The 142,619-nt window shown below is 43.1% G+C and overlaps 4 protein-coding genes across 10 annotated transcripts; 3 read left to right on the plus strand and 1 right to left on the minus strand.

Annotated features, from left to right (window-relative positions):
* The first annotated feature begins 13,795 nt into the window (after nt 1–13,795).
* Nucleotides 13,796–30,329, plus strand: PDCD4 (programmed cell death 4). 5 transcript variants are annotated; one of them, XM_080348315.1, is made up of 13 exons: nt 13,796–13,926; nt 15,180–15,329; nt 16,495–16,591; nt 19,908–20,204; nt 20,604–20,698; nt 22,929–23,042; nt 23,309–23,530; nt 23,802–23,899; nt 25,412–25,526; nt 26,132–26,239; nt 27,299–27,409; nt 28,031–28,170; nt 29,133–30,329. In XM_080348315.1, the coding sequence occupies exons 3-13, from the start codon at nt 16,552–16,554 to the stop codon at nt 29,191–29,193; spliced, it is 1,401 nt and encodes a 466-aa protein (XP_080204441.1). In that variant the 5' UTR covers nt 13,796–13,926; nt 15,180–15,329; nt 16,495–16,551; the 3' UTR covers nt 29,194–30,329. The 5 variants fall into 5 exon arrangements, with proteins under 5 accessions (XP_080204441.1, XP_080204444.1, XP_080204445.1 ...); XM_080348318.1 differs by having other exon boundaries at nt 13,805–15,329; nt 29,133–29,195; nt 29,563–30,329; XM_080348319.1 differs by having other exon boundaries at nt 13,805–15,329; nt 29,133–29,195; nt 29,568–30,329.
* A 213-nt stretch (nt 30,330–30,542) lies between these two features.
* BBIP1 (BBSome interacting protein 1) lies at nt 30,543–31,018 on the minus strand. The gene is made up of 2 exons (XM_080348320.1): nt 30,905–31,018; nt 30,543–30,825 (listed from the first exon to the last, which is right to left on the minus strand). The coding sequence occupies exons 1-2, from the start codon at nt 30,948–30,950 to the stop codon at nt 30,671–30,673; spliced, it is 201 nt and encodes a 66-aa protein (XP_080204446.1). The 5' UTR covers nt 30,951–31,018; the 3' UTR covers nt 30,543–30,670.
* A 13,564-nt stretch (nt 31,019–44,582) lies between these two features.
* Nucleotides 44,583–114,060, plus strand: SHOC2 (SHOC2 leucine rich repeat scaffold protein). Of its 3 annotated transcripts, none has more exons than XM_080347883.1 (9): nt 44,583–44,660; nt 72,227–73,164; nt 88,329–88,466; nt 101,230–101,360; nt 104,924–105,112; nt 106,344–106,466; nt 108,538–108,675; nt 109,145–109,262; nt 111,146–114,060. In XM_080347883.1, exons 2-9 carry the CDS (start codon nt 72,462–72,464, stop codon nt 111,352–111,354), a joined length of 1,749 nt encoding a protein of 582 aa, XP_080204009.1. In that variant the 5' UTR covers nt 44,583–44,660; nt 72,227–72,461; the 3' UTR covers nt 111,355–114,060. The 3 variants fall into 3 exon arrangements, with proteins under 3 accessions (XP_080204009.1, XP_080204008.1, XP_080204010.1); XM_080347882.1 differs by lacking the exon at nt 44,583–44,660 and adding an exon at nt 44,704–44,738; XM_080347884.1 differs by lacking the exon at nt 44,583–44,660 and adding an exon at nt 67,763–67,799.
* A 15,610-nt stretch (nt 114,061–129,670) lies between these two features.
* On the plus strand, nt 129,671–131,005 carry ADRA2A (adrenoceptor alpha 2A; the record flags this gene model as incomplete). The annotated part of the gene is made up of 1 exon (XM_080348056.1): nt 129,671–131,005. One exon carries the CDS (start codon nt 129,671–129,673, stop codon nt 131,003–131,005), a length of 1,335 nt encoding a protein of 444 aa, XP_080204182.1.
* Nucleotides 131,006–142,619: the final 11,614 nt, after the last annotated feature.

A 142,619-nucleotide genomic window follows, 5' to 3' on the forward strand; every position in this document is an offset into this window, starting at 1 on the left:
AATGTCAATTTGAAACTTACTTGCTTTAAAGTAAAAAACCAAAAAAATTAAACATTTGCCCCATAAGGTGAGACAAAGTTTCATATTGGCTTAAACACTAAATTAGTGTTAGGCTGGTTATATTCAGGGTTTTTCTATTCTCTAAGGATTAAGGCTGTGATTTGTTGAATTATACTTGAACTGGACCAGATGTACTATTTATTGAGCTTATATATTCTTGTTAATTTAAGTTTTGGCTTGTAAACAAATGGAATTTGTTAGTACTTGTTTAATTATGTAGGAACTGTCACCAATATTAACTGATCTGTGTAACTGATTGCAAAGTGTTTCAATTTGTGTTTCTTAAAAGGAAAGATTTTAATAAAGAGAATCATAAAGCATTGGTGGGCAGTTGTCCCAGCAACAACATCCTTCCAGCTTCCCAGGGGATCCACTAAAAACCAAAATTAATAAAAGATCGTTTGGGGGATAAGAAGGAAGCAGAAAGCCAAAATGTTTGCTTTTAAATATAATTCCCAGAAACTGTGATTCTTGCCAGGTAGCTCCTGCCATACAGATGGCAAGGGACTGCCGTCGTCTGGTGCTGAAGTTGAAGTGAACATATCTCAGCAGTTCACTCTGTAATTATTATTAATTCTTGTTACCCATTCTCATCCCTGTATATTTGTCCTCACTTCTTTCTTATTTTGGGCAAGCTGTCTGTTCCCCCTCACTTTTCCCTGTCTCCATCCAGGTTGTCTTATCCTTCTTCTGAAAGCACCATATAAAACCACTCCCAGCCAAGCACCTTCTCCAACTCACCTCAACCCCAGTCTCCCTGTTTGCCCATTTCCCTTGTTTCCCTTATGGTCTCCTTCTACCTTTGCTGGTTTTTCTTCTTCTTTTTGGCAAACTGCCCTCCCCAGTGCCCTCCCAGCTTCCCAGGGACCCTTCCCACTCCCTGGCCTTCTCCCTGGCTCACCTCCATCACCAGCAACCGGAGCTCCTGGGAGGAAATACCCAACCTCAGTCAGGGTGCTGTAAAGACATGCTTGTACTAAATATTTAAAGAATGCAATGAGGACAAAAGCCAAGGGGAAACTTCACCTTCAGCTTTGATTAATTCACTCAGTGGAAAACAGTAGGGGAAAGCTGAGGCAAGGCAATGTCCAGTCCATGTGCAGAGCACCACCAAAGCATGAGCTATGCTTCTCACGTCCCACTGAGGGAGGAAAATGGGTCCTTCTGCCCCACTGAAGGGCTGGGGAAATGGGTCATGGACAAAAAGACTGGCACTCAGGTTTTCTGACTCCCCAGTTCATTAAATCAGTGCTTTCGCATCTTTTAAGTAACTATTTTGCAGCTGAGGCACACGTGTAATGCATTTTAAGCACAAATGGTTTGGTTCCTCTGTCCTGGATGTACCGAAACCTTCATACATGTGATTTTGATACCAGCTCGTTGCAGGTGTGAATCCACCTTGCTCTAGAAATCGGGTAAATCAATTTTGTAAGTGTTAGCTTGGCATCATACAGTCCTAGCAAAAATAATCCAAACTGTGATGTTCAAAGCATAATGAGTTTCCTGTCCAGATTTTGTCACACTTAATTTCCTTGGTGAACTCAGGTGTGAAAGTCTTCACAAGTGAACACCAGCCCACACCCAAATATCAGCTTGGCCTTTTAACACAAGGCTGTGACCGAACTTGTGTGGACAGCCAGGCTGTAACTCCTCCATCCTGCCTGACCGGCAGAGTTGACCAGGTGAAGGCTACCTGAAAACAGGAGCCAACCCCGGGCAGCTGGCCAGGAGGGCAGGCAGGGGTGTGCAGGGGGCCAGGACGGTTCTGCTTGCTCTGCAGGGCTCAGCTGGTGGACAGGCAGCCCTGGAACAAGGCGGACTGGGCTGGTGGGCAGCTTTTCATCAGCTTTTCAGCGCTGATGCAGCCTGGGACCCTGCCGTGTTTGTGCAGGTGGCAGCCCAAGAGAACAGGTTTGCCTTTGCTTGCTTTTCTACATCCGACTCCGCCAATCTCTGCTTATCTGTGTCAATACGCTGAGCACTCCTCATGTGCTTGGCTTGCCTGATTCAATGTGCAATGTGAAGCCACGCGGTACATGTTCCTGGAGGAAAAGTTCCACCTGTTGTGAAGAGGGAAGCTGGACAAGAACTGGGGATTATCCCTACAATGTCTTAGTGGAGCTGGATAATGCACTGGTGAGACTAAAAAAATACCCTTTTCCCTTGCACAAAATAAATATCCATAAGGATCAGCCTTCACTGCAGAGCCCGAGCTGGCCTTACTGACCTGCTGATCTGGAATCCCTTCCACCTTCCCCAGTGTGTCACACCTGCCCTTTGCTTGCCTCCCGCAGAGCTACAGTGTGTCACAGCGCTGGCAGCCTGGCCCCAATCTTTATGAAACACACTGTCTCATACTAACCTAATATATTCACAGCACCATGGAAACACAACTCCCCAGATGTTGAAGTGAAAGCAGCCGATGTAGTTTCCACCTCTTCCTTCTTAGCTGTCCCCTTTTATAGCCAACATGAGGCTCAGAAGGGCTCTGCTGGGTGTCACTATGAGCTTGGGAGTGGTGGGGCCAGCAGGACTCATTGTACATATTGTGAAGATGGTTTTCTTGTGGCTCATCTGCACACAATTGCATCACCCTGCTGCAGGGTGAGGTTTCTAATCAGACACCCAAAGTGATTAAAGCCAGTGAGCTCTCTCCTTTCAGTTCACATCAGGTTTATACCAGTTAAACAGCCATCTGTTGGGAGCAGCGTTTAGCCACCTGAAGTAGCTTAATTTAAACCGAAGTAGGAGCATATGTCAATTTTTAATTAACTGGGTCAGATGTGAATGAGTGGGCATGTCCAGAATCTTTTTTGTGAGCTAGAAAGCTGTGTAGGGCAGGCTGAATCCAGCCTATTAAACGTTTAAATAGTTGCCAGGCAGAGAGTCTTGGCCCGTATTCCTCAAGGTAAGACGGTGAGTAGCAGCAGCACAGCCCTGGCTCAGGAGGCAGCATTTTCAGCCTGATTCCTGCCCGGTGCCTCAGAAATGAGGGTTCCTGTTTATAAGCTGTCCTCTCCTTGTTCCTGAGCCTTGTTTGAGGACATGCATATTAGTTCCACCTCCTTAAACACCATCTTGGTGTCTCTAGAGGACACAGGAAGCCTGTTTTGTTTGTGGGTTTCTTCTCCGGCTGGGCCGAGTTTGCATTGCAGCTAGTTTATCTTTGGCAGAGAGCAACGTGTTCTTGGCAGCAAACTTTCACCTTGAGCTCAGGGGTGTAGCCACACTGTGTTTTGCACACCTGTGGTGGGGAACCAGGAAAAATTTGCCTGCTTGTATCCCTGCTGAGATGTTAAAACCAGTTTCACTTAAGTGCTATTAGTGCTTCGCAGAGGTCCCAGCTCCCAAAATGTGGGCATGATGGAGGGCAGCAAGCGCGTGTGTGCACAAGCAAGACTTGTGCTGCCTCGCATGGACTTTAGCATTAAGCAGCTGGCAATCAGACCTACTTTGCCAACATTACAATCACAAGTAATACTGTTTTGGTGTGTTTCCTTATTTACCCTGTTTTATTATTACTTCTTATAATGCTCTATCTGTAGGTATGAACTACCATGACGAGCTTGCTGAGCCACTGGCTGCACTGAGACATACACGGGGACTGGTATCGCTGTTCCCTGAGGTGCCCTTGCCACAAAGTGCAGGGTCTCTGGAAACAAGGCAGCCCTTAAACAGGCCTGATCTTAGCAGATTTGGCTGAGTAAAAAAAAAAGTACACTGAGACCAACAAGAAGAGCTGCCCAGGTCTGTCCAGATTGCTAATGGAGATCAGCACTGCTCCAGCCGGGCTATTGCAGTGCCTATTTCCATGTGATTGTGATTGGGAAAGAAAGATAACTCAGGCAGGATATGCTACATCTTAGTGTGCCAACAAATCAGCAAGGCAGCCAGGATGCTGTAAATGATACCAGATGCCTTCTCTTTCCTTTTCTCTCATGAATTAGCCTGGCTGGGGGCCAGGGGGGCAGCAAGGGGTACTTCAGTGAGGCAGGGTAGGGATTTGGGGTTGGATGTTCCCCCCCGTGCCAGGCACAGAAGGAAGCTCGGCTGCCGCAGCAGCACACAGAGACCTGGCAGTGCCTTGTGTGACTGGTGCCAGGCTGCGTGTGAAATGGACCCAAGAGGTCTGAAATAAATCAGTAGGACTGTGTTCATGGGTATTTCCCACCAGCAAGCTGATGTTCCTGTGACCGCACATTCGTAGGCTGTGTGTTATCTGCTCTGCTGCTTCTCTCTTCCTGCAAAGGCAAATGCTGATTCATGAGCTGCTGCTGTTCAGCCATTGGCAATGTCTCTTCCCAAACCCCCTCCATGGGGTCTGATCCCAAAACCAGTGGCGAGGGTCTAGTTGAATCGAAGGCTACTTGAGCCTTAAGGTCAGTTGAGTACTTCTTTGAAACAGCTTCAAATGCAATCAGTGCCCGGCAGTGTTGAGAAAGCACTGGGCTCCACCAGCTCAGCCAAATGAGAGAAAGAAAAAGCCAAGTGAAAGAAATGTCAGAAATACAGTTTGGGTACGTTCCCCCTAGGAGCTGCTCCTTCTGTCTACACTCAGGGCACGTTCATACCATGGCAAGAAATGGCGTGAACTCACTTTCATGAATTACTTCTTGTCAGCCAAGCAAAGAGGGAAGTAAATTATGTTTGCTTAAACCACCATGCTGGTGGTTTGAGTGGCTGTTAGCTCGGAAGGAGCAGGGGAGGTATGTGCACCAGGTATTTTGGGTCAGCTGATACACGACAACCAGCACCACTGGTGTATTTTGGTTGCTTGTGATTGTGTGAACATGCCTGAAGATGCAGGCGATATAAAGCAGAGCGGTGCTTATGAGGTTTTTGAATCTCACAGCTCTTATTTGGTCCTGGAGGCTTTCAGCAAAGACCACCCCCTGAAATGAAGAAGAATCATCTTCCTGAAACGCAAGGGAGCAAGACATGTGTTCAACCTTGTTCAACACCTGTGATCTTGTGGAGCCTTTGAATTCCTCTTTACCTACAAGAGGTTTACTACAGTGCAAAATGAACTCCTGGAGCAAAGAAACACTCCTTTCTAAGGGAATATAGGTTGTTGAGGCTCCAGGTATTCTGTCTTTAAATATTAGTGCTTCAAGGTAAGTTGTCACAGGTTGCTAAAATAATCTTTTCCCACCACTTTCCTCATGTCAGCACTTCTACAGCTCCAGTGCGTTGTGGCTGCTGTTGTTATGTAAGGATTTATGAATGGCTGCAAAGTTCAAAGGCATATTGGCAACCCCAGTTCCCGAAAAGCCAGGAGTCAGCCCAGGCCCTGCCCCATTTCCCAAGAAGTTGTTTGCCAACTATTTATTTTCCCAACTTTTTTTTTTTTATTATTATTAGCCAGCAAACTTTAGGATCTCTTTATTCACCTCCCAGTTTTTTGAGCATTTAGGTTGCACAAGTTTCATGTTTTCAAATCTTTCATCCACATCCTTAAGGGCTAAGGACATACTTTGTTTATAAATGAAAGCTATAATTCCTTTGTTTCAAGGAGCTGGGATTTTAGGATAAATTCCCCAAAGCATAAAAGTTGTGATAAAATCACAGGAACTGCCAGCAGTGCACAAAGTCTCCTCTGTTTGGAAGAGGAGGCATTGGACTGCAGCGAGCTGCAGGCATCACTGGCTACTGTCGTGTTAGTGAGTCAAATTAAAATAACATTGTGGTTAAACATCAGCTCTTCAGGCCTAACTAAAGAAGAGAAACTCATCTCTTTCTAGCTTTGGCGCTTCACAAAAGCACTGCCTTTGAAATCCTCCGGATTAATGTTCCCACTCAAGCTCTCTGCCCCAGAAGCCGCTGCACCCCTGGCAGAGTGCATTTCAGAGTAAAAAGCCCTCCCTGGGATGCAGGGCAGGCTGGTGCCAGCCAGGCACCTCCTGGGACATGTGGCTGTGGCTGCTTCCAAACCAGGAGCATTTCAGCCCAAGTGATCTTCCTTTCTTCCGTCTCATTCCTCTTCACTGTTGCTTTAATTTCAGCTTCGTGCCGCCTTTCACGTAGCCCCTCTCAGCTTGAATCTGATCCCTATTGCCTGTGTTCTCAACACAGCTGTTTAAATCCCTTCCCCCAAATACCCCTGCTTTACAGAGAGCTCCTGCCCACAAAGGCCAGGCGCTTGTTCTGAGTTTGCAGCTTTTTGTCAGGTCCTGGGCTGAGCTCAAATTCCTATTTGGACCAGCATGAGGTCAAACTGGAGATGAATTCAGGAAAATCCTCCACTTCAGCAAAGCCTGATGCTCACTGGCTGCATGCTGGTGGCTGCTGCAGCACCCCAGCCCGAGCAATGCAGGGCGAAGCGAATGATTAGCATTATTTAAACGGCTTTGCAATTATACAGCACCTTTTCATCTAAAGATTTCAAAGTTTCATAGCACTCACACAAAGTTACTTATTATCCCTGGCGTTTAGCAGAGTCAGGAAATGAAGGCAGGCAGCTCAGTGACTCTTGCCTTAGGTGGTGCAGTGAGTCGGCATCAGAGGTGGGAACCCGGCCCCGAAGTGCTGACTCCACGGCTCATGCCCCAACGTGAGGGCACACCTCGCCTTCTCCTGTGCCAGGACAGTCCTTTGGGGGTGCAGGGATGGGGAAAACACTCGGCCCACCCAGAGGGTCAGGACAGCACGGGCAGTGCTCAGCTGGGAGCAGCACCTCCCGTTCCCAAGCCCTGCTCCTTCCCTGGGAGCCCTGGGCACAGTGTCAAGGGGCTGCCGTGGGCTCTGTTGTGCCCCAGGCTCCGGCCTCACTTGCCATGGCACAGTGTGGCTGAGTCCGCAGGAGCCAGTGACCTGGAAGGCAAGATGTGCTGTGGTGTGCCCCTGTGCTGTACCACCCCTGCAGCCCCTGTCTCCAGCATGCGGCTCCAGCCCGCTGGCTGCACGCACGTGGGAAGGCTACAAGGACCTCCCTTGACGGGGACACCTCTAGAGCCACTTCAGCCTTGATACCTGAGAACACGCTGTGCAGGATCTGATGAGGACCAGGGGTGGATTTGTTTATCTCAGCACTACACCAGTTGCTACTCTCCCACCAGCTGAGGCCTGGCTACAGTGGAGATGTGTCAGCACTGACTCCCTCCAGACCAGGTGGTCCAAGCCTGCCAAGGAGCCTCAATATACATGCAGACACCTGCCAGGAGATCAGAAATACATTTCTAAGATGTAACACTCTTCGGCTGGCTCAGCCGGCTGTGCTGTGGGATGCACTCGGTGCCAAACCTCTGTGCCTTGCAGCAAGAGAGCTGAAAACATCAAGCCCTTGCACACCATCGCTGCTCTGACTTCAGCCCAGTGCTGGGGCTTTGGGACAGTGTGTCAGCAGGGAGGGAAGGAGGACTGAAGAGGAAGAGTGAGAGGAGGCAGAGAAAAAAGCAGATGTGTTAACAGGGTGAGGAGATGCAGGCAAACTACTAGACCTCGCTGGCCAGGAGAAGGCCTTGGCTGAGGTAAAACACCTTTTTGGCATTTACTGCAAAAGGTGACTTGCAGTTATAAAGGAAAAAAATTCTAAAAAGAGCAACTAATCTACTTCTGCTCTTCCACTGTTGCTTATTTTTACCACAGAAATATCAGGAAAATCCACTTAAAGTTTTTTTCTGAGAAACTTGAGATGCTTCAGGTTTTCTAATGATAAACAGTACTCCATTTACACAATCATAACCCTGTGATCAAGGCAGGTGTGACTGATACACCTTCAGATGTCCAAGGGGTGAATTTAAATGAATAATAGAAACCAATCCATATACTCAGCTTTTCTTAGGAACTTAGGGATTTACACATCTAAACTTTACTGGGATGAGACTCCAGGACTGGGGATAAAACTCTAGTTAATTAAATATAATTTCAGTGGGGATAAAATCCAGGAAAGGAGAAAAACTTAAAGGCAGAGGCTGCAGCTGAATTGATTTCAACCTCAGAAATTACACTAAGCTGTCATTACATGGGATCATTTTAAAAAGCAGAATAACCAATTGGATATAAAAGCTATGTCTCAAAACTGAGTCTGAGTTTTGTCTTTTAAAGGATATTAATAAAAATGGATACATGTTTTTCCTGGTGACATACAGCTGAAGACAACAGGGAAGGAAAAAGAGAGATTACATGGGACAGGGTTTAATGTACAGCAGGTGTGTGCAAACCCCAAACTCATACTTTGCCTTAACTTTCACTGAAGATGGGGATGTTAATCATGTGGCTGTGGATGAGAAGGATAATGGGATGGGGGTACGGAAATGCTCACAGCCAGGATAGAAGCAAATCTCAGGGCTCCTTCCTGCGCTGGAGGCAGAGGAACGGGCTAATCTGCATGCCAGAGCTCTGGAAGAACTGGCCCGATGTCTTTAACAGGTCCCTCAGTCAGGGACAGGAGCACTGTGAGCCTGTATGGGAGAAGTGAACCGATCTGGACAAGAACAGGCATGAAGGTTTCAGCCTAATGGTGTATGGAAAACTTCAGAACAAACGGTGGAGGAAAGGCTAGCAAAAGAGAGAGGTAAATGGCATGAGATTAAATGGGTTTATCAAACCCATTTATCTTTCTTGGGTAAGGTAAGCTGCAAGCCATTTGCTTAGTGAAGAAAATGAGGTCAGTCTCACCTATCTGAACTTAAATTGCACATGTCATATGGTGTCATTTGGAAAGTTCTTAAGAAAAGGGAGAAGTGATTTAACACAAGGTATAAGCCTCATAAAGGCCTGTTGTGAGAGCAGCACGGCTGTCAGGCTGGAGGGCAGTTACCGGGGGAGTGTTAGACATCACTCCTGGAGATCTGGCAAAGTGCATTTGTAAATGAGCTTGGCACTAATGTTAGTGGAGAACTGGTGAAATTGCTGATGGCAGAAAATATGAAACAACCTCAAGACAAAGGAGGCTTGAGATATTACACAGAAAAAAAGGTGTCAGCAGCAGAAAGTGATGATCATGGGCACAAATGACCAAAATCTTTCCTACAAGCTAGCTGGCAGCTTGCACTTTGATCACCAATAGCTGACATGAAGTGAGAAATGCAGTTCTGGGGGCTGCAGGAAAGGTGCAGCCCAGGCTGCAGCAAGGGCTGGGGTGTGCTGGAAGAGAGTCTATATCTCACTTCATTTTCAAACGTGAATGCCAGGAGCAGGAGGGTTTCTCTGCTTAAATGCTCCCAGGAAGGTAGAAGGAAGAGCTGATGGTGCTAAGGGCCAGTGCTGGTACAGAATAAATGATCAGCAAGAGGTGTCAGACGTTTTGGATAGAAGATCATTACTAACCATTTGACAATGTGGTTCTGGAATAGCAGTTGTGCATGCAAAATACTAAACCACTTTGAGGACAGAACTCAAGACATTTATGAAAAGGATTGCATCAGGCGGTGCCTGTGATAGGAGACCTGGTAGCACAGAAGTTCCTGCCAGTCCTATGCACAGAGGTAAATATTCTGTAACCCTCTGTCAATACAAAGATGGAGCATGTGATTATACACACACAAAAGCAGGCACATGATTTGTTAATCACAGGACCTCGCTTGTTAAATAATAATTACAAGGCAATAACACACCTTGTTTTAATAAATGGCCCCATGAGATTTTCTCCCACAGTAAACCAGTAAAAAAGGACAATTATTCTGAGGTAAAGGCAGTATTTCATGTTTCTGATTGTTACCTTTTAAATGAACTCACTGTCTGGAACTCTTAAATCATGTACTCCCATTCTTCTACACATTTCACAAGTTCAGCCCTATCCAGTAAAGCATCTTTGCAAATGCATGATTACCTTTTGTTAAGGCAAGAACGAACAGGTGACAACTGCAGCACAGAGACATGCTCGGAACAGTTCGACAAAGCAAACCCAACTCTAACGCTTCTGCCAGGAGGGCATACTCAGAAATATGAAGAGGAAAGGCTTTTTGTGAGGGGCAAGTCCTGGAAAGCCACACTAGAGACAGGCAAGCTGTGGTTCAGGAAGGTGTTTATCCAAAGCCATCGCAGTGGGTGATACTTCTGTTTCCACGGGCAGAAGTGAGCCAATTCTCCCCCAGCTCCCAAGGGTGCCCAGGTCTGCAGCACAGCCCTGTTCCCAGGTCTGCAGCACAGCCCCATTCCCAGCTCACGGACAGACCTGCAGGAGGATGTTCAAAAGCAACTCTAATTACTGAGCATCAAAAAAAGAGAAGGCGTGTTTCAGTATCCTTTCAACCTAAAGCTGATGCTGCCGGATGAGGAAGGGGACTGCTGTGCTGGCAGTTCATTTTATGAAGGCACCTTTGCAGAAGACGCAAAAATAAAAGTAGGGTGAAGGAAAAAAAAGCAGAAGGCCAAGAGACAGGCAACTGAACAGAGCAGATTGATTTTGCAGATACACTTTTGCTGTCTGCATTATGTGTGGAAATTCATATTCCAAGCGCCACAGTAACAGACTCGATTGTAATCAAACAGAACTGCAGAGGTGTCAGGAGCACAGGTGCTGCCTCTCAAAAATATTTCAAGCAGAAAGCGAAACTTTGAAAAATTCGCAGTGCGGAGCGGAACAAAAATGTAGTATTTCTAACCCAAGACAACTCTCTGCTTTTCACAGCTCTCTCTGGTGCTGGAGGTCGGGCAACCTACGTGAGCCACCCCAGCTGCAGCTCACATAAACCCTGATGAAAAGCGAAGGCCGGCAGCAAGCCGGAGACACGCGGTGCCCATTGTGTTCCAGCCATGGGCCGGGGGAAGGGCTGTTCCACGCGTTTTGGGGAACCTCAGCCAATGGATCCCTCCCCTGGGTGTTACGGGAGGGCTTGGCCAGCGTGTGAGAAAGGGAGGGGAGAGTTTGAAAACAACCCAGCAGGCTGGAAGGGAAGGAAGACGGCTAGAAAGCGCCCTGCTCGCCTCCCTGCGAAGCCTTTTGCTCCAGGTGGTCGGTGGTGCCCGGGCTGGCAGCGCAGAGGGGCCGGGAGCTCCGGCGGGTCCCGCGGGGCGCGGGCGGGCGCAGGTACCGGGGGGCCGGGGGGCGGGCGCGGAGCCCGCACAGGTTGTGTGGGGCTGCGGAGGGGCCAGAAACGGTGCAAAGAAGGTCTTTTGTTTTGGTTTGTTTTCTATGGGAGGAGGAATTCTGCTCTTTTGATGTGGGTTTTGGTGGTATGTTTGCTATCAATGTGGCGGGGGGAGGGAGCAAGCGGGTCTCCGCAGCTCAGAGGTTCGCATGCGATCAGCTGTCTTGTAAATGCGACAGGCGTTTTTGAGGTTAGAAAGGCAAGAAGAGGCAGTATCTGTTAGCAGACCGCTTGATGCAATGGAAAAATACAAATAATCTTTCGTATGCGTTCAGCCCTTTTTTTCAGGTCACAGTGTTTAAAAAATCAGAGAGTCCAAGCAGTCAAATCTAGAGGAGATTTTCAGTGATTGATAAGCCAGCTGCTAATAGAGACATTCAGCAGAAGAGGGAAAAAACACACAATTTTCTTATCTGGAGGTGTGCTGGATGGCTTAGGGGTTTTCATCTTTTGATTACTGAGACAGCTTTTAGGCCTCTTGAAAGTGATCCAGTCCTAAATTTTACCACAAAATCCTCTAGCAATTTTCCACGGTGCTTTAAAATGTGTAACTGGCATGATGCACTGGTGTGGTATTTTGTGGCATCTTCTCTTGTGCAGGTTCTGGTTACTGTTTCAGTTTCTCTGCCTCCTTCCTCCTCCTTGCAAAATCTTTTTAAAGCCCATTTGCATGGGAACCTGCTCCATGATCTATATTATTAGCTAGGATTTATTTTCCAAATGTCACTGATGACACTGTAGTGGTTTGCTTGGTAGATGCTAGTCAGTGGGGGTGCAAAGCACAACCCAGAAAATAGTTTTTGATTGATGGGGAAACAACATCTTTTGAGGCTGCCTCCAGGTTGCATGTGAAAAAAGGGCTTGTGTGAGCATGTTGAACTGTCCTGACTTGAAAATGTCTGCAACTTAGTGTCTTCATGAACAAGAAAGATTTTCTTTCTGTCATTTGTCTGATGGGGAAAGTATTTATCATTAGAAATACAGCAATCATGTTGCACAGTCTTTTAAGAGATCACTGTTGTTTTAATTCTTGAACCCAGCGTTGATGATTCATGCAGAGCTTGGCCAGTAAATGAATTTAGAGGCTCTTACACCAGGAAAGTTTGGCTCTTATTGCAGTCAAAAGTACACTGATTTGGAGTAGAATGATACTGAAAATATATGTAAAACTGCTACAAAAGACAAGTCATAATCTGTTAACTGAGGATTCTTTTGCTGGCAGCTGAAAAATCCTGCGATGCAAATGTATTAAAGCAGAAGGGATCTGTATTTTCTTCTCTCATAGCACTGGGCTGCAATTGCCTGGGGTCTCCAGAGTCACAAATTACAGAGAGAAAACAAAGGGTTAGGTGACCGTTTAGGAGAAGACTGTGAATGGAGGTAAAATACATGACAGTGAAGGGAGACTACCATCTCTAATTAGGTGTCTGGCCTCAGGCAGCGCATGTAGAATAAACAGGGTAAATGTAAACTAAAAGAAGGTAGAAAGTTTGGAAGGTAGTGGATGGATAGGCATGGGTTAGCTGTCAACCCTAAAGGCGCAGCGTGTTAAGGGTTTGAGCAGTGGAGAAGGCAGCCGCAGCACCTTTATATCTGTTGGGTGCCCTGACCAGTCGGGATCCTGTCTGCCAGCTCCCGTCCTCCTGCCTCAACCCCTCTCCTCCAACACCCAACGCTGAAGAAGGTCCCAAGAGGCACCAAAAGGCTAAAACCCAAGTTAGCTGAGAGCAACACAAATACAGGATAATAAATTGTTTTTCTGATGGTTTTGCTTAAAAAAAACCAAAAGTTTCTAACAAAAGGAGGAGGACACAGCGTTGAAGAGGAGCCCAGCACAGCTGCCGCGGTTCCTGTGCTGCCGGGGGGCCGGGGCTCTCCTCTTCCCACTGCCGTTCGGTCACTGGACCCCCAAACGCCCTCCATCCCCTCACAGGGTCCCTGGCTGCAGCCGATTTTCCACATCCCGGGCTCTCACCTAAAACCTGCCCAAGGTGTTGCTGCTCGACACTAATGATGCCCCTTGATGTTAATGAGTCAGATGATGGCACCATGTGCTTTGGCAAGTAGGCTGGGTTATGTTAGATGGGGAAATGCGTGTTGTTGGCCTGGTGTGTGTGTGACAGCCCCCAGGGACACTTCTTCATGCACCTACACAGCAAAAAACAGCTTTATATTCACCACCAGCCCGGAGGGCCTGCAGGACCGGGCTTGAGCATGAGGGAGCCAAGCACGCAGCGCTACAGGGAGGAGTCTCTCTGCCTCCCTCACGCACCGAGGCATTTCCTCCACCTCCGCCCGGGAAGGCTGCGCTGGCCGCGGGTCACAGCCGGGCCGGGCCGGGCCGCGCCAGCAGCCGCCCAGCAACCGGGCACCGCCGAGCGCTGTGGGGCCCCTCTCCGCACGAATGGTTCCTTCCCACTCCTTTCCCCCCCCTCCTCCCCCCCGCCGACACCTTCGAGATGGTTTCACCCTCCCCCTCTCTCCTGTTTTTTTCTTGACGGCTGAACAACCCCACTGTCCCCACCCACCGGCATCCCCGCTCGCCGATTGGCTGCGACGGCGGGCGGGAGCCAGCCAATCCGCGGCGTCGCTGGCTGCCGTGTCGCTGGGGGGAAGAAAACAAAAACAAGCAGGCCGGGGCGCGCGCGGCCTAGGGGGCGGGGCCGAGCGGCGGGAGCGGCGGGGCCGCCGGTAACGGTCCCGCGGGCGGGGAGAGGGGACGGGCCCGGCCGGGGCGGCTCTGCTGGGCGTGTGGGGGCGGCCAGGCCGCGGGGCGAGCGCTGCGGGGCGCTTGGCGCCGTGAGGAGCTGCTCCCCCCGACTGACCCCCTGGCCAGGTAGCCCGCCCCGCTCTCGCAGCCCCGTCGCCTCCGGTTTCTCGCCGGTGGCAGGCGGGCTTGGCTGCCCAGCGAGCCCCGGTTCGGCGCCTTTGGCCGTGGCAGCGTTACTGAGGGCGCGTCCCGTGAGGCGCGGGTGCTCCTCGGCCGCAGCCGGGCTGGATCAACGGCTGCCGGGCCTGAGCCGTGCGGGCGTGTGGCGGCGGGGCCGAGGCAGCCGCTCCCGCCGGGCCTCAGCCCCGCTGCCGCCGTCCCTGAGGGCCGCCTGGCTCCGCCGATCGTCTCCTCCGCACCACGGGGTCGTAGGAGTAGCTGGGGCTTACCTGGCTGGTTTTGCATGTGGTTGCAGAATAGCGGGTGCATTTGCAGGTCCCGAAAACCTTAGTGGTGAGGAGTGTTGGCTTAGAGGGAGGACAAAAATCCTGTGAGCTGTGTGGAAGCTCTTCAGGGATGTTTTGTATAGGTGTAAGGTCTTGAGAAGTTTTGGAAGCTTTGTTGGGCAGCATGTGTTGTTCCTAAATGTTGGTGCGCTGGTATTCACCTCCTGGGGTAAAATTGCTTATTTAGCTGAAGTACCTGCAGTGGTGGTGGGTACAATGTCTGTATGTAGCTGAGTATATTTTGCTGGTGGTTTCCAGTGACTTAGAAAATACCCTTGTCTGCTGAACTACTTCAAAAGTACTGTTTGTATTGCTGAGTAATCTTAAAATCTCTTTGTGGTGTTCTTGTTCTGCAAGATACTTAAATTATCTCAATTTTGTTCCTGTATTATCTCTTCTAATATAACGATTTGGGGTTATTTATTCTGATGTTATTAAAGCAGGTTTTCAAATTGTGTTCTGTAGTTGATTTGTAGTACTGTGTGGTATAGCTCTGCAAAATATAAAATGATTTTTTTTATAACGGTGATAAATACCAGCAAACTGAAGTTCCAGCAGACCTGTTGGCTTGAGTTCACAAGAGGGTGCATTGCTAAATTGAGATTATGTCTTCTGATCAGTATGACAACATGAATTGTAAAGCTCAGTTATTCCCTCATCCTTGTTACAAACAAAACAGGATGCTGCATCTCAAAAAGACAGCACATGAACATTGCATTGTTATCTATTACATGCTATAGATGGAGAATCTCAAGTAGGGCCCTATATGGGAAAAATATATTTCTCCATTTGAATGTTAGGACTTGATTACACATTATGTAACACATTATTGTTATTTAATACAGGTTTTGTCCTTTGTCTTCTTTTTCAAAGAGGTGAACAACTGATGGAACATTACACTAGGAAGAATAAAACTGTTCTGACAAAGTAGTTTGCTCAGATTAGACTGAGATCTGTACCAAAAAATATCTGTCAACAAACAGTAGCTGGGAACACTTGAGAACTCCTGAATGATTGATTGAGGTAACTTAAAAAAAATGATGCGGGGCAGGGATGACTTCTTGTTACACAAAGCTGTTAACTGCTTGTGGTGACGTTAGGAAATGCAAGATCATGACAGCTTGATGGTGTGCCCTAAACCAGAGTTTCTTTATTGCCAGCGGTCTGTGATGAATCATTGGGAGTTAATATGTTTGTGGTAGGCAAGTGGGCTTAAGAAGGGAAAACAAGGAAGGAGAAAAAAAGGGGAAGGGAGTGCTGCTGTTTGGTGTCACAATCTTACCACTCAACGGTAAGCTGTTTTCGGGGCAGAGAAGGATGAGAAAGGGGTAAAAAGAGCCACTAGAGTCTTATGGGGCGGACACAAATACCAGTAATATTCACAGCGCTATAAAGTGATTTGTGACTATCTTGCAAATGAAAAAGTGTATGTGACATTCTGGAGCTGCTGATTTTTTTGTGTACATAAAGGAGAGGTGGATGATGCCATGGCTTTCACAGTGGCACGGGGTTGTTTTTATTATAGCAGCTGTCAGGAAGAGGGAGAAAGAGTAACAGAAAAAGAGAAGTGTTAGACTTTACTCCTTGCAGATTGAATGGTGGTTGTAAGGAGTGTTTGAAGGGTGCAGAAGCACAGATGTGAAAGCTTGACAGCTGTATGTACACACACAGTAAAACATAATGTTCTCAACAGAAGGAACAAAAACCAGCTTGTTTTCTAAGGGCTGGCCTGAACTCGATAAATTGGTACCATTTTATCAGTGTAGTTCACCTGAAGAATATTTCTCCTGTGGATGCAATTGTAACATTGATATTGTATGTTCAAATAGATAACCACTTTGCAGAATAGGATAGTCTAAGTTGATAGAGATGGCTTTTATCAACTATAAAAAGCTGCACACACAGGGCTTTTACCCTTAAAATAACGGCTTTTATCCTGATGTCTCCTTTATAAGCCACAGGACTGACGGCTGCTAAGACATTGAGGCTTAGATGTGTTTGAGGGTGGTGCTGTCTCACATTACACCATTTACCTTCCCAGGAACTTCTCGGTGGTTACTGATAGTTAATTACAACTTAAAAAAAAAAAAGGCATTGTATTTTGTGAGTGGAGCCTTTGCAGCTTTTTACCTCTTTTAAGATTTGGTCTAGTGCTTTTCTTCCCCTAACCTTCTCTGTTTCTCTTTAGGTCTTGGAGGGAAAACATTAAGACTCTACATTTCACGGTCAGTTCTGTTAAGCAACTATGGAAATAGAAAAGGAGAACATTTCTATTACCCCAACAGGTGAGTAATCAGTATTGTTTTACTTACAGTTGCTTAACTGACCTCAAGTGTTCTCTGTAGAAAAATTATGTTATCTGTTCATTTTTAACAGTACTGGTTAAAAAATAAAATCTTCATCAGAAATTTAAAGAATAGTTCTTTCAGTTATATATCATAGTACCCTGTTTGATTACATTTATTTCAAAATGTGTTAAAATCATGAAGTTAACATTTCTTTAACTTACTAAATAATACTGACTGTGGACTCAGCAACTGACTTCAGTAGGGCTGGTGCAAAGAAATGAATAAGCTCAAAAGTAAAACATAAAATGTACAAATTCTGTATATGTTTAGCTTAAAATTAGAGGAAAGAAATTATGAAAGGCTTGACTGCAAGTGAGCTGGCATGGGAAAAATTTACCAAATAAGTGTTAGAGACTGCCCTGAAATTGACTGTTTTGTCCATATCACAAGGTGTATTATGATGCTTAGTCAAGTTAACACAGTTTCAAGTTATTCTCTATATTCCAAAGGTTGTGATGATCTGCACTGACCTTTGTATACCAAAGAGTTTTTGTAGCTTTTAAATACTTTTCAGAAAAAATCTTATATGTGTTAAGGTAGCATGTAATGCAGTTGAAGTGGCAACATGCTCCATATGACCTCTTATTTTAAACCAGAATTAGTTTGGTGTAGAAGATACATTACTTCACAGCATTTTAGAATTATATTTGGATAGTAGGTGGGATACTGGTGGATATCTAAATTGACCTGGTTTGGTCAAATGAAATTTGTGTGTAGGTAAGTATTTGCTGAAGGCTTTGTTAATTAAGGTAGCACCATAAAAGCACAGATTTTAAGTGTACCTGCTGGGCTTAATAGCAGAATAGTAAGATAAATTTGGAGAACTTTTTAATATGTAATAAGCGTAGTCTTAAATTTTATGGAACCTTGTTATTGCTTATATATGTATATGTTACATCGTGTAAAATTGAGGAGCTGAAAGGAATATTTGTGTCATTTTATGTGTACTTTAAAAAAAAACTAATTTAGAAATTGTTGAAAACTAGTAAATCTGTTTAACCTGTTTTTTCAGCCTAACTGGGAAACTAGTAGTGTAAGGGCAGTTGGTTATAGCATTATGGAGAAAGAGGTTGATAGTGTCATATTAAAAAATAGTTTAATAATGCATAGAGAAATATTGTCTTATGGGTAGGATGTTTCCTGTGGAGGATTTCCTTTAGTCTGGAACCTGAGATCGGGCTTGTGTAAGGAGGTTGGACTGTAGCCTCCCTTTTTATCCTTAGTTGTCAGATTCTGGACTGACTTGTGTTAATTGTTGGCCATTTTCTTTGGAGATAGAGACAGAAGTAAATGGTCATTGAAGAGCATAGTTCTTGGACAGCCAGATTGCAGGTCTGAACTGGAGAAATTAATGGGAAGAGTTTAAATTCAGTTGTCTGAGATGTGCTTGTTGTGCCGATGTGGCCTCCCTGGGGAGTGAGAGGAAGGAAACCTGTTCTGTTTGGTTTTGCTTTTTTCCCCCTGCTGCTAGCTTTATGCAAATCTCTCATTGTTTTATTAAAATGTGAGACAAGCTGAGAAAGCTTGTTGTGGGGATTCTTTTCCTGGGCATGATGCATGCTTTTCTTTTTTCGCTTGCTAGAATCATAAAAGGAATGCTTTTGTGGGAGTAATGAGTGGAAAGATGAAGCTTAGACTGGAGTGGCTGCATTATTTTTCAGCTATAGCATTCACATCTGTGAACACTAGTGTCTGAATGTTGTTTCTTTGATCATGAGGGAAGCAGTTGCATCAAACTTTATTCGTTTTGTAGTGTGATATCTTCTTTGATATGGTTAAATACTTTGAGGCTGGAAATATTTTATTAGTGGACTTCACTTTTGAAACAACTTTTCATGAACCTGTTTTGAATACAGTTCTGAGAAGTATTGCCAAATGATGTTGCTAATTAGAGTGTATTGGAATGGTGAAGTAATACATTCAGCTAAGTTCAAATACAAATTTAAAATACTGGTCATATTCTGGGCTTATGGCAGTGAACTTTTATGTAAAGCAGGCTTGGCACAGCTGGAAAAGCAGCAGCTTCTGTGTGCCTCATCATTGTGCTTCTTAGGGTTGGGGCTGTAGGCTGGATCTTTAAGACTCTACTAAATCCTCAAGAAAAGAAGGACTATGGAAGAGACCCAAGGCTGTTACCTTTCCATGTGTGTTTTTCAGTTTGCGAGGGCTCTCATGGTATTAACTGGAATGTAAAGTTGTCCCCAGGTGCTTTTTTTAAATCTTGATGTTTAAGAAGGGAAAGAAGAACTTAAAACGGCTTCTGCCTATGATGCTCTCAGTAAGACATTCTGCTGAACCATACAGCTCAGATGGGAGACATCCTAACTTTGTGAAATAAAAGACTTTATATCCAGTTTTAAATGTCCATTAACTTCCCAGAAGAGTGAAAGTGTTGCACTTCTCAGTGCTCTGAGACACTTACAGATCCTTAAGTTGTGAGGGAGTTATTTGTTGAGTGTGAAACAAAGCTAGTTACCTATTGTATATGATTGTGCTGGGGAATAAACCATGGCCACTTTAGAAAGTCTTGACAGAAGCTACAGTGAGGGGCAATCCATAGGGGGAAAAAGAAAGATCACACTGTTTCAAAAGACTTCATTTATTCTATGAGCCTTTGTTACCGAACTCCCCAGGCTTTGTACTAAACAGCATTTTTTTCCCCATAACTTCAAGAACAAAAAATAAAAGTAGTGATGGTTTTGTGTTCTTGTGAGTCTAAATCATTGCTTTTCCAGCTGGCAAGCTGTGCTTGAAATTCCTTGCATGGAGGGGTATGTTGGTTGATGATTTAGGAAATTAATTTCACTTTGGTGTGACTAGTCTGTTAACATTAGTGAGTTCTTACGGAATTTACTGTGTTGGCAGTTTTGTTTGTTTCTAAATCATGAGATGAGTGGGTGGAGTGAGAACTAGGCACTTGGATCTTATGCACTGAGGAGTTCTGATAGTTTTTGTTTAACAAGGGTGGGGTCTTCTGTGGTTTACCTGTTTATAAATGGTTTATTCATTCACTTTCCAGCATTTGACATATGCTCTGTTTAAACTGTGGATAGTTTGTGCTGGGGAATAAGGAACTCCTTATTGCTGTAGCGTGTAGACATATTTTAAAAACACCACCATTGCTTTAGCACTTTTGGAAATAAGAGTTCTGTTTAATGTTGTAATCCTTTTAAAATGCAATATGTTTGGGTATTCTAACATAAAACCATTTAAAACTGTAACAGTTTTTTTTTTTCTCTGTCTCCTTTTTAAGAGCTTGAGAATCTAAGTGACGCTCCATTTTCCGGTGATGAAGAAAATGGTGGGTCTGAGGAACGAAAGACTGAAATCAATGGAAATTGGATTCCCGCAACTTCAATTACTGAAGCCAAAATAAATGCTAAAGCAAAGAGACGATTGAGGAAAAATTCTTCTAGAGATTCTGGGAGAGGAGACTCTGTTAGTGACAATGGAGAGACACTGAAGATTGGAGCTGTACCAACCAGCCCAAAGGGGAAACTCCTGGACAGGCGATCCCGGTCTGGAAAGGGAAGAGGTCTGCCAAAGAAAGGTTGGTGTAGCTTAGTGAAGAGAGTAGCGTATAAAGATTCTGCCCAAAACATTTATTTTTTTTTTTTTTCCACTGGGAATAATTATCATAAACTGCAATCTCTGAGGAGGCATTTGGTACTTTATGTTAGATAGTAAGTGGCATTCTTATCAGAAAATTTTATATATGTATTGCCAATTAACTTCTGTCTTTAAGTAGCTTTTCCTAGCAAATTTAATACACAAATTTGAACTGTTGGTGGTTTACAGGACTGTTATTAATGCAAACTTACAGCCTGGTTATATTTGAAAGTCTCGTGTTAGAGTCAGGAGTTGGGCACAGTGCTCCATCACTCTTAAGTGAGCGAATGTTGAGTTGAACTCAGAAGTATTCATTGTAAACTGTCCCATATTTTGCCAGGTGGAGCAGGTGGTAAAGGAGTTTGGGGAACACCAGGTCAAGTGTATGATGTGGAAGAAGTAGATGTTAAAGACCCTAATTATGATGATGACCAGGTAGGCAAATAATTTCTTTGCAGCATTGGCTTTGATTTCCTTTATTGATTTCTGTTGCTGTGATACTTATATTCATGGAAGTTTGACCTTGTGAATTATGTGAATGTCAGCCTGGCTGTACTAAATGTTCATTTTTATGTTGAAGAATGGTTTATTGGCTAGTTAAAAGATAACTGGTGTTAAAGTGTCACAGTCAAATACTCACAAATCTTACCACACAGGCCCTCTTTCTGTGCCTTTTCACAGGCACATTCTTCACTGCTGGTTGCCGTGGAGGTGAATGTTGCAGTGCTGCTCTGTATTGCAAACAGGCACCACGTTAAAAATGCAACACAGACTTTATCAAGTTGGGAGTTCAGTCTGTGACTTCATGGATTTTTCTCTTTCATGTGTTCCCAGCCCTCACAATGTCGTGTGACTACTTGGTATAAACACATAAAACTAGTGCGAAGTTCATAGCCTGGATATTTTGTCTACATTTAGAATATGTTGTGGAAGATTGCACCTTATTATGTATTATGTATTATCAGGGTGGGGGGATATAAATATCATTGCGCAAAGGGTGCTTTATAACATTAAATCACTGAGGAAAGGAAACACTGATTACAAATAAAAATTACTAAAGTCTCTGAAATCAATACAATTGTGAGACTGTAAGTAAATTCTGTATAACTTAAGCAGAGTGACGGCAGTGTCCTTTGAGCAGAGGCTGTTTGCTGTACCGATAGCTGCTGAGAGGATGGTATATGGGAATATTAAAACCTTCTTCCAGTATCATTTTTTTTCTTGCAATTCAGCACTTCACATGGGCAGAGATAGCTGTTAAAAAATAAAGCTCACGAGTGCATAAAAGACAATTTTAATGAAGAATGAATAATCTGTGGAACTTCTGTATGCTTAGCTTTTCCAAGGTTGTAAACTAATGTGGTGGAAGGATAGGCTTTTGGACTTCTGCTATACTTCTTTATAACGGAAAGCTTCTTTCCAGTAGCCATTAGCTGGAAAACTTATTTTTTCAGATTTCTGTGATATTTCTGTAATATTGCTTTGAATGTTACGTCTGTAGTCTGTGAGGAATAAATAGGGAACTGAATTACAGCGGTGAGATCTGGCCATGCTGGAACTCTGCAGGACCTGGTTATACAGGAGGCAGTTGCTCTGTGATTCTTTTTTCCCTTTATGGAATGTCTTTGCTCACAAATATTCTGAAAATGCCTTTTCTTTGATTTGTACATGCTATCACCTGCCTGGTCACGCAGTCGTTAAGGAAGAGGGAAAACAGGCAGGCTGGCTGTTGGGGACTGAAGTGCCACTTGCAGGGAAAGGTGCTGAAAACTAAATCTGGTGCTGTGGCACAACTGACTGCTGATCTGGGCCAGGGGTTTCTGTCACTCTGCCTTCAGTGCATAGGCAGTTGGGCTGGTTTTGTGTGGTGTCAGCAGAATCCTAGGAACAGTTCGGAGCGTTCACCATTGTTTAACAGTAAATTTAGCCTTTCAGTTGAATTCAGCTAACAGTAAATCCAAAATATAAGAAGCATGACATTTAGCCAGCTTGTCCACATTTCAACCGTAGAGACGATCTGATGTTTTCTGGCAGAACACTGACTACCAAGACTAAAGCATTAAGGATTTTGAAGATAGAATCATAGAATGGTTTGGGTTAGAAAGAACCTTAAAGGTCGTCTAGTTCCAACCCCACTGCCATGGGCAGGGACACCTTCCACTAGACCAGCTTGCTCAAAGCCCCATCCAGCCTGGCCTTGAACACTTTCAAGGATGGGGTATCTACAGCTTCTCTGGGCAGCCTGTTCGAGAGCCTCACCACGCTTGTGGTGAAGAATTTCTTCCTTATATCTAACCTAAATCTGCACAGTTTAAAGCCCTTACCCCTTGTACTATTGCTATGTGCCCTTGTATAAAGTCTCTCTCCAGCTTTCTTGTAGGGCCCCTTTAGGTACTGGGAGGCTCCTATAAGGTATCCCCAGAGCCTTCTCCATGCTGAACAACCCGAGCTCTCCCAGCCTGTCCTCACAGGAGGGGCGCTCCAGCCCTCTGATCATCCTCGTAGCCTCCTCTGGACTTGTTCCAACAGGTCCATGTCCCTCTTATGTTGGGGACCCCAGAGCTGAGTCCAGTATGTGTTTTGATGCTATTAGCCCTGCATGAGATGTGAGAAGGGGCAGGACTTTTGTAAAAAGGTTATATGCTTTTGTTGTCTTTTAAAACAGGAGAACTGTGTCTATGAAACAGTAGTTTTGCCTCTGGATGAAAGAGCATTTGAAAAAACTTTAACACCAATCATACAGGAGTATTTTGAACATGGAGATACTAACGAAGTTTCGGTATGTCATGTGTCTTTTTACTTTTTTACTGTAGGGGGTAAACCTGTAGCAAATGAAGGAATCCCAACCGCTAGCTATAAATGTGTGTATAGAGATGTTGGCAAGAAATGTGAAAGAAGGATACCTAAGTAGTTATAGTTATTACATGAGCAGAAGCATATATGTAAATATATAAAAATAAGCATATATATAAAAATATATTTGTAATATAATATATAACAAAATTATGAAATCTTAATCTGTTTTGTTTTCCAAATCTTATTTAGGAGATGCTGAAGGATTTAAACCTTGGCGAAATGAAATACAGTGTGCCAGTGTTGGCTGTTTCCTTGGCATTAGAGGGGAAGGCTAGTCACAGGGAAATGACATCGAAGCTTATCTCTGACCTTTGCGGGACGGTAGTAAGCAAAACTGATGTGGAAAAGTCCTTTGATAGACTGCTTAAAGAGCTACCTGAATTGGTGTTGGATTCTCCCAGGGCACCACAGGTATGTTTGTAAAGTTTTATGCTAGTAGTCAAAAGGTTTTCTTATAATTTGTGGCTAAAATTGATCAAGTAAGCTGAAACAGACTCTATATCTTGAAAAATATATATGAATTATCTTGCTGTCTGTAATCCCCTACCAATTTCCCAGGCTGTGTTTTTACTTTGAGATGCCTCATTTAAATAGAATCTGAAAACCAAGCACGTTACAGTAGTCTACTTAGAACTACTTTGAAATTCAACATTTAATTAAAAATTCTTTTGTTCTGTTTCAGTTGGTGGGCCAATTTATAGCTAGAGCTGTTGGAGATGGGATTTTAAGCAGTACCTACATAGATGGCTACAAAGGCACTGTGGATTGCATCCAAGCTCGGTAACTTTATTTTTTTCTCTGTATAGCTACAGTTTTCCAAATGCCAAAGGCAATAATGATCAGGAATTTATGATTTAAGAAAAAATCATATGGTTCTCTATAACTTCTTATTTTTTTAAATTTAATATGATAAAAAAGAAGGCTACGAAGTCTGCAACAACAACAACAACATCTAGAATTACTCCAGTCACAGGAGAAATATTGAAAGTGCCTGAAAATGTATAAATACATTTGAGTTCAGTTTGTCAGGTTTGTTGTCCAGCTTATGTTTGAGGGTAAGAAAAAAACGGGAGCTGAAATAGGAAGTGATTAGAGGAGGTTTTGTCTTTAGAAAAAGCTTTAAGGTGATTACTGGGTAAATATAGCATCAGGACAGCTGCTGTAAATATGTTGTGAAATACAGAAAGGATTAACTGTTTTGCCTTATAAAGGTTTGAAGCTCATGCAGTGCTTTCCCAGATTTTCTCTGTAATGCTTTATTCATCAAGAAGCAGAATTGTTTTCCATGTCAGGGTGAGAAGTTTGAAGCAGCAATCTCTGACAAAGAGGGACGTTTTAATAACTAGCTGTGTTTTATTACTTTCCCCTGCAAAAACATATGTTTCAGGCTTGATGTGGAGGTGCTGAAATCTTGCAGCTTCTAAAAGCTTCATTTGTAACATCATAGCTGGGCACTTTCAGAAGGAAGGGAAATGCTTAGCTGCCTGACTTGGGCGTTCAAATTGTGCAAATTATCTGTCAGTTCTAGAAATGTCCCCTGTGATTTGAAGGGTTGTAGCCTCCTTACTGCACATCTGGGATGCTTTGCTGCCTTTGCTATTTCTTGGCCAGTCTGTTCTGCTCCTTTAGTCTTGGTGAACAGAGTTATTGGTATTGGCTAGCCCCCAGTATGAGGGTTGGAAAAACTGTTCCTTCTTTAGCTGGATGGTGCTTAACTGGATCTGAGATTTTTTTTTTCACCTTATTTCCTTTTTCATTCTTTCCTCAATGAACTGACAAACTTCCCTAGTTCACACCATCTCTTTGCAGCTACATATTTGCCTTCTGAAGTGCTGTTTTGGCTTAAATTCTCCAGTTAGACCCAAACAGAAGAGAATATTTCAGTAGAAAAGCTGTTCTTCAGCGTGGAAACAACTCAGCCCTCTTTTGTTTAAGATACACATGCCAAGCTGCATTCTTGGAGGAGCCTGAATACAATGCATAAGAACATACTAAATTCTTTCTCGTGAGGATGTTTCAGATTCTGCACTGATGATTCAGATCTGCTGCCATCACAGGATTGTTAGCTGTCCTTAGCATGGTATAACCAGAAGTGTGAAGGTGGCAGAAAGAGATGTGGGGGGGTAGCTTACTGGCTTCTTGATACACATGTTCCCATGGAGTTGCTAACCTTGACCTCTTCCCGGGGACCTGGTCGCTTTGTCCAAAAAGGAATGGCAGTGGGGGAAGTCACAGATAATATTTTAATGAAGTTTTGTAACAACTTTTTGAAACACAAACTTTGCTTTCTAGAGCTGCACTGGACCGAGCTACTGTGTTGCTGAGCATGACAAAGGGTGGAAAGCGTATAGACAACGTGTGGGGGTCAGGAGGTGGCCAGCAGTCTGTGAAACACCTTGTCAAAGAGGTAGCTGACTTCTACGAAACTCTTCTCTCAAGAGTTTAGTTTGTCTAAGCTTATCTTGTTTGGCATGGTGCCGAGAGATACATATATCCTGTAGCGAAATGATGCCTTAAGTGTTTTGCCTTTTTTGTTTTTGTTTTTTCATTTATACAAAGTATTTTTTTAAGACAGTTGTACATCATGTAGAGGTGGTAGATGCCCCATCCCTGGAGACATTCAAGGCCAGGCTGGATGGCGCTCCAAGCAACTTGATCTGGTTGAAGATGTCCCTGCTTATTGCAGGGAGGTTGGACTAGGTTACCTTTGAAAGTCCCTTCCAACCCAAACTGTTCTATTAATCGTATTCATATTAACCTTTTATGGCGATAACACATCTAAAACTATGCTTTTGGTGCTTGTGTGTCTGTATTAACACTATGGATAGGCATTTGGCTGACACTGTTTCAGGTCACTGGTTACGTCTCAATTTAATTACATTGATCAAAACACTAGCAGTGAGTTTCAGGAACTAACTGCTGGGCTAATTGCAGATTATCAAAATAGTTGATAACTTTTAAATTTTATATCTAATTAGTGTTGGGCTTTTTGTTTGTTTTAAAATTCAATAGATCGATATGTTGCTGAAAGAGTATTTGCTTTCCGGAGATGTACTGGAAGCTGAACGCTGCCTTCAGGAACTGGAAGTACCCCATTTTCATCATGAACTTGTATATGAAGTAAGGAGAAATCAGAGTCCCTTTAATAATTGTCAGTAATACCAACAGGTTTGGTTTTGTTTTGATGTGGGCATGCAAATAATATAACTGGGATCTGACGCTCAGATTGCAAGTTCTGATGTTATTTGAATAACTAAATTGTTTCATGTAAAGTTAATGGTTTATGTGCTCATTTGTGTGCACATTGTGCAACAAGTAAGCTGCTGCTAACTCCACAAGATCCAGAATTAATTTTTGTTTATTGGGTAAACAGCTGAATTTGGATTGATTACTGAAAAAGAAGAGCTCCATTTGTTTTCTGCTGAGGAATATCAGCAAAAAGCCATGCTTTGTTTTGGTGTTTTATTGCCTTTTCATTTCAGATATCTGAGTATTCTAATGGGTGTTACCTATTTTTGTAAAGTTGCAGAGCTTCCTTTTCAGGGTCGAATTGTTCCATCTCTAGCATGTCTGTAAAAGCTCTGAGCTATTTCAGAACCAGACTACGTGAGAGAAGGATCATCACTGCTGGATCTGGGAAACTGTTCACTCATGTACTCTTTTGTCTGCCAAATTGGGAAATGTTTGTTCACCATAAAGCTGAGCACTCACAATCCACAAAATTTTCTTTTCAGTAAACTGACTCCTTTTAGAAAATCCCTTCACAATAGAAAACCAGAAGCCTTTTAGTTGATGGGGGTTGTGGAGATTTGTAGATTTTAAACTTCTAGGTGTTTCTAAAATCACAGATAAAAAAAATCATAGAAACAAAATTAATTTCACAAAATTAATGAACTGCCATCTGTACTGCAGCAACCATATGGATATAGTCACATAACTCTCAAACCAGAGCCAGAAAAGCAATGCTTTTCACTCTCTCTAGTCCTTTCTGGTTTGTTGTACCTTTTATCTTTATCCAAATAATTTTAATCAGTTTTTCTTTTCAAATAAGGTACTGAAATTGTGAGTGCCTGTAACAAATGGACTTGTCTTCTCCAGAAAATGCATAATCGTGGTCTCCTTTTGGCACCTTATGCTTATACAACATGTACTTGAACCACTTGTATGATTTCTTTTTAGGCTGTTGTGATGGTTTTGGAGTCAACTGGAGAAAAGACCTTTAAAATGATGCTGGATTTATTGAAATCTCTCTGGAGGTCTTCTGTCATTACTATGGACCAAATGAAAAGAGTAAGTGTGGCATTCGGTTAATTTCACATCAGGTCTTCCAAAATTTGTATAGTTTTTACCTTTAAGTATCATTTGTAGTCTGCTGCTGACTTTTTAAAATTCTCCATAGTCATTCTGTATTTCATACAAATAATCTGTCACTGAGGTAGGTACAATACTTCTCATGTACTGGAGGAAGTACAAATTCTGAGCAGAACTGTGGGGTACAGAATATTTCCGTCTTCAGTCAAAGATTTCCAACTGCTTTTATGCAACTAAATGGTTAATGATTGTAAATACTGCAATATAGCTTCATTTTTCTTAATTTTCCTTTTTATCCTATAGTTCTTAATAATTGAAGTACAATAAGAACTCACTTAATTACAAATGGCTTCTAAAGAAGTTAAAAGTTTAGCTGGTGTTTTATGTAGAAGTAGGTGTGTAATGCTATGGTATTGTCTGGTATTATACTGTGTTTTTCCACTGACTTGCAGCTGCTCTCCTTTAGGTTTGTTGAAACTGTCCATAGTATATGTGAAACTATCTTGAAAAGGAAATCCTGGAAATGCAAAAGGATATTTAAAAAAAATGTAATAAAAGCATAGAATAACCAGATATATTGGTAAAATTTTTACATTGCAGGGCTATGAACGAGTTTACTGTGAAATCCCAGATATTAACCTGGATGTGCCACACTCCTATTCCGTGCTTGAGCGGTTTGTAGAGGAATGCTTTCGAGCTGGAATAATCTCCAAACCACTCAGAGACCTGTGTCCCTCAAGGTACTTATTTTATTGTAGATAGGGTTTTTTTGTCTCCATTGTAGGTAACTGAAATCAGGATTTTATGACCAAAGTATTACAGACTGGAACTGTAAACTATGGAGGATGGAGAAATAGAGGGGTTGGACTGGTAATTTATGTCAAAAGGAGCAGGACACTTGTGTGGAATAAGCTCTACACACCTGATCCCTTTGTATCTGCCAGGTGGTTTGTATAGTACTTTTTGTTTTGTTATTGTTTACTTATTCACAGCATAAATGATGCTCTTTGAATTGTAGCTAATCTGTTCTCTCCTTATTGGTCACAATACGATTCGCAAGTTTCATTTCCTGTGGGGAATACATGTAAATTTTAAGATACTTTGGTGAAACTATTATTTGCTATTTTATACATTGGGAATGCTATTTGTTAGACAGATCTTTTCCAGTTTGGGTGCTTTGTTGGGCTTGTTAAACTTTCTTGACAGCTTGCGGTAAACTCAGATTTTGAAATGTTATCAAAACCAGCCTCTATTTGTGGACTTTGAAAGTGAGTTTGGGTGTATCTTGGTATATCAAGTATTTTACGGGTTTGGGATGTGAGAGGTTGAAAGTCACCACTGCAACAAAAGCTTGATTGCATTTCAGTTACCATTAATACACTGAAGAGACATTTTTGGCTTATGTACTTTAGTTTTGGGTAGAAAAACACCATTCCTAGGCTTTCAAACCTTTTGCAAATGTGAACATTAAAATGTGAGCAAAGTAGAAAGCACTTGACAATGCAAATTTTTAAAAGAAACCTAGATGTGAGATTTTAAGCCATTTATCAATGATCAAGAAATCAGCTAATTTTACTGAAGTTGCACACCTTAGATTTGGCTCTCAAGACCAAGAGAAGATTCTTCATTGTGACAGATAAGAAAAAAAACCAAGCAATGCTACTTTGAACTTACTGAAAATATACTTTCTGCTTTCTTACAGAGGCAGAAAGCGCTTTGTGAGTGAAGGAGATGGAGGTCGTCTTAAACTAGAAAGCTACTGAATGTGAGAACCAACTCCTGAAGCCTTAATGTTTAAAGGGAAAAATAGATCTCTACATATATACAAACACACATGTGTTTTTGGTGTGTGTATGTATATTTGTATACACATATATATACACCAAAATTTTAAGAGTTGCTTAGCACAGTTCATATTTTTTTAAAAGCACGTTTTGGGTACAAATCATTTTTTTAAAAATAGTTTTATAAATTTCAGGAAGAAAACTTATTTCTTTGGGCATATAGTAGAACAACTGGCCACTCTGCTGTGGTGGTGCCTTCAAATAAGCTACCTTTTTAAGTGCCATATGTTTATGACCTAATCATTCCATGTTTGCATTGATGTCTGACTGCTGCTTTTCTCTTTCAAGGACAGTGTTGTCATCATAAATCACTGGTTTATACTAAGCTTTATAGAAGGGTCAAGTTAAGCTGCTGTGATCCCATTTCTTTTGCTGCTGAAGAAATACTGTGCTTTGGGAAGAAAAACAGCTGTTTCTTTGTTTTAAAGAGCCCAAGAAAATGGGAGTTGGGTCATAAGAAATTCATCTGTTTCAGGGGTGAACACTGGTTGGTTTTAGCCCCCATGTACCAAACTTGTCTTTTTTTTTTTCTATGTAACTGGAAAAGTGCAAAGTTCTGGTAAAGCATATTAAAAATATTTTTTGTGAAGCTCTCCTGTCTGCCTTTTTTTTTTTTTTAATTTAAACAGATCGAATTTAACCACATTCAGATCTCTGAAGTGTGTGCAATTAAGCTTTACCTCTAACACTGCCCCTTTCTATTGTTCCAGAAAAGCACTGAGTAATTAAACTCACGGTAAGTATCTACCAAATGCTTTTGAAAACAAGCGACTTGCTGGGAGTGTCCAGGCTGGCAGGGAGCTGTTTTGGATGTGTCTATAGAGCGCAGCTTTGCCAAGAACAAGATGGATCTGGGGCACTGACAGCATCACCGTGCGGCCCGTTCTGCAGCTGGGTGTCAGGCTGCGGCTGCTGGGCAGCGCCGGGACCGGCCGGGAGCGCGCTGTGCCCGGGACGGCAGCGCACGGAGCGGGCGGGAGCGCGCTGTGCCCAGGACGGCAGCGCAGGGACCGGCCAGGAGCGCGCTGTGCCCGGGACGGCAGCGCACGGAGCGGGCGGGAGCGCGCTGTGCCCGGGACGGCAGCGGAGGGACCGGCCGGGAGCGCGCTGTGCCCGGGACGGCAGCGCTGCAGCTCTGGGGTCCCCCCGGGCGTTATTAGACTAGGGGGGGTGGAACTCGCCTCCTCCCGTTGTACCTGGAGCAGCGGCTACCGGGGGTTCGTTACCTGTCGGGCTAGACCAGCCTAAAGACATTTAGAAACGTCGCCTTGAAATCAGCAAGTGGAACTTTTACTGGAAAACGCCAGAAAAGGAGCCTCCCGCCGCCCCGCTCCCCGCCCCGCAGGATCCCCGGTTCTCGGTCGGTCTCCGTCACAAGGCCAGTCCCTGCCCGGGGCTAGGGCCGGGGCGGCGGTGTCCCCTCGGGCGGCCGCGCCGCCTCCAGCGCCGCCCGCTGCAGCTTCTCCAGCTTCTCCAGCGTCACCGACTTGAGCGGCAGCACCTTGGGCTTGCACAGCACCATGGAGGCCGTGTCCTCCACCGACAGCTGCCCTGCAAGGGGAGAGAAGCGCCTTGCGTGAGCGCCGGGGCCAGGCCGCACCGGCTGCCGGGGCGCGGCCGCCGCCGGTACCTTGTTTGGGCAGCACCTCCCGGAACGCGTCCTTCCTCTCCTGCATGGCGGCTCCCGCACGGCGGCACCGCGCCTGGCACCGCCCGCTCGGGCGTGCGCGCTGCTGCGGGAGTAGGCCGGCTCTCCGCTAAGAAAACTACAGTTCCCAGCGTGCCCTGCGCGCCACGGCGCGCACAGCCCGGCGCTCAGGCCGGCTCGTACCCCAGTGCATGCTGGGAATTGTAGTCCTTCGGGGGCGGAAGGGCGCTCGGCAGCCAGCTCTGTGGTGGGACTTGTAGTCCTTTGCGTGGCGCAGTGCACGCCGGGAACTGTAGTTGACGTGTTGGGGCCGCGCCCCGGGCGGGGCGGGAGCGGCTCTCCCGGGCCTGCCCGGTCCCTGCCCGCCCCGCAGGGCGGCGGGGGTTGCGGGCAGCAGGACATGCACCCAGGCTGGCCCGGGACCGGGGGCTCGGTGGAAGCGCGCAGACCCGAGCCCGGCCGGGCCCGCGCCCCCGCGGAGCTCCCGCTGCACCGGGGCTCTGCAGCGGGGCGGCGCCGTCCGACCTGCGCGGGCCCGCCCGCCCCGCGGCCCGTTCTGCTGCCCGCCCCCCGCCCCCGCCCCGCCGGGCCCCCGCTCCTCCTTGCCGCGAAACTCAGGATTTGGGGTTGCTTTTATTTAAATAAAACCCGCAACAGACCCCCTCCAACAGCCGGCTTGGCCGGGGCGGCGCGTTCTGATTTTCCTTTCGATGTGAATCGCGGTCCTGCTCAGCGTGTAAACAGCAGCAAAAGCCGGTGTCTCTCCCGACGCCCAGGGCTTAAGTGTCGCCAAACCTGATCAGCCGGTGCGCCCTCGGTCCCCTCCTTCCTCCCCGGCCGGCGTTTGGGAGGATCCTCCCCTCGCAGCAGCTTCCCCGGCAGAGCTCGCGGCGGCGGGGCAGGACCCGCCCGCGCGTTGCACCGCCCCGACCCCGGGATGGGCTGTAATTTTAGACGTCGCTAATGAGCTTGCCTGTGTGACCTGCACACGTTGTCTGTGTTGGCCTTTGCTTTGGGGATTGATGGTTAAAGCACCTAATCCTGCCCACCCAGCCTCTGCAGGTGGTGGTGATGCCTTTAATTGTTCTGAGATTTGAGAACTTGCTCCGTATCACCGCATGGGGACTGGCCGTGGATGAATGAAATTAATCACAAGTAGTGCTAAGAAACAGAAAATGAGGGAGAAAATTATTTCTGCTAATGATTCTTTTCCATTTTGTATTGACGTGGCCAGCTGCGTGCTTCCCTCTGCCAGCTCAGGCACCGTGCCGTGGACCTGTTGCTGTGGATTCAAGGTGTTCCTGGGTTTGCTGGGAGACCAGTGCGAAAAATTTAGATTCCAGTAAGCAACACCTCTCTGATAGTTATTTAAAGCTTCTGTCTGCATTGTTCCTGAACTATTTCCTTTTTCCTCTAAGGCAACCTAGAGAAGGAAACCAACAGTCCCTCAGGTAGCCTGCTCCCACCTCACTTGGAGTCTCGCCTGCTTATTGGGTTGGAGGCCAACAGAGAACCTGCAGAGGCTGAGTGTGGATCTCCCACCTCCTGTCTGTTGTGGAGTCGGCCTAAGATAACACTTCTGGTTTGGTCCAGGGCAGCACAGAAGTGGGCTGGTTTCTGGTGTGATTCACATATTCCACTTTCAGAGCAGAAAATGGACGTTGATGAGAGTATAAAATGGGCATGCTTGCTTGAGACATCCTTCCCTACCCTTTGAAGTGAACAGAAGTGTTCCCACTGATTTCAATGCGAAAAGCTGCCTCTTTGTCTGGTGTGCTAGTCCATATGGCAATTAGTATTTCATACTGATTGGAAGGGAAAAGGACCAGGGACTGATTAATGAAGACTTTGGATGCTTGAAGACCAGGGTATTTTAAACAGTACATGTAATTTGCAGATCAGTAATTTAGTAGTTTGTTTGGTTGTGTGTTTGTTTTAAAAAAAAACACACCCAAACTGATCCAGTTGGCATCTTATCTGTGGCTAAAATTGAGTGTAAAAGACAGCCAGTTACAACTGAAAACCTTGCACTGTGAGACCAACTGTTATTCCTGTGGTAACAAAAATAGCCTGCAGAACAACTGAAGATGAGCTGAAAGCAAGGCATTGAAATCAAATTGTAGGCTAGGTTATCTGACAGTGTCCTTCACAGTGCCAGTGACCACCTGGAGTCCAGCATTATGTGAGGACTGGCATGCATAGCCAGAGCCCATCTCAGTCATGTAGGGAATCACTTTCCAAATGGAGTTTTCCTGCCAACGGGGTTTGTTTGCTTGGTGATAAGAAACAATGGTCAACTCAGTTTGTTACTTGAGCATTTTAGTGACTGAGAAGGGGAATCTGGCATCGCGTGCTAAATCCATTTTCTTAGCTAATCAAATGCCAACTTGGCAGCCTCTCTAGAAAGCTGATAGCACTGGGACAGGCGTTATTGTGGGAATTGTTTTCAACAATCTCTAGTAAATCTGCTTTTAAGACACCTCTTTCCACTGGGAAGAAACACAGTTATCACCTTCAGGACTGGCAGAGAGAAGAAAAAGGCATGGGCATTGTCTGCAGCTTAATATTGTACTTGTTGAAGTACTGTAAAAACAGGAATGGGTCTAGCTTTGAGTAAGCTTAGTACATATTTACCGGAGTGGTGTTAGCCATAGCTGAGAGCAGGGAAAAGAATGGCACAGAGGACCTAATCCCCCTTGTTTTTTTGGAAGAGGGACAACAAGAGGAGACATGACTTTTCCAATTACAGATGAGGGATTCGATCTGTTCTTTTGCTAAAAAAAGTGTAGTTATACCTCATTTTTTGCATCTGGGGTCAACTTAAACTAGAACATAAACCCATTTCTCTCACAGGCCTTTCCAGTTGCCAGAAATAGTTAGAAAGCAGAAATACTTTGCCAAAACCCTTCGATCTGGGAAAAGCACCGTGCACTTGCCGTGTGACGGTGCCGAGTTGGTGCACTGTCTTGGTGCCACCCCGTGTGGCTGGAGAATCAGAGCAAGACTGAGCTGTCCTTGAGCACAGCACAATAACACTCAGGTCTCAAGTTGTGACCCTGTGGTATGCAGCTTCCTAAAGTCTTGACACTTGACCTTTGGATAAAACTCGATGTTACTTGACAAAGCTTGAGAGTGGTATCCAGGGAGAGGACAATGCGATCTAGGTTACATATCCTTACTTTACTGATGTCACAAACAAGCTGTTATTCTTGTAGACTGCAGAAAGCCTCACAACCACAAAACCAGCAATAATTTTATAAATGATAAGCTTGTTTTCCTCCTCCTCTTCCCAACATACTCCAAATGCAGCAGGCAGCAGAGATGCTGGAATCCAGAGAGTTTCGTAACATGGCAGCCGCTTGCTGAAAGCCCTGCAGATACAAAACAACACTTATTTTCAGTCTTGAGAAACATCTCCTACTAAGTAGAAGAAAAAAGCATTTAGGTGAAGCAATGTTGCCAGTCCCATTTGTTTGTGAGGCTTGTTTTCCATCTTTTCACATTTTAAATGCTTTTTATTTTCATTCTGCCTTTTGAGCCGTTCAAGTTCATGTTTTCCATTTTTTTCCGTATGACAAGAAAGTCTGGAATCAAGTCCTTACTTTAAAACCAAAAATCTGGTTGAGAGTCCCATATAATCATATAGCTCGAGACATAAGGTGTTTAAAAATAAAGCCACTTCCATGAGAATTACCCATCTTGAAGGTGATTTTTTTGTTCTCAGTTTAAGTAAACACTTTGTTGACAGTTTAAGAAGCTTTTAACAACACCTAATCTGTGTTTACTTTCCAGGCAGATCTCTCTCTCTCTTTTCTTCTTCTTCTCTTCTAAAGATCTAGAGCTTGTATTACCTCTATATGTGCTGACGAGGTCAGAAATGTAGTGTACGAGCATGACTGTGATGTGTGTTGAATAATGCATACCGATGCTTTTAAAAATAGACGTGCAGATTTCATGCAATTGTCCCCTTAGCTGCTGAGTGGTAGCATGGGATCCAGAGCCCATCTTCTTCAGAGAGAGGAGGAGGAAGGTGGCTTGGGTTTACTGGGGGTGGGTAAGGTGGGGAACAGAAAGTCTCGTGTGACTCCTCCAGGGAATCACAAATGCCTTCAGAGCCTGAAGCTTGGTAGCTTGATGCTTAACCCAGCCCTTGTTTTTGGGATTAGACAGATGAGTGATTTCTTTTAGTTGAGCTTTCTGAATATACTTATTTAAAATCTGTCATTGTTTGATGCAGTGGTATCCTCAACCTGTACACACAAGGCAAGAAGGAGATGTCCTTATTCGCTGTGAAGATTTGTCTTTCACTGCTACGTATGTGAAAGTGCCTGGAAATGTGTTATCCAAGGAACAGAGGAACAGCTGTTTGATGGGCTGCTCTTCCTGCTCCATCCCTAGAAGTAACGTCCAGTAAATGCAGAGACCTTCTTATCGCATTGCCCTGTCTAAGTCCCACTCTGGGCTCCCAAGCCAGATGCTCTAAAGTGGCATTTCTAGGACTTACTGCTCTACTTGTGTGGTTTGAATCGCTTAAGTCTTTGGCCTTGTGCCTTCAAGTGCCAGCAGAGACATGCTGTAATTGCCTGTAAATGCACCATCTGTCATATTATTGTTTAATTATTCCAGCTTCTCACCACCATGCGCTGCTCAGTGTCTCTCTTGCTATCTTTATTTAATTGAGTGGAAAAAAATCTGAGACTTGCGCTTCACTTAATGTCACTTTGTATTTACCCAGCATCACTGGTTCCTACTGTGGGAGTCCCAGCTTTTGTGTGCAGAAGTCAGTCCTCTATATAGAAAAAATAATGTCAATATGTAAAGCATATGTTAGAAAGAGAATCAATATTTTAACACACAGACCATAAATCTCTTAACACAATCAAACTATTGTATTATTATCCCTTGAAACACTGCTGTTCCCTGAGAAACAAGAGGAAAGAAAAACTCTTGAATAACCAAGTCCTTGTCCTCACAATGCAGGACTGTTCTTAGCCTGTCGCTCTGTCTGCATTACTTCTTTCTTTTCTGTCTACTAGCTTGCTTTTTCCTTGTGTGTCAAACACCTTCCTGTTCAAGATCCGTCTTTCCCTGGCCCATCCCTGTTGATCTGGTTCAGAGTACAACCGGGATGTCAGCTCTTTCCTGAGATCAGCTTGTGATTACGAGTTCCACTGCCACCTTGTTACCATTTCCAACATCTCTACACTTCCAGCTTTGCAACCCACTCCTCATTAATGTGTGTTGGAAAAATCATTTGTCGGAGCTCCCTCCAATGCTCTCCTTGTCTGTATGGCCTATAAAAAAACTTGGCAGCACACTGACTGCTTTTCGCTCCTCAAGCTCCCCATGTCTGTGACAAATGCGTGTCATTTTTCTGGTCTTACAGCTAGCTTCCAGTCTCTGAATCAGAACAATCTTTTTGTACAGCACCCCGCACACAGGAGCAAGACACACTACCTGCACACTACCACAATAAGAATAAATATTAGAGTTGCTTGCACTTACTCTGGGCACAAGGAGTTTCTTGATGTCCTTCTGGAAGGTCATTCTGCACCTGAATGATCTCGTTTTCAGGGTTTTTTTTCCAGAAATCCTCAAGTGAAATCTTTCTTTACAGGTGCACTCTTTGTATCACCTGGCTCCCTGACTGAGCTGGCATCATTGTTAGGGTTGTTCTTTTTGTTTCCCGTAACTGAACTGTAAGATTACTCATTTCATACTATTTTCTGATTTGTTTTATTGTTCATCCATCTCTTTCCTGCAGGAAAGAGCAATTTATGTAATGATTTCACTGTGGAATTGACTTCAGGCTTTACTGCTATTTGTCACCATTCAGGAAATCCATCCCTGGCTCCAGGAGAACACTCAGTCCCTCCTGATAGCCTGGAAGAGGGAAAGAAAATAGATACCAGAGCTGCAGCTATTAAGACCAACAGGCAAATATTTTATTCCAACTCAATTTTCTCTTCAGTAATTACTTCTAAAGAATTTTTTATCTTTGTGAGAATATGAATGAGGGCTTCTTTGTTTCTTTTCTTGAGGACTCTCCTGTTCTGTTGATCTTCACTTTTTCCCACATTTCAGACAGTGGAGCTTGCAGCAATGGCAAGATGTAATCCCGAGTAAAACTGCTTCTGCCCGTGCCCTTGGTTAACCTGCTGGCAGTGATACTTGCCTGGGCATGGGGCAGCTGGCTTTTTTACACAGCTCAGCATGGATGTGCTGCCACTCCCAGTCACATTTAGGACACAGTTGAATTGTTTACAGTAATCTTAAAAAAAACCCTCGTAATAAAATTGTTCTGCCTTCCTGGGGCCACCACTCCCAGAGACCTTTTCCTTTCCTTGGCGACTGCAGGAGCCTCTTTGCTTTGGCTTCACACCTTTAGCAGCTAAAACTGATAATGTACAGAACTTTGAGCTGTCTCTTTGAAGGACAGGCTACAGTGCTAGCCTGTTGTGGCTGGTGAGGACTGGAAGATCCGAGAGGACCATGGGGCAGTGGAAGCCTGTTCCCTGTTTTATGCAGAATGAGGGCAGGATATGCCCTTGTATGAAGTTCAGTAGAGAAAAACTTGGGCTACACTCGCAGTCCTTCATACCGTGCCACACCAGTCAGCCTGGTACTAATCTTCATGGACCTTTGGAGGCATGAAATGACACGCAGTGTAAATAAAATCTAAGCCACACCATACCAGCTTATCAATGCCAGCCAGTTCTAGAATGCTGACATGAGAGCCAAGTGAAACAGGTACAGCGGTAGGAGATGTCGTGTACCACCTGCAGGCACACAGAGCTACACCCCTCGCGCAGCACCGGAGTCCAACAGCAACGTGTGGCATCAGAAAAGCTGCTGAACCCACGGCCACTTAGGCTTGAATGCACTTTCCTGGGGAGGAAGTGGCTTTTCCCTTGGAAAGCCCAACTCCCCAGGGTCCACATGAGGTCAATGGAAAAAGTGATTTTTTCAGAATATGATTCAGAGTGCCTAAGCACAGGCTCATCTTATTGACTACAGAGAAGGCTTAACCTCTGTAGATTTAAACTAGCTTTTGTGAATACCCATCCCCTCTCTCCCCTTGGTTTTGGGAATCATGCTAGTCCTGAACATGGTTAGTCCTTGGTGGGCACGCTGCCTACTGAAATCCAGGTGCTGCAGAGCCAAGCTAAAAGATGCTTATCCACCACAGCACAGAATGTCCTGTTGGATCCTGCTTTGTCCTTTTGTGTTTGCCTGGGTTGTCAGAAGTGGATTTGCAAGTACCAGGGAACTCAAGAAAGGTTGTTTTCTTTAAGGATGGCATGACCAGAGTTGGAATAATCAGCATCTGTTTCAGTTTAACTGAGTTTTTCATTCCAGCCTTTCTCCCCTTTCAAAGTACAGACAACTGAAGCCTTTAATTTGCCCTTTCACTGTAAAGTAGGAATTTCTAACAGCTTATACTATCCTGCCTAGAATATCTACACTAGAAAATACAGTTTATTGTCTGTTGTGAATGAAGAAGCTTTTGCTTGTTTCTGTTGTTTGTAGTGTTGACTTTGAAAGATAAATTGTTTGAACTGGTTGACTCTCCGTTTGTATAACTGAAGATTAGCTTGCTTGATAGCCTGCTGGATTTGCAGTTTTCCCTTGCACTAAATAAACTGAAGAACTGCTGGCTCTGGGGCAGTTAGGACACAGCACATACTTGAAAAAGTTTGTATGCATACAAGTAAATACAAGAAAATAATGTGATGCATAGCATTTTGGATGTGCTGTTTCAGCATTGGTATGTCCTGTCTTTCCACCTGGAGGAGCTCCTGTAAGACCTAAGAAATCTGTTTAAAAAATTGCTAACAACTTGACAGATGTAGAGAGGTGGCTACTGAGTTGAAAGTTTACAACCCTAAATCACGCTGCTTGGTTTTGAGAACATAGGTACCTTAATCAAACTCTGTGCTTTTATCATATGCTTGCTTTGTAGAACCAAATGGAGGAAAAAGCAAAACTAATTTCTTGTCAGTCAAGTAAGCAGACCTGACTCTGAACACATAAAAGGAACAGACAGTAAAAATAGCAACATCTTACTGTACTGTAGTCCTCCAAAAGAGAACCACATTTTGAGGTTCCCCTTCTTTGTATCCTTCTTTTTATTGCAACAGCATCTCACACCAAGCAAAAGCTTTCACTCTGGTGGGGCAGTCTCTGTTTTCAATGTGATGGATTTGCCAGCTGCTCTGCTGCAGTATTGGCTTCTAGACATTGACAAGGGCTCTGAATGTCTATGTGAATCCTCCAGATACAGTTTTGGTGCTCAGCAACTTGTCTCTCCCCTTCAGCTCCTGAGTTATTCCAACTCTTCCAGCCTTCCCAGTTTTTGTATGCTCATAATAAAGGCAGTGGAGCCAAGGTGACTTTCAAGGGGAAGAGAGAAAAGCAATGATGAAGGCATACACTATTTTTGGGATTGGTGTGATGGTCACAAATTGAAATGGGCTTTCTTGTGCCATCAGCCTTCACAACATGCTCCCCCAGAACAACTAAACCCATTGCAACCCTTCACTAAGAGACTGAAGCCAAACCTCTGGCAAACCGATGATTCAAGAGAAGGGAAAGGAGTAGGACAGGGCAGCCTGGGTAGATTGAGATGTAGAGGAGAGGAAGAGAAAACCTAAGACTGGGAATCTGGAGGTTTAAGATGTGACAGAAGGAAACTGAGGTTCACAAAGAAAGTGGAACTGGGACTAGAGGAGTTTTATGCTGAGACTGGCTGGCAAGGAACTGGCAGCAGGAAAGGGACAGAATACACAGCAGAATTCAGCTTCTCAGTACAAGGAGATGAGAAGGAAGAGACAGGAAAGTCGGGAGATCGGCAGTGAGATGAAGAACCAGACGAGACTGAACTAGGACCTGGTGTGAGGAACCAAAGTTGGAGGCTCTGTTGGAGGATGAGAAAGGAGAGACAGCCTGGGGAAGGAACCGGTGATGGATGTCTGAAAGCGGAGGTCAGGCAGAGGGAAGGCAGTGCGGTATTGGGGAGAGCTGCGGGAGGCAGCCCCACGCAGAGCAGAGGGGCGCGAGGGTGGCGAGGGGCGCAAGGGGACATCCTGAATTCCAGAGCTGGAAGGGGCACAGAGCTTCCCTGGGGCTTGGCCTTCACCTTGGCTCAGCCAGCAAAGAATCTGCCTCTTGTGCTGTCTGCCCCAGCCTGCAGTACAGAAATGACCAGAATTGGGTGTCCTTGGACGAGGCGGCGGCAGCTGCCTGCCTGGGGGAGGAGAGCGGGTTTCTTGTAGTTAGATGACAAAAATTTTACAGTTGGGAGGAGGTAGTGAAAAGGCCACATGACCAAGAGATAAAGGGCCAATTCATTAGTCTGGCAGCCACTAAATTAAAAAAAGGCAAGTGGGGCTATTATGTCAGAGGTATCTGAATTCAGTCAGGGATGATTCTGATGTTGCTAGATTGATCTTGTGGTCAGCTTAAGCAAGCTTAACTAATTAATTGCTTTATTGTAGTTCCTTGTGTAAGAGCTATCTCCTAATAAATCACACTGCTTTGTAGAAACATGCTTGAAACAACTATGCAAATACTAAATAGCCTGAGGAATGGTCTTATGAATCCACTGAATAATCCAAATTCCAACAATCATCCCCCTGCGCTGCTGGTCCAGTTGGAGGATAACAATTTGCTGTTGCTATCGGTTTCTCTTTGAGCTGGAGAGGCAGAGGTCTGCGTTGGGCACACAAAGGTACCAGCACGGCTGATGACCCATAGAGGTGCTGCAATGCTGCGTGGTCCTGCACCGACAGTTGCCCTTCTCAGGAATGCAGGAAGTGCTACAGGTATTAAAGGAACGTTATGACAGTTGCAAAGCCAAGCATTTAGAAGTTGGGCAATGTCCAAATGAAATTGTCAGTGAAACCTTAATTCAGAACCTGTACTCATGTAGGTTATGAAATGCTCGTTAATTATATTTCCCTCCTGTTCATTTCAGTGTGGATGGCAGTAATTCATGATCCCCACACACTTCTATGGGTTTTCTGCAGCAAGAGAGTCTGAGGAACCTCTGACTTACTGTCTGTGGGTCTGTCTTAAGGAGAGGTACTCAGCTGCAATACCACAATGTTCAAAACACAGGCTTGTCAGCGTTGTCTCCTGATGCTGAGGCCCTTAACTAACACTTCTAAGAATTATGGCTCTCACACTCACCTTCTACACTGGGCCAGGTCTGTGTTGATGAAGATTTGGGGACAAACAGTGCTGATGGAGGCTGGGAGTAGTTTGGAGCTGAGCTCTCCAGCATCCAGTAGGAGGGTGCAAAATTAACTACTCTATTTGTGCAGATTAAAAACAAATCTTGCATGTATGAATTTTGCCTTTGCAAAAATGTCTGTTAGTACTGATTGTTGGCACAAGTATTACCGTGGTATTGGTCTAATATCATAAGACATATTTAAGGAATTGCAGCAGAAGGGTGGAGTTATCAGTGTAAATTTCTTCGCTGATTCCTTGTCTAGTGACAATTGTCCTGCTCTGCTTTATATTGGCTTTTCACAGTATCACAGTATCACAGTATGTTCTGGATTGGAAGGGACCTCAAAAGATCATCTAGTCCAATCCCCCTGCTGGAGCAGGAACGCCTAAGTGAGGTTGCACAGGAACATGTCCAGGTGGGTCTTGAATGTCTCCAGAGAAGGAGACTCCACAACCCGCCTGGGCAGCCTGTTCCAGTGCTCTGTCACCCTTACTGAGAAGAAGTTTTTTCTCAAATTTAAGTGGAACCTCTTGTGTTCCAGCTTGATCCCATTGCCCCTTGTCCTATCATTGTTTGCCAACGAGAAGAGCCTGGCTCCATCCTCATGGCACTCACCCTTTATATATTTATAAACATTAATAAGGTCACCCCTCAGTCTCCTCTTCTCCAAACTAAAGAGACCCAGCTCCCTCAGCCTTTCCTCATAAGGGAGGTGCTCCACTCCCTTAATCATCTTTGTTGCCCTACGCTGGACCCTCTCCAGCAGTTCCTTGTCCTTCTTGAACTGAGGGGCCCAGAACTGGACACAATATTCCAGATGGGGTCTCACCAGGGCAGAGTAGAGGGGAAGGAGGACCTCTCTTGATCTACTAACCACCCCCCTTCTAATACATCCCAGGATGCCATTGGCCTTCCTGGCCACAAGGGCACAGTGCTGGCTCATGGTCATCCTGTTGTCCACCAGGATCCCCAGGTCCCTTTCCCCTACACTGCTCTCTAATATGTAATTTCCCAACCGATACTGGAACCTGGGGTTGTTCCTGCCCAGATGCAGAACTCTACACTTTTCCTTGTTAAATTTCATTAGGTTATTCCCCGCCCAACTCTCCAGCCTGTCTAGGTCTCGCTGGATGGCAGCACAGCCTTCTGGCGTGTCAGCCACTCCTCCCAGCTTAGTGTCATCAGCAAACTTGCTGATAGTACACTCCATTCCCTCGTCTAAGTCGTTAATGAATATATTGAATAATACTGGTCCCAGTACTGACCCCTGAGGTACTCCACTAGATACTGGTCTCCAACTAGACTCCGCACCATTGACTACCACTCTCTGGCTTCTCTCCTTAAGCCAGTTTGTAACCCACCTCACTACTCTATTGTCTAGACCACACCTCTGCAACTTAGCAACTAGGATGCTGTGGGAGACTGTGTCAAAGGCTTTACTGAAGTCAAGGTAGACCACATCCACGGCTCTGCCATCATCCATCCACCTTGTAACATTCTCATAAAAGGCTATGAGGTTGGTCAAGCATGACTTACCCTTGGTAAAGCCATGCTGACTGCCCCTAATAACCTTCTTATCCTTGATATGCCTTGAGATAGCACCAAGGATAAGTTGTTCCATTACTTTCCCAGGGACAGAGGTGAGGCTGACCGGTCTATAGTTACCCAGGTCCTCCTTCTTGCCCTTTTTGAAGACTGGAGTGACATTTGCTTTCCTCCAATCCTCGGGCACCTCTCCCGTTTCCCAAGACTTGGCAAAGATGATGGAGAGCGGTCCAGCAATGACCTCAGCCAGCTCCCTCAGCACTCACGGATGCATCCCATCTGGACCCATGGATTTATGGATGTCCAGTCTATTTAATTGCTCCTTAACCCAGTCCTCATCAACTAAAGCAAGCTCCTCCATTGACCTGGCTTCATCTGGGGTCTCAGGGGTACAGGGCTCCCCAGGACAGCCTCTGGCAGAGTAGACAGAGACAAAGAAGGCATTCAGTAATTCTGCCTTCTCTGTATCTTCTGCCACCAGGGCACCCACCCCATTCCTCAGTGGGCCTACACTGCCTCTGGTATTAGTTTTATCCGCTATGTATTTGAAAAAGTTCTTTTTGCTGTCCTTGACCCCTCTCGCCAGCTGTAATTCTAAGGATTTTCAGTTTTATGTTTCATCATGAAAAGAGCAAACCAGTTTTTTCTGAGTATAAATAACATTTATAACATTTTTTTTAGATTTCTAATGATATTTTTGAAAGCAAAGCAAGTAGAAATAGAAGTAAGATTTCTAACAGAACTAGAGTACATGTAGCATGTATCTTTGTACATAGTTCCCTAATGCTAAAGACACAAAGAGCCTGAGAAAATTAAAGTACATAGTCAACAAAACATTCAGATCTGCCCTGTGCACGGTGAACTCACACTATGATCTTTAATATAGAATATATAGTTGTATATGTGTGTTCAAATAAGCTACACATGGAAAAATTCTTTCAGACTCCAGGTTTTTCAGGGCAAAGTATTTCCATGTCTTGCAGGGGACTGGTGCACTGAAGGTTTTATTGAGTAATAACAACAAACAAACATCCAATCATTGTAAGAAATATGGTCATTAGGAAAATTATACCTGGTTTCTGCCCTGTGACTCACTACGCCAAAAAGCCAATTCTGCTTTTAATGCTGCTCAGCATTTATCAGTAAAAAAGCGTATAACCACATTGAGCTGTCTGGTTTGCCAAAGAATCCCACAAAGGAAACTGGCAGAACCCAAATAATCAGATGTGAGTAGCCTTGTTTCAGTGAAACTAGCCCCGACGGCTGACAAAACTTGTGAACAACCGATGGAAACAGCACATCTGATATAGGAAACGGCTCCCAAATTCACCCATGGTTTTGACTGTGCTGGGGTGTCGGCTTTGTCTTTCAGGTACGGGTGACCCATGGCAGGAGCGGGGTGATGCACGTACAGCAGCGAGAAGCGACATTTCACATGAACTCGTTATATTAGAATTTCTGATCCCGCCTGTCCTGGGGGGCAAACTCTTCAGTTAAACAGCGGCCTGGGGGGAAAGCAGCTCCTGTTTGTAACACTGCAATGAGCTGCTGTCAGAAACAGCCTGCCCTCACTGAGGGAAAGCTGGACAAGTTTCTCCTCCGTGTCGCAGCGGTGACGTGACCGAAGGTTTCACCGGGACGCGCGGGGGCTCCGGTGTGAGGCAGCGCGGGCCTGGCTGCCCGGTGAGGTGCGCGGTGTCTCACGGGACCCCGAGATAAGCCGCAGGGACAGCGGGCGCCCTGTCCGAACGCGCCTCGCTGCCGCTCCCGCCCCGGGAGGCCGGTGCGGCCCGTCGGGCCGCCTCGCCGTCGCCAGGGGCAACCGGGCCACTTCCGCCCGCCGCCAAGATGTCGGCGGCGCCGTAACCTGGAAGCGGTCGGTGGCCCCGCGCCTCGGCGGCCCCGCCCCCGTGGTGCCGCGGGAGGTCTGTGGGCGGGGAGTCCCGTGACGGCTCGGTGCGCACAGACGGTGGCCGGCAGGGGCGGGCGGGGAGGGGGGGCGAGCGCGCCGCGGGAGGATGGCGGAGCCGCACGGTACGGGGCGGCCGGGCGGGGGACGCGGTGGGCCGGGGGGCGGCGGGGGCGGCGGGGCTGGGCTCGGGGGCGGCGGGGCGCGCTGAGGCGGCGGCTGACAGCGGGCGGGGTGGGCCTGGCGGCGGCCGGGGGCGGCGGCGGGAGGCCGCGGGCACAAAGGCGGGGAGGGCCCGGGTGGCAGGTACCCGGGCCGGGGGGCGCCCCGTGCCGCCCCAGCGGGGGCTCGGCGGCGGGGCAGCCCAGCCCAGCCCAGCCCAGCCCGGCCGGGCTCCGCGCACCGTCACCCGGCGAGTGTGTGTGTGTGTATGTGTGCCTGCCTGCCCCGGCGGCTGCAGCCCCGCCCGGCCGCCGCGGGGCCCGGGGCAGGTGGGGCGGGCCGGGCCGGGGCCGCCCGCTGCGTGCGGGGGGGCGAGGGTGGCCGATCGTCCCGCCGGGCTCGGCGGCCGGGGCTGCCCCGCTCCTCCGGGCTGCCGGGGATGGCATCGACCAGCCACCGCCACAACAACAACAAAAAAGAGAAAGAAAGGAGGAAGCTCCGCTTTACAGCCTCACCTCTTCTCCTCCCCTTCAGCCGCGGGTACCGAGAGCTGGGGAAGAGAAATTTAAGAGGCTTCGCGTGTGTGCGGTGGCTCTGACGCTCAGGGTAATGATTACCGGCGTCCAGGGTAATGATTACATCTGCCGCTGTGTGCCAGGGCTGTCCCCCACCCTCCCGTGCAGGCGTGAGGCTCCTTTCCTGTTTCACCCCATGGATTTGGTGTGGCAGCTCAGATGGAGCCGAGGAGGCAGAACCTCCTTTCCTAAGCCGTCACCTTCCTGCCTAGCCAGGTGATTTTCCCCGTATTTAAAACGGAGAGGCGTCCCAGAGAAAGTGGTGTGACAGCTTCCCGCCTCTATCTGTGGCTGCAGAAGGTGTTTTCACCAAGTTGTACGTATCTTTCTCTAGGAAAAGGTTAAAAAGCTGTAGTAACCTTAGCTGAGGTGAACGGCCCTGTTGACTAAAATTGCAACTGTGCATGAGCTGTACAGAAATTCAGCAGAACCGAAGTTTGGTGAAACTGTGTTGCTGTTTAACTTTAACGCCTTATTTACGAGCAGGTACGGAGATGGAAAAGAATGTCGCAATGTGTGAGAAAACAGTTACAAAGTACTGAAATAGCAATAGCAATTTTTAACTCAGGTATTTGAGGTGGGACTATGGAAGCATACGTTTTACTGAGTTCTGCACATGTGCAGACACTTTTGAGGCAAAATATTCATGACCAAGGAGTTGTAATTGTGTGTATTGTCATTGCTGCAGTGCTCAGTTGGGATTTTTTTGACTGTCAAAATAGAGATTAGGCTGGTTTTAGTAATTACCTCAGGGTCTTAATTTTCTACTGTTTCTTGTCTGCATGTTTGCCTTTCTACTTATTGTTTCTTCTTTTTGCCTTCTAAACTGTGTTTTTTATAATCACTAGTCATTATTGGATGCTTCTATTTATAAAGTCAAGGGCTTAAAGTAGGTGGTGGTCAAATTAAGTCACACTTATTTACAGCCATATTTCAGGCATATGTTGTGTGATGATCTTGATATAATCCTAGCCTGGTTTTGGGAAAGATTTACTGTATCCTATGAATTTGTTATTACACTGTTGTGCGTATATTTTAATTTTAGTAACACCCTTATCCTCTTAATTCCTGCTGAATTATTTAGCTTTGACTGTTTTGCTTTTCTGTGTAATTATTCTTTGCTGTGGATGAGTAAAATGAGAGATTATTTTAGTAATTTAAAGCTGGATTCCTTTTAATTTAGGCTAATGTTTGTCAGCCATAAGGTTGTCTGTATGTGTGGTAAGGCAAAACATGTACATCAGGCAAAATTAATTTTATGTATAATCTTGTAGTACAGAAAGATAATTCCAGACAAAGCTTTCCTTGTGTCCACAGCCTTCCTTTGAGGAATAATGAGGCATCCTCAAAGAGGATGCTGTCTTCTGCCACATTCCTTTATTCTACTCTTTTTAGAAATGTTAAACAATCCCCAACATTTTTTCTTAGGGGTGATGCTGAGGGTAGGATTGATAAACAGTGCTGATTGCGAATAGCTGCTGTTCCCAGTCTAGTTTTTCCTTCCCAGAGTGACATATCTGTAAGGCAGGAGGTGCTGGGAGGGGCGTTCCTTTGTTATGATGACACTTAAATCGCACTGACGGGTATATTCTCCTCCAGGAATTCTGTGTGATTGGAGGGATTCTTTCAGACGACGAATATTTTCTGCAGCTGTGTTCCTGCACTCTTAGCCTATGTACTGAAATTAGTTGCTCTGAAGATCGTTGTTCGTGTGCCTTTTAGGAAACCCTTGGATTGATTGTTACTTGGCTGTGGCTTTCTAGAAAAGAATGTTTCTGCTGAAGTGGCGTATGTGTGACAGTCCTGGCTGGTCACCGTGCGGGCTGGCTGCTGCCGACCTCTGTACAGCACCCACGAAAGAGGTGGATGTATGTGCTTGCATGTGTGCATGCTCCTCGGGCATGTTAATTGAATTAAGGCTGCTAAAGTATCTTCTGTTTGTTACAAATGAGAAGGATTCGCATTTTGTGATCCCTTCTTGTCAAGGCTGACGAAGCCCTGTGAATAACTGGGCTCTCTCTTGGGAAGGCTTAGCGTGATGATGAGGAAACAAAACCACGTTCAGAGGTCTCAGATGTTTCCGAAATACAATCGAGGAGAATTTGTCTGGGTGCTAAAAAGGAACAGTTTCTTTTCAGCAGCATCGTGTCTGAAGAAAGATGAAAACTTGCGTGTGTGGAGGGGGGACGGCAGCACTCGCCCCGTCCCCTCGCCCACCACAGCCATGGCCGGCTCACCCAGCGCCCACCTCACCCCGGCCCTCCTCCGCGAGGGATTTCGGGTGTCTCCTCGCCCTGTCGCTCAGCTTGGCTTTCGGCATTTCCCACCCAAAGGCTCCTTGCTTTTTATGTTTTTGTGTGTGGCAGCTTTGTGGATGCTCTTAATTGAAACGAGGCTTGCTTTCCTCTCCGTCATTGCAATACCTTGTGTTTATTTTTACTGCGTGCAACTGCATCTCAGGAGATATTTCTGTGTCTCTTTTTCTAGTGAGTTTATGTGTGTGTGTGTGTGAGAGAGAGGGGGCTGGGAGGACACAGCAGTGCAGATTAAACAGCCAGTTGTAACTAGATGGTAGAGAGAAGAACCCTTGTTTACATTAAAATTGTACGGGCTGATGTATCTGGTCTGTTTGATACAGTAGTCTTGCTATGTTACAAAATGTACTGGGATAAAATGTAACAGGTTGTATAATAAGCAGGTAATGTTTGCAGTATTAGCCATTGACCTTAATTTGCTTATTTTTGCTGCATTACTTGGGCTTGACTGTGTTGTGAAATGCACATAACGTACTATTAAGTCTGGGCATCCTCCAGCACCAAAATTGGTTCAATAAAGTCATTTTCAGTATAGCAAAACAGTGGTATCTGAGTAAAAAGGGAATTTTAATTACTAAGAATTTTTCTGTCATTAATCTCTAAGTAAGGGATATGTTTTGTACAGAAATTATGCAGTGTTTATAATTTCCTTTAAAAAAGTGATTTTATAGTGGGTAGTTAATTTTAGACTGTTTTAAAATCGTTGCAGTCTAAGAAGCACTTTATCTGTATTACTCTACAACAGAAATACGTATGAGAAGAGAGCCTCTGGTATGATTGTAGACACACTGATCAGCCTGAGAATATGTTAAGAGGCTGTGAATTGGTGTAGATAAATACTCGGAGGCATGGTCGAAGAACTTCTTAAAACAATCTGGCATGCCTGTACACTTGATTCTTTTAGCATTGTTTTACTCTTAAGGTGGACACATAAAAAAAATAGGAAAGGCTTGAACGTATGTGTTTGCTTCTCTACAAAAGTGTTGCACGTTCACTCTGAGGAATACAGACATTAGATCCTAATTTGCACGCCTGCCACCCTTTTTGTTACAAAAAGTACTGGAGAGTATTTTTTGGCACAGGAATCTGTATCTGATTCTTTTATTTATGATTTTTTAGCGTAGTTGAAAGTTTGCTGCTTGTCTGTCAGCAGTGTTGGAGTTTTGCAGCCCTGGGTACATGAGCTGTGCCCCAGCCCAGTTGTTAATCTTGAGAAACAGGCGACTGGTGCTCCCAGTAAATTGGTTGTAGCTTGCTATTACCCTTTCCATGCTAATCCTCTACAGGCTTCTGTGTCCTAAAGTGCATCATATTCTGCCTGTGAGGAAGATGTGTGGAGCGATCCAGCAGACACTATTTCCATGGAGCCCTGATGATCCCGTAGATATTGTATCCGGTTCAGTGGACCTGCCTACCCTGTGGTCAGCGGGGTTTTGTTACACATGCATCCTAATTGTTCTTTCTGTTGGCATTGTACACAGACTGAAGGGGCTGTGCACCAATGCAAATAGCCTTTCTAATACCTTACGCATTTGCATTATAATGGCTTCATAAATATTACAGCACATCTCAGTTCACTCTCTCACTGCTTTGGCTGCTGGGGTTTAAAATAGGTTCTTTCTGTAACACAGATCTTGTTTGGGTTGGTGTTGCTTTGGAGAGGGGTCCTGAAGTGTATCTGTGTTAAGAAGGGAGGCCTGTTTGTGATGAGGTGCAATTTTAACTCATCTGTGTTCTAGTCTCCCACTCCATTGAGCCCACAGGTTAGTACAGGTGCTTGGAGGAAAAAAAATTAAACCTTGGGTAGTTTTTCACCAACAATTTCTAAAATCACTATATTTGGGCTTGCAGAACATGTTTGTTTGAGACCTGGTTTTGCATTTATTTCCGGAAATCCTATAGGTGTCTGTGAGAATATTTTATGCATAAGGAATGCGAAATATTGTGCCACTAGTGTTTTAGTGCCAAATCGTTTGATGACTTGTGACTAACTTTACCAGAAGTACCCCGAATTTCCTTTGAAAGTGTTGATACAGTGATGTGACTGAAAGAAGACACTGTTTTTGGGAAGTGGTGGCAGATTGCCATCACCTATCTGTCAAAAGTTTGCTTTACAAAGTTCTTAAACAGAACAGGGATTAGTATCACTGCCTTGACTCTTAGTGATTTGTAGATGCATAGAGGCTTTTAAAAATCAGCATAGAATACCACCTTTTACAGGTTTGAATTCATTTCTAGTAGCTACAGCCTTGTTATTAATGTCGTGTGTCAAATTTTGTGAAGGATAATATATTAAACTATTCTTTATATTTTTGGCTGATCAGTTGTAATCCTAAGGTTTGCTCTGTCTTAGACAGTTTAGTTTGTGAAAACTGCAGCAAGAAATGTCTGTATAAATCCAAGTGTTCAGTTTTGGTTTAGACATCTGATGTCCCTCTTGCACATATTGAAGTGGTAGTAGTTCAGTTCAATGATATAATGAATGACTCTATTGGAACTAAAGTTAAGAAAACAGTTTTCTGAAGCAGTGGTAGTATTCTGAGAAACCATAAATGTACTTATAACTTCTATATGATGATTGATGATTCACTTAAATGTGAAGAATTCTGCTTAGTGTTGCAAACAACATAAATATCTACTGCATTACAGTAATAGGTATGTTTTTATATATTTATACAACTAAATATATATTTGATATATATATTTATGTAATATTTATATAGTATATATATATACACACATCCTGTCAAAAACCTGTGCATACTAGAAGTTCAGAGTAAGTATTTATAGCAATAGACATGGAAATACCAGGTTAAATAATGTTAAATGGAAGAATAAAAATAATCCTGAAGCCCTGACACCTGAGACCTTAAGCTGTAGTGTATTTATACTTTATATGTACTTGGATTTTAATTATCCATTAGGTATTACAAATAATCTTGGCTTAATACCCCAAAGAATATGGCAAAACCACTTTAGGATTTGCTGTTGTATTTAGATCTATGCTTTTGGTGTTTCCATCCTAATAGAAACTAGTTTTAAATCAGAAATCGAAGAGGTGATTCATGACAGTCTGAATGGTCTGAATGATCCATTGGTCTATCATGTTGTGTTGACTGGGAAGAAAAATAAACATATTAATTACTTTTACGAAGAAATACTTGACGGGCAACCAAAAAGACCAAGGCCTGATACTTATTTCTAGCCGAGGTACAACAAAGATCGTGGGGAGTCGGGCTTCTTGCTTTTCTTTTCTCCTCTGTGTCCCAGTCATCGAAATCCTGGCAATAGGGGCTTTTACTCTCTCTTCAGAATGAGGCAGGAGTGGTAACCTGTGTACTTGTAGTATGTGAACTGTCCAGTCTTCTGTATAATAAGATTTCACGCTGTTGTATTTTTTTGAGGCTGACAGTTAGGTTATAATCTGTTTGTAAATCACAGGATTGGTTGTGTTTATGTATAATTATCTTGGGAGGAAATGCTTATGTTGTGTCAAAATACTTAAAGCAAAAAAATACTCTTTTTTTTAAAAAAAACCTCTTTTAACTGTTACATAGATTCTTTATTTTTGAATGAGAGCAATTCAGCCTGTCACTGAAACTTAAAGCTTATATAGCACAGCAGTGAAGGTCCTAGTAAATTTGTACATAATTGGCTAAAGCCGCATATACTGTGCAGCCAGGTGCTGAGTAAAGTTCTTAGTGCTGTGCAAGGATTCAGGATCTTAGCTTCAGTCTTATTTTTCCATCATTTTATACCTAATCCAGCAAAATACTGGAGATGATTCCATCCTCATTAAGAAAAAAAAAATCCTATAATGCTTCCCCCCACCTCAACAAAAAACCCCAAATCAACCCTCAAGGCAAGGAAAAATACTTGTATAATTCTTATTCTCTTAATTTAACTGATTTTGGAAATTGTGCTGGTAGAGTTTTGTATTCTTTTCTATTCCCCTTCCACCTCCTCCTTGAGTCAGCTACTGCAGAAAAGCAGAACTGTGCGTTTCTTTTAATTCTAAGGGATAACCGCGCAGAGAAGAGTCTTCAGATTTCCGTGAATGCCAAGTCCTGTTTAGAAGCATTTAGTTACACCCCGTCACCGTGTGGAGCAGAGAGAAAATGACTTCACTTGCAAACTATATGGCTCCTGGAGGCATCAGGTGGCTTAATATGTAAACAAAAGTCCACAGCAGTCAGAAATAGATCTTTATAAAAAGAAATAGTGCAAAACAAAAGTGACCTCCTAAACAAGGAAGTGAAGGGCTACCAGAAAATCCATCTATATCGTCCTGAAAAATGCTGATTGTAGCAGAATATGAAGGACTTATCATGAAAACCCATTTTGCTGTTGCTTCTGACATGGCAGTTAGAGCACATGACTTTTTAAATTGTTTCTTGTAGATGAATTATTGTATAATCAAAGGGTTTAAAGCCAAGAAAAGTCCTATAAAATATGCATAATTTGAAGTGATTTGCACAATTTTCTCATTGAAGGGATGAATGAAATAAATGAAGCCTCAGTTCAAATATTCTTAACATACTAAATCTGTGACAATTACTTTTCTAACAGATTTTAAAATCTAATGGCTACTGTACGGTATTTGCAAAACCTAAAATATTTCTTATTAAAGAGAATTCTGTAATACTGGCATTTACATGAGTTATATTGAATTTAAGATTCTGGATTATTTCTTTTCGGGAAAAGGAAAATTTCTTAGTAAAGAACATGAATTAAGATCCTGGGAAGTTGTCTTTGTGCAGCCAGTTTTGTTCTGCCAAGTCCCTGTATCTCCTTTGAGCTGTTGGACAGTGTGCAGGTGACGGCAGATTTCAGGCTATCGTATTTGTTTTTCATGGTGGGCTACATATTTGCTTTTTGGAATATTCAAACAATTGTTTGGCAGCTTTCTTGATAGCATATTGTGTGTGGCAGGCCTAGTTAGGAAGGAAACAAAAGTTTAAACATTATAGCCATGAGTTTTAATTCACATAATAAATACAACACCCTGTTGTGTGTTTTTATTTTATTTTTTCCATGACCTCATCCATAAATTTATTTTCTCTGTTTTAGGTCATTGTTAGGCACGTTTTTACCGTGGTAATTTCTCTTCCCAATAAGAAATCTTCAGGGAAATGTCGGTTGTTATTCCTTGCATTTAAGCTGTATAGTCTTGTCTTTGCAATCCAGCTCTTTCGAGAAGCCCTAAATCATACCCGAGCAGACACCGAGGTTTCAGTTGCATGCTCTCACGGTAGTCTCATGTTCTCTTCTTCTTCTAAACTGAGATGCTGTTTATTGAACCAATTAGCTGTTGGGTGCAAGCCAGAACTTTCTCCTGAAATCAGAATTAATGAATAAACAAATGGCACTGGAAGGATTTCTGTTCTCAAGGGGTAGTGACAGCTAACGTGTGACAAGGATGTGGTTTGTGTCCTGCAGCCCCGGTGCCCGTGTGTGTCCGTCAGTGTGTACTCGGTCCTGTTGAAATCAGTGGGGTAAACTTGTGAGCATGGATCATGCGTTCCCATCGAGTATTTGGTGGTATGTCTGTCTTGGAATGTTTTTGAAGCCATTCCAGCTCTTCTGTAGCCAGCAGATGGGATGCATACGCCTTCATTAACAAGCAGTTAACTCCGCTGGTACGACTGAATTTTCATCACGCTCCGGTCTCTGACTTGGCTCTTTCTCCATTCCGTCTCCCACTGCTTGTTCTGCCCTCGCTAAGAAGAAATCGGCACCAGCATTACATGCTCCTGCCCTCCTGTGGTAATGAAAACCTAAATGTTTTTCTCAAAATCAGGTTGTGTAAAAATAGAAAGAGAGGAGAATAAATCATAGAATCATAGAAAGTCCTGATTTGGAAGGGACCCACAAGGATCATTGAGTCCAACTCCTGTCCCTGGATATGACAACCCCACAGTTCACACCATGTATCTGAGAGTGTTGTCCAGTCTCTTCTTGAACACTGTCAGGCTTGGGGCCGTGGCACGTCCGTGGGGAGCCTGTTCCAGTGCTCCAGCACCCTCTGGGTGAAGAACCTTTACCTAATGTCCAGCCTAAACTTCCCCTGGCACATCATCCTGCCATTCCCTTGTGTTCTGTCATTGGTCACTATAGAGAAGAGTTTGGTGCCTGTCCCTCCTCCTCCCCTTGTGAGGAAGCTGTAACCGTGATGAGGTCTTGCCTTAGTTTCCTCTTCTCCAGGCTGAGCAAACCAAGTGACTTTAGCTGCTCCTCATACGGCTTCCTCTCCAAACCCTTCACCAGCTTTGTAGCCCTAAGGAACTACTTTTCCCTCTTCTGGAGTAGCTGCTTGCATCTTTCAAGATGTATGTTTGCTTTTGGTGAAATGTTCTGCTTCAAAAGCCCTGAGAAAATCAAAGTAATTTCTAAACTTGATGTTATAGTATCAGAAAGACCTTGCAGCCTTTTATAGCTTTGAAGTAACCTTCTGACCTTTTGACATGAGGTGCACTATCTATCCCTTTTGCATCTGCTTGGAGAAACGAAGGCACAGGAATTGCAGGGAACATTTTTACCAGCAGCAATGGCAATGGGGTTGCTCTACCTTCCTTGCTGGGACAGGAGCATCTGGAACCCAGTTCCTACACATGCCGGGGGTCACCAAACCAGCTAGGTGACCTCCCATGGGTGAGGAGCGGAGGTGGATCCCAGCCCCAAACTCCTCACTCCTTCCAGGTGGAAGATGGAGCGAGGCAAATGGGTGCAAACCCGTTACTGCCGTGGAATTTTTGTCGGTAATGGAAGCCCCGCAGAGCAGCGTGTTAGATCTTGGAACCTGCGGTGTGAGAACAAGTAGTCATGTTGCCTGAAAGGATCCTGAAGTGGTTGTGGTCTGTATGTGACCTTTCATTTCTTTAGTGATCCTCTGTGTTACTAATACTAAAAGAAGGCGGCTTTCATCTTGGTTTCAAAGCTAATGGTATATATAAAGTATGGACATACAACTTCAGTCTCTTCAGGCAAATGTTTGTGTTATTCTCAACATGTAAAGTCTTGGAACAAGCAATCTGTGTTTGTAACAGCCTTCACTCTTATGACTTCTAGTGTCTACTGAAACTACTTAAACCTGCTTCATGTTAACAGGAACACTATTGCAGTTTGCACACCGTTGATTCTTTGGGCAGCTTGTTGACTGTCTTTCAAAAATATTTAAGGTAAACCGATCAGTTGTATACCACGGTAATCTAAAAATATGCTTTAGAGCTGCACCTCCTGATTTTTCCCCATCATTTTGTACTATTACAATGTCATTTTTGGACCTTCTTCATCTGTGAAGCCCCTTAATTAACAGTGAAAATACACCACACAGAGTTCCAACAAAAAAAAATTGCTCCAGAATAAGTTTCTGTAATCTTTGCTGTAATTTCTTACTTTGTGACAGAGAAAGCAAGTTAACACAAGGTAGAATGGTGAGGAGAGTGTGAAAGCTGCTCATTGCAACTGCTTGTCTTTGTTCCCTTATTTTGGGGTGACATGAGTTATACTGCCAAGGAACTGGTATGCTGGAGCGTTTGGCTATGGCGTTATTCTGTTGGTGAATCTGTCTAGAGACACAAGGTTTCCAAACAAAAGTAGACAGAGGGAGCATGGAAAGTTTGTATGTGAGTGCTGCTTTCAGAGTGCTGCTGATTGTTACCTGAAGCTTTTTTTGAATAGGAATCTAATAATGGTTTGAGCTGTTCTCTTGCACTTTTTCAGTGATAAAGCCGTGATGCGTTTGTCGTGTTTGGACATGATGAGCAGAGGATAAGGAGCTGCAGAAAGAGTTCTGCATGGGTTGTGTGTGGCCGTAAAAGCTCATGGACTGAATTTCAGGTTCTGTTTAAGCGCAGAGTGTAAAATGACTGTTCGGACCCTTGTCTCCCTATCAAGAGTTAAGTTTTCTTTCCTCTCTGAGCAACTTTCTCAAGTAGTGGAAGGTGAGATGAGCGGCAGCCTTGGATATCTGTTTTAATTATGATTTTTATATAAATTTAGTGGTTTATGTCTTTGTTTATGAACTAAATGAGAGACTAAGGAACTAGTTAATGAGTTTACATTTATGAGATTGTACTTTGATTGCTCTTCTATATGTACTGCAGGTGTGTGTATATATTCATCCAATACAAATGCTTACTGATTTTCAATTTTCAGATGAATAGAATTAATGCCAGAACTGTTACTTTTTCCCCAGTTTCTGACCACTTTTCAGGTGGCTGCTCTAATATGAGATTTACAATGACCAGTTATGAAGATGGGAATTCCAGAACCCCAACACTTAGGATTCCTTTGGATTCCAGTTTTCATTGCTGCTAAAACTCTTAATTACCAGCTAGCGAGCACTGTAATTTGTGTTATCAGTCAGATGAGGGGACTGGTTGCATGGTCCTTTTTCTTCATGCAATGTGACCATGGGCACTTGACATTGGAGCGTACTGCTTGGTTTTGATTATTACTAATATGCAGCTTTTATCACTGCCCAGTCTTTGCAGCCTCATGTAAATAAAGTATCCTGGCTTGAAAAGCAATGACAAAGTCAAATGAGTTTTTCTGATATGAAAACTTAAATACGTGATCACAGAGCAGACTAATTAGCCAGTGCAAGGAATTTGGTTCTTTTAAGTCAAGCTTTTTATTTGCCTGTAAGGTTTGCTTCTCAGTATATGTTCTGATATGCTGACACCATTGTAATTGTACCATTATAAGTGATCACTCGTGCAGTCTCTCTCTCTCTCTCTCTCTCTCTCCATATACACATCTATATATATATGTATATATGTGTATATATATATACACACATATATACATATATGTGTGTATATATACACATATATACATATATGTGTGTATATATACACATATATACACACATATATGTATATATGTGTGTATATATACGTATATATACACACATATATGTATATATGTGTATATATATGTATATATGTATATATACACATCTATATATATATACTCCATATATATACACATCTATATATATCTATATAAAGGGAAGATTACTTTGCACTGTGTGTGAAGTTTACCAAATTCACTTCTGGGTCACTTCCAGCTTTATTTTGGTACTTCTGGTAGCATGAAGTAGTACTTGAAGAAGTGATATGACTTTTATGCAAGTCTTTTGATATTTGAAACGCTATCTAGAGAGAATAAATAACAAATGGAGAGCTCCCGATGATAAAGTAGGTGAGGAAGAAATTTTAACTGGAACAGATGATTTTTTTCAGCTTAATTTAGATTTGCTGTTTTATCTCTCTTTTGAATTGTTATTTTAAATAAAAATAATACTTAAGGAGCATGCTTATTCTAGTAGTGTTGCTCTCTAGAAATATCTGGGTTTTTTTGTTGTTTTTTCTCCCCTGTGCTTAGGGAAATTATTTTCTTTGGGCTTGATGTATCCCTTAAGCTAAGCAGCAAACATTTGGTTTAGTGTTTGACAAACTGCTTAAAAGGAAAATCCAGGAGATTTGGGGTTGATATTGGGCTATGGCTGTAGCTTCTACTTCTTGTTGTAGTGTTTGTGTTAGTTCTCCTAAGGAGACATTTTAGGTGCCAGGTCTTAATAGTTAAATTTCAGTGAAAGTAGAGATTTTAACAGCTCAAAAAACACTTAACCAATCATGATTATATTTTCTTATAGTAGTCTCAAAGTTTAATGTTTTTCTTGAGATACCTGTGGTGAACAGCTGGTCATCCTACCATAGGATGACCAGCCTTTAGTGGAAAGCTTTAGGTGTCCTCTGGCTTCATTCTTTGAGTGTAAGGACATGTGCAGGTTTTTGAATCTTCTTGTAAAAGATAAAAGAAAAGCACTGTGTCACTTAGTTGAAATAGTAAACTTTTCCATTCTTCTTTTACTCTAGCACTACACTAAATTATTTTCTTGAAAAATAATCTAATTTCACTGCTGATTGAGTTGCTGGTTGTTGCATTTTTTTTGCTTGAGAGCTGTTCCCTAGTTCTGTGCCGGTGTTTGGGAACCGTTCACTGGTATATGAAAACATCCAAAAAATAGTGATCAAACAAAATTACTATTTGGAATTATTTCTGATCCCAGAGGGGAAACTCAAATAGGTGCAGCTTTTAGGGGTCTTCCTTTGCCCTGGGGATCTGTAGCAGTTCTAATTGTACAGTATACTGGTTTGTAGTTGAATTGAAATTGGTTGTTTGCTGATAGTTGATAACTGAATTCCGAATTCAGAGAAAGATCCAACTCTAATTAACCGATGCTTTTCTTTCTCATAGATGTGAGGTTTTCTTTTTTCTGATCTAATGTAGTGTGGAGAGTGCAACAGCCATTTCCTTCTTGCTTTTTCTGGTCTCTCCTGGACATTGAAGATACCGCATTTGTGGTGCCATGTGCAGCCATCCCAAGTCTGATTTATGGTCACATGAACTCTGTAAAACTTGTTCTTAAAACCCCAAGCCTTTTAAGCTTAGTTTTAAAACAACTGATAGTTTTCTGGTTTCATTTCTGCTGACGTTACTTTTATGGATATCTTGCATTTCTTTGTCTTGCTCACATTCATGTGGAAAAAGGTCATCTACTAAGTGGTGAGTGTTAGTCAGTTCTGTTGAATCCTAGAGATTTTTGTTTCTATTTAACTTTCAAGCTTTTGTATCTCTGTTAGCAGCTGCATGTATTGTAAATGCAGGCATGAAGATGCTGTTGGAGCAGGGAGGGCAGCGCAGGCTGGTAGCGATCCACAGCCCAGAATTCCCTTGCAGGGCAATGATTTGCTTCCTTTTTGTGAAGGAAGGGTGGAAAGGCTATTTGGGCAACAAATACTTCAAACACTGAACTTTTTCTTAGGTACCACTTTGGAGCCTCGTCCAGCTTGCTGGACATACTGGTATCATGGGCAAAGGATGGAGGGGAAAGTCAATTTTCAAGCAGATGCCGCAGAGTTATGGTCTGATTGTAAATATAAGAGAGGAAGTGGGCCCACAAAACATCCCTTGAAGATATCGCATTATTCTGGGGAGAGATGAAGAGCTCTTGAATTAAAAATGATAGTTTATTAATCAAAGCTCAAAGTGGGAAAGCAACAGTGCTGCATAAGATCAAGTGTGCCAAATGCAGCCTGCCGTAATGAGCCTGACTATGGCAGGGATCATCTGGCCTGGATTTAGTGGGAATGTTATTTGCTCTGTAAAATATGATAGAGCTTGGTTGTGAGAGAAGCGAGCAGTGAAATAGTATCATCTCCACAGATCTGACATGAGGAATTTAGGAGTTAGAGGACAGCACATGATGTGTCAAACAACAGAGGTTGTGATTAAAACCTCTTTATCTCAGTTGTGCTTCCAAAAATTTAGCCTTAGCAAGCACAAATAATTTTAAATTAGAATTTCCTTGTTTGCATCATGTCTGAATTTGATGCCCATAGGATGCTGTTTTAATATAAAGTGATTTTTATGCGTATCTTCATTTAAAAAAAAAAAACAACAAAAATGTCTGTTTATAGCATTGAATTATACTTCAATACTAAGCCAATACTGATAATTGTCAGACCAGTTACATTACTCACTGTCTGTAATAATTTCAGAAGCTTTTTGTTAGGTAGAAATTTGTGTGATACAGACAAGCGACATTCAGCTCTTCAGATTGCAGCTTCTTCTCCCCCTTCTGTTTGAAGAATTATTGTCAGAGAATGAAAAAAAGGGAGGAAGGAGGAACCGTGGGGGAGAGAAGCTGCGCCCATTTGCACCACCTTACATCCAAGAATCTCAGGAGTTGGAGACTGCTGGGGTGGGGAAAGTTTCATCAGACACACGCTAATCCTTCAACCCTGCATAGGAATAACAGACTTGATGTGATTTGTTTCTTGCCTTGCAGCCAAGGGAGGGATGGAGAAAGGCTTGGGGTGGCATAGAGGATGGAGAAAGGCCTGGGTGGTGTCGGCTGTGCCCTGTTGCAGGGGACAGAGTAATTGAGGTCCTGCTCCCCATGTGTTCTCTAGTTCTGTCATCCTGCCTGTCTGTCTTCTACTGCTCTTAGGTCATTATTCCTTTACATTGCCATACTTCTAGTTCCTTGCAGTCCATACCCAGTATTCTTGCTCTCTCTCCAGGTAGACGCTGTGGTTATTGTCTGTCTTCTACCTGTACCTGTGCTTGTGTTCCTTTCTGGTCATTTCTGTTTTCCTTGCAAGTGTCATTCTGTAGTTGTGTTGAGTGTTTTTTTTTTTCTTCCTTTCCCACTATTTTGGGAACAGTTGAGTAAAAAGGAATAAATATGTAGCAAGTATTTGTTAAAATTAGTTTATCAACTTCCTTGTTAAACTAATTTTTATTTATTTATCTATAGAGGCTCAGGTGCCTCTACAGCATTTCAATTTCTTTTTCCTTCTGTTCAGGAGCTCTTTTCTCACTTGCTCAGATTTTTTTCTTGCATCCCCACAGTGTTCATATATAAATATAGTACCTTGATTTTGAACATATTGTTCTGAAGCATATTGTCATACTAAAATTTGTTCAGTCCTTCTAGTCGGTTCATCACTGTATACCTTTTCTCAGCACTTTATGTGTATGTCCAATACTTTCTGGATTATACTTGTTTTTGAAAAGGGCTAATTCTCTTTTAATCTGGATTACTTCAACCTGTACTACTTGTGTGAATGTCACTTGGGTGGCTGAAATGCTCCTGTGTGCATGGCCGGGAACCTCCAGGCTGGGTGGCTTGTGAGGTGTGCGGTGCGGGGACGTGCTGCCGGGAGCTGAGCGGTGTCCTCACCTCTCTGTAAGTCAGAAAGGAGCTGACACAGGCAGTTTCCATGCAGTGAATCACCTGTTCTCAGCTTGCAGCGGCTCGTGCGATCCTCCAGTCTGTTCCTTTCATACGCGCAGATTTTGCAAGGTACGAGTATCTGGAGACCAGCAGGTCTGGTGAGGCACAGTGTTGTGCCTGAGCTAGTGTAGAGGTTGCGTTTTCTTAGTAATTTGTTTTATGATAACTTTTAAATGTTCACAAACGGATCAGATGATTCCTTGCTGAGTTACTTAATCATTTATAAATGACATCCATTTTTTGTCTAAAATGAAGGCAAATAAGATGCAAGAATGTCATTCGTTATAAATGGGCATGCAGTACATTTTTGTTTTAATTTTTATTTTGCTAGGATTGTGAGATGAGCTTTCATGTAGCTTTAAGCTACCTTTTTCGCATTTTTTGAGATTTCTTTTATCTTATTTCCTTTATTAGAAAGGGAGGAGGTAAAAGGCTTACTAATACATGATATTTGTACAGTGTTGTTTAATTCACTTTGTATGTCTGAATTTTTTTGATAACTTTTTTCAGATTAACATTGCTACTACTTTCTACTTTTACAATACACAAGCCTTTGAAGCATACTGAGGAGTGTATCATCCAGTTGGTTTTTGGCAAGCAGAAATCATGTTTTTCCACTATTTCTAGTAAAAATGCCATTGAAGACATTTTTTTTTTTCCAGTAGAACAAAAAAATAAAAGGATGCCTCATCTGAACAGATTTTGAAGAATCTGCTTGGAAAGGATCACAGTGTTTTCTTTTCTTTTTTTCTTTGAAGGAAAACATCTTGTTCCTGTGAAGATGCCCGATTTATCATGCATTTTGCAGAGTTGTTAGTATATGTGAAATAATCTTTTAATTGGTCTCCTAGTTATGAGCAGAATAGTATTCGGTACTGTTGGAAGTCTTTTGGATGTCAGGCTGGAGCTTACGATGTGTGGTTAAGGCTCCTCGACAGCAGGAATGAGCATGAGGAGTATTTGGCAGATCTGGACTTCAGGTGGCTCCTTCACAAGAAGGTGAACAGAACTTGTTTTCTCTTCTGTGTTTGTTTCAGTTTTACCTTCTATCCTGGGAAAGAAATCTCTGGGATCGTCACTTGCCTCTGTAGGAATGTGGATGAACTTGCAAGAAATTCAAATGTTGTCATCCTTTTTTTTTTTTTAAGGCTAATGCATTCAATGTTGATTGAGGAAAAGAAAACACGTACTGACTAAGTGCAAATTTGCAATATAAAGCAGTCAAAATTAGACAGGTGTGAATGAGATGGTTTCTGGTGGTTTAGATGACCATGCTTATCTGAATGTGTTGAATAAATATCCAATTACTACCTTCTCTCAGACCCTTCGTCCATGTAGCGTGTGGGAGCAGGAGTGGTGTTTGCTGACTGATTACTGTCTCAGTATTTTTAGATCTGTGATATTCTCTTATGTGGAGTTTCTTACCAGCTGCTTCCTGCCCACCACCCGTGCTCGCCAGCCCCGTTCTCGTCCCAGCTTCTGCCTGTTTCTCTGTTCCCTGTATTTCTCAGCTTCCTCGTGCTCTGGGCAGGAGCTTTTCTCTTCTGCCTGGCTGCTGTGACCCCACGGAAGGTGGGAGGACAGTGGAGGGTGTCTTGGCTAGATAGGAGAGGCCTCTTCAGCCCTTGCATGTTTGGCTTGTGCTGGGGGAACGCCTGATACCAGAAGAAGTCAGTGTGTAGGAGTCAAGGACGTGAAGCAGGCTCGGGGTTTATTACTCAGCTCTTTGTTGCCAGAGGAATTCCTCGGAGTTTTCTTATTAGAGGTTGCAAAGTGGCCAGGAGTGAATACGAGGTGAGATTCACTGTGGCACTAGACGTCTTCTTCATGGATTGCACGTCCCTAATCTAAAATAAAACCAGCATGGTTGTTGGGAAATCAGTGTTAAGATTTACCTCCAACATGAACAAAGCAGCATGCTTTACCAGGTCTCTGTCTTATAAATGGCTGAACCAAATAAATTATCTTACCTTTTTCCCTATTCTCATGTCCCCTCAAGGCCCCTTTCCCCAGCCGCAGGACACCCCAAGGCTTGGCAGGCAGCTGCTGGTGAACATCACCTTTGAGGAGCGAGGTCTCAAAAAATTCAACATGATTGAAGAAGCCATTGCCACAGAATATTGGCTGTATATAGCTGTATGAAGTGCTTCTTGAATCACCTGTACTACACACCTCTTGGCTTAAATAATATTTCATTGCTTTATGTCATTGCTCTTTGGGGGGAAAACAGTTGAAAGCTTTGAAAAAGGCTTGGGAGCAATTTTATTCTTCATCACCTTATCAGGGTTTATAATGAGCCTACATTTCTATAGTGCCTTTAATTTACAAGGTTCCCCAAGGTATTTCTAAGTTGCTTTGGCTTCTCCAGCTGTGGTTGAGCATCGTTCCAGGCAGTGATGCAGGACGGGTGTCTGGTGGAACGTGGGGGCTGTTTAACCACGTGCAGGTTAAGGATGGGGAGGGAATAATGCAAAATCCTGTTGAAACTGCAGGGAAAATCTAGGTAGGCAGAATGTATTTAACCTTAGAAATACGTATAGTGGCTCATAATGAGAATCTAGCTGGAGTGGACACACATTGTACAGGAAAAATGCCATTTCTTTTTGGCAGTTTGTAGTTCTTGCATCTAAATAAGAATACTCGGAAGGCAGAAGTTGCCCATTGCATCGTGTTAAGGTAAATGTTTGCTGGAAAAAAGCAATGAGAGTATTGTAACTTACATCCAGTTATCTAAAACATAGCTGTTTCTTCGTAATCTCATTCTATCTATATTCTAACTTGGCCTGAATCAGTTTTCTTTCATCAGGTAAAATGCATTTATCTGAAAGGGTCAGATTACAAAACCAATCAAAAAACCTCACTGGAAGGTTGGTTAAGCAGTAATGGGGAAAGAAGTGTAGATCTTTAATTCATTCTAAATTTGTTTTGGTTTCCTGTAATTTTTAAATATATAATGTAAACTTCTGGAAAAATATGCTATCCTAAAGAAAACAACCCAGGGTGATCATTGTGCAGATTTCAAATAAATTTTATTTTTATTTAATTTAGTTGTAATGAAGCAGAAATGTACACGTGAACTGGAGCAAATTTGATTCTGATTATGGTTGTTGTCTTTGTGAAGAATGTGTATCTGTTCAATGAGACACTTATTTTCTGAGAGCAGGTTAAATGCAAAATATGTTAATGACTTCTAAAAGTGCAGAGATTTATAATCAGAAACTTGTAAGTATGTATTTTTTTGGACTTTCCCAGATACATGTGTATCTTCCAAACTCATGTATGTTACTTGGAAAGTAGATATTAGTGCCTATGTCCTTTTCTGTACATTAGTTGTATTTCAACTAGGTGTTCAGTAAAACAAATATATCCAAGCTTTTCTCAGCTGAAGATCAAGAACTGCAAATAATCTTAGCTAAGAAAAAAAAAAATTGAACAGAGGCCAGATATTGTGCAGTGATGAGCTGCCATAGGTAGTTATTGTGGCTTTGTCTGCTAGAGCATAGAAGCTGAAGAACCATCTCTTTTTCATGTTCAGGATTGTGTTAAAAGCGTGTTTTATGCTGATTTTTCAGATTTTTTCCTAGCATAGTAACCCTCTGCAAAGGGATCTTGTGATTTAAACAGTCACTAATTATGGTCACAAAATTCAAGGGACTGAGAGTCATCCAGCACCGAACTTTGCAAAATGGTCATAAGTATTATATAAAAACATGCTGAAGACGACAAACTTACTGCGTGAAATTCAGAGACAAAGCAGCAAAGACAAGTGCTACAATAAACAATACTTTTCCTTTTTTACTAGTGAATTCTGTGTTGCTGGCAGATGCTAGAGTAGTATGCTACCCTAGATAGTAATAGAGCAATGTTTGATTTGGCTGAGATGGGATTTAGCATGTGGTTTGTCCCAGTTTCTGTGGGATCAATGTAACGTAAGTCGTTGATAATACAGATAATTAATAGAACATATTTTACTCTATTGTTGTCTCGTGTGTTTACTTTCTCTCCTGCCCATCATTCTTGTTTTGTCTCCTGTTTGTTTGGGTTTGTTTTGGGATGTTGTTTTTATTGCTCAGCGGAAGTGATGAATAAAAGAAAAATATTTGATGCTGGTTTCGAGTTTGCATCATCACCTTTGGTGGGACCAATGCCATTTGCAATCAAATCTGTAACAAAGCTGCGTGTGGTAGGCTGCTTCCTTTCTTTATAGGAACTGTTGAGAGGTCTGAATGATGGTGCCCGCTGCCAATAGCGAAGTTCTCTTTATAATGAAAATCAAGTTTTTGCTACAGCAAAGGAACGTGTTGGGTAGGTGGGGAGCACTTTCTTTTGTGGAAGGTTGTATGCCACTGTAGATGCAATTTTTATAGTCACAAAAATGAGAGACTGGTAGGTCCATTTAGAATAACCTGTTTGGAGGCATATCTAATTATCAGGACCTGGGCTAAGACCTGGAAATTTGTTTCATCTAGCAAGTTACAACTTTCAAATTCCACGTATACTGCAGGGTTACACAGCCCGCTGATACGAGTTACCATGGAAACAGAAACACGCGGCCCAAAAAGTACATGCTGAGGACCACACATGCAGAAAGTACCTTTTTACATATTAAAATAAGCTGCTGCATGGAGTTAGTAGAGTTCTTTGTACTTGCTCTTGGAGTCTATTTCTACAAAAACATGAAATGGTATTTTCTTGGCCAAAATCTAGGGATTTTTTTCTGTAGGGGAGAAAAAGAGAAAATGCTTCATAAAAATAATGTTGGAGCACGTAGAATGAATCACAGTATGTATATTCCTGTACTTGCTAGATGAGTTCAAAGGCAGGGCACAAAAGATTATTTCTGCCCCCTCGGAATTTAAGGCATAGGCGACTTTCTGTCTGCTAGCGTGGAGCCTTTTTGTCATGATAGATCTGGACTTTGGTACGTGACCTGGCGTTGAGTGTGATGAAGTACTCCCAGAGAGCAGCAAATCTGGTGACCAGTGAACACAAAGATGGATTTGAAAGCTTTGAAACAGGCAGTAATATCCGTGTGCTGTGGTTTTGCTGTGGACTCGCCATCCCTGGAGGTTTTTAAAGTGAGGTTGGACATGACACTTAGTGCCATGATCTAGTAAATGTACTAGAGTTGGACCAAGGGTTGGACTCGATGATCTCTGAGGTCTTTTCCAACCCAGTCGATTCTGTGATTCTGTGAAGGGCTTGGTTGTCTCAGAAGCCGGGATGGGATGTCCTGGGAGATACACCTGCTTCTGCAGGTACCAAGTGATCAACCTCCAAATGCCTCTTGAAACTGATTTGCTTATTTATAGTAACTTCACCTTTAATTGCACTTGGGTTTGCAAATAGGTGCTTACAGTTACAGAAGTGTCTGCAGGTCTATGAAACCACAAGTAAAGTGTAAGCAAGCCTTCCAAAACAGTCTAGTTGTCCTCTTGTTCTGATGTTTGTTCAGTCATTCCCTCTGGGTTTTGCTCGAATGCGAGATGGGGTTTTGCTCAGCTGTTCTGCAGCCGTGGAAGCAGCAAGCAGGCCGGGGACGGCCTTGGCTGGAGTCCCTTGGCAGATGAAGATATCCTGAAGGGCTTAGCAGGCTGTCAGGGTCCAGACCTCCTCGCTGACCCAGCTCCACGGCCTCGGGCTGTGCCTGCAGGGAGGCAGCAAGCTGCTCCCTCCGGGTGAGGGGGAATTAGGGCCGAAAGTGGGGTCACATCCAGATAGATCAAAATCAGACTAGATCCGTGGTCTGCAAGCTGCTGTCTGTTGGCTGTTCATGTACAGGATCTAGATGAATTTAATGGTCAGAGCCTTCAGTGCAACAGCCTCTCTGTTGAACAAACCAGCCATCGCAGCTGGCACTAAGGGCCATTAGAGCGTTACGCTGCTGCTGTCCACCGTCCTGCGCTCTGAAATAAAGGAGTTTTCTTTCCAAAAAAGAGTCTCTGGCTGGTGTATTGAGGGAGCAGTACTTTTGTCAAGTTATTAGGCAGCATTTTTGCTGTCTGGGGGTGCAACGGCTGGTTGTCCCTGCGCTGCCTCCGCACCTCTGAATGAGGTTTGTGTTTGGAGGAGCCGCGCGAGCCCTGCTGGCTGACTCAGCAGTTTGCTCCCAGCTGGGCTGTGGTGGCTGCAATGCACTGACGCAGATGAAAACTCTGTGGGTCAGATGTTTGAAGCTAGTAAATTGTAGGAGAGAATGTGCTTTGTTGGCAAGTGACTCGTTGGCTTAAACTATTTGGGTTTTGAAATGAAAGTGGTGACTGTCTTTTTTTGCATATGTGGTACTGAGAATGGAAAGTAGTTGTAGCCGCTTGGGCAAAACTTCCAGTTTAATCTGTTGCTTATTGATGTGTTCATGTTTGTGGTGTAGTGGAATATGAAGTGTTTTTGATATATGCCATGCTATTCTAAGTAAAAGCTAAATACTTCTAAGAAGGTAGACTTTTTGTTTGTTTGTTTGTTTGTTTGTAAACAGGTGTTGCTGCAATTGCTAGATAACATTTGAACTCTGCCTTGTTAAAAGCCACTTAGGTCTGACTAATCAGAATTTCCAAGATCAGAATTACGATCTCAAAGCATTTTTATTATGTAGTGGAATCATTGTCTACTTATTCCAGGGTGCCAAGTATGAGCGGATTCCTTATTTCTTTGACGTATTTAATATTTGGAATGATCCTCTTCTGTTACTTGGGTTGAAAAGCCTTAGGCATGCCGTGTGCCCTTTGGGTTAAGTTTAGTACAAACACAGAATAAAGGGAAAAATCATTCCTATTCCGTGGTAAAATTATGCATGTAGTAAAGAGCTTTCAATTTCAGGCTTATAGGTTTCCTGCTATGCTACAGGAGAAGTAAAATTCTGTTTTATTCGAGTGCGATATATTAGGCTTCAGTGAAAATGATGCCTTAGGTATCACATGCTCAGAATATTAGAAATGTTTATGACTTAAAGTGCCTGTTTTGTCTACCGAAAGACAAAGCAGAAACCTGTAAGTGTTCCAGTGGAGCCGTGAAGTTCTCATTTTGTAAGACAGCATGCCACGGTGATGTTCCTTTGGCGGAAAAGACTGCGGTTGGTTAGCCCCATCACTCCAGAGGGAAATGTTTCAGCAATGGGAGAATATTGTATTAACGATTTCTTCTTCAAACCATCTCTGTGAACGTACAGGACACTTTCATATACTCGCAAGTCACAAGACACATCACTCAGGCTGCTGAGGGACTGCTGAGAGTAACTCCTGCAGGGCTGGCCTCTTCTGGAGAGGGCCCACCGCCCCTGGCCAGGACAAGTGGGACTTGTGGTGACACCGTGGTGCTGTTGGTGAGGTGAGCTTGGGCCATTCCTGCCGGCACCCGGGCTTGTGTCACCGTGGCAGCCAGGGCTTGGTCACCTGGACTTTACTCGTCCCGGCTCCAGTGCAGCCCTGGTGCGGTCGCCTGGTGCGTCAGTTCGTTAGAGACCTGCATGCAGACTGCTTGCAAGTTTGTTCATGTAAAATCAAAATTCAAAGATGTAACTGGAGGAAAGTATTTACTAACCCGTGAAGTAATATTGGCAGTGGTTATTTTTTGGGGGGTGGAGGGAGTTAGCAAAATTGCTCAGCAGTAGTGGGTCGCAGACAGTTGAAAGTCTTTCACAGCCTTCTTTGACTGGTAGTTGGGTGAAATCCTTTATCTCAAGCATCATATTGTATTAGATAATGACCAGAAAACATCAGTATTTATATTACCAAACTGCAAGTGATTAGTATTATTCCTTGAATCACAGACGCGATTGTTACTACGTTACTATGTGTTTTTTATAAAGCATTTATTGCATAAATGGTATGGGTTGTATTGCTCAGAGTAACTGAAATCTCTTTCATTTACTTGTACATGTTAAAAAAACCCCAGTAAATTGTACTACGTCTGTGTTACTGTTTTTCGGGCAGCTAAGGAAGGCGATACTGTTTAAGTTGCTTGTGTTTCTGAAGTTTCCTCAGTTACACTTGACAGAAAAAAATAAATACATCTGGATTATCTTCACCAGACATCAGGAGAAGTGAATCAAAACTCTGATGCTGGTTATTTATAGCTATTTACAAATATTTTATTTTAAAATAATGTTCAGAACAATTAAGAATTTTTCTTAACTTCTCTAGAAGTTTGATTTTTCCTTCATATGCCACACCAAGCAAGAATTATTCATTTTCCAATTTCTCCAGCACATAATAGTTAAATGTTTTAATGTCAATTAATATTGACAGGAAGTCGGTTTGAACAGCATTGGAAAATGGAAGTAGTTGGCAGAACTCACTAATTTCACTGAATTTCCTTTTGCTAAAAATATCTCTAAAAGAATCTCTCCTTTTGAGATACAATGGGTGCTTGTTTGACTCTAGTTTAGAATTGATGATGACTCTTGTCCTTTACCCAAAAGGGCTTGAAAAATATGAATAACCTTTTGAAACATATTTAGCTTCCTCTGTAGTGTATGTAATTATGCTCATGTCTGCCAAAAGTTTACATACGTGCTTCACTTGATGTATGTGAATAACCTCATCAGCTTGAATGATCTGCGATAGAAATGAAAGTTCTGTAGAGATGTTTATGTGAAGCTGCAAATTTCATTTGTATATGTGTTGGTAGGATTAAGGAGTTCTGAGTGTAGTTGCCCTGTTAAATTTTGAGATGCAACTCTGTCATTAATGTAGGAAATGGTAATATTTTAGTCATGCTACCTGAAAACGTACAGCATATAGATGGAATACATGTAAATATAAATATTTATTTTCATTTATATACATGCAAATATGTTAAAAATAATTTTAGGTTGCAGTGGCAGTATTAAAAGTTACAAAATACTAGAAATAGGACGAGTTTCTTATAGTTACTTAGGTCCTGTGCTGATGCTGCGTTGTGATGCAAGAACGTCATATTGTACTTACAGGACAGCCTAGAACAGTTATTTCACAGGTTTGGCCAATTTGGGGAGTAAGTCAGTATTATTTAGCTAGGAAGACTTCTTGCTTGGACACCTTTTGCTTGTGGCACAAGTTGGTGATGTGTGGCAACAGAGGATTGTAGGAAGAGGAAGGGTTGTCTCATGAATTACGGTTCTGCCCTGCCTCTTGTACGTGCCACAACTTTTTCCTCCTGAAAAAAAAAGCGGGGGACAAAATGTTGCAGGGATGTCAAGTAATGGGAATCACCAGGACACAAACGTTGCCTTGTGCCAGAGGAGTTCACAGCTTCCCGCGGTAACGGGGTGGAACCCGGCTGGGTGGTGAGACCATCGGTGGTGGGGAGTCCCAGCCCTGCTGAGCTGCAGTGACTCTGGAGGGGTGAGGCTCTTCCAGCTGAGGTATTTTGTGTGTTGCCCCTGCATTGGCTTGTGTTGTGTTTCATCTGGAAAAGCTCTCATCGTAAGCTTTTTTTCTTCTAAGTGCCAGTTGGAGTCATTCTAGCTATTAGAGTGTTACTTCATTTGGAAAGAAAGAGGCTAAACCTTCTCAAACGACTTTAAACACATTTTGCAGTCTCAGGCAGTAATGAAAATCTTCAGTGTAGAGATAAAAATGACAAAGGTGCAGTACATTTCAATGTTAGCCTTTTGTCACTCGGAACAGGGAGTGTATTTGGAAGGCTGGCTGCTGGGTGAGCTTGGCTCCAGTTCCCAGGCGTTAGAAAACCACGGCTGCCCTTGGCTGCCTGCGAGTTGGCCGCGTCCTGGCATCTTCGGCTGTGAGGTGATGTTGGAGTCTCTGCTTATGACCCTTTGTATTGCTCTGAATTTTCTTTCTGTGCTTCAGATGATGTTTTTAATGACTATTAAATCTTTATCCTTTGGTATAGGCAAAAGATTTTCTTTTGTTACCAGAAAATGAAACATTAAACTGGCATATTGAAACAAGGAGCTTTGCCCTGCTTTTTTTTTTTTAGGTACAATTAAAGTAATTGCAAACCAAGACAGTGAAATGCATGTGGATTATTTGGAACATTTGCACTACTGAGCTGCTTTCAGCAGTTCTAATCTCCAGCCGTCTTTCCTTTCTGAGGCTCTTTGAAAACCTCGCTCAGCTGCAGCGCACATAAGAAATGGAACAAATCGCTTGGCGGGTCTGAAATTTGATTAAATTGAAAGCTCGTAAGAGCAGCAGCCCTTTGAGCATTTTGCACTTTAGGGGCTTGATGTGGTGCAGTAGCTGCTTGGCACTGCTACATAGCTGAGTTTTCTGTGTATTACCAGAATTTAGGAACTGTTACCTTTTGTATTGAAAACAAATTATCAGGCATTTTAGGCTCCCACCCTTGAGTCAGCTGCGTTTTTGTATTTGGAGTCATTACATTTCCTATTGCTGGAGTTTTACAAGCATGTAGATTATACAGTGCTGAGAACAAGTTTTAGAATACAATGTAGTGAGGTGGGTAATCTCGAGGAAAAGTCAGATTAGTGGATGGAGTAGATGGTGGAAATCTTTAGGATGCGATAAGAAACCAGCTTGTGCTTTCTCAGACAGAATTTCCAAGTTAAAATTAAAAATAGTTACTTGAGCTTTGCTAGAAGATGTTTGTATTTCTAATGCTTGCTATGCAAAGTATTATTTAAGTGATTTTGAGTTTTATGAATGTGTACAGAAGATAAAATGCCAGGACAGGGACACAGCTCCTGTGGCAGTTTTAAGGGTATTTTAACACAGCTCATGTGGCTGGGGAAACAAGGTACCCTTCCGAGATACAGACATTCTTCATCAGTGAACATGCATAGCAATGGAAAGTTGAATCTAGGCTAAAAGATGGGCTAACATGGGGACACAAAATTATTGTTGCCGTTGATTGAGCATTTATTTTCTTCCACATAGATATATTCAAAAACCTCTCCAGAGTATTCAGTCATGAAGTTCTTGGGCATGTCATATGTTTTGAATTAAACAGCTACTTTCTATGTTGCATGATGATTTTATAAAAATGTAAATGGGGCTCTGTAGGTTTCAGACATCTGTTCACTTATTAGGCTGCGTTATAGTCTTTGAGGGGGGGTAAAATTCAAGATACTGTTTAAAAAGATTATATATCCTACTCTCATGAGAAATTCCTTCCTAATGTTGCTTGTCTTGAAACAGAAGATATTATTTCTTCTGAGCTTTCAGTTGACTTTTTGATAGATTTATTTTTTAAATCCTTGTGTTTGTGTCTTCAAAGCACGTGAAGCTGGTGACAACGTTGTGCTCCACGTTAAAAGCAGAGACCTGCAGTTCAGAGCCGGTTGGAAGGGAGATGTTGAGGCAAAGCGTTCATGTTACAGTAGTGTTTTAGATTTCACTGTGGATTGAATTGAGGCTCTTTCGTGCTGAAAGAATAAGCCTGTACAGGTTTGTTGAAGAGGCAGGCACTTAAAATTATAGCAGATCTTTATTGACTGATTGGGTGTGGACAGGAGAGAGAATAATCATGTTGATGACCAGGGTGTTATGCCAAGAACTAGCTAAGATGCAAGATGGTGACTCAAATGTAGCACTGAAGGCAGTACTATGTTAATGAACTGTAATTATTCTCTTATCATCTGTACTAATTAGTATCAGTCTTCTAGCACAGTGGGTCTTCTGAGCAATATGTGTAGTATTTTTGTTTTAGCATGGGGTTTTTCATTGACATTTGAAGAGAAGGACAAATCATTAACTTAGTGAGCACAGGCTTGATGTAGATATATTCAAAATTTATCTGGAAGTTATATATTTACACTAACTTTGGCTTCTCTTCTCTCTCTGTTACAGAAATACTAATACAGAGCATTTGACCTTCTAATCTCTCCACCTGAATTTCCTGATACCTGGACTAGGAAAGAGTGCCTTCAGAACCAATATGTAGCAAATGGGTGTCACACCTCCAAAGCTCCTCCCTTAGTTCAACGCTTGCATGTTTTAAGGATCCTTGTCGCCTCAGCAGTGAATTGTTCTTGTGAACTTCAGAAACGGATTTCATGTGGTGCTTGCTAAACGTTGAGTCACCATGAGTACTAATCTAGGAAAAGAAAAGGACTGTAAAGAGAAGGATCCGAAAGTCCCGTCGTCAAAAGAAAGGGAGAAAGAGGCAAAAGCCTCTGGAGGATTTGGGAAAGAGAGCAAAGAAAAGGAGCCTAAGACCAAAGGGAAAGATGCCAAAGATGGAAAGAAGGACTCCAGTAGCACGCAGCCTGGGGTAGCTTTTTCAGTGGACAATACGATAAAAAGACCTAATCCAGCCACAGGTACCCGTAAAAAATCCAGCAATGCTGAAGTGATCAAAGAGCTAAATAAATGCCGGGAAGAGAATTCAATGCGCTTGGACTTGTCCAAGAGATCTATACACATGCTTCCATCAGCTATCAAAGAGCTAACGCAGTTAACAGAACTTTATTTATACAGTAACAAACTGCAGTCCCTACCGGCAGAGGTGGGTTGTCTTGTGAACCTGATGACACTGGCCCTGAGTGAAAACTCACTCACCAGTTTGCCTGACTCTCTTGATAACTTGAAGAAACTGCGCATGCTTGACCTGCGGCATAACAAACTTAGAGAAATCCCCTCGGTGGTGTATAGGCTAAGCTCTCTCGCCACTCTTTACCTACGCTTTAATCGTATAACTACTGTGGAAAAGGATATCAAAAACTTGTCAAAACTCACCATGCTTAGCATACGAGAGAACAAAATCAAGCAACTACCTGCTGAAATTGGTAAGCGATTACACTGATTGAAAGTTTCGTTCTGTGCTTACGTTAGTTTTGCAATTCAGTTAAGTATACGTAAACTGCCACTTCTCCAGGTGCCCTTTGTCATTTCAAACTTCAAAAAATTATGCTCTTGATCATACTGTTGCAATGCTAGCTTATGTTGAGAGCAATCAATACCTTGGATATATTTCTTTCAAAACAAAAGCTCCTTTTCTTCATCTGTCATCTTAAAATCAGATGTATCTTGTTTTCATCTTTGTCTTGTGCTTTCACATATTGTGTCTTCAGAGCCCAGATGGTTTTAAAAAAAAAAAAGATACAGGGGCATACTTCATTTTAAGATTTCTTTATAAATCATTTACGAACTGTTGCAAGTTATAAACACATTATGGGCATGTTACAGAGGGGTGTGACCGTGGTAATACAAGGTAGAATAGGCAGCTACATGCTATTACCATGAGCAAGCTGTTGGATGCCATAACAGTTAATAATGTAGGTTAATGATTTGTGAAAGCCTCTACCTTTTATAAGTCATGAATATATTAATACATGGGCTCTTAATATAAAGTGGCCAAATGTTGAATGCATGGTAGATGATTCTTAGGATTTTTTTAATGAATAATATTTGTTTTTCCGAACATTGTCACACACGTTTGAAAGACAGTGAAATAGTATGAAAGTGGCTTATTGATTTAAATAGTTTATTACAAAAGGTACGCTGGAATAGCCGTATATCAAGAATTCCCTAATTTGTTCCTGATAGGTTCTGATTCATGGAAAACATCTCTTTATCAGACTGTACATGACAAAATATTTGAACAATGTATGTGCCTCGTAAAAGGGAGATTCTATCATCAGTCATTTCTTTTTTCTATCTATGTTTGTTTAAACTGCAAGTATAGAATCATGGAATCATAGAATAGTTTGGGTTGGAAAGGACCTTCAAAGCTCATGTAGGCCAACCCCCCTGCAGTGAGCAGGGGCATCTTCAACCAGATCAGGTTGCTCAGAGCTGTGTCCGATACCTGTGCCAGAAATGGAACTTTAGGACAGAGGTACCTTCCAGGCCTCAGTTTTCAAGTACTTATATACAGTCATTTTGGAAAATGCTTTGAAGAGCTTCAAAACATTCAGCATGCAAAGTGCTACCACTATAACTACATCAGTTAGCCATACCACTTTCAGTGCTCATTTTAACAGATACAAGCAATATGAACTCCTTTGAACTCCTTTATACTACTATGAAGGCACTATAGAGTTCACTTTCATTTCTCAGAGCAAAGCACCGGTTTACTGGTCTAAACATTTGTATAACAGGTAGAGTTTAGTCCCTTTAGGGGGAGGGGGAACATAAAGTTCAAGCAGTTAAGAAACTGCTTCAACTTTCTTCAAGAGTGGACAAAAACTTGTAAAAGCCCTCATAACACTGTGAGCAGTAATTCCTGTGGCCTCTTTTTAAAAGCTGATGTGGGACTTTTCCCTGTTAGCCACACCAGTGCATGGATATGTTGAAGTGTTACTGAAGTTGGCCCCTGCGCTCACTCATTTTGCAAAGCTTGGGAAATGCTCGTTTGGAGCCCTAAATAGATCTGTTTCCAACTAGCAGTGTTTGCCTCTTTCTCCTGCACCTTGATATATGTAAGATATATAAGATAACATGCCCTTGATGGCAGGAGCTCCTGGGCACGTCTGAAGCTGCTGATCACATTGCCTGCGCTGCCTGGCACAGCTTCTGTATCTGATAACAGCAGCGAAGAGACATGGAGAGGCCGTCAGTTGTTGGTCTGAGTCTTGGGCTCCATGTAGCTGCAATCAGAATGGTTTCTACTAGAATCCACAGAAACACTTTCCTGCTAGGCAAAAATGAAATGGTTAATGTGGTATGTTTTCTGATCAACATGATTTTTGAGTTGGCACTGACATCTGAGCAATCGGGGGATTTCCCTGGGGAGAGCTAAGGAATTATAGTTTTGACCTATTTTGCCACTTCAGTTTTAAGTCCAACAGCTTCCTTGAATCTTGTCCTAATCAGAGGGTCATACTGGAAACCATGTGGCTGATGTTTGCAAAAAAACCCAAAAAACAAACCCAAACCGTACTGTGTATTTCTATATACAATGAAGAAATTGTGACCGATGTAACTGGTTGAACTGTGTTACACAATTGTCAGTACTTTACCTGGGTCTGTTTGTGTCTCAGTTATCGAATGTAATCTAGCAAAGAGTCAGCTGCTGAGCTTCAGCTGGGGATAATACTGCATACATTTAAATTAACACTAGTGTGTGAAGAAAAACTTTTGTGAGATGTTGCATTCCAGTGCTTGGTGTTGCCCCGCTAAACTTCTTGTAGGTGTGTTTGATACTGCAGACATTATTGTTGCTGCTGGAACCTCTTTGTTTCTTAACTATTTTGTTTGTTGAATTTTTATGGTTAAGTTTACATTAAAGTATATAATTTCTGTATGTTTGCTCACAATAGTCTTGAAAGAGATCATGTGTAACAGTTCTGTGGAGAAATTTGGTAGATATATGTATCATGAAGGAATATATGTAACTTGCTTCTTTCTTTTGTGTGTGCGTTGTTTGTTGTGTTGTTTTTTTGTCTTGATATGCATTTAGGCAGTGTTCCCGGTTCTTTATCAAACCCTAGCTTGACAACATTAACTACTTTATGTCTGTCTTTGTATCCAGCAGTTAGTTGTGCCTTTATTTGTACTGTGATGATGCCCGTGTTCCTTGTTGTGGGTCAGCACCTCATTTTGGAAGGCACTTTAGAAGCACAAATGCAAGAGGACTGTCACCTTTATGAAGAATTTTGAAGGGAAATCGCTATGTTCAACAGTGTCTCTTTTTATTTGAAGTAAATTTTCTCTGACTAGGTCCCTTGCAATTTAATCAGTTGAAAAATAAAATAATTAAAGGATTTCGAAGTGTAAGTAACACAAATAATTTTAACTGCCAACACATGCAGAACAGGCATTTGGAAACCTTTTTTTTTCTCAAATAGTAAAAACAGATGAGATAGTTTCACTTTTGTAGTTGTTTTGTACTGACTTTCATGTATCTTTGCTCTAGTACAAAGAGGAAATATTTGAGTTGGAAACACAGCTGAAAAATGAAACCGAGAATTTATTTCTTTTAGATGGAATTTCTCTGTTTCTTTAAACACTTGTTATTTCTCTACATTTTACATGTGCACTTGAAAAAAACCTTGCCTTTTAAGTCCAAATGAGTTTAATCCCTTGTATGTTTATAGTATGGTTGCTACATACTATATACAAGCAAGCACTGTTATATTATCAGCTTGTAAATAACACAGAAGTTTTTGTTGCTGCAAAGCGGGAAATAAAACGAGGCTATTGTTTTTTATAAAGCAATATCATGCGGAACACTTCAAATTATTTTTCTTAAAAATACCCCATTGTTGTAAGGCTTAAGGCTCATGTATCTCATGGCAAGCTAGTGTGCTTGTTCATATTTTTAAAAATTCAAAGCTTATGTAATCTGCTGAGCTCTCCAGCAAGGCAGAGTCTCGCAGCAGATAGCTGTGATGTGCTCGTGTTGCTAATCTGACACACAACTATGCGAAGAATCCTGGGTTTTCTTTACTTTGTCTTTTGGAGGTAGATCTGCTACAAAAGTTTGCCCTGGACAAACAAAACAAAACCAAAAACCCAACAAAAATAACCCCAAACCCCGAGAGTTCAGCTGGAAAGATGCGATGTTGCTACTGTTCCCTCAAAGAGCCAACGTTAAGTGTGATGGCATTAAAGTCTAACCTGGTGCTAGACACTTGTGTTCAGTGGCAGTGAAAGCCATCACAATATATCTGTTCTGTAAAAGGCTTTCCAACTGAAGGACCTTGCTGCTCTAAAAGAAAGGGTCACCTCATTTGTAAGCAATCATCCCATGTAATTTTCTAGGATTCTTTTGTCTCCAGCCTTAGAAAATGAAGTTTATTTTCCTTCTGCTCTTATGAAAAGAAATCGGAAGTAGGTCCTGGAGTCTAAAGTGCTCTGATATTTGAGACCTTTCTTCCAACACCCAATATATCTATGGCTGGTTGATTTTTGTGCTAGTGACGTTTCATTGATTGTAGACACAGCAGTTTGCCTCCGTTGCTTCCATTTGCTCTCCCATTGTATGTGCAGGCAGCAGTCAGGTCTTCTCCCGGGCATTACTCACACCACAGCTTTTAGTCCTGCATAAAATCTCCATTCCTTCTGTCACCCAGCTATCCTTTTTCTGTGTTGTCTTATGTTTTGAATGCTGAGTGTGCTTGGTTAGTTGGAATATGCCATTCCAGATGAGAGTCTCCCTCTCTGTGCTGGAGATAACTCTGTCCGTGCATCTGGATGCTGTTGCAGCTGTGTTAGACTGACCACACACACGCTCTTGTGACCACCCAGGACACATGCACTCTTTGCTGCCTCTGTCCTCCTTCTCTGCCAGAGGTCAACCCTGAGATCATAGTAGCAATGTGCTCTCTTTTTTTACACTACTAAATTTCATACAATTTCCATTATTTTTGTTTACCTATTTATTATTATTTTCATAAGAGTCTTTGAGAGAGAACCTCCATCCAAGCTGGTGTGTTATTTTCAGTCCTGTTACATCCATAGCAACTTGTAGTCAGTTCCTCGAGTATCTTGACATCTTCTACTAGTCACCTGAGTCTCCTAGTTATTTTCTGCACACTACATCACACATCTTTGTGAAGTCTAGGATCACTAGACTGAATAAAATAGATCTTCTATATCTTTGTACAAAACTGTTAACTCTTTATGCCAAACTGATTTGATATCTTACTGATATTTTTTCAAATAACTTTTTATTTGCCTCTCTTTTAATGACTTTTGTTAATGTTTCATGCAGATTCTGTTGGTCTGCGTTGTGTTTTGATGACTCTGAGGTCATCAGAGTCTCCCCTTGTTATTTCTCCTATCTTAAATTTTGAATTGATAGTTTCCAATCCTACGGTAGTGTTCCTTGTTTGATAGATAACATATAGAAACTATACTCCTGATAATGATTTCAAAATAAGTTTCTAGAAAAGCTTATGTAGGACATCTACTGCTTCCTGTGCAAGAGTACAGTAATAATACTTGTAAGAAAAAGATTTCTTTTAGGAAAGTCAGAAACTAACTCAAAAATGTTTCTTAAAAGCCTGAGTGAAGGTAGAACATTTAACAAAACACATGGTTGATCAAATTTAAGTGGCTCTGAAAACTTCTTTAAAACAACTGATCGGTTACGGTGTGTCTTGTCTTGAGGGAAACCTAGAAGTGGTGAACAGTTCTATTTGGGGCTTCAAACTGTCTTGAGTAGTTAAAAACCACGAACTTAAATGAGGTGAATACACTGGGGGAAAAGCTGCTTTGCATCTAAACCAAATATTTTAGTGAGAAAGACGAAGTGTTACTATCTATAGTTAGTAAACAGATGTGTGTGTTTCTGGTATGTCCTTTTGTTTTTCCCCAGAATGCAGTAGCTCTCGTTCCCTTGCATGCAGCTGCTTTGCTGTAGGTACGATGACGGCAACAAGTTTTCCTGTCTTTTCAATATTCAGAAGGCTTCTTAATTTTAAATAGTGTTTTACTCAACTGAACACAGTAAACCAAAAAATGGAGAAAATATTATCTGTGCTTTGGAAGAACATGGTATTTTAGTAACTTGGCAAATTCAGGCTCTAGTCATCTAGCAAGTCATAGAACAGTTTGGGTTGGAAGGGACCTTTAAAGCTCATCTACTCCAACCCCCTGCAATGAACAAGGGCATCTACAACTAGATCAGGTTGCTCAGAGCCCCACTGATCATTTATTGGTCTTCTCTTAACACTTTTCCAGCAACATATATATTGCTTCTATATTTTTAATGCAATTGAAATGATTTTGATAGGCAGTATAGTAAGCTGAGGTCTTGACAAACATTGTTGCATTTTCAAATATACCTAGACTTGTTTGAATAAGATCTAAAAATACTTAAGTCTATTTAACCTAAAACATATTCCAAGGTTTTTTTAATACCTTTTTTTTTCTCTCCTTATGTTTAGCTAAAAGCTCTGTTCACAAGTAGCTGAGTTATGGGGAGTTCTTGTGAAATGGCTGTGTTGATGCGTGGCAGCTTCAGGATGCTGAAAGGGGCAGTATCCGATCCCTTCCTCACAGCTTCCGAGCTGCTCTGTCCTTCTGCCTCCGCCTGAGCCCATCGATCTCTCTGAACTAACAGAGAGACGTTAATGGTTTTGCTGCTTTCGTTGTCTGTTGAAATCGGTGAAGTTTCAGATCAGAGTGGGGCTGGTGTGGGAGGCCATGGGCTGGTGATGAGGAGCACTGAGCCCTCACAGCAGCTCCATCGCTGGAGCTTCCTGGTGAAACCTCGCAGGTAGGATTGCTCATGTGATGTAGAAGCATGTGAAGTGCTCTCCAAGTGGTTTGAAGAAGGATGGGTTACTGTCTGCAGAAAGACATTGAAAATGCATCAGATTATATTTTCAGAATCTCTTTTTTTTTCTCCTTCCCCCCCTGCTTGTTGCACAAAACCATGTACAGCTTATTAGAGTCCTGGTAGCATCAGCTCAGCCCCACCTTCCTGAAGCATTTTTTTATTATGTTTTTTATGTATAGTTGTAAGAATTAACTGATGCAAGTTTCTTGATGGCACAGCTACCCTGTGTTGCTCTTTGTGAACCTTCAGTTTCTTATAAATTGCATCCTACCTAACAATGGTGATAAATTTTCTGAGTGCATCTTGCCCGTTATCCTGCTTCTGATAGTAGCCCTAAACAAATGTCTGCATAAAAACAGGGTAAGTATATGTATGAGGCTTAACCTGACTTCTTTCCCAGATCCAGCTATTTTTGTATCATGGATTTCCTGAGTCTGGTGCAGCTTGTCTCTACTAATTCTCAGTAGACTTATCTTCTAAGAGCTTGACCATTTTTTTCCTTTAAACTCCTATAAATGCTTTGCATCCTTAGCAAGGACCACAGGTTTGCTTTGAACATTGTTCTTGACAGATCAACTCCAGTTCTCACATACAGAGTTGGTCAGCAGTCATCCTTATCTCCGTGCCATTCACGATTCATATGTTGTCCCTCCAGATTTTGCTTCTGAATGCTAATGGATTGTATGAAGTCCATCACTTCATATGTGAAGCTAGATATGGGCCCCTGGTCCTCATATCTCTTTACATTTTATATGCCTAATTTTATCTGATGTTTTGTTGCCCAGGTATTTAATCTTGTGAAGTTTTTCTGCAGTATCTCACTCTGCCTTTGTCCTTACTGTCATAGATAATTTGGTATCAATTAGCAGACTTCTATTGCTGAGCCCTAAACTAAAAGGTCACTGTTACATGGATGTTGAACTATATATATATATACACACACACATATGTGTGTGTGTGTGTGTGTATATATATGTATACATACATATATATACACACACACACACATATCGAGTGCAAAAGCAGAACTTACCTGTTCACTTGGCTGTTGTGTATCTGGTGGCATCCATGCAATAAAACCTTAATGGAAAGGTTTCCACGTGGAAGATTTTCCGAAAAACAGTCTGCAGGGATAATTGTGGAAATGAGTTCGCAAGGTGGATTCCAGCTTCATCACCATATCTGGTAAATTGTCCATTCCACTGAGATCAAAAAGTCGAAGATTAGAATGGAAGAATGCAAATGCTTTGGTGAGTCAGACAGCACGAGAAGGATGAAAAGCAGAGGAACTGTCTTGGGATGAGGCCAAGCAAATGCTTCAGTTTGCAGGCTGTTACTTAAGCAAGCCGTTTGCATTTATTGTGTTGAGAGTTTTATTGTATTCCTGCATGGTGTGTTGAAGGGATCATTTTGTACGATCAGGCTGATAATATATTATTTGCAAAGACAAGCTTGCATCTTATACCAGTTTGGGATATTTTTTTATCTTCTTAGAACACACAGCTCAAATAGAAATAATATAGTCAACACAGTTGAAATTACATTTGCATAGTTTCTGCAAGTTTCTTAAGACTCCAAATATTGTGTTTTCTGTCTGTGAATGCAACTCTTATTCTAAGGAGAATCTGGTCAGGGCTGTTCTGCAAGGGAAATATTTTTAGATTGTAATTCAAGGAATCTGCCTACACCAGACTTGGAATGTCTCTGAGACTTTCTTCTGTTCTTCCCTTCCCCCGTCTACCCAATATTTAGATCATTTGTGGTTTCTTCACTACTTTGAAACTATTTTTTATAACACTTGCACCTGTTTGGTTTTCAGTAGCATAGACAGCCACCCAGATGTGTGCAGCTGCATTAGTTCATGTCTACTCACTCCATACTAAATATAGTGTCTCCTTATTAAATGACTTGTTAGTCGCAAAACTTTTCAGTGATGCTCTGAATTTAATTTCCCCCTTTTTTTTAGGAGACCCAACAATATAGGGAAATATTTCTTTACATTATTTGTATCTCAGAACACCTTCTTCCTTTTCAGCAATTTGAAGGAAACCAAGTTGTGTTTCTTGGCTTAGCTGGCATGTTGATTTCTGCAAACACAGTGGTTTGAGATTATTTTTGTATTTTAATGTGATAATATCATGAAGTGGTGAACAGAAGTGGAATGAATATAGGTGTTGATACAGAGCAAAATGACTGCTTATTTCATCCAGTTCTTGAGCTGCAGGAAGGGAGAAGAACTTGATTTTGGCCAGCTTCAGATTTGGTGTCAGGGTCCTGATTCCTGTGAAAACCCTTGTGGGGATGCAATCCCATCTTGTCAGCTTCCTTCTTGTGAAATTCCTTCTGATTACATTTTCTTCAGACAGGCTTTAAGATAATGATTAAGTAGTCCTGCCTTTTTGATCTACTTGCAGAGCTTATTGGGATGATGCCCCAAGTGTAATTCCAGTAAATACTGGCAGCTTACTAGAAGTCCTACTCTCTTTTTTTAAAAATATATCAATGGTGCAATTATTTTAACTGTTTTTATACTTTCCTAAGTGCTGAACAGAGGAAAATAATCTCTTCCCTCAGGCTGCCCTTGCTCACACAGCCCAGGACCTGGTTACCATTTATTATTTGTGAGTGAACACTCTTGTTCCACACTGAGAATAGACAGGAGCCAAGATGTGACCGAGGTTCAGCCTCAGCAGGACCCCCTGGTCCATCCCTGCCGAGTTGTGTCCTCACCGGCTGTCATGAGGCGCACCATCTGCTTCACAAGCTTATTCCGTTCTGGGTGCAAGACACTGCCTATTTCTTGGCTCTTCATGAGGTTCCTCTTGGTTTATTCTACTGCCCTTCTCAAATCCTGCCTTGAGCCCTTGCTGATACTGTTTCTTTTGCAACTTTCATGTGTTTGAAATGTTGTTTGAACATGTTTTAATTTTATTTATATTTGTTACTTTCACTTATAAACAATAAATAAAGACTGTTTTGCTGTTGTGTCTTGCTGACGCTTGTTTAAGACCAGGGTTTGACTCTTTCCAGTTGAGCTTAGCTTCTGTGTTTGAGAGGTTTGATAACTAGATCCTGTTTGTGCATTCTGCAAATACTAAACATTTTACTATGCTTATCACTTACCTATATAAATATTTTAACTTTGGTACATAAGTCACTTGTAACCATATTAAAATCACATGCTTTCTACTCGGTCATACTTCTATGTAAGTTATAGTTGTGCAGTAGTAATTCAAAATAGCTCTGACTGCTTAACTGTTCTTTTGGGCAACTGATAATGCACAGCAAAAAGATTCAGGTTGTCTGTTACAGTGATGTACTCAAATCTCATACAGAGGGAGAAGATTCTGAAACTGTAAAATTGTTGTGTTTTGGTTTGTTTTTCTAAAATCAAGACACTTATACTAAAGAATTTTATAGACAGAGTATTTTTTTTTCCAGCAGAGAACCTGGTAAGAGATTGATAACTACTGAAGTTATGGGAACGGTTTATAACTCTATAACTCGTCCCCACCATTGCTGATTTCAGATCATTATTCTTTACAAATGAGCTCACAACCAGTGTTCGGACACACCAGCCTCAAGTCCCACCAGTATTTGCATTCTTCTCTTCCTTGTCCTTTCCATGAGTCTTGATCCTCTTGCCGTGTCATCTGGCCTAGGATTTATCATGTTGTGAAGGATTTCGTAATTTTCAATCTGTTTAAGCATGGGCAGGGACGGAGTTAATCCAGTAGAAAACAGACTATATTTCAAATTGCGTTTTGCCATCCAGGAGTGTTGCCTAATGTGAGAATTAGTGGTAGCAGACACTGAAGCGTCTTTGCTATTGACCTAAACTCTTTCCATATACGACTGTTAATTTGTGTGCACTTTAATATATATATATTTTTTTTAATGAAGCCGTATTTTGTTTTTTAAGTGGCCAAGAAGAATTTTCGGAGTTACGTAAGTCAGGGCATGTAACTTGGGCCTCTTGCCATAACAGGCTTTCAAGGTTGGCCATGTGCTGAGACTATAATTCTGCCTCATTATGCAGAAAACATTAGTCATTTTGTAATGTTGTTTTTTTTCCAGCAGGTATATTTAGCTTTGTCATGCTATAACATTTAGTCTCTGTGCATATGAGAACAACAGTGAGGTGATTGCTCACCGCACCTTTTTAAGGATTGTTGAGAAGTATACTTAGCTGTATTTTTAACAGTGTTTTTAACTGGAACGTGGTTGGGAGTCTTCACAGACTATTTAGCTGAAAAATGCAAGTGAGTAGTCTGAAATTTTTATCTTGTAGGACCTTTTAAAATATACGTTTTTAAAAACTACATAATACGATGTAACTAACCATTTTGTGAAGGTTATTTATAGAGAAACCACTTTACGTATTTCATATGGGCATTACTTCTACTACAAAATATTTTATTGTCAAGCCAGCTAGTACACACAATTTCTATCTGCTTTCTTGGCAGACTTTGTGCAATATAGTATTTAAACATAAAAAGGGTGAAAAAAGAAAGAGTGGGAAGGCAAAACTCAACCCCAAACCCCAGCACCTTCCTACTTTATTTTCTAATTCTCCTGAGGATGCTTGTCCCTTCAATGCAGCTGCACGTAGTCCAAACTGAATCCTTTATTCATTACTGTGAGCTTAAGATTTGCCTATTTTGGACATTACTTGTGGTGAAAAGAGTTAGTTCATTTTACCTGTCACTTGTATTTCCCTCAAGCAGTGCTTGCCTCACTCCAGTGATTTCAGGTGTTTGAACAGTCCTCTGAAGTGATGCTGGAGTTGTCCGTGTAGTAAATGGGAATGGATTTTTCTTTAGTAAACTGCTTTCTGGGTAAGGCTGATTTTGAGCTGCAGCACATTTCTAGCTGGCATATTTCTGTTTAAATTAATTAAGATACAAATGTGTTTCAGCAACGTTTATATAGTACCCCAGAAAAGAGCAAATGTTGATTCTTTTAATATGAATAGGGTCATGAGCTCCACACTCCTTAGCTGTTTTTCTTTTAATACCTGAGCAAATCTTTAATTTAGGAAAACTTTATTTTTTATTTTTGAGATAAATTACCCTGGCCAAGAAAAAAAAGCCAGATTTCAGTTGTATCTTGGTGAAACTTATTTTCACTTTTGTTTTTGGAGAAGCATTTCCTTCAGTACAGTTGCCGCTGTTCAGACAATAAGAAGGACACTTTCCATCACTGAAACAAGCTGGCTTTACATCTGCTCCTAGGAACAGCATTGTGCAGATGGCCTCAAGTTTGGCCTCTTTGTTCTTGCAGATCATTATTTGTTGTATTGATTGTTTGTGCCATGTGTTCCTTTTTGAAATAGCTGCTGTTGTGCAGCGGTGCCATGCACAGTGTCTCCATTCAGGGGGTAAATCACAGCAGTCTGTCAGCTGGGGAAAGAGCTGCCCCTGTTCTGTAGCTACTGGCTTGGAGGCAGAGTGCCAGAGTGGTTCTGGTCTCATGTACTGGGATGTTTCAGCATGCTGTGTGTCCAGAGTGGTTCTGGTCTCATGTACTGGGATGTTTCAGCATGCTGTGTGTCCAGAGTGGTTCTAGTCTCATGTACTGGGAAGTTTTAGCATGTTCTTTGTGTCCAGAGTGGTTCTGGTCCCATGTACTGGGATGTTTCAGCATGCTCTCCATGTCCAGAGTGGTTCTGGTCTCGTGAACTGGGATGTTTCCGAAGTGTTGGTCACATTAACTGCAGTGTTGCTGGTGCTCAGACCTCCATGCTCACAGAACAGAGCCTCTCACCTGGGAGAACAGTGAGAGTTGGAAGGAGAAGACAGAACAAATGGTGCTGATTGGGCACAAGGTGTGACCAGCACTGGTTTGTGAAGGACTGGACCCTTTGATTTCCTTATCCCTCTGTTTTCCCACACTTGTTCCCAAACCACATTGATGCCTCCCTTTCCCCTTCGCTAAAGATCCCGTAGCAACTCTTGCCATCCCAGGTTGCTCTTCCTTGCACCCCACAGGAGGTGTTCAACCCCCACATGCAGGAACAGCCTGCAAGGTGCCCTGGGGAGCATTTCCATGTACTCACTGTGACGGGTCTCAACGCTGGCTATGGGGCTGATGGCACTCCTGGGACAGCCAGTGTTGAGTTCTCCCACCCACTCCCTGTGCCTTTGCATGTGGAGATGAACCTCCACCACATCACCTAAACATTTTTCACCTTGTTAAGCATATTGGATGTAAGAATTTTTTTCATACGTCATGGAGAATGACAGGAGAAATGTACCTTGAGTGCATTTTGTTGACTCACACACTGTGTTGTGTCTCAGCAATCCAAGTTAAGGTATTGGAAGAATTTTAATGTCAACAGCACTTCACCTCCTCTCTGCTTCTGCCCTTAGGGGAGAAAAATAACATTTTGGTAAGAAGCTGTCAAACCATAAGAATCACTATGTCCAAGAGCAAGATTCTTTACTAAGCAATGTGAACTAAAAGCTGAATATCATAATATCTATTGAAATTGCTTTCCTTAAGGCACTGTACTTCATGATAGGGCTTTAACTTGATTTCTGCTCTAAAGTCTAAAATTGTTGGGCAATCCTCAATCTATTTTAACGTTCAATTTTTTTATTAAATGTTTTTAAAAGAATGCCTGCATCTTTAATATAACAAAATTAAGTATGACTATCCAAATCAAACCAGTGTGAGCTTGCCCTTAATTGGCTAAATGAGCATGGGCATCTCTTTTCTCTTTTTCTCTCCCCAGAATTAGCTAGGGAGGTGTTTGTTTCAAACACGTAACTTGCCGTTGTCAAAGTTTTCAGCAGGTGCAAGATGAAGTGCAGCAAATGTTGCTGCAAAAACCCGAGTCTTTCTTCGACTTCAGCAGATGTAGAGTGGGAAGAGTCAAGTAAATGAGAAATCAGTGTGATGAAATGAAATTTATGCCACATTTCAAATTTGACATCATTGGTTTAGGTCTGAAGGGAAAACAAATCAAAACAGTAATCGTGGAGTGAAAACTACTGCCCCAAAGTGTGCGAAGGTTCTTGAGTTATCTTAGTAAAGATTTACGAGGTTCTTTTTGGTTGGTTTGTTTAAAGGGAGGGATTTTGAGTTTTTTCTCAAGCTTTTCTGCCTCCTGTTGCCTTCTATGCATTGCCCACTTGCTTCCACAAATAATAAAAAGACACTCCTGCTACAGAACATTAACTCTTGCTCAAATTTTTCTTAAATTTGCTTTCTTCTGCTTATTAATGGCATTGAAACCCATGGCTTGTGCAGTGCGGGATGCAGCAGGTTTGACTATTGACTCTGGCTGCCTGCAGTACACTTGGTCACTGACTTGTGAGAGGGGGCGCACAGAGGGATGGAGGAGCTGCTTAAGCACCACCTTTACATCTCCATCTGCCTGGTTTCTAGAAAAACATGGCAATTTCGGTTAATAAATCCAGGAAATTAGATCAGTTATATGTTAACAACCTAAGAAAAAATGGAATAATGAAGCTGTTGGGGTTGCCTTTTTTTGCTAGCCTTTCACAACTGTTTTGTGATATGTACTAAGTATTGTACATGACACCTGCAACTCAATGCAGTGTCTGAATTCATAAATATTTTATGATTTATTAAATCACCATTTGTGATTGCCTGCTGATCTAATGGGTAGATACTCCACATGCCAGAACTTGCCCAAGCCGGTCCTGCAGCCTGCGGGAAAATCCTTAAAGGATTATGTCAAAGATACAACACTGAAGCTTAAAAATAGATATTTGGTCCTCCAAAGGAATTTGCTGCTCTTCCAGCTTTGTTACTGAGCCATGCTCTTCTACACAAATACAGTGACCTCATCTTTACTGGATAGAGTTGAAGCTGTTCAAATAATTTGCATTAATTTCACCTTCATCAGATGCAAATATATGTGAGTGCTTATGCCCCTGTATTCATGCATGCACGCTTTTATTTTTTTAAACAAGCCCATCAAGCTGTTGCTCAGAATACAGTATGTTTACCATTTAAATACATGAAACTACTGTACATAGAGAGATGTGCCTAGCTGTACTTTTAAATTAGTGTGCAAATGTCAGGAATGAAGCAGTTCAACATAAAGTAGCTCTAAACTCTAAGCATATCCAATCTTTTTTAAGGCTTAACAGATAAGCCTTTTATTTAAAACTTATTTGCTGTAGCTTTGCTTGCATATATAAAATATAATAATCTGTGTGAATAGGTTTACAATTTACTTACCGTAAGTTGCCTTTTTTGCAATGACTAAAAACAACACTCTGGGTGAATTACCTGGATTGTCAGCCAAATCATTCTGATGCCTCTTAATTGTTGATTTTGTGCCTGAAAGTAGTTTGTGCTATAAAAGCAGATCTCAGTTTCTCAAAAGTGAATACAATCCACTCACTCTGTGATGTTTTAAACTTCTGGTCAGCCTGAAACAAGTGTGAGGTACAGGTTTGGTATCGTGTTTCACAGCTTGAACTGTCAGAAGCAAATAAAAGTTTCTTCAGAGAGTCTATAAAAGCTTTACCTGAGTTTTTAAAAATTGTTGATTGGGTTTTAGATTTGCCTGATGAAATTATGATCCTGTAATGCCTTATTTTATATGTATAAGCTTATGGTAGCACTAGCTTTTTCTCAGATTATCCAAAAATCTGTCTGATTCTGTTAATCTCGGTGTGGAAGTAATTGTCTAGAGCTGTACATGAAAGAACTTGATGTTTTGGTTTTCTTGTGTGCTTTTAGGTGAGTTGTGTAACCTCATAACGCTGGATGTAGCGCACAATCAGCTTGAACATCTTCCAGAAGAGATTGGAAGCTGCATGCAGATCACCAACCTTGACTTGCAGCACAATGAGCTCTTGGACCTGCCAGAAACCATAGGTACGTGAAGAGGCTGGAGAAGAGAGAATAAATCGCTTTTTCCAAATGTTCAGTAAGATGAACAAATTTAAGAATGAGGTTTCAGTTGGTGGCTGTAGAATGACTGGTGTTCAACTCAAGGCAGCTTCACACTTGAGATCAAACGCAAGGTGTGCGTGTTACCTTAAAGGCTGTTTAGAGCTTTCTGAATTACGTAATTAAATTTAGCTGTGCTGCAGTCTCTAATAATGAGACTTAAAAGGAAAAAAATTCATCACTTCTACCTCTGATTTCAGATTCTGTGCTTATGAGTAAATATCTGTAGTTTGTCCGTTCTGTGATGAAACTGAGCATAGAAATGAATAAAAGGCTAAAAGACTCATAGTTTTGATATGTCGTACTTTGGCAGAGAGCTTTAACTAACATCTTTGGCTAAAGAAAAATAGAACTAAAAAGGTAAATATTTTAAATTAATTGTATATATTTCATGCTCTTTGGTAGAGTGACTGAAAAAGTCACTGAAAAAGTGACTGAAAAAGACCACAAAGTTGTCATACACTAATGCAATAGAATACAGGGGGTTTGCAACTTAGATTGGGAGTAATAGACTGAAATAAACATTATCTTGGGCGATTTCAGGATCTCATATAGGATGAAACAACAAAATATGACTTTCCCTGTTTAATTAAATCAGTTTTAAAGAGATACGATGAAAGATGCATGCTGTGGTTTTTAAAAAGACAAAAAACAGAGGCCATCATGATTTTAAGCTCGTATTTGTCACAAGAATGTACTCCGAAGAATGAACATTATCACTTGGACAATATTTAATATGGAACATTTCATTAATGTTCTTTAATGCTAGGAAAACGAATGATCAGAAGAGTGAGGAACCTCTTAACACTCCAGCTTTTCTTCTAGCAATAGATTGTTGAGTGTGGGGTTACTGTGGCGTTTTGTTTAGAACGTTTGACTGGAACAGAGTTTACATTGATGAGGTATCCACTGGAGCTAAATTTCCTTCCTGGGCTGATGATATTTTTAAACTCTGGAGATCCCGCTCCATCTGGAATTTGCATCTAACTTATACAATTCATAAGCTCAGCCTTTATTTTTGTAGCTATTTTGTAAATCTTCTTGAAGGTTGTTTTACGTAAAACTTATATATAGTGTACATATCATATTTAAGAAGTGAATTCTCCAGATAAACTGTTAATTATGGGAAAAATTCTCTAAGCAAGTGTGAGATTTCAATTTTCAGGGCTTATAGACTACTATTGTTGATTCTTGTGCAGAACAGTAGCGTGATTTACTGTGTTGTTTAGCAACTGGCAGTTACAGAGCTTCTCAGAGGACCACAAAAATCACTTTTAATATGATGCAAGGTTGTGCTTACATGGAAAGGCCTTTGGGTAGGAGAGGCGCAAAGTTACTTAGGCAGTTAGGTCATATGTTATAGGAAATTGCTGACTAGGCAATCAGGATTGTTTGGACTCACCTATTTCTTCAGAAAGTTATTGTAAGGTTAGGTGGTTTGTATTGAGTCAGGCTCATATCTGGTTGGACGGGATTTCTGCCTGTTTTCTTTGTTTTGTTTTTCCATAGCACTGTCTTCATAGTTTTTTGAAGTTAGATATTTTTAAATGTATATAGCTGTCTCTTTATGTGCTTATCTGAACTGAATATCAATGCTATATAGCTCAAAAAACCCACCAAAGACATGAATAATGGTAAGAGACAGCAGTGTGCCGTCATGTCTTTAACCTTACACTGGTTCAGTTTTGCTCCGCTGGAAAATACCTGTTTTTATTGACGAATGTGTAGTAGCTGAGCATTCCTGTTTAGAGTAATATCTTAAAATCAGAAATTGCTCTTTGTGCCACATATAGTTCACAAACAGCCAGAGCTGAATACTTAAGGGAAAAAAAATTAAACTCCAGCTTAAATGATAATGATCAACCTACATTTATACATGTTACAGAAAAGGCAGCCGTAGCCGGTTCAGCAACGTTGGCTTTATTTCTTAGTCATCGCAGTTTTGATTCAACATTAAAGCAAGTTGTGGCTTGATTTTCAGATTGCAGCTTGCTTTGTGGTTAGGATTGTTCAGCGAGAGACTGTGAGTGCTGAGAAGAGCCCAGTGAGTACATGGTGCATAGCCCTGGCGAGCGCGCTGCCCGACGGCCCCTCCAGCCTCTCCATCCCATCCCTTGCTCCTCTCGCCGTCTCTTCCCCTACTCAGGGGTATCTACCCGGTGTTCAGCACAACTGACTTTTCTGCCAACATTTACATGCTGCCAGCTTTCAGTACACTTAATATGTAAGTGCTGTTAATTTTTCCCCAGTTCAGTCAAACTGGGGTGGAGTCTCAGACCAGAAACAAAAAAGACCAAGCACATTTACTCGTTATAGGTGTTTAATATGAGGCTTCTGTTATAGAACAGACTTTCCATTACTGACAGGTCTGTCCCCTCCTCTCTCACCGACACTGTTTTGATGGAGACCTGTTTGGTTTTGTTTTGGTTTGGTTTTTTTTCCTTGAAAGGGATGTTTTTGCCAAGCTGCTTTGAAAAACAAACAGCTCCCTTCCTTTTCTGTTGCTCCCTCCCTCAAAAAGGACCCCTTCCCTCCTCCCCTCACCCCACCAGAACTAAAAAACCCTGCAAAATGCTTCTTAAACTCTCTGCTGGATTATCCAACCAGGTTTTGGTTTTACCACAGAAAGATATCTGAATCTGCCAATTAAGAAAAGCTTGTTTTCTAACTGACAGCACTGCGTGAAATGTGCTGGAGCTGTGAGGAAGGGATGCTGGAGGGTGACATGCAGGGGAGCGGCAGGGAAGGGATTATGCACTGGCAATGATTACAGAGGTAGCAGAGCCAATATACCCACTCTGTAAAAATACAGAGTTCTTGTTTCAGCTAACGCTTTATAAGCACACTGTTGTGCAGTAACAAATGTCAATTTTAGATATTATTTGTCAGGAAGTGACCTAATGTCTTGCTTTATAGATATTGGCTTAATACATTCATATCTGTATTTCTGTTGATTCAAAATTGTAAAGTACTTTGTATATGAGATCACTTCCTGTAAGAAAAATGAGCTTTGTGGAACAGCTTAACACATTCCAAGAGTCTCAAGTCTAGAATCAAAATCAGAGTGGGATCTTAGCTGTTTAGTGTTTTAATTGCAGTTTTTTTCCCCACCCCCATTTTTTGGGGGAGGGTGAGGGAATTACGATCTATTTCTATTTACACAATATTTTATCTCTGTATACTTAGCTGGCATACTAACAGTCCAAAAGATATATGAAAGAAGGTAAAGAACATATCATTTCTATTGAAATGAATAATTGAACTTTTGAGAGAGAGAGAGAGAAGGCAAATTTTGGGTGGAGTAAAGTGTTTCTTTGGATTACAAGCTAACTTAGAAATTTTGTGCTGTAAATACCACATTGTGAATATTCCCTCTTTGAACTTTGAATTTTAGCATTCTGTACAAATGTGTTCGCAATTTCTTATTTAAAAGCACAGAAACACTTATTTGAGAAAGAAATCCAACAGTAACAGAATTAGACCTTTGAAATAAATCAGATTCTTTATCTGTTTTGTAATTTTCTAGTTTTGTGTGCTAACACGTGGAGTTCGATTGTAGTCAAATGTGCCATATGGATGGACATTTAAGGCAATAGACATTTTAGTAAGAAAAAGAATAGTCAGTTGTAAATGTTCCAAAATGATGCTTTAAAAGCACAAGAAATTCTGTCACTGGACACACTTTGCAGTGTCTGACATGGCACCGTTCCGAAGAGATGGTTGGGGAAATGGGAGGCATATTCAAAGCCCTGCGCTGCTCTCCTGCCCTTGGCTGCGGCGCATTAGCTCAGAAGCTGAAATCACGACTCTCACGAAAGCAAATATGTGGAATAGCTTTGCCATTTTTGCTGGTTGAAATTGTACTGTTACACAAACTAGGCTTTGTGCTGCAAACGTTTGGCTCTGGTGTACCTCTGAGTGCTCTGTTGTGCTTTTAATACGTATCGCTGATAAAACGTGAAGCATCGTGACCAGAACCGGGCATATGTAATTGGTACAGCTCAGGTTACACAAATTGTGGTTGAGAGCTTTAAGTTCCTAGAAGTCCTAGTAAAGAAATTTCTGTAGAAAAGTGGAACTAGTTTAAAATGGTATTTTCAGTTTAGTAGATTTAGCGAAAACTGGAGAGGTCTTACTCAGAAATGCCTGACAGGTGCACTGGCCCTCATGAGACCCAGCAGAGCCCCTGCAGCTCCCTTGGGGCTCAGGGATGATGTTCATCCGTGACCGATGGGTTTGATGTTACTAATTACTTGCCACTCTGATGAAGCAAAGTGCACAAGCTCCTGCTTCAGCTTTGGCAATATTCATATTCTTAAAATTTAAGCACGTGACCTAGTACTTCGGTCTGTGAGCATTCAGTACTTTGCAGGGTCGAGCCCGTTTCCATAGGCTCACAGTAGATCTGATCAGTGTTCAGTGCTTGGTCTAAAGTTTTGTTCTTGGACTGTGCTACTAGTGAAACATTTTTAATTGCATTCTGCTAGTATTGGGAAACCACAATTAGCTCGGCCTTTGCTTTATCTGGTGGAAAGCAGCGTCTCCTACTTTTATTCTGAATTTTGGACTATTATAAGCCTTTGCTAGTTCTCATGCTGGGATCATAAAGGGAATTAAGCTTTTGGTTCTTGTTTGCTTCAATTCTAGACTTAGTAAACATAAAGCAGTGACACTGGCTAGAAAATAGAGAATGGCAGGATAGGGTCAGTGGGAAGCGACTGCTCAGTGCCTCCTCCAAGGGCAGAAAAGTGATGGAGCAAAGCTGTGAGGTGGCGACCTCAGGCCAATTAAAAACCAGACAGTTCTGCGTGCGATAGGTCGGGAACATTGGGGTGTCAGTGTGCGCACAGGCTGCTGTAGATTATAAAAGCTCACAGGGCAATGTGACAATTATGCAGGAGAAAAATGTATCAGGTGCTGCTAAATTTGGTTTGTGGTTGAGCCACACGCTGTCCAATCTCCCCCAGCTCTTGGGGAAGTTTCAGGCCGGACTTTCCCTTTCCTTAGGTTCTTCTCCTGGTATCTGCTGTTGGGCATTTTTTCCCAGAGAGAAAATAGTAGGTGGATCTCTGTCTGCGTACAATAATTCTCACATTCCTTAATTAGCTAAAATTATAAATGTATATTCATGTGTTGTACATTTTATGTTTACTCTATATGGCAGGGCAGACTTAAAAAATTAAACCCATCTATCACTTAGGAAAGGTTAATGTTTTTTCTGCTTTGCCAGTTAGGTGTAAACTGTTCCTACAATGTAATTTACTTTTATATAATTCTTTAATTTCACAGAAGGTTTTAAATAGTCAATTGAAAAGGAAAGTAAGACTAACAATGAAAAATGAAATTAAATAAATTTCAGTAGCTCTGTGTTATAGTACGAAGCATGAATTGAGTAAAATCCAACACTTTTGTTGATAGTTCAAAATAAGTCCCAACTGTCGCTTTTGACTCTGTTGCAGTGTGAAGTGTGTTTATATTTTTGTATAATTTTCAGCTAATTCAACTTTCCTTCTTCATTTTAGTAAATAAATCTCCAATGCAGGCCTGATATAGTTAAATACATATGTACTGTTTTCTGTAAAAGTTAGGCTACCTTCTATTGGCTTATTCATAGAATCATTTTGGTTGGAAGAGACCCTCAAGATCATCAAGTCCAACCATAACCTAACTCTAGCACTAAACTGTGTCCCTAAGGCCTCATCTAAATGTCTTTTAAACCCCTCCAGGGGTGGTGACTCCACCACTTCCCTGGGCAGCCCGTTCCAGTACTTAACAACCCTTTCTGTGAAGAAATGTTTCCTAATATCCAATCTCAACCTGGTGCAACTTGAGGCCTTAATTTTTCATTAATTCCAAGTTTATTGTTTTGATGTGTATTTATGAAAATAATTTTAAATTTGTATTTTGGTTGGATATTCTTTCTTGTAAGACTAGGATGGGGACAGTTTATTTTAGTGAATGTACATACCATCATACAGTAATTAGGTATGGAGACCAGCATGTACAGCTATGTTATAACTGCAGCTCAGCATTTTCAGAATCGTTTCTATACTGCAGAAAGAAAAAGCCCATAATCTTTCTTTCTTTATGTGAGACACAGGCACAGGGAAAGAGTGATTCAAAGGAACACATCAGAATTGAGACAAGCGGGTCTTTTAGTTGCATGCATCTTGATGAACACATGTTAAATGAAGTTGAATTTTCATAGCTTAGACAGTTTCAGAAACATGTCACTTTGAGTTTGTGCTCCCTGGCTTTATGCAGGTGTTTTGTGTGCTGCGTGTCAGCCTCTGTCACTTGATTTTTGCCAGCATCTTGTGTGCATCTTTCACACATACTCAGTCAGCGATAACTACGGTCTTGAATCACAGCTGAAAAACAAATAAGTGCTGACACGCTCACGCCTTATCCATAATTTTGAAATAGTGAGGGAAAACGTATCTTTGGTTGCTACTTTTAGACAGAAAATAGAGAGGAATCTCTTACCTTTCTTAAATGGTATTTAAACCAGTAAAGGTGGTAGAGATTAATTTTACATTCATTTTAAATAGCTTCTAATAGATAACATCTTTTAGGAAAATTCCTGGACTTTGCGTAAGGAAGATAATGCATTTGGTTTGAGCGGGACAAAAAATGATGGATCCTGCTGACCTTGTAATTTGTGAGTCTGAATCTGCCTCCTATGCTGGGCTGATCTATCAGGAGGTATTGGTGGCTGAAAAGAAAAACTAAAATATATTAAAAATCACTTTACTCTTAAACCAGTAAAATCCAGAGTTTGTTAAGTCAAGCTTTGTGTTGTCTTCAAATATACCTTTGTATTTGGAAGAGTATGATTATATTTCCTACTTTGGCTTCAGTAGTTGGTAGCAATGATCAGGAGGGATTGTCTTCTACAATTTTCCTGAGTGCTTGCCCTTCCACCCCCCATCACCTTTCTGTCCCCATTCCCAGTTTTGTGAAAATATCAGCCTTTAGCTGGAGCACATTAAGCATCAGGGATGTTCCAGCCCTATAGGCTGTAGAAAGGATTTGACCTCTCTCAGATTATTGATCAATGGCACTAGTTTACATTCATATAAATCTATAGGCTTTGGTTTAGGAAGAATTTGCTCTCAGATTAGATGAGTAATGACTACGGGATTTTTTTCTGCTTTCCTCTGCAACTTCCCGACCGAGATCACCTTCAGGATGTCTTGCTGGACCCGTCACTTGGTGCTGCCACGGTGCTGGACGTTGGCAGGCATCATCTTCGCTTGTGCAATGCAATTGGAACTTAAAGCAGTTTATTTGAAGCCGTTTGTTTTACTCTACAGCTATTGGGGGAAATGTTTCACTTACTGACAAGAGATTATATTAAACATGTCAACGGCTCCTTTCACCTAAAAATCTGTGAAACTGTTTTACAGTTGTCATGCAGCATGGCTGACATCTGGAAAAACTAATATATAGGAAGTACAAAGTGTGATACAGGCATCTTCGGACTTCCATCTGTTTTAGGCTGGGAGCGCTGTTGAAATATTTGAGTGCAGTGTTTAATAGCTGGCCATCTCTGGCTTCTCTAGTCTCTCCTACACGGCTTTCAAGTCTTTCAAAGCCCTTTGATCCCACCTGATTTGTAATGTATTGGTTGAGCCTCTTTTGGCTTTTTCTTCCATATTGTCATCTTGGTTATTCTCATTACAAGATTAATGTGATGTGGTGTATGAAATTTAAATGTCTTTTTTTTTTTTTTTTTTAAGTGACATTAAGCATAGTGGGTTTTTGTTTGTGTGTTTTGTTTTGTTTTAAACTTTAATTTTGGCTGTACCTTTTGCTTTCTATTTGTTTAAAGTGAAATCTGGTACCTCTTGTGTGCAAACCAGCAATTTATCTTTCTCAGAAGAAGTTCCCGTAGTGAATTAAGTGAACTGAGTTGTAAAACATGTTCTTTAATAGGTGGCTACTCATTGTATGCAAAGTTCAGTCAAATCAAAATTTAGGAATATTTACAGAAGTTAGACCATCAGAAATATTTACTAGTGCTATGTTGCTTGTAGCAAATTCTTGCCATTACCTATTACATGCTGAGGTTCACATATGCTTTTGATTACAATCTTGCAGGGTTTTGATGTGCACAGCTCTTGTAAGTCCAATTTGTGTTTTTAACATTACCTGCAGGAAAGTGAAGAGACTTTGATCAGATGTTTCTGGCTTATTCAGGAGAAAGTAACTGCTCCTGGTAGCAAAGTAGCTTGACGAACTAAGCTATATAAAACAGACTAATTATTCAACCTTTTAGTAGTGATGCAGTAATTTTTCACACAAAGTAATGACCCTTCATCTAAGGATGGGGAATTTGAAGGATTATTTAAACTAAGGGAGGGAGAGGAAGAAATGTGGTAAATCCCAGAAGAGAGCATTTGTCACTCCCTTTAGAAAGCATTAGTAGGATTTTGAATTAGGAATCTGGATTTCTTTATATTATTCAACATACCAGTTCCTTTTTCTCTTGATTTTGAAATACTCAGAGGTGTATTGCTCCTGCTTTGTGAACCACTTCAGATGGTCTTTCTAAAAATGTGTGCTTTGGTAAGCATGGTTTTCTGCTTTATTTCCAGTCTTCCCTTTGTTTTGGGATTGGCAAACACTTGTTTTTCTTTGCCTAATATCTTTGAGGTACCTTTAATGAAGAATTTAATTTAAACCATCTATTTAGAATCCCTTTTATAGTAACAGAATTCAATTTAATGCTTCTGGATTTGCATGCTTCCAAGTATTTTTTGTTCATTTCTGTGTAAATTAAGCAGCTAACCCTGAGAGAGTCCTGCAGTCCCTCCAGTGAAGTGATTATGAATTCTGCACTTACATTGCTTTAAACCTGAGCGCTGGGCGAAGCGAAGCCCCCTGATGGGCGTTAATGCTTTGCTGGTGAGAAAATGGACCTGAAATGAGGTGTCTGCATGAAACCTGATTCCCAAGAGTGACTGTTCACACGAGAACTAAAACAATTTTTCAGTGACTCCCTAGGCCCGGCATAAGCATAGGGTTTAGTCAGGTTTTAGTATTGTATTTCTAGAAGTACCAATGGACAGGGCAGTTGAGTTTACAAGGTATTTTGTGATGGGCTCCCTAAGAAAAAAGTTGGAAGGAGTTTTGCTTGTTACTTTTCCTGCCATTAGCTGCTTTTCAGTTGTGGTTGTCAAACAGTCATGTTTGTGAACACCTAGTGCTGCGCTGTCTGCGTTGCTCTACCTGTGAAGGGCTGTGTTAGAGGAACCGCTGAGCTACGGTTTCAGTGACAGAAGTACAACCGCAGATGATCCTGATGACTGTCTGACTGGGTTGATTGCGATCAGTTGTTACTTTCCTCGTAGACTAATTCGTAGACTAATATGCGGCCATCTCAGAACCAGTAGCTGAACTGGAGAAGATGGAGATGAGTGCAGGCGCTGTAAAGCAGCTCTGAATATGAGTATCACCTAGGTAATCCTGAGCTCAGGGAGCTGTAAATGGTATCACTTTTGATCATGCAATACCTATGATGTGCGATTTAGAAACTTTTAACTGTTTTCTGTTATAGACTGGAATTTGCCACTTTGCTGGTTGGAGAGCCTGAGCATGTTATCTGCCTGGTGGCTGGGCCATGGGATATGGAGGCAAATATTAACATTATTGTGCTGATTATTGCTTTTTATTAAACAGAAATAAACAACCGGACCCAAACCAAATGAACAACAACAAAAATACGCTACAACACACTGATCAGAGAGTGGAGCTTTAAGGATCATCCTTTTTTGTGAGGAGGAGGCGAAGAACTGGCTCAACCAGCATATGAAAATAAAAGCTGATAAAAGTTTTCTCACCATGGCACGTTTACAGTGGGGTGTGAATATTAACTCTGTTGAGGATGAAAAGATATCTAAGTCTTGTTGACAGAAGGCTAAATGGCAATAAATTGGCTATAAATACATTCTGGCCTGAAGTGAGAAGGTGGCCCAAAGTGTCTGCACCGGCTGGATGCAGGACAGCCCCCTCAGGAACAGTGGCAGAGGTGCTACTGATGGAGCTCCAGCTGAAATCTTGCTGCTTTTGTTCTCAGGTATAACTGTATTTAGTGCTGTGGTCTGTAAAACAGTCACAGGGAATGTGATACATGCAGCATGTCTTCTTTTATGCCTTTCCCGTGGAGGAGAAGGATGACTAGGAGAGAAACAGTGTCAACTTTTATGGAGAAATGCTACTTACAATAAAAAAAAATAATAATATTAAGAGTTTCTGTTCATGCCTCCTTTCTGATAATGCCATAAGGACAGCCAGTGTGTGTCATTCTCTCCTGAAACGTTATGGCACAGTTTGATTCTCTCTAATGGCTGCGTTGTTTCGTTTTTCCGAAATGCCACGTTGCTGGTAGGAAGAAGAGCCACACACGTACAACCTGTGCTCGCAATCTGGGAACTGGCATAGCGACGTTGGATTGCTAAGCAACAGTTGGCATCATGCTGGCTGCTAGAGCCCTTCCCTCTTCGTCCAACTGCCTGAAAAATCCAGATCAGCATCTAGCCTAGGGTTTAAGTAGTGAAAAAGAACACTAGGTTGATACCTTATTCTGTGTAAAGATTGCCATTTGTTTTGTTAGTAAAGCATTAAATAACAATTCAGAGAAAAGCAGTCAGGATGTGCTTTGTTCATCCCTAGAACAGCGAATCCTCTCGATCTGGGTGCCTTGCAGGAGGGTGGCTGTCGTGTGAAGTGAGGCCAGTTTCCGATACAGCCAGCAATGCCACATCTCGCCAAATATGGCATGAAATAGCTACACTATGTAAAATTTGTGCTTCTTTGTACTAGCGCATTGTAGGCTCAAAATAGGTCCTAATTTTATTTTCTTTAGTACATACACGCACTATAGGATTTGACCTCAGAAAGGAAGATTTGTGTGTGCACTGAGAACTGTATTGATAGCCTTGGATTTTAAATGCCTTTTTTGGTTAAGGGAACACTTTCTTTGCTGCTTCTGCGAAAGCGAATTGCATACTTGCTCAGAAAGAAAGAACTTAAAAAGGGAATAAAAATCCCAATGGGAGATACTACTAGTTAAGCAGCACTAGGTGACTACCTGTTCTTTTAACTTTTGTTTTGTTATTGACAATACTAAGTGAAATTTGTTGCTAAGCTTTTTTTTTTTTTACTTTCATTGCTCTTATGAATCTCCATTTTAGTAACTATAGTGAATCATACAACATTCCCAGTTTCCAGTTTTTATTAGCTACATTTCCAGCTACTCAGCGATGTAGGGTTATTCACAGTATATTTTGACCAAGTTCAAGAAAGACGTATTTTGCTGCTTTCTTTGTTGAGGTTCCTTCTCTGTCTAGCAGATCCCATTGTAGCAGTTGTATTAATTTTCAGTCTTTGTTTCTTTTTATTTTGTTTCAACCTTTGTTTCCAAGCGTATTTCATAGACTACATTTGTGTGTTCCTTTGCTGTGTTCCAGTAACCTTTGTATAAGTATGTATATATTGACATTAATATATCCTTCATTTAATGAGTAGACTGTACCTATTAAGCTCCCTTCATATTTTAAAATTCTTTCTGATTATTTTTGCTGCTGTTTGTTAAATCCGATGTTTCTTTTCTGATGTGTCTTTCTGGTACTTCAACTTGCAGAACAAATGTGTTGTGGCATGAGTAGTTGTAAAAATGACTGTAAAAATAGAAAATATTTTGCAAGGAACTGATGGATTGTGTGAATCTGTTCATGATCTCCACAGGTGTGATGTACATCCGTGCACAGACACGTTTCTGAGTGCAGGATGAGCCAGAAGACTAAACACTGTTCTTTGTACTATTTGCCAGTTGACCTTTTGGCAAAGTTCAAGCTCTTAAAACCTGTAGGAGAGGCTGAATGCCGCAGCACCGTGTAGTTCAAAGGCATCCTTAAGCAGTTGATTTTGGTCTTGAGTACTTGTTAGATGGTGAAGGTTGGAGCTAAAAGGAGCTTCAGATGGGAAATTTTTAAGTTTCAAGTTTCTCAATATTATTTTTCCTGACAGAAATACATATCGACCGGCACTGTCAGCCTGGCAATATCCAGTAAGATTTTTACATGCACTGCTGTCTAGACTTTTGCGGACTTCCTCCAGACTTTTCCTTCAGTATCATTCCGAAAACTTGGAAGTTTTGGTTTTTCCTATGACTTTTTTTCAATACTTTGTTGCTTTTAGAGGATGGCAAAGCTTTTTTTTTTTTGCCTTTTTATTTTTCTTTTTCACTTCACCATAGAGGAAATTGTTTTGCTGGGACCTGAGCTGTGTGATGTGTGCCCAAGGTCTGGTAACATGACTCATGGCATTGAGTGATGCTGTCTGTAATTTTAAAAAGTCATTTTGGGGACATCTGGAAAATGATAGAGTTGTTTGTTGGTGGAGAGATCAGGATAGAAGGACTTCTACAGTAGGACATAAGCCTTGCTCGCTTACCATATTATGCACAACTTAAGAAAAATATTTAATATGCACAATCTACTTCTGGTTGATTGGATTCAGTGTTGTACTCTGTGTATCTTGTGTTTGGGGATGGTAGCTCCATTTCACCGTATGCAAAGTTTGAAGTGTAGAGTGCGAGACAGCAGAAGAATCAGAAGTCAAACCTTGTTTTGTACCTTTGTGTTAATCTAACGATATATTAATACCTGTTTCCTACCTGTAGGAAATCTGTCCAGTTTAAGTCGCCTTGGCCTGAGGTACAATAGGCTGTCAGCAATTCCGAAGTCTTTAGCGAAATGCAGTGAACTCGATGAACTGAACCTGGAGAACAACAACATTTCTGCTTTACCAGAGGTGAGAATTTGAGGGTGTAGGTTTGGGAGGGAATCTCACTGTAAGGCATTGGAGTTTTGCAGAAGGATGGGAACATGGGAAATTATTTTGTCTTGCATCGTAAGTCTGAGGAATTGCCACTGTTTTAATCCACATGTGTGTAATGTGAAATATTGCAATTCTGTACAGTTAGGTATGTCTAACTAGTATAAAAGAACTGATGTCATATACATGTGATTGTATTTGCTGTCCTCAGTCCCTTTAAAAAACCTTGAATAAGGAGTCTGGTTCCCACCATTGAAGCTGGGTAAGAGCTTCTCAGTATTTTTGTTTCGTAGAGGTAGGGATGAATTAGAAAAATGAAAAATGGGATACTCTTTGCCATCTAATTGAGACAAGAATGACCTTTAGGAGAATGGCTAAAGCTTTTCATGGCTGCTTGGCTTCAACATTCTCATTTTAATTTGGAAAAGTGTGCTATTGACACCAGTGAGATATTGTCTCGCAACTCATTGACACACCTTCCATCAGTTGTGAAAAATAAAAATGTGCATAATTTTTGAGTTTCCAGTCACTTTCTGAGGATTGAGAGAGAGGAAGAGATACCTGTTTTCATAGCTGCTGCACTTTGTTGTCTTGCCTTGGCCTGTCTTGCTTCAAGCTTAGTGTGGGACCAAGGACAATGTCCATAGTTAGAAGTTCTAGAGCCACCTTGTCAGGCTCTTCAAGTAACACGTCCCCTGCTCTGCTGGCTCTGGGCTGGGGAGGCAGAAAGCCCAAGTCCCCGTGCAGCTGTACCTTTTTCTGTACCTCTTCCCTGGAGTTCTCTGAAAGGTGACCCTCTGGGCTCCAGTTTTACAGTCCTGCAGTGGCTGGTTACAGACCAGTTTTTAAATACAGCTTTGATGTCTGCAGACTTGGAAACTACTCCAGCTCTTGGCTATACCGTTCATCCTGATTTTCCTTTTCTTAGTTTCTTGAGCCTGATTTATCAGGGTAGCACAGTGTGAGATGCTTGGCTACGTAGTGTGTATTTTTGGTGCTAATAAACATTTACAGAAAACGTTCGACTTGAAGTATTAGTGCCTGGGCAGAATTGCTCTGATGACAGAAAAAAATCTGATGTGATTGATTCTTACTTTAGATATTTCTTCCATTACTCTAGAACTATTTGAAGATGAAGGCTTCAGGATACAACAGAGAGTTTTATTCTCTTCTAATGATGGTCAAAACTGCTTTCCAAAGCTGCTAACAAATCAAAACAAAAAGAAATGTAAATTATTAGTATCAAATGATTCAAAATGTATCTAAAGAAGTATATGGGAAACTATACATAGAAGAAAAAAAATGCATTTGGAGTTAGACAAAGTATTCATAGTAACAAAGTGCAATAAGTAACTACTTTCCCTCAGATAATTTTCTAAGCTCGGCAATGATAGACTGAAAACAGAGAATTTAATAAATGCTTGGGTAAAACTATCATTTAAGAAAATGCTACAGACTGAAAACCACCAGGCTGCTTTTAAGATGAGAGCTAAGCTAGCCCACCCCACCCAGACATTTTATAAAGGCATCTGCAGTATAATTACAGAAAGCTAATGTGAGGGATGATTACTTGCTTTAAAATATGTTCAGCCATAATACAAAACTCTTTGTGACTGTGCTGCCTTTTTCATGTATATTTGCCAACAATATGTTAACACTTAAGCTGCTACCTTGCAGAAGTGTATAGTTTATACTGTAATCTGTTTAAAGTAAAACATTCTGTGCTAGAATACAAAGAACTGTGTTTGTAGAAGAAACTTCAGAATTTCAAAACATAGCTGAAGCTGCTGACGCTATGCCTAATAAATATTTTATCTTAAAAGGATGGGCTGGGAGAAGGCAGCACTGCCACAGCTCTCATAGATGTAAGAGTACTGTTCCCTTTGTATTGCCAAAGCTCTCTTGTTTCCCTTCAAATGTGTTTAATTACTCTAGGCTATTAGACTGTATTAGCTAACATATTTTTAATATTTTTTTTTTGTATGGATGCAGACTTCAAAAATGGCTTTTTGAAATGCCAAGATCCATTTGAAGCAATTAAGTGTGTTTGTAACAGAGCTCAGGGACTGTCTAAGCCTAGGACAAAGAATATCTGTTTATTAAAGTATAGCTAGAAGCAGTATTTTCTAATCAAAGATTATAGTAGCTAATGATTAGCTTAAGTTAATACTGATTTGAAGATCCATTATTTTATCTTCAGGGGGAAAATTGTTTCACTGATATTTGCCGAAATACGCCCAGAATTGTGTTTCAGTGCTTGGAGTTTTATCCATGACATGTAGACGAGTCCCTATTAAATCTTGTTCTATTTACAATAATGTTAATAAACTATTTAGAAAAGTAGCCAAAGTTTTCCTGGTGAAACAACAAAGCCATGTTCTTAGAGCTTTTGTAGTGAATGCAGCACTGAAATTGCAACCCAGAAATACTGACATTAAGAATACGGTAGGAATCATCTTGTTACTGCTCATTCCTGGTTGGAGATGTTGCATTATTTATGGTGTGTAATGCCACACATAAGTCTCCAGTTTCTGTAATACTTAAGCAAATAGGGCTGAATTCAAGTTAGCATAGTAATAAGCAAAGGTGATACTTCAACAGTAGTTTAGATCTCATTATTTGTCCCACAGTTCCAGCAACGTGGTTGGAAGGTAACTAACAGATAAACTCTGAGATCTGCACTGCTGAGATTTTACAATCCAATTAGATTGTGACGTGAGACTCTGAATTCAATAGGAAACCATTGCTACCCAGTTTAACACCAGGCTGCTTGCTTTTTATTTCTTAAGGGGGAAAAAACAAAACAAAACAACCCAAAACAAACAAAACCCAAGAAAACAAACAAACCAACCCCTAACAAACAGAGTGGGGTAAGAATTATTTAGGAATATTTTGAAAGCAGGAGAGAGGGGAAAAAAAAAAAAAAAAAGAAGGAATTTCCAAAACTTACCTTTCCATTCCTTTTCTCTGTCCTGTCTGGTTACCTCAAAGTGTTAGAGTCTAAAAGGAAACTTCTACCAGACGTGTTCACCTTATGGATTGTTATTGCATGAACAAAGTTGTGTGCTGGAAGTACCAAACGCCAGCTGGATAACGAGTGCATGCAGCTGGTCCTTCTTTGGGCCCCAACCTCAGCTGTGAGGAGACACCGAGATGGAGCGAGCTGCGGTGTGGTGGCCTTGGCCAAAGCTGGGACCGCTGTGCGGGACACCAGCCGCTGCCCCCGTGCTCCTCAGAGCTGCCCAAAGCATCATTGTGTGTAACAAAACCTCTCAAACCTGTGCTGTTCAATGTGATCTGTTTGTGCTTTTTTGTATCTGGCAGTATGGGAAGGGGGAAATAAGGCAAAGCTGACAACTCCGGGCAAAGATTGTTGCTGATGGATGTTTTATCAAATGTAATGCTAGTTTGTGTATTGGAACACTTATTGAGGGGATGGACTTGGGGGGGAAAACATTTCTAATTAGAGCCATGAGGGAAAAGAGATGTATTCAAATAAATCTGTCCTAAGTTCCTGGGTGGTTTTCTTCTCTCTACAGGGTCTTTTATCCAGCCTTGTCAAACTGACTAGTTTAACACTAGCCAGGAACTGCTTCCAGTCCTATCCCGTGGGTGGCCCGTCCCAGTTCTCCACAATCTACTCTCTCAATATGGAGCACAACCGCATCAATAAAATCCCCTTTGGAATTTTCTCTAGAGCGAAAGTATTAAGTAAGCTGAACATGAAGGTGAGGCACAGAAACACGCTACTGTGTGTGAAATCAATGAGGAGCACTGTTTGCTGCTCCGTGAATTCTGGCAAACTTAATGATATAAGGAATGAATTTATCACCCTGAAGTGGATGCTGATGCTATCACATATAGAAACAATTCTGTAACAGTTTGAAAATGTACTATCAAGAGTTTATTTGTCTTTATTTTTGTGAAGCTCTTGTCACATTTGCTCAATGTTGAACAATGAAACAAGGAAGTTGTTTGCAAAGTTCTTGAATATTCAAATGAGACCTAAGCATGTGGAGTAGCTTATTTGTTCCCCCCCTCTCCTGTTACAGTTTAGATTAAAAACAAAATTATGTAAAATACCGTTTTTGAATACATTATTTCAAAACCTAAGTTTGGAGAATTTTGGCACTAGTTGCAGAGCATGGAAAAAGAACATTTAAATCTGTGCTGTGTACACTTAGAGTGAAGAGAATTAGGGAAAAGAGATGATGTTTTTCTATGAATGAGTTTTTTTCAAGTTCTTAAATTATTTTTTAAAAATAAATAATGTTTGAGCGGTGTCTAAACTCAGCTACTGTTTTGGAATATCTTTTGGATTCTCAATTTGCATTGAGACCATTTTTTATCACGTACCTGTTTGTTACTTTGCATGTTTACCAGGACTTAGTATGACCTAGTTGTTTAAGGGATATTTTAGTGGGTTTTTTTGTAGATACATTTTGAGCAATAAGAGGTTCAGATTAATTTCAGATGCTTTTACTCTGAGCCATTAAGGTATATTTCCTTTGGTGTGTTCAGTGTAGTGCCCCCTTTATTTTTTTTTAAGCTAACACTCTATATTTTTAGGATTCCAGTGTTGCTGATAGCACATTTGTACGTTATGGTGAACTTTTTGTTCATTTTTCCCATCTCCCTCCACTGAATTCAACAAAGAAAGGACAAAAAAAAGCTTTAACCACTGGGATGCATGAAATCTTGAGAATTATGTGCTTTTAATTTTTCCACTTCTGTTCATATTAGTAACACAGAGTCAATTCTGTTACTCTAGGTTGGAACTGCTTATTATGTTTTGAGGAATTTAAAAATATTTGGCCAATTATCAACATCTTATTCTTCTGATTTAATTATCTACTGCTTGGTTATGAAATGTTTTGTAAGCACTTTGTTGAATCTCTCAGACGCCATGCTGGCCTGTTGCAAGCGCAGACCCTAAATGTTTGATATGTTAAATCACAGGACAATCAGCTGACCTCTCTCCCCTTGGACTTCGGGACTTGGACTAGTATGGTAGAACTGAACTTAGCGACTAATCAGCTCACAAAAATCCCTGAGGATGTATCTGGTCTTGTTTCCCTTGAGGTGAGAAGAGTATAATTGAACAACTAAGTGAATCCCTGCAAATAGGTGTTCTGTACTTCAGATTTAAGTAATATTACTTTTGGGTCATATAAAGCTGTATAAATAATGTGTACGTCTGCTGTTTAAATAGATGTGTTGCATCTAGTTATGGTTGTTTCCAACAGCCTTTTCAATGTTGCTCTTTAGCCTCTTGATGATGTCTGTGCACAAAGAGTTAAGTACATATATAACTTTAACTATGTAGAAAGACAATTTTTCTCAGCAGAAAGTTAATGTTGTAAATGAAATGGCACTGAACTCACTTCAGTTCCTTGAGAGACTAGCGTGAAAACAGCAGGGATCAGAAAAACATCATGAAATGGTCTGCAGCCAGAGGTGGCTTGGATGTAGCACTATGAACCTGGTAGGGAGCTGAGTGGGAATTCTCAGCCTTTGAGGGAGAAGAACTCATAGGTTAAAACCATGAACTAAACCTGTTGTGTTCCCTGGTCCTGTTTCCCAAGGTAGCATCAGGAGAGACAGTTCCCTTGGAGGTTCATAAAGGCAGAGGTGCTTGTTCTGTCAGTCGAGGGGACTTGGTCACCTCTGTGAGCTGCTGGGAAAAAATCTGTTCAAGTACAATAGCAAATGGCAGATTTGAAATAGCAAATTTCCAATATGACTGCTGCTCTGAATAATTAATAATTCCTGTAGTTTGGGGCAAAAAATATATGGCAGAGTAATAGCCATTTAGTGGCCCAGTTCCCTTTAAGTTCAGGCCGTGATTGACGTGATTGGGAAGTTAGTAACTAATAACTGAATTTGCTGAGGGTCTAATGAAGCTGGAGAGCGGCATGGTCCTCAGACCCATTGGCGCTGTTTTTCTCAGTAATTAAAGAATCACATACAAAGAACTATTTGGGCAGTGTTTACACAAAAGTGAAGGTTCCCACAGCAGTGCTAAGTCAGCTGCATTGCATGTAGGTAATATTTTTTGTTCCTGCCTTTGTTTCTCGATACGTGATTAAAACGTTACTATTCTTATCGTTCCGCCTGTATCATAGCGCATAAAGGAAGGCCACCAAAAATACTGCTTGTGCTAATGCTAAGATGTTGGCTTTTATTCATTTTGATTTCCACTTTGATTTTAGCTTTGTTTTCTGGTGTGTTCCTGCTCGTGGTGTTTCCACGTGGTGGGCGCTGGGTTGGTAGAAGCCCCGGCGTTTGGGCGCTGTGCGTGGCTGGCGTGAGGGTCCTGCTGGGTGCTCTTTCACATCCTCGTGTTTCAATGGGCCTTGTTAAATAGCTAGATAATAGCATTGCTTAATCAGTAATTAATTACCTTACTGCTCGCTGTGTTGATACGAGCCTTGATTACTTTTCAGGACTGCTAGACTTCTCCAGAGGAAAAATGGTATATTACTATAACCCCTGTCAATTTGCTTGTGGTATAATAAATAACTCTTTTAATTGACATTGCAAATAAGGGTACATTTCTTGAACCTGTGGTGCCTATAATTCAACATAGGAGGAGAAAAACGAGAGCATGAGACTGTAGTAGGGGCAGATGTGTGATGGGGAGACCATTTTGGAAACCAGTGGATATGTACTCAGTGTTCTGCCCAGATGCTCTAATTTGTATGTTTACTCGCTGCTGCTCCTAACCAAATGGACACAGGGAGAAGAGCAAGTATTAACCTTTTAAAGGAGGACTTGGCAAACACAGTAAATGGTATAAAACATGGTTATGAGATAGCTGTAAGGAAGGATAACAAAAGTGAAGGGAAGGCCAGGAAGAAACTGGTTTTCTGTGGTCATTTGAAGAAATAAGGTGTTCTTTGGTTTTGCTCTGTATTTACTATTATGTAAAATAATATTTGTAAGAATTCTGTCATAAAACAATATATTTGTATCATTAAAGACTAGAAAAATATTTTAATAACTGCTTTTTAAAATATTTTCAGTTTGTTTCCATAATCTGAATGTAGACTAATTTTGGACTTAACTACTTGAAAATAAAAAAGATCCTGCCTTAATCGTTCTTTACTAATTGCGTTGCTGAAATTCTCTGTGTGTATTTTTTTTTTCTGAGGTTCTTATCTTGTCAAACAATCTCCTAAAGAAACTTCCCCATGGAATTGGAAATCTACGGAAACTCCGAGAGTTAGATCTAGAGGAAAACAAACTGGAATCCTTGCCAAATGAAATAGCTTACCTCAAGGATCTGCAGGTGAAACAATAATTGGTGGAGATAAACATCTTACACCCTTTATTTACACTGTGCTGATTTAATTACAGCTAATTTGAGGGAAACTCTTTGGGACTGGACATAGAACCATAAGTTAAGAATCTTGCACAACTTAATCCACAGTCTGCGTTACTAATCCTTCAACTTATCAGTTAATATTGAACAATCAATTTTGAAGTGTTTAACTGTTGTACCATGAGTACATACTGCTACAGGAATACTGTCTGATTTCAGTTATGTTCATGAAAGCTTTTCTATTTAAGGCACACGATTTACTGTGCACTATTTATTTTTATGCTTAGTGATGCTTAATAGAGGGCTGAAATGTTGTTTAAGGGTAGGATTTTTTTGTTCAAATGCTGGAAAGCTGAACTTAACAGCTATATATCTTTGCTGTCATTCAAAGCAGAAGTCATTAAGCTAATTTTAAAAAATGTGTTTTTTCCCTTAGAAATTGGTTCTGACTAATAATCAGTTGACCACCCTTCCTAGAGGTATCGGTCACCTTACCAATCTGACGCACCTTGGGCTTGGAGAGAATCTTCTCACACACCTTCCTGAGGAAATTGGTAAGATCTCTTCTCCTGGTTTTATGTCCTGTGCCTGAGCCAGAGCAGTTGCTGACACAGACAATAGGCATCTACTGTGCTCATAAGGAGAGGTCACAAAATTCCTGGGAAACTTACACGTTTATACAACCTTACCTGAAGTGTGCGCTACAGGAACAGCACTGTGGGCTGTGATCTTTGTCTTGCTGAACTGTAGTGAGAAGAACATTCTAGCTTGTTTTCAGTTCTTCTGCAGAAATCTGCCGAGCACACGTTAACTTGGAATGGTGAGATGCCTTTCCTCTCCAAATTGTCTCACAAGTTGCGTATTACCAGTCACTTCACTTCGTAAACCTGTTCTTGGAAAGAGGTCTGTGTCAGAAAGGAAACTGGCTGGTCCTACTCTAATTCCATGGTGTGGACAAAAACCTTGTGTAAACTGTAGACAGCTGAAGGAAACGTTTCTGCTGATAGTCCTTCTCTGCACACACTTCTGTTTATAGAACATCACATTGTTTTTCACCTTGATGAGGTAGGAAAAGGAAGTAAAGAGGAGAAAAATTACAGAAAAGAAGGGAGGAATACGATTATTTTTGTCTACTTGAGACATCCAGAGTAAGTGGGATTCAGAGCATCTGAAACTGAGATCCCATGTTTGTTTTATATTTGGTCACAAGTACCTCCGGAGCATGATTCTGGGCACTTATGTTAAAATCTTAAAAAATCAGAGCTCATTGTAGAGGAAAGGTGATGTGACAAGCTACACAAGGCAAAATGTGGTCAGAAACGGTGATGTGCAGATGGGGAAGGCTGGGACGTGGTCTGTCTCTCCCAGCATCTATAGCAAAGAGCTTTTACAGCTTCTGCTCATCTTGTATGTGCCTCAGTGTGAGAAGAGCCTAAAACAATCTAGATCTGGCGCGTTGTAATTTAGTTAATAAGTTAATGGAGAGAATTTGGAGGATGTGGAAATGGGCTGTGGAATGAAAGTCAATAAGTACTCTTGAAATACTATTGTAGGAGTACAATTTGGTTATTAAAGCTGCTTGTCTTAACAGATTAGAGAATAGTTAACTATTTTCAAATGTGATTGCTTCTTGTATCATGCTATCAGCTATTTCTCAGTACTTGTTCTCCAGCCTTTCCTTTTTGTTGGTCTTCCATGCCTTGAGCCCTGGCTACTGCATCCTCTTGTGAAATACTAAATAGCCTTTTAGATTATAGGAGATGGTATATAAGATTGGGAGTATTTTGAGGAGGACTTGTATGTTTGGAGTGCATTTCAAAGACATGAATTAATTTTGATATTTGATTGCTATGCAGAAATGGAAGTCTTTAGAAAGAAGAGATTACAGTTTTCCAGCTTCTGGTTAACCTATATTGCAGTATCTGTAGTAGAGACAAGTTGTAAAATTTGAATTCAGGAAAAAATTTGCACACAGGTTTGTTCCATTTAATAAATTCACTGCTGTGCAGAGATCTCTGTTGCTTTCTTCCTGTGGCACATTGCAGTTACAACTTCAGGTCTTTAATACCAGGATTCTAATTACATAAAAAATATAGTGATAGATATTTTTAACAAGATAATAGTTACCATACGGCATAAATATTTTCTAGGCCCTTCTATCTAGATAGCCATTCAATGTTGCCTGGAATTGAAAAGCACTTGTCTGAACAGCTATGGTGAATTCCCCCTCAGTTCTCTTATTTTATGTATTGTCAGTACAGGTTTTATCTAAAGGAGATGTAGTAATGGATATTTTTACAGGGAAACTGAAACAAATTGCTTCTTGCTTAGGTACCAGTGAAATAAAACTTGCTGTGCTTGAAAACAGGAGTTTAGATGAGTCACTGAGCTTCTATCTAGAAGTTCTAAACTGCATGTATTATTTTATTTTATCCAGGTACACTGGAGAATCTGGAAGAACTGTATTTGAATGACAACCCCAATCTGCACAGCCTTCCCTTTGAGCTGGCTCTTTGCAGCAAACTGTCAATAATGAGTATTGAGAACTGCCCGCTCAGCCACCTTCCACCTCAGATTGTTGCAGGAGGACCCTCCTTCATCATTCAGTTCCTAAAAATGCAGGGACCATATCGTGCCATGGTCTGATGCGAATCGGATTGTCCAATACACTGTACAAAATACAAACTGCGTTAATGTTGTTATTGTCTGTATATGTATATATAATATAATATATGCAGTTTATATTATATTATATATATATATATAAATATATAAATAATATAAAAAGGCAAATTTAAGACTGCATTATGTGTTTCTGCTAATAGAGGAATCATAGCCATTTAGATTTTTTTTTTTTTATTCTGTAAAAATGCTTGTCTAAGTTTTCTTTGCTGAATTTGATGGAAGTTGTCTGAATAATCTGGAAATGCCAGTTCATTTAAAGCAATTGCCAATGAACTCAAAGTTTAAATTTAAGGGACAAAAATAGTTTTGCTTAGATTTACTTTCAGTTAAGAGAAATGTATAACCTTTATATAATGAACTTTTCTGTTTTCCTCCCTCTTTTTTTTTTTTTTTGTCAAAACCTGAAAGGGTCATGTGTCCTGAGGTTGGGATTTTCTTTTAACTTATTTTGAGATTTGAAGCAAATGGTGTTTTTATATTGTTTACAGTCAGAGTAAATCACTGGATTCTGTTTTATTCTGATTTGCTCTGTTTTAATCAATCATATCTAGAATTTATATGCCTCTGCTGATGAATTTTTATCAACCGGTTTGTATACTAAAAACATACACTCATCAGAACAACTGGCAGGTGAAAAGGATGCAGTCAAAACAAAAGAGAAGAAAAAAAAAGCTTGAATTCCTTTAAGTCTTGCTTCCCTGAGTTATCAGTTGCAGACGTAACATATCTGAACTGAGCCTTTTGCAGTTGGTCTTTTCTAGCACAAGTCAAACCTATTCGGATTGGTAAAAATGTTGAGTATACTCAGTGAAGAGCGGTTTTCATTTTGTGAAGTAACAATTCCATGAGGTCTAACCGTACAGTTAAGTGGCAAGGAAATAATATATATGTACATTTTTATTACAATGTGGAGTCGTAAACTACAACAGGCAATTTTAAGGATTCCTTATAGTCCTTGTACAATAAATAAATGAATGTGTCTTACTTTTAAACACTGCAATATATGTAAGTTTTAAGGTTGGTTAACAATGTACTATGGTTTTATATCTTGACTTGCCTTGTACCTCCTTCCATTATGGAACTTCTGTGTCCAAGCACAATATCTTCACACTGTGCTGTTTTGCTGCTGAACTAAATGCACTTTTCCCCACAGCTGGGGCACTTGCTTCAAAATACTCAGTTCAGTATCTTGATTATTCTTTTTTAACTTCGCCCTATCTGTTTCAGTATTAAACCGTTCTGTTAAAAAAGAGGCACCTTTTTCATTTGTGCATAGATGTCGGTAGCTCCAGAGAAACACTGTATGTGGTGGACATCCAGTTTTATCACGACTTTCTCGGCTGTTTAAAAGGCAGAAGATGCTTTGGGGAGATTTACACTATTGCTGCGCTTGCAGGGCCACTTGTCCTTTTGGAGGAGGGCAGGAGCTCAAGGTAGTTGCATTCCACGCTTACTCAACACCTGTCCAGTTTGTACTCATTGGAATTGCTGCTGGGCTATTGCGACCTAGAGGACTGTACCTTTTGAACAAAATCAAATCAACTGATGCCGTGGGAAATCTGTTTCACATGCAGAAGTTTGGGGAATATTATTTCTGGCTTTCGGGCATGCTTACTTAGACATATTGCCTTGATCTGTTTGCATTCTGGTTTGTCGTACGTCTTTTCATTAACAAGGAGTAAGATTAAATGGAAGGCAGGTGGAGATATAAAACCTTAGAGGGCTTAAACATGCTGTAAAACTATTGTAGGTGTCACTGGATTTTACTAAGTAATGTTCTGTTCTTTCTCACACACTCTGTCTCTATTGCCCCTCCCTCCTTTTTTTAACATCTACTGTAGGTTTTCAGTTTAGACTCTAGTTTATGAAAGGCTAGTTCCTTGCAGTTCTGCCTGAAGTTAATCTTTCTCAGCATTAAGCTGTTAAAATATGAAGATGCTGACATGCTTAATATCAAGACTGTACTCTCACTTCTGAATATACTGCTAAATTCGTGTTTGTGCCCTCAGGTCACGAGGGGAAACAGGTTTGATTAATGTGATTCCTTAAAACAAAAGTGGCGACCCCTTGTGTTTTCAACCATCTTGGTCTCATTCCATGTCTGCTCCTCAGTCCCATTTTTATAGGAGTTGATGGGATCGAATTTGTTTAGTTTGTAAATATGTTGATTATTCACCTTGTTAAGGTACATGGTTAATGACTGTATGATTGGAGCTGACCCTCTCTCACATACATTCCTGTGGGGAAGTTGGCTACCAAAATAGCGCTCGTTACACTTGCTTAAAACAAACTATTCTTTTCAGTACACTTATAGGAATAAATAAAGCTATGTTTTAATTCATTACTATATTAAAAACAGGATATTTTTTCAAACTATCTTTGTACTAGTATGGTTGTTGCAATGCCAGATAATCCTGAGCCCTGTTTTAGGAGTCTAACTTTATAAATTCAGGGGTGCACGTTTATTTTTTCAGTGTCTCGAGAGATTTGAATAAAAGCCGTGAGAGAGAATTTCTGGTACAGGAGAAATCAACTCAGAAAAATTCGAAAAGTTCTTTAAAATTATGCAAATTTTAAGTATTAAATGTGTGGCATAGATGCATAAACATCCATGTAAGTACATGCATGGATTTATATCCAAATCTATGCACAGATCCATATAAATCCATCTGTTTTCGTCATTCAAAACAGTCTTACATCCTGATAAAACAGACTTTGGCGTTTCACAGGATGCTGGATTGTTAACTGGCGCATTTTCTAAATTGTGTTTAATGCCTGATGACATTCAGTTGGACACACGTGCTGGCTTATACATGTTTAAGGATTTTGTCTGGCCTAATCAATCAAAGTACAAATGGAAAGAATTTCATCCTGAAAAATGTATGTATACATACATACATACATATATATATATATATATATGTGTATCTATGTATGAATGAAAGCATAGACAAGGTGGAGGGATTAATTCTTTACATCATCTTTGAGAACAAGACAGAGAAGCAGGTGATTCCCAGATACTTGCATTAAATCTTTATCCCCCTTGCCATACTGGGGGAGATAATTTAGAAGGGTTATTTAAAAGTTTGACAATCTTTACTTTGGGTGAAAATCATGACCTTGATTACTTGCCCAGAGACAAAATATAAATTTTGTATGTGTCTGTGCCTATGTACCTAAGAATATGTACATATATACGTGCCCTATAAAGAGACTATCCTGAATCATGCCTTGATTTAACAAGCTAAATTACTGTACTATAGACTAAATAGTATTATGGAAGTCTGGTTAAGGTGTAAAGCAGATTAGGGATTTCTTAAATAATGAAAAGAGGGAATAATTGCTGTTGTGACTCATGTTGGTCACATATTGCATTTAAAGATACTAAATAGAAAGTTGTTTGGTAATTCTTTGCAAAAATGTGTTCTTTTTAGTAAAAGAAAAACCTCATTGAAGTTCTGTCTCTTTCTCTCCCATAATTAAGTTCATCACCAAAGTTGTCCAGTATAAATGCAGTGGAAATGCTGCTTGTAAAGTGGAGTCACACAGTTGTGTAATTGGCACTTTTCCGTTTGCCAGATGCTGTTGGAAACTTGGAAATTCATACACCCCTTTTGGAAAGAGAGTTGGGTTGTAGAATATTTGCTTCAATGCCTCTCTTGGATTTAAGGTTTTCTCTGCAGTTTCGTCCGTCTTTTGCTAATGTTGTGTGAGAAAGTGCATGTTCAGGCTTCTTGAAGGTCGTATTTGCTCATGTACATGATTTAGTAAATTAGTACTCAAACTGTCTAGCTGGTTAGCGCTTAAACCCATTGTGTCACCTGGAATTCAAGTATCATCTTTAATCCTGGGAGTTTGAAAAATACCTTTGAGTATCTTTTATTTAACAATTAGAAAACTTTGAGATTTTTTGGCTTTTTTTTTTTTTTTTTTTTTTTTTTTAATAAAACCAAAATAAATTGAATTTCTGAATCCATACAAACCCCTGTCAGGGAAGTCTTCATATCTGGATGCAACTAACAATTTTCACGTAGGCAGTATCACACCTCGGTTGTATCAAATCAGCATACCAGAAAAGCTTCAAATGAGGAATGTGCAGTTGGCAGTAATTTGCACAACACAAACTTCAAGGCACAGCAAAGACAATTACAAAAAAAATGATAGTATTTACAAATGGTTTTTGTTTTTGTGTTAGCAAAAATCAGAAAATTATGTTTATTATTCTGATGTTTAGGTCTTAACCAGGACTGCACAGGACTTTCGCTGTGGAAAAATACCAAACCACGCTAATTTCGTGGTTAAAAGCTAAACAAGAGTGTAAACAGTCTACAGAAATGTACTTTTAATCTGAATTATTGTAATGTTGATTGTTATGTCTATATAAAAGATTGCCTTGCTTTTTTTATAAGAGTCATTCTGTATCAATGCATTCATTATAAATAGTATATTTGTAAATAAGCTGCCACTGAGTCTTTTGGAAGTTTTCTAGTATTTCTAGCCTAAGATCAACTTGGATTTAAAAACACCCCAGCGGGTTCCCACAGTGTGCAGCAGCCACCCCTGCACTGACCTGGGCGCTTCTGTCCTTACCCCAGGTCTCTGCTGATTAGAATTGGCAGAGGCTCTGACCAAAGTGCCTGAAGGTCCGAGTCGAGTCCACCCTGGGACCGCCTGTGATCCAGCGACCTGCACACGAGCCACAGAGCTGGCCGGGACCACGGTACAGACCATCCCTGCCCCATGGGGCTGACTGGCAGGTGGGTACGGAGCACAGCACGGGGGGTGCGGTGCCTCCCAAACTGCTCCAGGCCTCACCAGCCACAGCTGGAAGGGCTTGTGAAAAAAAGCAGCATCTGCACCACTGCATCCCGCAGCCCTTGATAGATTAGGGAAATTCACAGAAGAAAGTGCTTTCTTTTTTTTTAATTCTAAATCTCTTTGTATTTCTAGCCTCTGCAACAAACATCCTGTGTCTAATAATTCTACAATATAATTATGTGCCTGGTGAAGAAGTACTTCCTTCTGTTTGTTTCAAACCACACCACCTTATTTCATTTGGTGACTGCTAGTTCTTGTATTCTGAGAAATTTATGAACAGCCTTTTTCCTGTTCACCTGTTTTTTACAACTTTTTTTTTTTTCCATAAATGGCAGTGTTTTTTCTCCAAGTCATACAGCACTAGATTTTTAGCTTCTCTTTAAACACGACCTCTTCCATTCTGTGATCATCCTTGTAGCCTTTTCCCGTAGTTTCCCATAGACCTCTTCCATTCTGTGATCATTCTTGTAGCCTTTTCCCATAGTTTTCTAGTCCCGGTGCTGACTCTTTTTCCTAATTCATAGCCTTTAGTAAGCTATTTTGTTCTTTGTGTACTTCTCGTTTGTGAAATAAAAGTGCAACTCTGTTATGAAAATTAAAGGTGAGTGGGTGATGAAGTTGAGTGCTGAACTCCAGTGGGGAATAATCTCTCCAGATTGGGTTTTAGACCTCAGACACCAGCACCCACTGCAATGATGGATTGTTTCCTCTCATTAGCTATAACTGACTTTCATCATCTCTTGCAACTAGGTATCGGAAAGAAAATTAATATTATGCTTTAGAGAAGTATGCTGATTTAAATAATACCAGGATTGTACATACTTTGCTTATGCTAGTGAGAGTGCGTAGTTTTGGATGATGTGACTTGAATATTTCAACTGGCCTTTTTAAACTGTCAAGGCTCAATGTTTTCTGAGAATAATAGGAAATTTGTAGTGTTGCTGTATCTTTGGAAGAGAAGTTGAAGACTGACAGTGCACTGGTTGAGTTTCATTTTCCCCCTCGAAGCCTTTGCAGAAAGCGACGTAAAAATTTCCCATAGTGGTTTTGTTGGTTTGTTTTTAAAAAAGAAAAGAAAAGGTGATTTCCCGGGCCCCAGTAGCATCCTGCTGGTAATCGGTGTCGTCCAGACAGCGCTCGGCAGCCACTGGGACTGGGGGAACTTGCTGGTCGTGACCACTTTCTGATCAAGTGATTCAAGTCAGCACCCGCAGCCGAGCCCGGCCTCTGGAGAGCAATGCCTGTTGGCTCTCATTGAGTGAAAAATCAAGAAAATGTCTTGTTTTTGGCACCCTGTGTCCTAAAGGCTGTATTAAAGGCTTCAGAAATGTCCGGGCGATGTCTTGGGCGACCGTTGAGAAAAACAGATTACACATCTGTGTAATTAATCCAGCCTAAGTGCTTCAGGATAAAGAGTCTCCCCACGCTGCTCTCCAGTGACGGGTCCTGCTTCCCAGTGGTGGAAAGTAGTGGGTTTAGATATCTGCTCTGTGTTGAAGCGTCTGGTGTGCAAATACCATATAAAATCTTAATACCCGGTAGCTTTACAGAGTGTAACTGGTGCTTTGAACTGTGTGTGGTGGCAATGGCAGAAAAAAGGTGTTAAGGGGCTGGAGATAGTTATTATAGCTTTGATACAATTAGAAGAGGCTGAGTGCCTTGAAAGCTAATTTGTTTTGTTTTCGCAAGCCATCTCAGTCAAGTAAAATACACCATCTCTTTGTACAAGCCTTGCCTCGCTTAGGATTGTAAGAGTGGGAGACAATTCAATTACCAAGATCAAATGATGATGTTTTAGAGGAGGAGCCATCTGGAGTATTTGAGTGAGCAGCTGGCAGCCTGGGCTGCACCGTTAATGATCTGACTGTATGCCTTGCAATTATTTTTTCCACTGCAAAACCTTTTAAGCGTCTTTAGAGATCAATCTACCCCGCTGCCTCTGAGTAAGATCCTATCTGCAAAATTGCACACAAGTGTTCCCTTCTAAAAGCTCTTTCCACAACACCCTCTCTTTCCTTTCTGTTGGTAAAGTATTTCTTTGTTAAGACTCGTAATGAATCCTTAATTTGCTGTAGTTTGGTAGTTGCTTCACTTGACCTAGTAGTAGCTGGTTTGCTTTTTACCATGCGTTATTATAGCCATGCTGCCTGAAGTGATTTCCAAACTTCATGTGGATAGTTTTAATGGAAAGACATTTTTCCATTAAAATCTTAAAACGTTGTTTGAAAACAGCCATGATAAGAAAAACACAGTAAAACTGTTCTCTCTATACGACTCAAGTTTTTTGGGTGCCCTTCAGCTTTTTTCGGTCCTTGGCAAATATGTTAACTGAGTGGGAAGTTACAACTGAGAAGTCTGAAATCATCTGTCCTTGCCAGCATAGCAGAGGGCAACAGATTCAGCTGGGCAAGGAGCTGCTGATTTCAGGCTTTTTAATCTTCTCCAAGTAAAGCGCTTCTTTTTAGGCCTGCTGAGCGTTTCCAGCCTCCCAAGGAGCCACATCAGACAGCGCTGGATGGTTCTGCTGGGGGGGACCAGGGGCGATTCCCGGCAGCTCCAGGGAGCCGGAGGTTTGCCTGGAAGCGGGGAAAGGCACTGGAGGAAATGCCCTGAGAGCAAGTTGAGCGAAGTGGTAAGCAGGTCCCCTGGTGCCGTGGGTGAGCTCCACCCAGCTGTGGCTCAGGGACAGCTGGCCAGGCTGCAGAGCGCAGCCGAGGTTCTTGGGTCTGCGGCTCCAGCAGAGGATGGTCCTGGAGCCAGGCCACCGCTGCTTGTCAAGAAGCTTTTGAAATTTGGGAGGGGGTGATGTTGCAGTAAAACAGAGCCATATTTAGAAGTAGCAGAATCCTCCATGAGGAGGAGCTTTTCCAGCAGTGTCTGTTTGTTTTATTTTCTGTGAGCTCTTGCAGTGTCAAGTCTGATCTCATCCTCCACTTGCGCTCTCACCTCCCATCTCTCCTACTTCAGATTTCCCTCTTTTTGCAAACACTTGTTTATCTCAGATGCTTCCCACACTGTGCTGAGCTGAAGTAAGTGGAGAAGGGCAGGAAAAGCAAAAAGATGATGAACCACTTGCTTCCAGTCCTTGATGCATCCAGTTCCTCTTCTGAACTTGCTTTGTATTGGGTACAAGCCCCTTTTCCCTAGTTCTGTTGCACTGGAGACACCAGGAGAAAAACAGACTTTGGGAACAGATGGCTGGGAGAGGGAAATATGAAAGATGGATCTGCTGCACAGCTGTGCATTGCTCTACAGCTTCCCTGTTGGCACCTTGGACACTTGGTTTATAGAGCCCAGCCAGGGTTTTACATGGTGCCTCTGAGTCCCCGTGAAGGGTTTTGATGTCTAAGTACTTAGCAGATAAATGACTGGGCTTGAGGTACGTGTCAAGACTCAGATAGGAATGAATTTTGATTAAATGACAATTTGGTGGCAAATCGTTTCTCCAAACTATTTAGGAATAAGGATGAATGTCTTTGTTTTTGAAGTGACATGGAGCGCTTAGCAGTTCATAAAGAGTTCTGAAATATGTGTAATGCTTAATAATATTAATCACTTTTGCTGTAGGAAAACCCACATGCTCCCACAATTAAACTGTTGGTGAAATATTAATAGGAAAATGACATTCTCATTTCATACAGACATTTAATTCCCCAGAAACATTTAAAATAATTTAGATTTTCTTAAGATATTTGTTAAAGTTGCAACGATTGCTTTTAATCACTTGTCTCTAGATCTGCTTAAAGCAAATTGTGGTTGGATTGTACTGAGGAATCTATGATGATCTCCAGTGACTTTGACTCCAGAGGACTTTGCTGGCCTGGTGAGGTGTTCCAGTGCTTGGAGATGCTGGGAACCCCCCTTGGTGGCACCTGAGCCCGGTTCCCAGCTGGCGGGTGGGTGGTGGATCCCCCACATGGTGGCTGCTGGACGGCAAGGAAGGTCTCCTCAACAGGACACTTTTGAAGGGCTGTCAGTCAAAGCCAGCTGCAATCTGCAGTGAGCTGCCTTTCTGAGGGTTTGGGGGGATATTTTTAGCCTAGCTGAACTTAAAAGGTGCTCTTAAGTCTTGAGATTTTGGTTATGCTGTTTTCCTCTTGATGTGTCTGATTGCACCAGGGCTACGCCTCCAGTAATACTTGGATGCTGTACAGCGATTTCCACTTCTTCGTGCTTGTGACCCAGCAAATAACTTGGCCTTGAGAAGTGGAAAGAAGAGTTCAGGGCAGGTTCAACGCTCCCCATCTCTAGAGGAGCTCCAGCATTTCTCACAAGTTCGCTTTCCCTTTTGTCCTTCTGCCCCTGTATTTAACTGGCACTGACAGCCTGAATAGCAGAATTGTACATGAAGTAGGGGTTTCTCGTGTCCCTCGCCCCAGCCGTAGCTCCCATCAGTTGCTCCCAGAGTGGCAGAGGGTGCTAGGGCCACCAAGCCGTGTGAGGATGAGGATGGCACCCTGTGCTGATGACAGCAAAGACCAAACTGTGGCAGAGGGATTTGCTGGAGTTGCTCTGCACAGCGTGGAAATGACTTTCCCAGGAAAAAAATGGAAGACACTTTGTTTGCAGCAGCAGAGATTAGTGCTTGTTGGTATGTGTTTAGTTTTCTGTGACGTTTTGGGGCAAGACATGGATTATTTTCCTCGTGAATTTTGTATGGCAGGAATTTCCCTTGCTACCTATGATCTTTCCAGGGAAAAGGAAAATCTGAGTTGAAAAAGCACAAGTGCAGATGTATTATACCCCTTCTCTCAGCATGTAGTATATCAGCCTGCCTTCTCTAAGTGCTTTGTCCTCATTACACATTACCACCCTTGGTATAGTATTCCCAGATAGGATAAGTGTTTTCTGGGGAGAGAGCTATTTTGTATTGCTGAAAAGCTACTGACAGTGCTGAATAAGCAACTAAATCAAAAGCTGGTATTTAAACTTAATTTGAGCCTCTCAGAAAAACAAAACAACAAACCCCAGACAAACAAAACAACAACACAAAAACCCCCAAACATTGTGCCTTGCAATCTGCATGGGGATAATTGTTTTGTAGCAATGAGGGAATGAGCGCGGCAACAATGATGGTTTTCTCTCTGCGGCATGTTGCATGCAGGATCTGCAAACGACCGTGAGGATGGAAACCCTGGCTCTGGAGAGAAGAACCCTCCCCGCTGTGCCTACCAGGTGATGAATGTTTCTGTCAGCTTTCTGCTCTCCTGGCTATTATCACACAGGCTGGGAAGGTGTTGGACCGTCCACCAGCTGGAGTTCAAACACGAGGTGGCCGCTGGCCCTACTGTGACCTCCTCTCCTTCTCTTCTCCTCTCCTTCTCTTCTCCTCTCCTTCTCTTCTCCTCTCCTTCTCTTCTCCTCTCCTTCTCTTCTCCTCTCCTTCTCTTCTCCTCTCCTCCCCTCCGACAGGTCCCTGCTCCTTCCCTTGGTGTAATGTCCCCTCTGCATGACCTGATGGCAAAGGGGCAGCACGGAGAGGAAGCATCTCTAGAGAGCTGATGAAGGCAAACTCTCCCCAGCACCGCAGGTGCTTGTAACACCTGGCTGAGTCCACAGTAAAGGTACAAATACCTTTCCTTGAAAGTATCTGCGTCTCTTTCCAACACCCTTCCTCCGCCACCCACAGCAGCCCTGGCTAACAGTTCAACTGAGGTGGAGAAGGGAAAGCTTCAACTCAGAAGGACTCTGCTCATCCTGACATCTTTTCCTGAGGTCTTAGCTCAGCCTGTGTCTTTAGCTAAGCTGGATTTGATCACTAGGAGACCTGGGTTTGCCCTACCCAGTCTTGCTTTTTTTGCAGCTCTCTTTGCTTACTGTCCCCCTGGGGCCGAGGCTTCCCCAGAGCAAACAAGCCGGTTTTGGGGAAAGGCTGGGGGCAGGAGGGGGGAAAACTGGCCACTGATGTCTTTGGGAAGAAACTACAGCCTGTGTGTTCTAGCTGGGGTTTGGGAACAGCAGGGACACTGGAGCAGGGTGGCTGTGGGGGATAACTGGGAGAAGCTGGTGGAAGGAGGGGTCTCCTTCCAGAGCCGGCTGCAGCTCCTGGATGGCTTCTCAGCGTTATTTACTTTTGCCACTAGATGGTGAAATAAGTAATAAGGGAAAACACGGCAAGTCTTGCTGCATTCCCTGGTGGCCTACGTCCCTGCGAAACTCCGCTGACATGCTCTTCTTTCTGGGAACCTGGCAATTTCAGGCAATTATTCCCTGGACCTTTTATACTGCTCAGCCTTCAAGAGCTGCTGCTGCCACCCCAGCTCTTTGATGTTTTTAACTCTAGTGTTGCCACCCTGGGTTCACATAGACACAGCAAACCTGCCTGATGAAAGCACCCGTCGAAAGCTGTTTCCTGCTGTAGCAGCTCTCTGTGCTCTGGTTTTTGAAGGAGGTGTATGACCTGCTCCCCTTTTCCAACAACGACCTGAACCTGCTGTGAGACCCACACCTTGCTGGGTGGGAATTGCAAGCTCCAGCCCCTGCTTGGCCGCTCGCTGTTGCACCCTCTCTTTTCAGGGCTGTTTGCTTTGCTGGGAGCTTTGTGCTGGCCGTGCCAAAGCAGGTTGCTAGGTATGTGCAATGAACCGGAGAGTTACGGCTCACCTGGGGCGCTTCTGCCTTCATAAGAGGGATTGAGTGAATTTTGCTGCCTGCAGATCCTGGCCCAGAGGTAGCGTTGCTGTGTCAGTCTCAGATGGAGATGGTGAAGAACAGGGAGGGAAAGAGCAGAGACACGCGCTCGGGCCTTAGGGAGTGAAACTTGAATGAACGAGTTACTTCTCAGCTGAGTAATTAAATGTTAACCTCTCCCAGCTGGGAAATTAAACGCTTGAAAGTGAGGCAGCCTCGGTTTTGCCTTAAAGGTGGGCCAGCTCTGCTGATGAAAGGTAACTTGTTGAGCTGCAGAAACTTGATTTGTTTTATTTAGGGAAGGTTGCAAGGAAAGTTAGTGGTGCCCAACCTTTCTCCTCCCCTGGGCACCTCTCCACTTGCCCAGGACTACTTGGTTTTCCTCTGAAAAGCTGGATAGAATATCCCTTCTGGTTGCTTTTGTGCTGCCTGTGCAGGCGTGGACAGATGTTCCCTTTGCGGATCCTGGCTTGGGTACCGCTTAGTGGGGCATCACTGCTGGGGGAGCGGATCAGGGAGCACCTACCAGGGGTGACCTCTGGGATGAAGGGGGCAGAGAGGAATTGGCTTCTTGTGCTTTCACCAGGGCTGGAAGGACTTGGCTGCATTTTCTCTGTGTTTTGTCTACATGGTTCTGTATGCACGGCAAAGCCTATTGTAGTCCGGTGAAGGGTTTTATGGGAGGCACTGGGTCAGTGCCCTGAGCAAGAGACCGTTGGTGAACACTACAGAATGTCCCTGTAATATGTTGGGAATGGTCCATAGACTGTCTGGTTTATTTTTTATTATTTTTGTGCCACTTTTGGCTAATTTTGGCAGGTTCCATCTTGTGAGCTGGCAGGACAGGAAGCCTGGGAAGGGGGATGGAGCCGCTCCGTGGTGCTGAGGGATGGCCCCACAGGTGTTTGATTCTGGCCATGTTGTAGGATGCAGTGAAGAAGGAGGATTCCCAGATGGGAACTGGATAATGACAACTGCATAAAACCACATTTGCCCATGCTTGGCACAGAGGAACACGAGTGAATGTACTTGTGGGTGCTACAGAGAGAAAATGCATGTTTCTCTTGCCCCTTCTTGACACGCAGACAGCTGGGGAGGTTTCTTGTTGTGCATAATTTCTCCTGCAAAGGTGAAATGAGCCTTTAATGCCAGGGAGGCCACTGTGACACCAGGCAGAAGCAAAAGAGGGAAAATAATGAATAAATAAACCAGAGGTTCACGTTAAGTGCAGTCGCCGTGTCTCAGCCTCACCCCCGCCTCTGCCACGCTGTAATCTGTAGTGTAGAAATGTTTCTCTTGGCTGCTGGTTTAGGGCTGTGCAATCAAACCTGGTAGTTAAAATCCTGCTGAACAGGGCAGGCAACCTGAACACCAGCTAATGAGGAAACACAGGCAGAGCTTACGAGCTGTTTGCAAAGGAAAAAAAAAGCACCAGAGGAGCAGGTGGTCACATAGGATCCATTTTCTGCTGGTTTGAGCCAGCTCTCTGCACATGGGGGGGTAGTGAAGAACTGCCACCATAGGTAATATTCAGTGTGTCTCCTTTCCTTCCCTCTGAACATCTGATACTGCAGCAGCATCTCTGCTCACAAGGGGATTAGGTGCTAGCACAGTCAACTGTAGCAGCTATCTGTTTCCTACTGGTTTATTCAAATAACTTGGAAAAGTACATCCAGCAGCTGAGTCCAGACAAATTCTGTTGAAAAACACGGCTCTGCAGAAGACATTGCTGTGAGATGTGTGAAAAGAGCAAACCCCGAACCCGCAGGAGCAGCAGCAGGCTGCTGTGGGTTTGAATGTGTGTGCAGGAGGAAAAGTGTCAGGGGTCCCAAAACAGCTGGAGGGGTGGCCAGAGCAGCCGTGCTTCTGACAGTCTTTTTCTTTAAAAAAGTTAATTTAAAAAACAAAATATAGGGATTGCAGCATTTGAGGCACCTCTCTGGAAACAGCTGGTGTGCTTGATGTATTCCTTTGCAGTGGCACCGTGATACACCCAGCAGCACCAGGTTTGCCTGCAGAAGGTCTGTGCCTCTTCCCCAGAGAGCTCCTATGTTTGTATTTGGTTTGTTTATTTTTTCCTCTTGAGTTTAACACAGTAGAGGGGAAAAGCATTATTTTGTGTGATTTGAGTGCATCTCTACCAGCTTGTTCTGGGCCTGGAGGAAAACTGTCAACCTGAAGCTGCTGTAAAGGGCGATTCACCAGGCCATGGGGTGTCAGAGGCCATGGGATTTCAGTGTGTTACCCCCAGCAGAACCCAGTTACTAAAGCGAATCTTCCTGTAAGACACTCTGCTATAATTTATTCAAACACACCCAGTAGCACAGTTAAAATCCACAGCTACAAGAACAGCTTCCTGCCATGGATATGCAAATATCGAGATCAGTGCAAATGAGGAAACTACAGCTCTCCCAACAAAAAGCAAACTGTGACTGTGAGGTAAACATAACCTCTGGCCACAGAGCACCCATGGCTCCCAACCCAAGGCTCTCCTCTTTGATGGCTTGTGTCCAGTCGGCACGGAGATGCCCTTGAAAGCTCCTGCCAAGAAATAATTTCGGCACCTTGTTCTAGTGGTTGCCCTTTTGTGTGATGCCCCCAGGAGTCTGTGCTGCAATGCCTTGAGCTAGCCCTAGGTTTGCCCAGCTTCTGTAACGCCGAACCAGACTGTCCAAAAAGCAAGTCTTGTTTCTTCAGCAGCTCTTATTACTTTTTTCCCTGCCAGAATCTCACTGCTTCTCTGGAAATAAACAGTTCCTGGGGCTGCTTGTTCAAAACACACATTTTGCAGCCTTATTACCATAGCTATTCTTTCCAGAGATTATCTCCTGGTATGTGATTTTCTCTGGGCTGTGAGCAGCCCTGAGACTCCATGATTATTTCTCAGCTCCCAGAGGCAGCAGGAGAGGATGGTCCTGGCTCCCCCCGCGATGCTGGAAGCAACGCTGGAGCTGGTGGGCGGAAGAGATGTATAAACATGGAAGCAGCGTGCCTAATTAATGACCTGAAACCAGTGATAAAGGTCAGCTTGTTTGCAAGGGATGCGCTCGGGGTACACGTGCTGAACGCGAACTTCGCTGCGGAAAGGGCATCGCAGCCCGCCCGGGACGGCGGCTGGCGGAGGAGGAGCTGTCAGAGGAGGATCAATAGCCTTCAGCCTCGCTCATTAGCATGCACCCGGGCTGCCCCCCTTGCCTGGCAAGCCTGGCTCTTCGTGGGGCTCTGCTGAGAAACCAGGCTGCTTTTGCAGGGAAAGGGCAGGCTCCTGCGGCTCTTCGGAGCGCGGTGCCACCGGAGAACAGGCTGTTTTCTGGGTTGTCTCGTCAGGTACTTGTTGACTGAGTTCGAACCGCAGAGTCGTTGTAACTCGTATCAATGCCATCAGCAGTGCGCGTTCAAAAATCGAGCATCTGGATGCAAATGCCAGGGGATTGATATAAAAATTTTATTTACTAGCTGTTTCCCCCTCCCCTGAAGCTTTTCTCTACAGTCTTCCAGAGGCTACAAGTTCAAGTTTCTTGCCTAATCCCAGGACTCTGGGAATTGAGGCTTTATGAATATTACAAATTAGCACCAGGCATGGTATAGACTTGTAAAGATGGCTTTCCTGTAGGACAGGGCATGCCACAGGTTGTCGTGTGACAGCTAAGGGTCCTTGCCATCCGGAAAGCTTCTGGCCACCTTTCATCTCAAGAAGATGACCTGCAGACAAAATTAAGGGAAGGCTTGGTGTTAGTGAGTCACTTTGCAGACAGTGCTGAGTGCTGCTGATGTCGATAAAATCAGAGATGCCACATGTACAATGATGGTGGTGGTACAAAACAGTGCCTTTGATGAGGCAGGTTTTCTCCCTCTCTGAGATGAATACAATGACATCCCAGCTGTCCTCTACTTGCAGAGCACTCTATTTCCAGTACTTGCTGGAAAAAACTCTTCAGGCTTTTGGTCTCATGTGTCCCTCTCATGCTCCTTGTCCCTGCAAAGAGCTCTGATCAAAGCTCTGCTTTTGAGATGTGGTGGCTCAGAAGCCATGTTGTTGGCTGGATTTAGCTTCAGGCATGCTGAGGGTGTCCAACCATAAAAGGAGACAGAAAGTCAAGGCAGATGGTCATGTTTTGTAATTTAAATGAGCTTGTGTAGGGGAACACAGCTTGACTTTGCAGGGAACTTAGGGGCATGTGGGGTGTTTCCAGAAAGGCACAAGCCTGAGTCCAGCAAAGCATCTTGGGCAGCTGGTGATGGCAGGTCGAACTGGACCAGAGAAGGGGTTCTCCACGTCAGGCAGGGCATGGCATGTGCCCTCCCTCTCTCCAGATACATCCATCCAAGCAGTGACCAAGGAAGGCTCTGTCAGGGGTCTGCTCCAGCCCCTGCAGATCCCACACCTGAGGGAGTGGAAGATCCACTGCCCAGCAGAACTATGCGTCCTCCTGCATGCGCATAAGGCAGGAGGTGCTAACAAAGTTCAACATCAACTCGACCTACTGCCTGGCTTTGCCACAGACTTAGGTGAGTCCCTTCATCCTTTGTGTTTCCACTTGGTCCTTGCAGTGATGTTCGTGGTCACACATCACTTTTGCCCTCAAACAGAGATCTTTCATGCATGCACGTCAGTCATCCTGGGTTCAATTCACAGCTTTTAAATCACTCCTTGTGGACTTCTCTTTTTCCAGACAAGCCCACACAGTGGGTCCTGCAGTCCCTTGCTCAACAGTGGGATTCTCCCTTGTTTTCCTTTGCTCAGCCTTGTACCAGCCGCAGAGGCTGTGCTCTCTGGCTCCCAGACCCTGTCTCTCCCACTCCTGCTCCCTCTCTCCCAGGCGTCATCACTCCTGGGCCTGGCTTATAACATGGTATGTGGCGCAGGAACAAAGATGACAAGGCTTCCTCCATCTCGCAGGGGAAATACGTTCATTGGCCTGGGCATTCAGCACAGCGATTAATTGAGAGCTGCCTGAATCTGGAGCACCAAGTGAGTACCACTAGAGCCATCTGAAAATGAGGGAGAAGAGACTGTAAGCGAAAGAATCAGAGCTGAAGTCCATGCACTGTACCGGTGAGTAATCTGTACCTGCTGAGAGCTGACAGTTTTGGGGGCCAGGCGGGCTACCAGGTACGTCACTATTGCTCTTTTGCTATTGAAACGGTCCTGTGTTGCTGTTACAGTCGTGCAGGTGGGTGATGCCAGCCCCTGTGCTGCTTGGGGAGCACTTGGGGATGCTCCCCAGGGCTGGGACACTCCATGGGGCAGGGTGTGGGAGCAGCTGCCTGCCTGGGCCTGCTGCCCACATCCCCATCCTCCTGTGCATGGGGCTGGGGAGAGCCAACGGGGAGCATGTGGGATGCAATGAGAGGGGCCCCAGGAGGAAGACAGTTGGGCCTGGTGCTGTGGGATGGGAGCCGTCGGGGGTGCTGCGGGCCAAGAGGGGCCATGCAGCCGGGGATGAGCCAGCCTGGGGGTCTCAGTGAGGACTGGCAGCACGGGGCTGCCCCATCCCTGAGTGCTCTGCCCAGCCCCTGGGTGATCTGCCTCATCCTTCCTTTGTGGGAGCTGCTGCTCCCCGGGGACTCCTCGGCAGGAGCGTTTCCCTGCTTGCGGAGCGGGGTGCTGGGGCTCCTCCTGACTCCCGCGCGGGCTGCCTGGCGCCGCGGTGGGGGGGCGGGCGGTGGGTGCAGTGAGGCGCCACGGCCAGCAGGTGCCACTGCCCCCCCGCGTTGCCCGGGGCCGCCGCCGCCCGCCAAGGCGGTAACACGGACCGGGCAGCGCCCTGCCCGCGGGGCTCCGCCGGTCCTGCCCGCCCCGCTGCCGTGACCCCCCGCGGGGCCGGGACCCCAGCCCTGCCCAGCCGCCCCGCGGGTGAAACGCTGCTCTCGGGGCAGCGAGAGCCCGGAGCGCAGCCGTACCGCCGCGGCGGAGCCCGTCGGTGCCCCCACGCACACGCGGGACGGGGCGGCAGGTTCCACACCGGCGCGGCACGGGAGCAGCCCCCAGCCGCACCGCGGTGGGTGCCAGGAGCCCTGCGGGCTGCGCAGCGCCTGGACGGCGAGGGCAGGCGTCTCCACGCACACCCACTCCCATAAACACGCACTCTGGCCACTCTGGTGCTTCAGCTTCGCCATGCGCACCCCCTCACGGCTGTGACCCGCCGGGCTCCGCTCCACTCCTTCCTGCGGGCGGGATGAAGCCGCTCCCGCCGGGGGCTGGGCGAGGAGCTGCGATGGGCGAGACCAAGGGGCAGCGGACGAGGGGCTGGGGCTCCGTGTGTAAGGGCTGACGTGCCACGGGAGTGAGCGGGTGTGCACAATACAGATGGGGCGAGCAGACAGCGTGTGTGTGCGCTGAGCGAGGTGAGTGTGCGTGGGGCGGGGGTCGCGTGTGTCCGGGTCGGAGCGGCGGGGGAGCGCAGGGCTGGGCGGAGTGTGTGTATGTGTGTGTGTGTCTGTGTGTGCGTGTGTGTCCGTGTGTGTGTGTGCGCGCACTGGGGGCAGCTCCCCACGTGGGGCTGACGCGGCAGCCCCGGCCTGATCCGGGGCTATAAAGCGGCTCGGCGGCGAGCGAGGCAGAGCAGCCGCTGCCGGCTGCAGCCTCAGCACATCTCCGCGCCGGTCCGCGCCGGTCCGAGCCCCGCTAAGCAGCTCCGGCCGGGCAGCGCCCCAGCATGAGCCGCGGGCGCCCGCAGCCCCCCGGCGGCCGCCGCGCAGCCCCGCCCCGGCCAGAGGCGCAGTAGGAGCGGAGGTCCCCGCGGAGCCCGTTGAAGCCCCGCGGAGCCGGGCGCGGCGCGGGTGGGGCAGGGGGAGAAGGGCGGGGGTGTCCACGCAGCCGGGGTTGATGTTTAACCTGGAGCGCCCGTTCACGGAGGGGGGCCACTTCTTCTCCTCCATGGAGTACCAGCGGCAACTGGAGGAGGAGGAGGGCTACCCGCCTCCTGGCACCAACGGGACCTTCAACGAGAGCGGGGCCGGGCCGGGCTGGGGCACGCCGTACCCCCTGCACACCACCATCACCCTCATCAGCCTGGCGGGCCTGCTTATGCTCTTCACTGTCTTCGGCAACGTTCTGGTCATCATCGCTGTCTTCACCAGCCGGGCGCTCAAGGCCCCCCAGAATCTCTTCCTGGTCTCCTTAGCCTCAGCTGACATCCTGGTGGCCACGCTGGTCATCCCCTTCTCCCTGGCAAATGAGGTGATGGGGTACTGGTACTTTGGCAAAGTCTGGTGTGAGATTTACCTGGCCTTGGATGTGCTGTTCTGCACCTCCTCCATCGTGCACTTGTGTGCCATCAGCCTGGACCGATACTGGTCCATCACACAAGCCATTGAGTACAACCTCAAGCGTACCCCACGCCGCATCAAGTGCATCATCTTCATCGTCTGGGTCATCTCAGCCGTCATCTCCTTCCCACCGCTCATCTCTATCGAGAAGAAGACTGGGCAGCAGGCTGACCAGGGGGTGGCGGGGTGCAAGATCAATGATGAGAAGTGGTACATCATCTCTTCTAGCATCGGCTCCTTCTTTGCCCCCTGCCTCATCATGATCCTGGTCTACATGCGCATCTATCAGATAGCCAAGAGGCGAACTAGGGTACCGCCAAACAAGCGGGCAGAGCGCCCTGAGAAGAGGCAGAACGGCTTGGCTGACAAGGAGGACCTGCCAGCAACAGCCCAGCTCAATGGGGAGAAGGCGGCAGGAGGTGGTGGTGGGCAGGAGGGAGAGATCAACAGCATAGACATGGAGGAGAGCTCTTCCTCAGAGCACCAGGAGAACAACCAGTCTAAGAAGTCAGAGAGACCATCGAGGGGAAAGACTAAGACTAAACTGAGCCAGATTAAGCCTGGGGACAGTTTGCCCAGGAAGACAGAGGAGGAGAGGAACACCAAAGGGTCTCGGTGGAGGGGCAGGCAGAACCGGGAGAAGCGTTTCACCTTTGTGCTGGCAGTGGTGATCGGGGTCTTTGTCATCTGCTGGTTCCCATTCTTCTTCACCTACACTCTGATGGCTGTCTGCAGGAGCTGCTCTGTGCCTGACACCCTCTTCAAGTTCTTCTTCTGGTTTGGTTACTGCAATAGCTCCTTGAACCCTGTCATCTATACCATTTTCAACCATGACTTCAGACGGGCCTTCAAGAGGATCCTCTGCAGGATAGAGAGGAAAAGGATTGTTTGAAGTAGCCTTTGGTATGGGCAGGACTAACTCAAGACTTTGTAGGAGAGTAAGGCATGGTTCTCGGGCTGTGCTTGCATGGGATGGTTTCCTTCAGCTCGTGAGCAGGAAGCCTTTAAAACCCGAGATGAGCCTATGGAAATGGCGAGCAGCAGCAGCGAGGAGCAGCAGGCAAGTGGAAGCCCAAGCCGTGGCATTCGGCTTTCCAGGGGAGGATGGCTTTTGACTTGCTTGATTTATTTTGTTAGGTTTTGTTTTTCTTTTGCCAGAATCTCTTGGTGGATGTTTTCATGACTGCTTAGTTTTGACTCTTTAAAGATAAGCAGTGTGCAGCTCCATGAGATGAACAACAAAGAAGGAGTATGCCACCCTAGAGGTGTTGGCTTCTTTATTTTGTTGTAATTTTTTTTCTTGTTGTATATGTAATTAATTTTAACCCCCTTGTAAAATACAGTATTGTATCCCTGAATCTGAATGTCTTAATTTTTGTAAGGCAAGCAGCTTTGAAACTGTGAATGCTTTAATTATCTTTGACACCTTATAGTCTCTCTCTTCCCACCTCCCAAAAGCCCCCTCACTCAAAACTGTTGAACAACTAGAGCCATTCCCTCTACCTGACAGTTTGTTAATGTTACCAGCATTTCCAATATCCTGTCATTTTTTTTGGCCACAAAGCTTAGGGTCACAGACCTCACCAGACTGGCTATTTTTGGGGTTATTTTTTATACCGTACCTGATTCTGTTTAATTTCTGTTTTGCCTGTGATACAATACAGCTGAGGTGGTAGCTGCCCTCTCATTATTTGTTAAAGCAACACCCGGTGGAGCGGTGGTTTTGCCTCTGCAGGCAGGGACATCCCAGGATGGACTGACAGGCTGTTCCTCATGCAACTTGGGGCTTGGGACCCCGCCAAGCTCCCCAAGAGTTAATCTCGGTTGATATTATACCACACTGCAGCACCGAAATGTGTTCAATGCTAACTCGCTTCCCCCGCCTCCAACTGTAAATAGATAACATTTCAAAGCAAATAGCAGGGCTCCGTACATCATGTTATCTCATTTGTATTGATTTGCGATGGTTTAGCTCCTGCAGGATTTCCTGGGTTGTGCACAGGGGCTGTTCCACCTTTCTGAATTAAGGGAGAAGAGTTCAGTTTTTCAATCTGCCAGTCTCATCTTTCCTAGGAAATACAAAAGCATCCCTCTTTCAGTCTTATACAGGGCAAAACTCAAATGGGAAACTTAACTGACCATTTCTTCAGTATTTTATAGTGTAATTAAGCTTTTGTTTTTCTGGAAAAAAAAAAAGTGTAAATATTGTGAGATTGGAGCAGGAGAGGGAGTTAATACTGCTTTTACACTCCTCTCTTGAAATGTCTTTCAGCTCTTTCTGCTAAAAAAATATACAAAAATAGACAGAACAAACTAAACATCCTTGTGCCATGAAGATATTTCTGGAGAATATTAAAAGGAAAACCTTTTGATTCATCACAGTAAACGAGTCTGCAAGCCTTTTAATGTTATGAAAATAGCTTTATCAAATACTGACAAGTCACAGAAATTGTTTGGAGAAAGCAAAGTTTGTGTAAGTCTCATGTATAAGACGAGTTTGCCTTTTCTGGAGTCGTATGGTGCACAGGAAAAGACTTTTTAAAAAAATACCTTTTTACTTTTGGGAAGTGTTTTGTTGATTTTGCTCTCTCTTTTGACTTTGTAATGAACTCCAAGGGTCCCTGGATGCATCTTGGGACCTGGAGAGCAATGTTTACATTCACTTGCGTTTTCAGAATTGAATCCTCAAGGGGTGAGGAAAACAAACTGTGCTTTACTGTAAAACAAAAACAAGCCAAACCATGAGCAGAAATTGCTATAATGGATGATTATTTTTATTAAATAAAAGAGCGTTTACAGATCAAATGTGAAAACCCTCTGGATAATCTGTTAGCTGTTTTGTTTTTGTTTTTTTTTTCCCAGCTGTTCACCGATCGTCTGGCAGCTTTGATCTTGACATTTTTTAAAGAACACATTGGGAAAAGCACTCGTGTTTTCTGAAAGGCGTTATAACCACAGGTAGGGAACAATGGCTCAGTTCTTTGTGCAGTGGCATAATAACAAATGAGTCCTTGATATTTATTGGGGTTTTTGTTTTCCTCCTTTCATGCCACAGTAAGAGCATTCACGTGTTTTTTAATGAAAAGAGCTTAGGTTTTCAGGGTGTGATTTGCTCCCTGGAAATGCAGCCTGGCACTGTTTGCTGGGAACGCCTGTCTGGTGCAGCATTTACAGCTCTTGAGTTGAGAAGGTTTTTAATAATTAGGTTGCAGATGGGATTAGGAACAATTAGGCTGGAAGGCAATATTTCTTTATACATGCAGGAGTGTCCATCTATGTGGGGCTTTGTTTCTAGCCCTGAGAACCGGCCAGGCTCGCTTGCCCTTATGCCAGCGCTGCCAAGACCCTCCCTGCAGAAGGATGGTGGGGATGGTTCTCCCACGGAACGAAGTGCTGCTCCTGTGTGGCCACCTGCCTTCCTGAGCACACCAACACCAAGGTCCACTCGCCAATCGGCTTCAGTAGGGCTTCTTTGCCACAAGTGCCAGGTAGCTCCTGAGGTGAGGGGGACACAAGGTGTTGATCCCGAGAGTGCTTTATCGTGTGCTTCATTTTGCCCAGGAGCTCTGACTCCTGGTCTTCCCGTTGTTGGGATGCCTGGAGTCACCCTACTTCCCTTCTCAGCTTCTTGTTTGGTGAGAAAATAAGTGACCAGAGCCCAGTGCTGGAGGTGCTGGTCTCATGGGCCCACTCTGCCGGTGATACCAAGATCATGGTTGGAGGTGCTTGGTAAGCTGGGAGGTGGACCAGGGCTGGCAAGCAGCATCGCTGCTGGGTGTATGGAACCTGGTGGTGGTCCGGAGGTGGACATCTTGGTCACCTTGTGGTGGCCCTTGCAGGTCAGGAGACCTTGATCTAGGCAGAGTGTCCTGCTGTCTGTCCTCTGATCTCAGCTGGCCCTGTTGGCCTTGGAGGGTTTTACAAAGCAGACCCTGTGGGAAACGCAAGGGCCAGTGCCTGGGACACGAGGTAGTGCAGCAGCCATTGGTTATGCTTGCCACATCCTTCTGGCTGTCTGATGTCCTTGTAACCAAACCTCCAGTACAGTATAGGATTTCGGTGGGTGTAGGGCTGGGGGACCAGGGCTTTGGTGGGCTTTCAGTTAGTGAAGCTTTGCACAGCTGAAACGTTTGATTGCTTCCAGTTTTCTATCAGAAGTAAAAGTAAGGTGCAAAAACCTGAAACTATGCCTCCAAGGTTGTGTCCCTCACAAAACCTCATGCCCTCATGGCTCACCTCAGTCAAATAAAATACTTAAGGGGCTGTTTTACCTGGGAGCAGTGACTCCTGCATCTGACACAGCAGAGCTGCCTGCCCGTGTCTGAACTTCCACCATCCTGCTGCCTTTGCCACCTTCCGACTCAGACTCTTATTTCATTTTCCCTGAGCTGTTGGTCATTTTGATTTCAGCTGTGTCCTGTGCCCTACACACCTGCTGGGGATGGGCACATCCAAGCTGCAATGACCTCCGGACACCGTGGGGTGTGTGGCGGAGGTCCTGGGGTGAAATCACCATCACTTTCTCTTTGGTAGGTGAGGACCAGCCGTGCTGCCTCTGAGCCAAGGTCATGTTGCTGTGGGCTTTGCTGGGATGCTCCCTCCAGCTCTGCTGTAACTATGTCCAGCTCTGCTGTTACCATGTCCAGCTTTGCTGTCTCACTCACCTCCATGCCTGCCCCATCTCGCTGTAGGGCTGAGTCCCACCACCCTTGCCTGGTCCCAGTGCCCAGCTCTTCTCCTTCCCCCTCCTGAATCCCTCCCTGGCAGGAGAAATCTGCCTCATTGCTCCCAGCTCATTCCCATGCAAATGACACAGTAGGGGATGTAATGAACTTTGGTTGGTTTTTTTTATAACCTTTTATTTTGGGGCTGAAAGGTTAATGATGCGAGGGTGGGGAGGGGGACCTGCCTCCCTGATGGGATCGGAGCCACCTGAGCTTGCACAGCAAACAGTGGGCAGAGGTGCCACTGTCAGCTTTGCCCTAGGAGGGCTTTCTCCACCCTATGTGGGGTAACCCTGCACCCCAGATCTTGTGTGGGAGGCCCTGAGGACAGCCCAAAGGTGCTGGCTCAGGGGGCATACAGGAGGGGCCTAGATGAGGTGGTTTGGTCTGTCAAGTGTCCCAAAATGTCCCCAGGGATGAGGGCACGAGCAGCAGGGTTTGCCCTTGCAGAAATTGGTGACCCTAGGGCTTGTCCCTGACCCCCTTGTCCCACTGACATGTGTTTCTTTCCATGGGGTTATGGTCCCTGTTCTCTGGGGAACAAGGAGTTGGTCACACAGAGGAGCCTCTCCAAGATGTTCCAGCAAGGGATGAACTTGATCTGAATCACTCTGGTCACACAAAATGAGTTTTCTGTGCCTCAGGGAGCCTCTGTGGGTTTCAGCCCATGTCTGTCAGTCATCCCGTACCATAAGTACCGCCAGTCCCACCCAGCATCTACTTGCTGGACCTGGTGCCCTGTGGTGTCCTTCTGGGTTGGGCCTGTGAGCTCCCATGTTATTTCTTAACATTCCCTGCTCTTTCACCACTGGACAAGTTTGAAGTCTGCCATGATTGCTCCTTTATTACAGCCAGTGCCCTGGCAGAGAGCTGCACTTGGAGCTGTCTCACGGTCTCTGCCATGAACCACTCTTTGCAACCGGTTTATAGGAACATCTCTGTGACTTGTTAAATATTTGTAGCTGTGATTGCTGTGCCTTATCCCAAGCTGTAGAAACAGAGTGAAGAGAAAACAGGGTTAGCGGAGAGCCCAGTCCCTGCATTAGCCACTAGTACACAGATCACAAATGCTCCAGGGCCAGATCCTGACCCCTTGCTGAACAGAAATGGTTGTAGTCTGAATCTGGGGAAGTCCAGGTGAAATTCCAGCTGGTGGTCACACTGTTGTAATCCTGCACGAGGCCACAGTGCACTCCCAAATGTCTCTCAGTCTGAGCAGAAGGGATAGTGAGCAGTGCTGGGGGAATCAGACCATAGCTGGTCCCAGGAGGGAGGTTTGCTGCAAGCAGAGGAGAAGGTGACCTGCTGTCATGGGGCAAGGTGTGCTGGGAGGTGTTGAATGGAGGTCCTGATGCCTGAGCTGGTCATTCAACATGCCTTCTGTCTCAGGAGACCTTCTTGGCCATTTGAGTTGTCCCCTAGCAGTGCCCATTTCCCAGACAGGACCACCAATATCTGAGGACATCTCACAGTTAGGTCTATAGAGATGTGAGTTGAGTCCTAGCACCCAAATCCAACAGAGAGGCATCAAGACAAGAAGGAGAAAGAAGGCAACTCCCTCACTTGAGCCTAGGTGTCTATCATCAGTAAAGGTGTAAACTTGCTGCCTTAAACTAGCTTAAAACTACTTAAGTTGCCTCTGGTTTAATCTGTTAGTGTGATGGTCAACTGCATATTGGCTAAGTTAGGAGAGACCATTCACGCTGGCTTGGATCCAAGGTCCTGGTCTCCCTCTGTGGCTCTGAGAGTGGTCTGTTGAAGATTTTAGGGAACAGGGAAGAGTAAGGGCCCTTCCCAAGTGGCTTGGGGGTCGTTAGGCATTCAGGGATTTCCTGGGACCAGTGGTGCCTTTTGCACTAATGGAGAAATTCCGCTGACATGTGCTTCCCTTCAGCAATGCTCTGCGTTGGGAGGTCTGGATGGCTTTCAAAAAACATGCTTGAGTCCAAAGCCAGCAACTGCCTCCATGTGAGAGCAATGACGTGAGTGGGATTTGTCAGGAGGTGGGACAAGCTTATCTAAACATCCCTGCTTCTCTGTGTGTAATGCTTGCGGTGTTTGGTCCATGTCGATTTGGGCACAGCCTGGGGCACTGCATCTGCAGGAGCAGCCTTGCGATCCTCCAGAGATATGTGACCTACTGTAGGGTTTGGTTCCCTCTCAGAGATAAGCATTTGTTTTAAATCAGCTGCTACATGAAAGAATTGATTGCTTCTTTGCTGGTTGAAACAGTTATGTTTTGCTGGATCATGACTTTATGGCGTTTTCCCTGTTTGTTTTTCAATTGCTCTCCACAGAAAAAAAGGAAAGAGCCTCCCACCACTGGACATCTCTGATAAAATAATTCCTGCTGGAGGCTGCTTTGCCTTCATCTGCACATGAGGAGCTGCTGCAAAGCATTCATCTGAAGAAGGAAACTTTAGAGTGTTACTGAAAAATTCCTTGAGTAGAAAAAAATAAATGTATAGATAAATATTTAAGACACTGCAGCCAACCTTCTGCTTTTCTGAATCGACCGAACTTTTTCTTAAGAGTGAAATGCTGAATTCTGGCTTTTTATTACCAGGATAACTTTTGCCACCAGGAAAATTCGGACAAATGATTCATATTGCAGACCAAGAGGTGCAAGGTTAGACCCTGAGTGCAGCAGACCCGCGGAGCTCAGCTGCTGTGATGCTGATTTACACCCGGGCAGAACATCCCCTCTCCCAGCAATTACCCCCGTAATCATGATCCCTGGGTAATCGAGTGACAAGGTCTCTCTGTGTAGAGCTGAGTTTGTTCTTGGTTTTGTGATGCAGATATTTGACCTGAAATGGCTCCTTGCACAAGGTTTGCCACAAAGAGCTTCCTGTTAATTCTGTGCCTGGTGCTTTGCAGCCATGCCGCTGCACAAACGCAGTCTCTGCCTGTTTGTCAACTCTGCTGTGCTGTCACCAGAAAGGGCACATTTTTGCAGGGGACTCCAAATGCATTACTAAGTTTTTATGTTTCCTGAGGGTGTACACAAAATAGAGAGTAGTGACATGACCCAAGTCAAGCAAGTGGCCAATGTGAAAAGAGAGTGAGGTCCCCTTTTTCTCTTGGTTACAGGTTTGACCTATAACCTAAGCACAACCCAAAGATTTAAACTTCAATGGTGTTAGGTAAAAGTAATACTACATTTATTATTTTCAAAACGTCTTGTGGCTTCTAAGCCAGCCTCAAAATTTTGCGGGGCCAGAAGAGTTAAAATGGCCAGATTAAACAGAACAATCTGACTTGCTTACATTGAAAGATGATCATAGGACCTTTGGCGTTGCTGTCTCAGGATAATGAAGATGCATCTGTACATTTTAAACAGCAGTATAATTACTTTCATCAACACTGGCCATCACTTAGGTGAAATGGCTCTGAAACAGTGCAGCAGAGAGGAAAAGAAAAGCTAAATGCTGCTCTGCTAAATCGGGCATGCAGTGAAGAAAGCCAGGTAAGTAGCATTGCATGTAGGGTAATCCTTCATCACTCTTGGCTCTACTGGGGCTAATTAGAAAATGTGTTTCTGGCTGCTATGCATGAGGTTTGGTCCAAATAGGGTTTCTTGTAGTAAAATAACATGGTTGTAGTAGCAGATGCAACAGTGGCATCTGCCTTTATAGCCCAGTGTTAATTGGCTTAAATCCTTTTCAGTAGAAATGATCTGCTCCTGTTGTAGCCGTTGCTCTTTCTCCCTAGAAATGCCTGTTCCTGGCCATGCTGCTGGGTCTGAGATGTGCAGCTGTGTCAGGAGGGTGGGAAACGATTCACATCCACCATGTCCACCCATAACGGTCCACCCACAATAGCTTTTCTCATCACTTCAGCTTCATGGATTCCTACTGCTGAGGGTGTAAGAGTGTCTGAAAGTTGGATGAGGGCACACATTTGTGGGAATACAAATGAAGTCCATGGAAAATGAAAGATAGTGAAGCAGGGTGTAGAAATGGTTGGTATAAACCAGATTATGCTACTGTAGATCCAATTGCAGAAAGATTCAGCTTAAAAGCCTGGAGGAGGACAACAACCCACCACAGCAATTCCAGCAACTGGGAATATAAAAATAGGATCCCTCCCTTATTAATTACCATCTCAACTGGGATGGCATAAACTGGCATGTTCAAGTTATCAGATCTTTGGAAGAAGAGGTGAATTTTTAGCTGTTGTTTATTCAGACCAGGATTTAATTAATATTAAATAGATTAAATATTTGATGAAATAGACTGAAATTAAATATTTAGCTCCCTCTTTCCCCCAGATAGCAGCCCCAGTGGATGTTTATGTGGGCAGTAAAGCTAGAACATCTTCTGAATGCCAGAGTATTCAAAGACCAGAGCTACATGGAAGCATCATCTGCAGATAGGAATTAAATTACTCTGGGCCCCTTGTCTTTGTCAGCCCAGCTGGGAACGTGGTCCTCCTTCCTCTGGCTTATTCAGCCACAACCCACTGGGACTTCAGGTACTACTTCGGTGCGGGTTGTCACCCCTGCTCTCTTGCCATGTTCATCTTCCACTGGGTAAGAGGCTTCATGGGGAAGGGTTTTTTCCCATGTGTCCCATTTCTCAGGACAGTGGGCAGGCAAACCCCAAATGGGAAGCAAACAGCATTGCTTTACGCGAAGTAATTACATCCCAACTCCCGAAGAGGAAGAAAACTTGTAAAAAAATGGCATTTTGCCTGAGGAAGCGCAGCTCATTCCCCACCACTTGTGCAGGGTGGTGCCCCTCTGCATCCCCCACCAGACCTGGGGTGCGACCCCAGTCTCCAAGCCCTGCTGGCAGGTGAGTTCGGGACAGGTGAGGCTGGTTTGCTGAGTGTCTGCCGGTGCTTTGGGCACCGTAACTTTGTGAGCTGCATGCTGGAGAAGGGCACGGGGCTTGTCCTGTGCTCAGGAATTCCGTGTTTGTCCTGTTCATTAAAAACAAGTAGTTTTGAGGATTTATGACTTAAATCCTTTTATATTAGTATCCATTCTAGTGCCTCTGTCATGAAGCATTTGCCTTTGCAGCGAGGAGGGAAGGTCTGTGCCTGGCTCAGCACATCCTGCAGCGGCAGGAAAGCCTCCGTGCATGGAGCATGCCGTGCAGAAACTGAAGTACTTTGTCAGCCACAAGAGCAGCTGTGAACCAGAGTTCCTGGAAGGAACCTCAGCTTTCCCAGGGAAATATGGACAGCTTTGGGCTGTGGGCGAGACAGCAAGAGGAGTAAAGGTGATACAGTCTATGGGACTATGTGGGATGTGGAAGTACAGTCACAGGTAGCAAAAGACATAAGAAAGTGTGATCTCTTTGTGTAGCAGATGTGCCCTATGCATGTGCTGAGTGGGATCTTCTTTGGCATTAGCAGTGCTGAGAGGTAATGTCTGCTCCCAGCTCTGTGAGGGGAGTGGGGCTGGGATGCTCAGCTGGTCCGTACAGCACCAGTGGTGCTGCTGATGGGGACAGAAGCGGATGTTGCAATAAGCAGGTGGGATTCCATCCTGGCTTTGTCAGGAAGGAAGCAACCTGCCTGTGTGAGCGGCAGGTACTCAGCCCAGTACCTCTGCTGGGCTTGTGCCCTGCAGGGATGGTGGTGGCTTACTTGAAGAAGAAAACAGAAAATAAAACATGACGAAGCTGGCGTTTCCCTTTTTGTCAGACCCGGGGAAGAAAGCCACAGCAAAACCAAGCTCTCAGCCTTCAGCTGTTTGCCTGCGGCACAGTTTGAACAGACCAGAGATAAACCAGAATATCTGGAATTTCGTTATGGACTTCAAGTACAGTCTTATAAATTAGATATGGGCCGCTTGGAGCCCTGTCACCTATCATGCTGGTCAGTTTGTGTTGGATGGATTATTTATCATGCATTTTTTCTGTATAAAAATGAGGGTTTATAAACTTTGCAAGTATACCTTGCTCTCTGCCTTTGTCACACCTTCCCCCTGCCCAAGCCTCTGTATGTAGCTGTCAGAAAGGAGTGCCCATGTTGGAACTTCGCAGAAGGTGGGATAGCAAAGATTTAAGACTGATCTGTTGGGGCAAGAGACTGGATTATAATATTTCCCAAACTCCTTAGCATGAGATTTTTTATCCTATATATGTGTGTGGAGGGAACTTTGATGGCATAAACCTCATTTAGGTGCTTGTATCTCAAATGTAGATGCTCAAAACTTAGTCCCAGAGCTGCCCAAGCCCAAGGCCATAATCTTTGCTCTCCTGGCACCTCTGCTTCTAACTGGGCACAGATATCACAGTCCTGGCACCAATGCAAGGACTTTCTGCCACATCTCTTGTTGGCGGGACGGGACTTCAGAGTGGCTTGCACTGCACCTGGGGGACCTGGGGTCTCCTGAGCAGATGTCTCCTCTACTGGCAGTGCAGTGCTGTGGGCAGCTCCAGCCACATAGCCAGAGGGCTGGCCAGGGGTGGTGATGAACACTGGAAAGAGCTGGGGTTATGTTCCCTTCAGTGCCAAAGTTTTAGTGCTGGTGTTTGGCCCCTGTGCTAGCACTGACAGTATTTTAGCCAGAGTTTGCTTGTTTTTTGGTACACTAAGCTTGTTTTAAAAGTATGTGCAATATCCTAGTGGGAGTGTTCTAAATAAAAGTATTGTCATAACCCAGAAATATGTTCTGTGTGTTTAGACAAGACCTCCCATTAAGCATAAATCCAGTGCTCTAGTTATCCAGCAGACCACTTTGGTCTGCTGGCATCTGAAACATTTCAGAAGCAGTAGGAGAGTAGTGGCTTGTCCCTCTCATCACCTCCAGCGTAATTGTGTGGGAATGAAGCTAGTACACTCCATTCAGAGCGGTTAAGTGACTTGCTAGAGGTCGAGTGAATAAAAGCCGTGGTAGATTAATAAAAGATAGTTTTAAATAATTCAGCGTGGGCCAGTTGATGAAGCTTACCAGGGCCAGAAAGCTGATCTCATTCAGCTTGGTATAAAGCAGTGCCTGGCCAGCCCTTTGGCAGAGGGTAAGCCAGACCTGTGCTGAGGACCTCTTAGGGGTCTCAGGCTGTGTGGGCATGTTTGTCTATCCCCTTGCTAGTCCCTGCTGTGCTTCTTGGGGACTGGTTGGGGACGGGGAGTTTGCTGCCCACCTATGGGTTTGGTGTAATGGCAGCTGATCTCAGTGCCCTCTGATGTTTTTTAGGTCAGGCATGGTTTCCCTTTTGGTTTCTTGACCTTTGGTTCCCGTCAGCAGGAACCCACCCCTGGTCCTGGGGAAGGGCACCCCGGTCTGTGTGAGCTCCTGGGATTGTGGTGTCCCTGACTGCCCGGGAAAGACAGGTCTGCACGCCACTGGTGGTGGGAAGGGAGGTGGTGACGGTCCTTGCTCAGGGTAGGTGAATGCTCACAGCATCATCAGAGAGGCACCTTGTCATAGAGATCAGGTCAGTCAAGCAGGACCTGCCTTTCATAAACACATGCTGACTGGGCCTAATGGCCTGATTGTCCTCTATGTGCCACATGACAGCACTCAAGATGATCCTTCCTGGGCACCAAGGTCAGACTGACAGGCCCCTAGCTCCTTAGATCTTCCTTGCCTTTCTTGTAGATGGGCATCACATTTGCTAACCTCCAGTCAACTCTGACCTCCCCGGTTAGGCAGGACTGCTGATAAATGATGGAAGGTAGCTTGGTGAGCACCTCTGCCCATTCCCTCAGTACCCCTGGCTGCATCCAAGCTGGCCCCATAGCCTTCTGTGAGAGAGAGAGAGAGAGAATTAGGTTATGGCTGAGCTGATTTTATTTTTGCCGTGTGACACAGAAAAAGACACA

The sequence above is a fragment of the Nesoenas mayeri genome, assembly GCF_963082525.1.
Source record: "Nesoenas mayeri genome assembly, chromosome: 7".
Classification (NCBI taxonomy): domain Eukaryota; kingdom Metazoa; phylum Chordata; class Aves; order Columbiformes; family Columbidae; genus Nesoenas; species Nesoenas mayeri.

Bases quoted from the DNA above. Each gene is read 5' to 3' on its own strand.
- PDCD4 (XM_080348315.1), top strand. From the start codon at position 16,552: ATGGAAATAGAAAAGGAGAACATTTCTATTACCCCAACAG. The intron at 20,699-22,928 runs GTAGGCAAATAA...CTTTTAAAACAG, and splicing joins CTAATTATGATGATGACCAG to GAGAACTGTGTCTATGAAAC. The intron at 26,240-27,298 runs GTAAGGAGAAAT...ATTTCTTTTTAG, and splicing joins ATCATGAACTTGTATATGAA to GCTGTTGTGATGGTTTTGGA.
- BBIP1 (XM_080348320.1), bottom strand. From the start codon at position 30,950: ATGCAGGAGAGGAAGGACGCGTTCCGGGAGGTGCTGCCCAAACAAG. The intron at 30,826-30,904 runs GTACCGGCGGCG...CTCCCCTTGCAG, and splicing joins GGAGGTGCTGCCCAAACAAG to GGCAGCTGTCGGTGGAGGAC.
- SHOC2 (XM_080347883.1), top strand. From the start codon at position 72,462: ATGAGTACTAATCTAGGAAAAGAAAAGGACTGTAAAGAGAAGGATCCG. The intron at 105,113-106,343 runs GTGAGGCACAGA...GTTAAATCACAG, and splicing joins TAAGTAAGCTGAACATGAAG to GACAATCAGCTGACCTCTCT. The intron at 106,467-108,537 runs GTGAGAAGAGTA...TTTTTTTCTGAG, and splicing joins CTGGTCTTGTTTCCCTTGAG to GTTCTTATCTTGTCAAACAA.